This window comes from Zootoca vivipara, chromosome 8 (assembly GCF_965207765.1).
Source record: "Zootoca vivipara chromosome 8, rZooViv2.hap1.1, whole genome shotgun sequence".
Classification (NCBI taxonomy): Eukaryota; Metazoa; Chordata; class Lepidosauria; order Squamata; family Lacertidae; genus Zootoca; species Zootoca vivipara.
The window spans coordinates 51,875,105-51,997,000 of record NC_142591.1 but is presented as its reverse complement, the minus strand read 5'-3'; the positions used below and the strand labels follow the sequence as shown (position 1 = coordinate 51,997,000).

The window sequence follows — 121,896 nt, the reverse complement described above, 5'->3', positions numbered from 1 at the left end:
CACTATCTTCTGCTTTGCCTCAGGTGGCAAAGTAACTTAAGCTGTCCCTGCATATAAAGTCTAAAAAGATGTTATGATTGTGTGGTATTCCATTCCTTTGTGCCTGCCTGCCCCAATATTGCTTTAGCCCAGCAGTTTCGTATACAAAACCACTATACAGTGGTACCTTGGTTTAAGTACACAATTGGTTCCGGAAGTCTGTACTTAACTTGAAACGTACTTAACCTGAAGAGAACTTTCCCATTGAAAGTAATGGAAAGTAGATTAATCTGTTCCAGACGGGTTCACGGAATACTCAACCTAAAGCGTACTTAAACCGAAGTATGAGTGTAATTGGTTCTGGAAGTCCGTACTTAACCTGAAGTGGACTTAACCTGAAGCGAACTTTCCCATTGAAAGTAATGTAAAGTGGATTAATCTGTTCCAGGCGGGTTCACTGAGTACTTAAACTGAAAGTACTCAAACCGAAGTGTACTTAAACCGAGGTATGGCTGTACTTGGTTTCACTGACCAATGGCATGCATATCTCCATAGACCAAATACAAGGTATTGAGATATCCACCCTGGATATCACATTGCAGTCCTGGTGGGAATAACAGCTTATATGGTTGTTTGACATAAATATTTGTGTGTTCCAAAGAATGTATAAAGCAGCCATACAGTGTTGTGTATCAAAGACATTACAAACTTTAGGCCCAGTCCAGAAACATATAAATGAACCTAAGTCCTGATTGGTGGGATCATTAAGTCTTTAAGGCCCATGGAATACAAGAAGCTATCTTTTTTCAGCTCACTGTTTTTTACACTTGGACTCATAGAGCTGGAATTTGTCCAACCCTATGCCAATGTAAGAAACCTACAGCAACTACAGCATCCTGATGGGCAGTCATCCAGCTGCTGTTCCTAAAAACAGCTAATGAAGAAGAATCCATTACTTTCCAAGGCAACCTATTTGACTGTCAAACACCTTGTACCATTCGAGGGTTCTTCCTAATCTTTAGTCTAAAGAATTTTTGTTTTTATTAGAATCCATTGGTTTGGGTGCAGAGCAACAGAAAACAAATTTGCTCCATCCGTTCAGTTATTCTATTAAATGGTATGATGAATTTACATATATACAGCCCTACATTTCTATGCTGTGACTGTGTACTGGTAAGTAACAACATCTGAAATCTAGCTGTAGCCCATTTCGACAGCAAACAAGAGTGTAAACCACTTTAGACTCTTGGAGTTAAGTCAATTTACTTTGGGAAAGAGCTGCAAGTCTGTACAATGTCCAGACACACAGTAATGGTGCTTTCACATGGTCAATGTAGTCACAGCAGGAGGGCACCTGCATTAGCATCATGCTTCCCACTATACCAACAGTGAAGGCAATGATTGGCCACAGTATTCAGAGGTACACAACTTCTGAATATGGGGAGTCCATTGAGTTAGCATGGCTAAAGGCCACTGAAAAGCCTATCCACTAATGTCCTAGCACACACTGCTTACATGTCAGGCCTACCTGCATTCAGCATGGAAGTCCAAAGGCGCTTCCAAGTGTGTTCAGGTGACCACACTTAGAATCCTTCCAGCAATCAGAAACCCTTTGTTGTCAGGGTACCTGGTCACGGAGAAGATGCTACGCATTATCATTCAAAGATATACAGGCACTAGCTGTACCTGGCCACGCGTTGCCGTAGCTTAGTCAGGGCCCCCGTTTCCCAGGACAGGGGGAGGATGTGACCCACCCGACCCCTGTCTGTCCCCCCCCCCCATATTAAGGATTCATTGTTTGGGGAGGATCTGTGTGGATCCCCCGGTAGATCCTGGTGGGGGAGCGGGGAGGGGAGTACCTGTAGGTAATGTTGGGGAGGGTCTCCCGTTTCCCCCGTGGTGGAGGTGTTTCTGGGGCATGCACTGGTGGGGGGACCGGGCATGGCTCCCGGGGTGGCCTGGATCTCGCTGGGCTGCCTGGCTCTTGATGGGCTGGGCAGTGAGTTAGGAGGAGGAGGAGTGGGCGGGATTACAGCCCTATTGCTACACAATGGCGTCTATTCCTTTGATGTCCACTGAAGGGCGCTTTTTTAAAAACACAAATTCAGGTTTTTACCTGCCATAGGTGTGACATCTGTCCAATCTACGTGCATGCAAACACTCACATATTTGCATGTGACGTTGTGGCCAAATTTGAACACGATCGGGCAAGTGGTTTCAGAGAAAAGTGGGCTTTAAAAAACATGGACCTTCTACATTATATATATATAGATATTCAGCTTCCCATGCTGTGAACAGAAAGACTTGAAGTGGAGCCAGTGCATGCTGGGACACTGGGTACAATGCTTGTTTTCATGAAGCCTCTCTCAACTTTATGCCCACATGCAATTGCCCCAAAAGGATGGATAGGGCTACTGTGTTGCAATGGAAGGGGAAATACTTTCTTGGAAACGTGGCTCAGTTTCAGAGCACTAAACGATGAGAAGCCCTTTCTGATTTGAAATCTGGTAACCTATGGCTCTCTGTGTGCTTGGAAACCTCAGCCATTTTATTAGTAAAACGGCCATGCAGCAGTAGAAGGAAAATAGGTTGCTCTGGCTTCATGCCACTACATTACCATCTTAGTAAATGGTAGCTAGCCATGTGTTCTGTCAAATACACAAGGCATGAAATTGGTCTAAGATTAGCCCTATGTGCCATTAATCCCGGAGTAGTTCTGGCCTTAAAACAGCATACGATGAAAGAGTCTTCTGATTGGTTGGAGAAGATTCTGTATCAAGAGCACATCATTCCTTGGTTGTTTATTATAAGACTGAAAAGAAGCCACATGCCCATCTTGCTTTATGTTTTCCCTTTGCCGGCGGGGAGGGAATCAGTTAAACAGAATAAGCAAGCAGCTCACAAAAGGTAAACACCAAGAAGAGAAGATAACCAGATGGGATACTGTCAAGGCAGGTTGCATTTTTCTCTCAATTTAATGATAAACTCTTACAATTGATAAAATCTTCAAGCCAGCCTATGTTTGGTACAGAAAATAATTTGTGCAAGGGAAGCATCTGTTCATTATCATTCAAGGGTTTAATTGTATGTTTCTCATAACCTAGAGGTGTTTATATACTAACCACATGCATTTCCGTATGTCCGACATCTAAGAGAGAACAGGTTTTGTTTTGTTTTTCCTTTCAGAAAGAAAGGTAGCTTCAAATTAGGAAAGAGACAATATTCAAGGAATGGAAGCTTGTGAAAACTCAAATGATTGTTCAAAGAATTCTGCAACACCAAAAACCTATGAATGGTTTCTAGGGATGGAAGGATCAGTATAGTGTTCTCCACTCCAGTTGCAATAAAAAAATTACCTCAAAGAATGTGCTGTGGGGCATTTATCTATACTTTCATTGCAGCTTCCTGTATAGAATTAAGTGAAATTTTATGCCTGACTTGCTTTAATACCTCTAAGGGGCCCCAAATGAGTCTCTTGTCCAAGGGCTCCCAAACTCTAGGGCCACCACTGCCTGCTTAGATGTTTAATCACTGAAGGACATGGTAATGAACATAGGACAGAGTTGTAGAACCTTCAGCATTATTCAAAGATGGTAGTGCCTTGCACAGCATATCTTGGGAAGACAATAGATGTAACATTAATATATGCCTATGAGATTTTGGACAGAATGCATATCAATGATACCTATTTTCCCCAATGAAGTTGTTAAGTATAATTGTTTAATTTCACACAGAAATTGAGAATACCTGTATGTATGTTGCTAAGGGTTTGACCGTGGAAAATTCCACTGATGTTCTCTGCTAGCATTCACTTGAGTGTTTAACCTTAGAACATGTGACTAAAGTGTTTAATCACAAATTCGCCATTTTGAAGGTAGTTGTCTTTGCCTTTTGTTCCTAGACACAGTCAGAGAAAGAGGTGATGCCTCTCCAGGAACTGCATAGCCTTAGGCTGGATGCAGACTAATGCATACTATGGGAGAGACAGAACATTTATTTCAGCTCTGATCATAATTATGTTATATATTTAAGAAAAAGAATATATGCTTCCATATGCATATGATTTACACAACTTTCTGGATGTATCATTGATGTTTTTGTGCCTGTTTTTGAAGAAGTTCTGGCTCATAAAGTTTTGAAGAATAATTATGGATCTGGACAATTTTTATTCCAAAAGGATTCAGTTTTTAAGCATCCAATTGCTTCATGCTGAACAATATTAATATCTGCAGTAGTTGTTTTAGCTCATATTGAATGCAGTAATGTCAGGTGATCCAGACCTTTATAGTCATGGCTTTATAAGGCAGAAAAGACTGGATGCAAATAATGAAGTTAATCACCAGGGGAACCATTTTTAAATATCCATCAACCCTCCCATTATTAACACACTTTTCTTAGATGAAAGGATGCCCAAAAAAATGAGGTCTTCCAAGGATAGGCCTATTCCTCATGGGTTGCCTTGTAGATATAGGGGAAGGACCATGGATATGCCTGCCTCTCTATCATGTATACTGGATTCTCAGCAATGTGAACAATAAAAATGATCTACTTTAGTTCAATAACTATCAGTATTAGAAACATAGAAAAGTGAGGTGCCCCAGTGTACAATTCAAAAAGATGACATCAGAATTCACTGTAAGTGGATACATATTTTAATAGTTTGATTCACAACTATAGCCTATAAGCAAAAATACACAAAATATATTAGCAGCAGCGATTCATGAATGTAAATGTGGTGCTAATCAGGAAAAAGAGACTAAGGAGTTACAGTACATAAATCCCCCAAAGCCCTCAGCCTAATTAGTGAAGATAAACTGGTTGACAGATTGCGCAGCTCGAAAAACATACAGCAAAGAAGGTTATAATATTTATTATTGTGGTATAAAGAGACTGATTAGACAGCCCTCACCCCCCATACATATAGATCTAATCGCTAGCATCCACAAAGGATAACAACTTGCTCTGTCTGCTTGGTTTGATAAATTAATCCAGATCAGGTCCAAATAAAGGGATTTGCATTCTTTAGAGATTAATGAACTTCATGCTAGTAGAGAAGCATCCTCACCAAATGTGTTAATTGCATCGCTGCTAACTAGAACAAAATGCATCATCGCAGAACTGAGGGCAATTTCTCAGATTATACAAACACATCCATATGTAGGGAAATGTGCAAATCCAAAGTGTTGGGAAAGTATTGGGAGTTTAGGGTCCCTGGTATGATGTGAATATTATTATTATTATTATTATTATTATTATTATTATTATTATTATTTATACCCCGTCCATATGGCTGTGTTTCCCCAGCCCCTCTGGGCGGCTTCCAACTGAATATTAAAAACACAATACAGCATCAAACTTTAAAAGCTCCCCTAAACAGGGCCGCCTTCAGATGTCTTTTAAAAGTAAGATAGTGCCTTATTGCCTTGACATCTCGTGGGAGGGCGTTCCACAGGGCAGGTGCCATTACCGAGAAAGGCCCTCTGCCTGGTTCCCTGTAACCTCACTTCTCACAGCGAGGGAACCGCCATAAGGCCCCCGGCGCTGGACCTGGACGATATAAGCTTATAGATCTCCAGCCAGGCACAACCACACATTTATCAAGGTGGGTGCCTACACTTGCACAGGGTTCCTGCAACTTGGGCATTCATATGTAAGGAAACTGTAATACATGAAGTAGCCAATGATTGTCCAAACACTATTGAAACTAGAGATAGATGAGCTTTCCCCCACTTAATTCAGATTCTGAAAGCTTTTGAGGCTTGGAAACGTCCTCCCCACCTGTCCCCCCAATCGCCAAAGCATTCTCATTGCCAGCCTGCCCCTTTCTATCTAAACCAGTGATTCCCAACCTTTTGTTGGCCATGCCCCACCTAAGCATCTCTAAAATCCTGATGCCCCCCTCCCTGTGACATATAATTCTTATTATTCAAAAAGTGAACTCCTATTCACATGGAGGAAGCCCAAAACACCGCTCCGAAAAATGGCGACTGCTCCAACTGGGCAGCTACAGAGCGGTTGTATTCAGGGAGAAATTCCACAACTGTAGACTGAGGGCTCCCCATGAATGCGCCCAGTATATTTTCTGTTTAGATAACCTTTTCTATTTAGATAACCCCTCCATTATCACCAGCTGACCGCTGTGTACATTGTGATTTTAAAAATGTGTATGTCACAATATATATTTATATACTGTATATCACCACATAGCTGGACCATAAAGAAGGCTGATTGCCGAAGATTGATGCTTTTGAATTATGGTGCTGGGGGAGACTCTTGAGAGTCCCATGGACTGCAAGAAGATCAAACCTATCCATTCTTAAGGAAATCAGCCCTGAGTGCTCACTGGAAGGACAGATCGTGAAGCTGAGGCTCCAATACTTTGGTCACCTCATGAGAAGAGAAGACTCCCTGGAAAAGACCCTGATGTTGGGAAAGATGGAGGGCACAAGGGGACGTCAGAGGACAAGATGGTTGGACAGTGTTCTCGAAGCTACCAACATGAACATGGACATGGACTGTTAATAACTCATTCTCAAATTGCCCCTCTTTAAAATCAAATTGCCCCCCTGTGGGGTGTGTGCCCCACGTTGGGAACCATGGCAGGAGCATTCATGGTAGGCTCATGAAAAGAGGAGGAGGAATGTTTTCTTCTCTTTGGCCCACCTCCTGTTATGGACCACTGTTGTGTTAATGTTCCTGGGCCTGGTGATCAAAATTAGAAATGAGCTCTGTTTTGAGGCATGTTTTTTTTTAACCCCCAAAGTTCATTTCAAAGTTTGGGTCAGAAGAACTTTACTAGCACTCCTCATCCATACCAGTTATGTGAGCATTTAGTAAATGTTTGTCCCTAGCATAGATATTGGTAAGAAGCAGTAAAAGAAAAGGATAACTGAAATGATCAAGGGGTTGGAGCAATTCCCCCATGATGAAAGGTAAGGAGTATGGGCAAGGGAGAAAGCGATAGAGGTGTATAAAATTGTGCGCAATGTGAAAAAGTAGATAAGAAAAAGTTGTTCTCCTGCTTGCATAATACTAGGACTTGAATATTGGAAGATTGAGGGAGGCAACCTGTGGGATTCGCTTCCATGGGAGTTAATGATGGCCACAAACTTGGATAGATTTAAAAGGGAATTGGGCAAATTCATGGGGGATAAGGCTATCATTGGTTACTGGCTATCCAACCTACATAGCCATATGCCCCTGAATTCCAGATGGTGGGAGTTGGGGAAGTGCCGCTCCACTCAATTTCTTGCTGTCCACTTGCTGGACTAGGCGGACCATTGACCTGATCCTTAGACTCTTGGGTTATTCTGTTCATGCAAAACCTTATTGCTGGGCCGTGCTATGCCAGAGCCAGAGACATCCCCAGCAAATATGGGGATTGCATGGCATGAATTTGGGCTGCCACAAAAAAAAATCTTTAGACATTACTGCTTTGGCATAAAGTACTGCCACAGAGAAGAATTGTTCACTGGCACTAACATGGAGAGAACGAAGCATTTAGAAGCAATGAAGTTCTAAAAACTGGCACAGTAAGAATATTTTATTCTGTAGAACCATTTCTCATCATGAATGTTCAGGAATAGTTTGACACAAAAGGATGTTACTGCCTCCACGCCCATCATTAAGGAAACTCTGCAATAATACGACATTGTGAACAGCGAGGAGACTGTTGCCAAGCAGGGTGTGGTAGGAGATGAAAGATAAAATGCTATAATGGCAACCAGAGTCATTATAGGACCGATCCGGAAAGAGACCACCCATGAAGATTGGTGATAGCTCTTTTATGTAGCAGCAAATTATGTGATGTGCTGTAGCTGGTGCAACTGCCAAGAACTCCATTCTGCAGGTGGAGTATGTTGTAGGAGAGCCTGGAAGTTTACCAGAAAGCAAAAATGCCTTGTGAATGTGTTTCTGCACCTCAGGTGCTTCTAGTTGAAAAGTGCCCCAAATTCTGCTAAATATAGATTATCCTAGGGTATAAAACATGCTTGAACCAAAACCATAGCCATTAACAGCTGTCAAAGGTGGGATCTGGCAATTGTTTACGGACTAAAAGAGCTTTCTTTCGCCTCCAAACTATAGTACGGACATTATTAGTACAGTGGAACCTCGGTTTATGAACACCTCGGTTTATGAATTTTCGGTTTATGAACGCCGCGGACCCATCTGGAACGGATTAATTCACTTTCCATTACTTTTAATGGGAAAGTTCGCTTCAGTTTATGAACGCTTCAGTTTATGAACAGACTTCCGGAACCAATTACACCCATGTTTCAGTTTATGAACGCTTCAGTTTAAGTACTTCACGGACCCGTCTGGAACGGATTAATCCACTTTCCATTACTTTCAATGGAAAAGTTCACTTCAGTTTATGAACGCTTCAGTTTATGAACAGACTTCCGGAACCAATTGTGTTCATAAACCGAGGTACCACTGTATTAAAAACAATAACTGCTACTTTATGGGAGTGGTCAAGTACTGAATGTTGCTAGAGCTTCAAAGACGTAAGAGCTGTGTATGCAACCCTAGGGAAAGGACTGAGCTTGCTACATGGTTGCATTATTAGAATGCAGGATGTGCAGGTAAGGAAACATCTCAAAGTAGCACTCAGATAAGACTTTGGTTGTTAGAGCTTACTACTGTATGTCCTCAGAGAAATCTCAATCGAACATGAACCCTCTCACGGATAAAGAGATATTTGCTAAGCAATGATTGCTCCTCAAATATTTTTCAGGTTGTTCATTTTGCTAGTTTTGCTTTTAGAAAGTCGACATAATGTAATTGGCCAGGTGCCATATGCCTTGGCTTTGTTTTGTCTTTTAGATACGGTATTTGTCTTTCCTGGAAGCAAACAAGAAATTACCAGTACTGAAGGCAAGATGCTGGGGCTGGATAGACCAAGGAGATGCACCACTCTCATAAAATCTGCACTAAATTTTGATAATTATATCTGATTTCAGATTATAATGCTCTAACATGCAGAGCCTATTTATGAAAACTGAATTTCAATATTTATAGAATGTTTCATACTTTCAAAAAACAGGCAATATGGGAATTATTCTTGGAAAGATGCCTTTGTCTAATCTGCAATATCACCTTCTGGTCTCCTTCTACTCCCCAAAACCATCTGTTTCACTGATAGAGAATGTGTGTGTGTGTGTGTGTGTGTGTGTGTGTGTGTGTGTGTGTGTGTAATGCATCTGGTTATATATATATATGGACATCAGAGAAGATAAAAGTCAAATGTTACATCTGTATGAAATATAATATATTATACAAAATTATATTTAGAACATATTTACTATTACTCAGCCTTCAATATTAATTTGACCTCATTTTATGGCAACATTTCCAGCCTCTCTTGGGTCAAGATTCACTGTTCTTAAGTGTGACTGTTCATCACGCATATTGGTTCTTGTCTGGTGAAAAAAACCCCATGCATATACATAGGACCTTATGTACAGAGCTGGCTCTGCCATGCAGAAAGTAAATGTACCTACTTCAGGCAGCACAATGTGTAGAATGGGGGGGGTGAGAAAATGAAGGCAGAAATTGGTGTCTGAATGGTGTGCAGCGAGTCTTTTTAATGTGTTGGTCCTATAGGAAGGCAGAAGGAGAAGAGGACAATCAGATGCCCATGGGAAATCTATTCTCCACAGTTTTGTTCCTCATGAACTGGTTTTCAGAGGCACACTGCCTCCAACAGTGGTGGCAAGAACAGACCTATCATGGCTACTGGCCAGAGATACCCTTATCATCCATGAAGTTATCTTATCTTATTTAAAAGGTGGCCTATACTCCCTCAGTTCGCACATAGCACCAAGCCAATCCCATGGCTAACTATAAATGAGTCAAGAATAAACATTGGATACAGTTTGTGGTTTGTCTGGTGTGAGATAAACCACAAGCTTGGGCTCAGGTGTAGCACTAAGCCAAACCATGCCTTAGCTCCAGGCAGCAAAGCAGCAAGGTCAAGCAACTGTGATTTTTGCTCTGAGCACTTCCACACTTGCTTGTTTATGCTTAGCCATGGTTTGACTTACGGTTACATGTGAACAGGGCCCCTGAGCCGGAACTTGCATCTAGCTCAGTATTGTGTACAGGACCGGCTCTAGGTATAGTCCCGGTGGTGCGGGGCGCTGGGCTGGCAAGCGGGGTGCTGCACGGCAAAGCCGCGTGGAAGCCGTGCTGCGCGCTGTGGGGGCACCGGAGCGACCTCCGCGCCTCAGCACCAGGGCGCCCGACCTGCTCGAGACTGCCCTGATTGTGTGCATTGAGTGTCTGTGGCTCTCTTTAGAAAGGGGTCTTTCCTGGCCCTACCTGAAAATGTTGGGGGTTGAACCCTGGAAATTTAGAATGTAAAGCAAGTGCTCTACCACTCACCTATGGCATCTATAACTACTTAAAGCATGAAATCAAAGTTTTGTTTGGAAAATTCCAGTAAAGATATGGAGTCCAGCCATCTCTAGTTGCAGTCTACCTCTTCAGGCTCCCTGGTTCCAAGTCCAAAAATATCAAAAAGTAAGCCACAAAGCTGTGCAATATTCCTTTCTAAACAAAAATTATCACTGGAATTTATCTAAATTATCTGGTTTTTCAACATGGCAAATAATCCATCTTATGGCTGTAACATCTAACCCAGTTTGCTGTGCTGCACAAACATATATATATATATATATATATATATATATATATATATATATATATATACTCCACTCAAAAGGCTTGGTGAAATAGGAGAGTCTTCATTAGATGCCAAAATGACAACAAAGATGGCACCAGCTTGATATGTAACATGAGTGAGTTCCAAAGGGATGTGGATTACTTGCCACATGGAGGCCTTTAGCAGTTCTCTTCCGTGCCAAACTGCACAACATGGGCCAGTTTTGGCATTTCTTGACTTAAGTTTAGAGACTCTTAACAACAGCAGAATGTGGAGGTTTAATTGTCTCATTGCACAGAGAAATCTTCTGGAAACTCTGAAAACCAGGGTTCAAATTAAATAAAAGTAGGCAATTCTCTAGAACCACCTGCCATTTTCAGAGTATTCCAGCTCATTTGCTCTCCCAGTTTCTTGACTATTATCCTATTAAGTCAAAGAAGATAATGCCTGGTGTTTTCAGATAGCTGTTATTTCTCTTGAACGTTTCATATCATATTGGGTATTTCCCCACCCCCTTCCAATTCAAGCCACACTTCTGCTCAGAAATTATCAGAGGATTGGCCCTTGTTTCATCTTGCTCAGCATCTATTAATAGAACTTCTTTTGATCATTAAGAAAAAGAGCATTTTATGTCCTTTTTATTGCCTCGTAATATTGATGAATTCGACCCACATTGTGATTCATCCCTTCAATTGGTTTGATGTACTATAAGGCAGTCTTAGCAGGCCTGTGGGCTAGAGGGTGCCTTGGGTTTTTTGTTTTCTTTTTATATTCTTTATTAAAAATAAAAAGAATTATAAGACAGAAGACAGAAAAGAATATAAAGATTTTCCCCCCCTTAACAATAGAGATTCCTTGGTTTTTGAAGCTTTTAGAGCTTTCCTGTGGACGGTCTCTGGCTGAGAAAGATAAGAAGTAGTTATCCCAAATAATTGTCTCTCTAATATTAAGGACCTCTATTTCCACCTTAATTTCCAGACAGGCTCTTTTTTCACAGCCCGCCTTAACTCTCCTGGGCCTCCCTCCCTCCCAAACATCAAGACTGCTGGTAGCTGCACAGATCACAAGTTATAGAGATCTTTATTTGTTAATCTGCCAATTTATACTACTCTAGTCTGCAGGATTGGGACAGGTCACAACAACACATTAAAATATAACAGACTGAATGCTCATAAATGTCCAGCAGTACTGAAATCTAAACTGCAGCTCTCCAATAATACTTGAATCCTGTCTACTCAACAATGTTTCTGGCATGTGGTCAGGTTGAGCTGATTAGTCACCTGAGGAACACATTCCAAAAGAGTAGCCATGCTTGGTTCCTTAAAGAAGAAAAAGGTGACCTTTGATACGATGAAGATTAAGAAATGCATTGTGGGGTGAGCTTTCAGACACAAACACAAGAACAGCCACAATCAAAATTTACCCTCTGAATACAATTTATTCTTCACAAAATTAAATGGCCATGAGATTGTGTTACATACATTTGTGTGTTAGGTTAGTGAGGTAGTGCATTGTATAAATTAGGGCAAAACAAGGCGAAAGTTTAAGGATTCAATAGCACCCTAGGCACATCCATGCAGGACGCAGGCCAGAGATGCCATAAGAAAAAAAGGACAAGAGTTGTTTTAGCAGCAGTCAACCTCAGACAGAGTCTTTGATAGGATCTGCAGCTGTAACGTAGCTAAGTGACAGCAACTTCCTCACCCTGTTTTAGCAATTGACTCTGAAAGACATGGAGAGGCTGTGGTTTTAACAGATTGAGGTTGAATCCTGACAAGACAGAAGTACTGTTCGTGGGGGACAGGAGGCGGGCAGGTGTGGAGGATTCCCTGGTTCTGAATGGGGTAACTGTGCCCCTGAAGGACCAGGTGTGCAGCCTGGGAGTCATTTTGGACTCACAGCTGTCCATGGAGGTGCAGGTCAATTCTGTGTCCAGGGCAGCTGTCTATCAGCTCCATCTGGTACGCAGGCTGAGACCCTACCTGCCTGCAGACTGTCTAGCCAGGGTGGTGCATGCTATAGTTATCTCCCGCTTGGACTACTGCAATGCGCTCTACATGGGGCTACCTTTGAAGGTGACTCGGAAACTACAACTAATCCAGAATGCGGCAGCTAGACTGGTGACTGGGAGTGGCCGCTGAGACCACATAACACCGGTCTTGAAAGATCTACATTGGCTCCCAGTACGTTTCCGAGCACAATTCAAAGTGTTGGTGCTGACCTTTAAAGCCCTAAATGGCCTCGGTCCAGTATACCTGAAGGAGCGTTTCCACCTCCATCATTCTTCTGGCGGTTCCCTCATTGCGAGAAGCAAAGCTACAGGGAACTAGGCAGAGGACCTTCTCAGTGGTGGCGCCTGCCCTGTGGAACACCCTCTCAACAGATGTCAAAGCGGAAAACAACAACCAGACTTTTAGAAGACATCTGAAGGCAGCCCTGTTCAGGGAGGCTTTTAATGTTTAATAGATCACTGTGTTTTATTTTTCTGTTGGAAGCTGCCCAGAGTGGCTGGGGAAACCCAGCCAGATGGGCGGGGTATAAATAATATATTATTATTATTATTATTATTATTATTATTATTATTATTATTATTATTATTGGTGTTCCACACTAGCAGCCTTGCACCCAGCGTTCCTTGAGAATTCTAAGAAACCAAGAAATCAGTGCACTTTTGAAATCAGCAGTGAAAATCAGTGCATATTTGAAAGCTTCAGTTCTCCATCTTGATTCAGAATGGCATTCACTGTTATGAACTGGCAGGATGACAGGGAGGAGGAGGAGGAAGAGGATCCCGGCAAAGGGTGTAACCTGGACTGGGACACATCAGGGCGAGCAGGAGGAAATACTCACAGGATGACGGAGGATGCCATGGGGGAGGAAATACTCACAGGATGACGGAGGATGCCATGGGGATGGAGGTTAGTGCACAGGAACCAGAACAGCAGGACCCATCACCAGAGGACACAGCAGACTCCAAGGCGTAGGGAGCAGCAGGAGAGGCACTCTAGGAGGCTGAGACAAGAAGGGACCTCTAGCTGGCCAGGTGGGGCTCATTAGCTCTGAGAGGAGGTGTGTGATTCCTCAGCTAGGCTAGGAACAGGTGAGGCTCACATGCCTCATCAAGCCCAGATGCTGCAATCATCCTGCAGAGTATAGAAGGGGCACAGAGCTGAGGCGCTGTATCTGCTCAGCTGCCTATGTTCATGAACCTTGACTCAGATACCGCTGCACCTCTATGGAACTGTTGTTTGGGTTTGACTTTGGGGACCAGGCATCCCCAACCTTTGGCCCTCCAGATGTTTTGGACTACAATTCCCATCATCCCTTGACCACTGGTCCTGTTAGCAAGGGATCATGGGAGTTGCAGGCCAAAACACCTGGAGGGCCGCAGGTTGGGAATGCCTGCTCTGGACTCTATCTTGACTGCGGGACTTCAGACTTGGCTACTTGGATTGACTCTGGACTGCATTTCCTGGCCTTTGCTTGTGTGGATTGACGCTCAGACTTTGAACTTTGGACTTGCTGCCAGGTAGGCCAGGGGTTCAGGACATACACTTACTTCCAAACATAGATGAAGAACTTCTCCTTGGTCTTCGGAAACATCATGTAAAATTTGGTTGTGATACCTTAAGTGGTCCAAATGTGGTGTTTTAAGAAGTCCAAATGCAGAGCAGACAAATAACTTTGTAAAAAAGATAGTACAGTAGATTGTTCTGTTTCATATCTGTATTATTACAGCAAACTTGCATAGTGGGTATATACTATGTCTTTGTGTATAAGAGGCAGCGAACCTCACTTCCTAGTGGACAGTAATGCTAAGCCTTCATGAGTGAGAGACCTGATTCTATGGCTACAATCCTATCCACACTTACTTGGTAGCATTCCCATTGACCTCAGTGGGGCTTACTACAAAGTAAACATGTATGAGATTGGACTGTTAGGTTCTCCCCCCACCCGTACAATAGCTGTTAGAAACTTCAGTTAAATCCAGATGATTACCTTTGCAGGGGGAAAACATCACTTGGTCAGAGAAGACTTCACCAAATGTCATTGATACATGTCAAGTCCCACCTCCCCAAACCTGAGAATGGCTTTGCTTAGCAGCTTTTATCTCCTCATCCCATTTCTAGGTTATATAATTTAGAAGGCATTGCAAAGAAATGAAATGTAGCAATGTCCCTAGAGATCAATTATAGGATGCTACAGATGTCTGCATTCCACTGCTCTGCCTTCAAAAATACTAAGGATTATGAGAAGAGGGAGTAGAAATTGTGTGTAAAACATTTTACCAGCATTGCACCATTGCTATACCAGCTTTTTGTATAGAAGGAAGGACACTTTGCTTTCAGCCAGGGGATCATGGGATCATAGGAAAGTTGTGCCTACCTGGAAAAGCATCATGGCAAGGAAAGGGTCAGCCTGGCCCCATCCACCAAGCAGAGAACAAACAGCCGCAGGAAGCTTCCTTCTCTCCATCCTAGCAAGAAGAACTCTGTCTCCCCCTGCCAGCAGCCCTGACAGGGGTAGACTTTGGTCTTCCAAATTTCAGCTGCACCCAGTGTGAGGCCTTCTGTTCTGATTAATTCACAATGAACGCCCTGTGGAACGCCCTCCCACCAGATGTCAAAAAGAAAAATAACTACCAGACTTTTAGAGGACATCTGAAGGCAGCCCTGTTTAGGGAGGCTTTTAATGTTTAATCGATTATTTTATTTTATTTTTCTGTTGGAAGCCGCCCAGAGTGGCTGGGGAAACCCAGCCAGATGGGCGGGGTATAAATAATAAATTATTATTGTTGTTGTTGTTGTTGTTGTTATGAATAGTTATGAATATGTCCTAGTTATGGTGCCCTGCAGCGCCCCTTATGCTCGGTGCCCCTTGCGACGGGACTGGTTGTGCTGCCCTAAATCTGCCTCTAGCAATGGGAAGATGACCCTAGCCTCTGGCAATGGCCAGAGGAACAAGGGCTCTTACGGCATTTGTTTGTTGTTGTTAATATGGTTGTAACTTCTTGTCTTCTGCCTTGGAGATAATTTGATCAAAAGGCAGGGCAAGCATTTATAAAATAAACTCAATACATATAATCTGTTCTTCTCTATCACACCAAGGCCTTTTTTCCCCTATCACTGACTTCATCACAGAGGTGGGGAGGATTATTTTCCTGGAGATTCCAGCTGGGGAGGGAAGGGTAAAACATTCCACCCCCTTGTGCTGTGGTCCTGATAAAAATCGCCTCCCTACACTTACTGTTTCCAAAGGGGTAGTCATCTTAGTCTGTTGCAGAAAATGCAACATGGACTCTAGTGAGTGGTACCTTGAAGACTAACCAATTTTATGGTGGCATAGGTTTTCATGGACTAAAGTTCACCGCTTCTGCAATAAGCAGAAACACCTGATATGGTTCATAGTAATACATTAAGCAACAACATACCCACAGCAATGCTACATTTAATACACTAACACAGCTTCTCCCAAAATGTGGTCCATTATCTTCATTCAGGTGATACATGGTGTGTCAGTGGATTTGTGGTTGAATATGGGAGATGGCAGGTCCATTGCATTAAATACTCATGTTGATTTTAATTGTATTTTACTGCTTTTTTAATTCCCTATATTGCATTTTATTGTATTACAATTTGATAATGAAATCTAGCAAAGCACATTACAACTGCTATAACAGGAAGTCATTAAGTAGTCCTTCTCTGGTTAGCAATTTTCAGGTGGCCTGGGGGTGAGGGTGGGAGTGAGAACCAGTGCACTAGTAAAATTTGCACCAAGACCACTTGATAAGGTTTTTCTTTTTAATGGCCAAATACATATCAGTTATTTTGGACCAGGGATCAGCTCTGGATATTACATGTGAAACCTTAGCAAATAGTGTGCCTGTGAGCATCAGCAGTATGTTATTGCTTCATCACTGAGTAACCACTGAGTAACAGAGACAGTTTTGTGCCCTGGCAACTCTCCTTATAAATTAAACACTACAGACATGTAAACATTATGCACCGCTCTTGCCAGACTCTGTATCTTGACAGAGTTCCAAGTTTCAAGCGAGCAGCATTTCTCTAAAAGTTGAAATAGCTTAGCAAAAAAAAAAGACGCTTTAGAAAAGTGTGTGTTTCTCTAAAAGGGAAATACACACAATCTTTAAAGCTTCATTTTTTCTTTTTGCTAAGCCATCTCAACTAAAGCTTGCCAGCAGAGTTAGCCCAGCTTGGGTTCCGTTTCAGTCACTCTTCCGAACCCCACTACTGCTGAGTTGTGGATTATCCTTTTCTTACAAACTCGAGCCACCTTTCCATGAAGGTGAAACTCATAAATTATCAAAAGAACCACAAGCAGTGCATAAATTAGGGGCAATGTAAGTTGAGTGCATAACAGCTGGTCATTGTGCACATTCACCAGGCCTTAGGGACAACGTGCATGAAATCTGTCCAAGAATTTGTGTATATCACCTGTATACACACTCTCCAGCAGCTCTTGGTGAATGTGCATGCATCAACTGAATTTTGTAGGTTACGCAACCATTTTGAATAATCCTCAACAGGCTTTGGGTAATCTCAAGAAAGCCTTGGGGAGTGTGCATATGTCAACTGCATTTTGTACATTCTCCAGGCAGCATGCACATTATCTAGTCAGTATGCATAGTCTCCAAGAAACATGCCCTTGTTTTCTGCCTCTAGTCCAGAGGTGTGCAATCTGCACCACTTGGATTGCTTCTAACCTACTGCCTGACCTTGCTGGGGCACAACAAACCCTCCCACTGATCAGCTGGGCAGTGAGAAGAAGGAGTGGGGCTCCAGTACACCTGAAGCAGTCCAGCTTCATATTTCACCATTGTGAACAAGAGAGAGAAAACAAGTGCATGTTCTAGAGTAGAGCAGAGCTGGGGAACTTGTGATCCTCCAGTTATTGTTGGACTATAACTTCTATTATTCCTCCCATTGACCATGCTGACTGAGGCTGATGAGAGTCTAGGATGCCACACATTCTCTATCCCTGTTCTGGAAATTGCATTTTTGAATTTGAGTGGGGTTTTCAATACCATTGCCTTCCCAAGGGGGGGGGGGGGACTGGCCAAGCTAGTTGTTAGAAGAAGAAACAACCCAATCATTTTCTCTCCCGCTGGAACAGCACCAGATTTTAGTCTTGCCCCCATCTCCTGAAGTAGTGCCATTTTGGAGCATTTGTGGAAAAATGAAGTAGTAGCTCCAATCTGCTCAAGTGTTCACTACAGCACAAGAAAAAGGAGTCCTGAATATATGGGGGTGGAGGGAGAGCTCTCAAGGCTCAGGAGTGCAAGCAGTTTCCTGAAGAAAATATAAAATATACACAGAGCCACCACTGAAAAGGCCCTTTCTTGGGTACCTGCAGTTTCTCTCTTATCCAATGCAGGGACCATTAGGGAGGGCCTCATTTGCTGATCTAAGGTTTTTCCACACTTTATTGGCTGCCCCTTTGGGAGATGACATTTTTACTTAGACATTACTGAGGAAAAGCAAGAGGAAGAGGAAGGAATTCACGTTTTTGTCACACTCTGTTCCACCTTGTAATTCCCATGATTTATTTAACAAGATTTATATAACACTTAATTTAGAAAGCCTCTAAGTAGTTACATAATATGGCTGGTATTTTTATGATTATATAGTATATCAACATACTTTAAAAATATGTAGGCATAACAAAATTATTAAAATACTGATGAAACCAACTGTTTTAAAAATGAATATACAAATATATATATATTTTTAAAAATGTAGCTTTCATTTTTCAACAACAAATGTTTTTGCTAGATTCTTAGTTATCTCCCATTTGTAATGTCAAAATGCTCACAAATACATATGGAAAGATGATATAGTGTTTGAAATTCCTGCCTAGTACAAATGAACAAGCAATATCAGTATCAGCGTATTGTGATTGTCTTCAAATTTTGTGTTCAATTTAGTGCAGACCCTTCTAACCAGACTGACTCATATTGGGGGAAACATGTGCTCTTTGTCAAATTTTTTACAAAACTGTTTGAGAGTTGAAGTTGGAACAGAAAGTTATGGGCTAATAAAAACCAGCTTTCTTATCCCATTCACTTGTCCAGTCCTTTTCAAAGCAAAACCACCCATGCAGATAGAAGGTAGTTTAATATTCAGTTGGTGGAGCTCATGTTCTTCCAAATAAATACTTCTTACTCCTGAATAAGGGAGCTTTATATGTAATCTGGATGTAGGAATGTTCATGCTAATGTAAAAGTTCCATCACAAGAAGATTTAAACACTTCCTAGCAAAGTGGGGGTGGGGGAAAATAGCTGCATGGTTTCATTTCAAATTAGACCAGACTCAATTTAGCCTATGATCGATTCACCCTCCTTATAGCCACGTAAGCGTTGAGATAATTCCAGTCAGTTATCAATCATTATCATGCAAAGAATAGAGCTACCATACACGGAGTCAAGCCCATTAAGGAGTGTGTCTTAATATTAGGCATGACATACCTTCAAAAAAAATATTCCAGATATCCTCATTGTGTAATTGTGTTGTCCAATTCTACCAAGTCAAATAAGACATTAATGATTTCTGATGGCTTCATAAAGCATGGTAAAAGCACAGCTCCTGTGTTATGCTGTGCTCCTGGAGAACGAGGGGTGGGGGTTGGGCTAAAATGTTCCCCAAACTGCCTATTTTCTTCCTTCCTTTCCCAGTTAGAATCATAGAGTTGGAAGAGACCACAAGGGCCATCCAGTCCAACCCCCTGCCAAGCAGGAAACACCATCAAAGCATTCTTGACATATGCCTGTCAAGCCTCTGCTTAAAGACCTGCTTAAAGTTGTTTGACTGGACCTTCCTCTTCCTATAGCAAGGCAGTATAGGAAAGGAAATAAACATATTATATGAAGCAGCAAGGTAGGAGGGGAAAAGAGCTTGTTTTGAGCAAATAGAGCCTTGCTCATAATCTACTGGGACTCCAAAAACAATGATACTGAAAGACCTTTCTTTCCTTTTGCACAAAATATTTCCTCCCCTTCTTTTCTTTTCTTTGACAATACTGGAATCTTCCCATGAGATTTTTCATATTAAACAAATCTTGCTTACCCGATAAACTCTTAGCTTTAGATTTTCTTCTTTCTCTATTCATTAACATGATCAGACAGTTCTCTAGAGGTTGATGCTGAATTAACATCACCATCGCAGAAGCTGAGAGGGGAAAGCAGTTTAAGAATAAACTGGCCATAGATGGCCTAAAGTCACACTGAAGCATGATCAAATAAAGCAATAAAGGATTCCAGATTGTTGATGTTTCTACTGCCTGCTCTTGATGGCGTTACACTTCATAGGTATGTGGGTATTTCTGGATCCAACACTGTTGCTTGAGGCTCAGGTGGCCTTCCATTAGCTTCAGCTGGACAGGGACAGCCTAACATCTGTTGCCTATGCTCTGGTAACTTGTAAATTAGATTACTGCAACATGTTGTATGTTTGGGAAACTTCAGCTGGTGCAGAATTTGGAAACCAGGTTGCTCACTGGGCAAGATGGTTTGAGCACATTACAAAGATCCTGGTCCGACTGCACTGGCTGCCAATTAGTGTCCAGACCCAATTCAAATTCCTGGTTTTGACCAATAAAGCCTTAAACTGCCCAGGACCACAATGCCTCAAGGACCACCTCTCCTTTTGTGAACCAACCCAGACCCTGCGATTGTCATCTGAGGCCCTTCTCATCATGTGTCTCCTTCACAAGAGGTCCAGAGGGTGGCAACATGAGAACAGGCCTTTTCTGCACTGCCTCCTTGCTTGTCAAATGCTCTCCCCAGGGAGGCTTCCGAGGCAGATTTATGGAAGCATGGCCAGTTCACCTGCACTGGGCGCCAAGCCAAGGGGGCCCTGCAGGGGCCACTGTAACAATGACTTAGAACAAAAGGTGAGGGGGGGGCAAATTTTGGTGTTGCACAAGGTGCTGCTGAAATTTGAAAGCCCAAAGTCCGCAACCGGAGGCTTGCCTGGTGCCATCATTATATATCTTAAGAAATGTTGTTAAATGGGATGGGGGAACCTGGAAAATGGTATGGCAGCACAAGAATTGTGCTCTGTCTTCAGTTTTGCCAGAGAAGCCTAGCAGGACACTGGAAACGGCCGTTGCTTAGTGTCTTCACAGAATTTTGTATGAGGGAGTTAAAAAGAAACGAGGTTGGAAACAAGATGAGGCTTCACCAGATTAGCAATACGAAAACTGAGCAAATAGGTTTTTTTAAGCATGTCGGTGGAGGTTTTGTAATTTGTTCATTCATTTCCGATTAGGACTTGCCTGCTGTATTTTGATGAATTTTTAAGTATCTTCTTCCATTGCCAAAATCTAGCCCCAAAGAACATGAAACACAAACATTAACATTACCAGTTTACATTATGGCAAAGCACCTTGCAATGTTGGATTAAGATGTATACTGTGTTAGTTTAGTGCCATCAAGTGTCCAAAAATGAGAAAAGGCTCTGAATATTTCTTTGTCAAACGCCATGCCTGTGGAGGCATTGATCTCTCAACCTCCTTCCAACAGAAGCTGCAAGCTTGCCCTTATTCCCATGGACATCCCTGGTGACCCTGATACCACATTGATTCTGGTTGTGCTATGATGCTAGCTCATCCTCAGCTCCTTTACCAGCCAATATCAGCATGTGTGCCAATAAATATATTTTCCCACTGATGTATTTTAACCAGCGTGTGGCTATGGAAACATGTGTGCTTGTTTGTGTGCCTCCACAAAACTGTACTGATCACGGGGAAGGGGTGTAGCTCAGTGTCACTGCATGCAGAAGGTCCCAGGTTCAATCTCTTGCACCTTCGGACAGGACTGGGACAAAACCCTGCCCAGAATCCTGGAGAGAAACACCCAAGTCAGCGTAATCAGTAATGACATACCGTAGATGAGGGATTTTCAACCTTTTCAGACCCAAATGCACATTTGGGGACCCATTTCTTCATCTTTTACCTTATCGTTGCATAGTGGTTGTGCTCCTGCTGCGACCCAAAGTTATTTATGCCTTTCAAGTGCTACAGTTCCATGGGCTGCATCCAGTTAAAATGTACCTCTGTGCTTGCACAGGTGTTTGGGTGTCTTCAGCATGTACTACTTCACAACATTTCTTTGTTTCCTCCATTGAAATATCAGATAGCGAACATCATGAGGATAGCATATATATCTAGAAAAATCAGTATGTTACAGTATGGTGTGCAGTTGCCATCTTAAGCACGTTTACTCAGATACAAATCATACTGCCTTGTGTTCAGGATTGCGATCTTAGGCTGCAGTCCTGGGCAGACTTACCTGGGAGTAGATCCCATTGAATTTGCTTCCCAGTTAATGCATGTGTGCACATGTGATTGCACTGTCAATATAGCAAAACAAACAAAAACATCACTTTAAAAGGGTTACAGTCTAGATTTGTCTTGTCTCCAATGAGGCATTTGGTTTTCACCAATGCTTCCCTTTTGAAAGTGATTCCATGCAGGACCACACATGGAAATCTTCTTCAAAGATTGGTCATTCACATAACTTTTTAATCAGCAGTCTTGTAGCATCTACAGGGCCTTCTTTGGTGTATGCGCCGCAGGGGTGCAAAGATCCGCCCAGCGCGCCCAAATTAATGTTTATTATGCTTATGTCACTATTATCATTTGATAAATAGCACTCATGCCTGCGCAGCTCCAAAAGGAGGGTTTTTTGTGTGTTTTGTTGTTGTTGTTTAAAACCAGCTTTTCTAAAGAAGACAAAGAACACATTGGGAGTTGGTGTAAAGATTCCATGTGCTTATGGTCATAGGGAGGTGTCTGAAAGATGAGAAGAGTGGGCATTGTGCGCATGCGTGGGAGAGCCATGTCGGGCAGCCTTTCATTGTGGCAGACAGGCGGCACAAGAGCAGTCGTGTCAAAGGTGTCACTGACCCTGCTGCTCCAAAGCAGCTCAATACAGTACGCTTAGGCGACTTCAGCGGCGGGTGCCTGGTGCCCCCCAAAATTCGGCACCCGGGTGCCCTGCACCCTTTGCCACCCCCACCCCCCCCGGTAAAGATGGCCCTGGGCATCATGGACTAAAAATAAATTAATTATGGCGTTTTCTTACATTCATAGGATTGTTTAACATGTGATTCCTCCATCACCAAAGGTTAAAAAGGGAACTGAACTAAAGCCAACAGCAACCCATGATCTCATGGTAATGGATCATGACTGCAAAGAAAAACAAGTAATCTCTGTTTGCAAGGAGACATTTGTCTTCAATTAGCCACTAAGCTAACCAATTTTAATTGCTTAAGAGAACTTGTTTCTGTGGCAGTCAATCCTTAATGAAATGGTTTTATTGAACTAACTTTCTAATTAACTAACTTCAAGATGAAGTACCTGCTCTGTATTTAATTTAAGGACGTTATGTGTTGTAACCATACATGACCACAAGGAGGAGCTCTAAATCTGAGTTTTCCGTGTGTATTCAGCATGCTAACATGTTTTCTTGTAACAGAAGAGTCATTCTATATTAAAAACAAACCAACAAACCGTTGTTGGTTCAAAAGTATGGGTAGTTTAATTATGATCCATGACTGCATGCAACCCACACACCATATTGTAGAATAACAACTTTCCTCCTACCAGAGTAAATTATTTGTGCTCTAGAACAGTGTTTTATGAGTTGTTGATGCAGAAAGAAACTATGAAGAACTAGAGGTCAGTGTTTCCTTGAGGCTGGTTTGTAGCCAGAGCTATGGAAAATACTACATCTGTCTATGAACACATGCCTAGCACACAGGGCACCTGTGGCTCTCCGATGTTGTTGGCCCCCAACCACTGGAAATGCAGTCGCACCACAGACTTGTGTATGGGCAGTGTGACATCAGCAGTTTTGTTTTTGATTCCTTTAAGAACACCGCTAGCTAGCCTGGAATTTGGGCTTTTCACAGCTGCAGCACACTGGGTCAGCATCTTCATTGCGCCATCCACTGCGCCCCCAATGCTCAGCCAGTGCCATTTCAGACCTCATGAACCTATATGCGAAACAGATGTTGTTTTTTGTCCCGACGTGCCTCCCTTTGCGCTCGCAGGATCACTCCCTGCCTCTTCCCAATTGCTCTGGAGACGGCAGCGCTCAAGCCTAAGGTCACTGGCCAGGGCGGAGTGGGAAGACGAGGGCGCAGCGACAGCGTAACGCTGAGAGACCTCCGGCCTGGTTCCCGAGGGCTAAGAGAGAGAGAGCGCAACGCTGTGGCTGCCTTGAAATCCCCGCGCGCGGCCCAGGAGGCGAAGAGGCCCGCCGCGGCCGAGAGAGGGCAGGCGACGCCTGGCAGTAGCCCGAGCCGAGCTCCTGGAACTGCGGCCTCTGCAGTATAAATGGCCGGCCCTGGCGCTGCGCGGGGCCCCTGGCGGTGAGAGCGCGTCGTGCGCGCTACAAAGGAGCTGCACAGCGGAAGCGGAGCCGACTCGCCTCCATGGCCTTCATTCGGAAGCGGCGGCAGGAGCAGGAGCAGCTGTACTCCAAGGAGAGGTGCGTGAAGCGCCCCGGCGGGGCGAGCTTCCTCCCCCGGCCCGTTGTTAGGGAGCGGGGCCGCCCTTCTCAAGCCTGGCGGGGGCAGCTGGGGGGGGGGGAAGTAGCGCGGCGGGAGGCGTAATGCTCTGGCGTAATGCGCGCACCGGCCGGCTGCTCAGAAGCGCCCTGGTAAAGCTCAAGCCGGGCTGGCGAGGGTGGACCCCCCCCCTCCCCGACGCCTGCGAAAGATGAGCCACCTCGGTCCTTTCCCCACGGCTAGGCCTCGCCATCCCAGCCGCTCAGATCATGGGGAGCGACCAAGATGCGAGGGGGCGGCGAGGAGGGCTGCCTCGTTTGGGGGCGAGCGAAAGCGGCCCGGTTGGGCAGAGCTGCGAGGGACGCGTCGCGCCCGCTGGTCCTGCATTGCTGCGAAGGCGGCCCTGCAACGCGGAAGTCGAGCGGGGCGTGTTGGGGGGGGGGGCACCGCAGCGCCTGCTCACTGCCGGTGCCCGGCTCGGCTCCAGAGCTGCAAAGGATGCGCAAGGTGCGGCGAAAGCCATTGGTGGTGGGGCGTTTGCGAGGGCATCGGATGGCGCTGCGTGTTTGGAATAGGCTTCCCTTCTCGCGCGCAAACCCCGGCCGCGTAAAATTCCGCCCACTCGCCTTCGCTTTTTTTCTGCTTACCTACGAGAAAAGAGCAACTTTCTCACTTTCTATCGTTTGGGTGTTCCTGAGTAAAAAGTGTCAGGCCAATAAACTTTTGGTTGTATTTAGCCTACTTGTGTAGCTGGGAGCTTTTGAGTGCTTGTATTGCTCCACCAGGTGTGATAAATTTGGTCACCGGTTTTAGTTTGTGCTAGACCTGACTTCCATAACCGAGACTGCCATGCAAGGAATGTGAAACATTTGAGCATGTGCAGAATGCATTTCTCCTTGTCACTGAGTAGCTGCTGCAACTTGTGTTATAAACTTCATGGCTCACAGACAGGCATTTTTGGGACGAGTGGCACAAATACATTCCCATAGCTGAAACATAGATTGAAACATTAGGCTAAGGACATTTAGTTGTATTGGATATTAACTTTTTCACAAGTGTAAAAATATTTGCCCAATGCTTGTCGGCTGTTCTAGGACCTCATTGCACATACTGGCCAAAACATTGGCATTGATTGTATCCTCTCAACATTTCATGGATGAATAGATGAAACAATTCTTCCTATAGCCCAGAACTTGGGTAGGGCTTTGGTACCGTCTGGTAAGGTCAGGGAGGTGGGTCCATAGTGTGCCCTAGTTGGAGAATGGGGAGTTAGAACCAACCACAGGCCAGGCACAAATGGGTACTTAGGGTTCATACACCTTGTCATTTAACGGGGATAGTAAACTTTATGTACATCCATTGATTCTCCATTCACCTCCAGATCACTGCCTTTCTGCACTTCCCGCTCCCTCCGTCTGGATTTTCTCATATCTGAGATACTATGACAAAAAAAAAAGAATATTAGAATTGTAGAGTTGGAAGGAACCCAAGGGTCCAACTCCCTGCAATGCAGGAATCCTGCCCACAGCCATCCCTGGGTGGGCTTGAAGCACCAGCCTTCTAGTTAACAGTCAGACACACCCACAAGAGGATAGGGTATTTTCTCTTGGATTTAAACCATGTTTTAGAATGATCTTATGTTTATTGTGTTAATATTTATATGACTATATTAATATTTAAAGTTTTGACTCTTGTGTTAATGTTTGTGAACCAGCCACAGGACATGGTTAATGGGCAGTCAGTAGATGTTTAAATAAATGTCGGCTGACGTGGTGGGGCCCTCTTTGTTGCAGTGTCCCGCTTGCCTAATTGGCAGCATATGGTATAATGATAGGGGATTGTAGCATGATATTTTGCATTAGAAAGTTTAATGGGACTTCCAAATCTGCACGCAGTTGTAGTCTTAATTGTGTGTCTCTTTCACTACTATGCAACATTGTTCTGTTCCCAGCGCCAGGTATGTGATTCTGCTTGCCAGTAAGCCCCACTAACTCCCATGGGCGTTATAAACATGCTTTGGTTACAGTATTTAAGATGCAAGGCTTCCAAAGCAGATAGTGTAATTCCAAGTCAGGCTTAATCTATGATGTTTTTCTAAACAAAATAAACTAATAAAAAGGTACAATGGAATAATTTATTCCCTTGCCACACTTTCCTCTTCTCCACTTTTTTTTTAAAAAGCAAGCTTAATATGTTTCATACTTCTGTACAAACTTCAGGTTACCCCAAAGTACAAACATATATCTTAGCTCTTTGTTTAACTGTAAACACATCCTCCATATTTGTATCTTGCATCATGGCTTATTGTATTTTCAATATGACTTTTTGGTTCCTGAAATTCATTTTGATTGTGCAGATAAAATATAACAGATAGACTTCTACAAGGTATGTAGCTAGTTGTGAAAATAGTCAAGATCTAAGGATCCTCAGGCATGCACCTCCAGACAATGGAGACCTCAGGTGCCATCCTGGCGCCCAGGCATATTCACTTGGTTGCAAATGGCTGATAGGTGCAAAATATATTTGGTGCCTGGCGAATTTCAAATGCTCCTTCTATGGTTCGGTGCCTAATGTAAGAAGCACTGTGTAAAGTGATGGGATTTAGAAAGCCCATTCTGTCCCAGGTGATATTGGAACCATTGGAACAAGTCCTGAGAAGGGCCATTTCTGAGAGACTCTTGTCTGAAACTCTGCAACAAAATTATTTTTTTATTTTGCTTAAAGTAGATGCTTAAGTAGATAAATCAATGGTCTGACTCTGTAATCAGCTCCCTAGGATCACATGTACTTCTTACTGACTACTTGAATAGACTGCTGCCCAAACACTCTTCCCTGAATCTGTGCAAACTAAAGGGAAAATCTGTACTCTGGCTGAAGCTGGCATTTTTGTGTTTTTGTTTGTGGGTAATCCCATAGTTGTACTAAAGGGGGATTTTCCACTGCAGGTCACAGTTTGTAGCTTGGGCCTCACTGTTGTGACCTTTGCAAGTGTGGTTTCCCCACCTACGCGGGGAATGCCTTTGTGTGAAGACTCCAGTACTCCCTGCAATTTCTTTCTGAGCAATCATATGCTGGAGAAGGAGGAGGCACTGGTCACATGCAAATGTTTCACAGATGAAGTTTCTGATGCAAAAGCATCTCTGCATTCTTAGCGTCCAGACAGAGGTCACCAGCTGCTCAACCTTAGAATAAATATCACATGGGTATGAGACAGTGGAAATGGTTGAGGAAGAAAAGGATAGGTAGGCTGAAGCTAGGACATTATGAAAAGTAAGTTAACTGTTTGCTTTGGGGGTGGACTATCCTTTTATATGTGTTTAATTTTCTGCATCCAACTCCAGAAGAAAACACTCTATGAGGTGGGGTGAGATTAAAGGTTAGTAGATATCTTCTGGAAAGAGCCATAAGTTATTGACAGTTGTGGGGGTTTTTACATGAAAGATTTTAGGAGTGAAGGAAATTTCTTTCTTATTTTGCTTGAAATCTTACATATCTTAGAGTATAGAAAGTAAAATGCTCTGAGCAGAGTTGCATTTTCTACAATGTATTTCAAGTGTTTGTTACATTTACTGTATGATTGTAGATCCTTACAATAGCTCCCTGCATTACTATCTTCCTATTGCAAGGGTTGTGGGTTGCCTAAGGTCACCAAGTGCCTAAGATGAGATGAGCATTGGCACTGTCTGGCCATTTGTATATCTTTAATGCACATGCGACCTGCAGCAGCCTGTTGCATTGGGGCTAACCGGTTGTGCCCTTTTCCAGAAAGCTCCCTTCCATTCCACACCACCCATCGTTTTTCATTTCCTCCCCTTTAACATCTTATGGCCACTGAACATGCTTAACCCTCCTTATGATATGTGTGTCTGTGTGTCTGTCCCTCCTTAGAAAAACCACTCCAACATATTTTTGTACTTCTGCAAACCTTGGCGTCCCCCAAGCCATGGCATATACCCTACTATTGTGTGGCTGATGCCCACTCAATGAATTAGTCGCTCACAGTATATCCATAACCTAACCTATAATATCTAATGAAGAACTTTCATATCATAAGCATGAAAGGCCATGCAACAACATTTCAGACCTGTGTAAGAATAGTGCCCTTGGAATTAATAGTGTCTGTGTAGCCACAAATGCCTGGAGCGTTGTCCTTTTAACTCCTACTTGGCAAGCTAAATCCGATATTTGAGATTTGCATATGCCTTATATACACACTGTTAACATTTATTTGTTTAGGTGATTTTCTGTGAAGTCTGAATGTGGTTTACAGTAAAACATCCCGAAAAAAATACAACAACAAAAATTCCACACTTTGAAGCAGCATGGAACAATCAGATAAGATGCTCTTAAAACATAAATACATACATTTTTCATAGAATCATAGAGTTGGAAGAGACCACAAGGGCCATCCAGTCCAACCCCCTGCCAAGCAGGAAACACCATCAAAGCATTCTTGACATATGGCTGTCGAGCCTCTGCTTAAATACCTCCAAAGAAGGAGACTCCACCACACTCCTTGGTAGCAAATTCCACTGCCGAACAGCTCTTACTGTCGGGAAGTTCTTCCTAATGTTTAGGTGGGATGTTCTTTCTTGAAGTTTGAATCCATTGCTCCGTGTCCGCTTCTCTGGAACAGCAGAAAACAATCTTTCTCCCTCCTCCATATGACATCCTTTCATATATTTGAACATGGCTATCATATCACCCCTTAACCTTCTCTTCTCCAGGCTAAACATACCCAGCTCCCTAAGCCGTTCCTCATAAGGCATTGTTTCCAGGCCTTTGACCATTTTGGTTGCCCTCTTCTGGACACGTTCCAGCTTGTCTAAAACAATACTAAAACAATAATGTATGAGAGTCCATAATAATTACCAGCAGATTTAAAGAAAGAAAGCAGAGACTACTAGCCCTACCCGTCAAACATGCAAGCCTGCCTTTTGTTAAGTAGCAAACTCAAAATAAAAGGTGGGGCAAAATTACACACTTCCCATCCCTGGTGCTCACTTGCTTTCCCTAGGGACCACTTAAAATCATCATTCCCCCTGATGGTACCCACAAAAACAACAGCAATCAAAGGTAGTGGTGGTACTATAGCCCTTGGTGGAACCCAAAAGAGTTGACTTCATATTAAGAAGTACGGTATACAGCTTGCAGGTAAAGGTGCCTTGAGTTGCTTGCAGTGAGAGCATTTAATAAACAATTGTAATAAATATCACCGAGAAATGTGTTGGTATACAGTTTTTCAGAGTGCATGTGAGCATGCACATACAGGTTCTACCCATGAAAGCTTATACCATAATAAGGCTATTAGTCTAGAATATTATTTTTTTTTGTATTTGCTCTTTATTTGCGGGTGTACGCAGTTTTTTTATATATAATAGGCTACCACACTTTCCCCTCTAAAATCTCTTACATTATCACTAACGATAGATTATCACTACCAGATGGTGTAATTTGTGTTCTGTTTCCTGACAGATTAATCATAATATTTCAAGATCAGGTTGCTGGCGGAGGAAAGTTTTTATATTTGAGCAGAATGAAAATTGGGCAACCGACTGCTTAAAAGAAACAACACAAAAAGTGGTCAACTGCTGAAACCCCTTAATACTTCATGTGCCAATGTGTGGTAATTGGAGGATGACTTGCCGATTGCTGTGACAGTGCAACTTACTGTACCAATGTTTTGAATTAGGATGTGGATCCATGCATCTATAACAGGCATCCCCAACCTGCGGCCCTCCAGATGTTTTGGCCTACAACTCCCATGATCCCTAGCTAACAGGACCAGTGGTCAGGGATGATGGGGATTGTAGTCCCAAACATCTGGAGGGCCAAAGGTTGGGGATGCCTGGTCTATAATATCAAATCCTTGTGAAAGTTGTGCTCCAGTCCAATGTGCAGATTTGTTTTTTACTGTTCCTTTCATGGTATGGAAACAGTGGGTGGAAGACAAGTTTGCTACGTTTTACCTCTGTGCTATCGGGGCCATCATGCCTTTGAATACTGCCTAGTTTGCAGACTTCCCACAAGCATCTGGTTGGCCACTGTGAGAACCGGACGCTGGACTAAATGGGCCATTGGCCTGATTCAGCAGGTTGTTCTGTCCTTGCTTCCTTATGTTCATGCAACTAATGATAGAGAGAGTCAGAACTTCTCAAAGGCCCAAGTACTTGCTGCAGGTAGCCTTATCTCAGTCTACCCTAAATGGTTTTTTTGCTTTGGGTGATTGGTCGTTTAACTGGAAAAGAAAACTTTGAAGTGACCTGGAAATTCTGTAAGTGCAGTGAATACTATCCAGGAAAACATACTTTGTTAAGAGATGGACTTTATTAAATCCATCAAATGGAGTTCTTCGTTTTGTATATTTATGTAACTGATAATATTATGCAGTCATTGTTTCCCTTATGCTTATGGGTTGAATGAAAAATGATTGTGCTGTGCTCAGATAAGCTTGTACTGGTCGTGTACTGCCTGCTGCTTTGCTTCCTGTTTAGAAATCTCAACGGCTTATTCTTTCACGCTGAGTGTTACAGCTGTAGTGCCACTTGTTCCTTAAAAGGCAAAGCACAATGTGTGCGCGCGTGTGTGTGCGTGTGTGTGTGTGTGTGTGCGAGCGCATGCATGCATGCATGCATTCACCAGCCTTGTAAACAGGCCCACAAAACTTAATAGGGTCACATCTATATCACACATTTAAATACATGGCTTCCACCCTTTTCCTGAAAATATATATATTGGGGACCATAATTTACCCCTCACAGATCTACAGTTCCCAACACCCAGCACTATAGTTACTGTAGTTCCCAGGATTCTTTGAAGGAAGCTCTGTGGTTTATATATATGGTATGGATGTGTCCTGCCTTGCAGAACACATGGCAGAAGAGAGATGGAGAGCTCCATCCTTCCTCCAACAGCCTGCTACTTTTCCCTGCTGGGTGCAGAGGAGGGACAAAGTGTTTCGTCCCTTCTTTGCCTATCCATTCACTCGGGCTGCATGAAATTCCTTATTGCCTATGGCTATTGGGTTTGTGCTTTAAATACAAGGTTGGTGTACCTGCACATTTCATCATCCATACCTAATGCCACGAAGAGAAGTTCGGAAATCTATTGTCAAGATGTATGACAAGAAATTGGTAGTATAGAAAGTAAAATTTCCATCATAATCTGCTTTTTTAATAAATAATGTGGCGGTCTGTTCACTAAATCGAGGGAGTTCATCATATTTGTTTTACCTTTCTGATGCACTTCATCTTTCGTAGTATTTTCACCTGGTTCTATAACTTATGTCTTTAAGAAGCCAGAACTGGAATGCAATCTTGAGAATGGCCTTAAGTGCAGGTACCATATATTGGCTCATACTAAACAGCTTTAAAAAGAGAGAATTGGATTTGTCCAATTTTCAGATCTGAAATAATACTTCGTGTTAAATTAGGCCTTAAAAAGGAAGGAGACTTGATGGATGAAGATAATTTCATAATTCACTGAAGCTTTAGAGTCTGCATATTGATTAAACATTTAAATTAAAGCCAAGAGCCCAATCCACAGCCTAGCTTTTATTGAAGTATACCTCGTTTAATTGAGTTTACCTGCAGGCTAAGTAGCACGGTTGGAAATTGGTTCCACTAAAATCCATGCATGTTTTCCATTGGTGTATATCTTGCTTTTAGTCGAAGTAGTTTGGTACAGTTTGGACTTTTGAAACTCAATATGATCAGCATGGGGAGGAGAGGGAGTTGGGAGGAGATCTGGTGTTAGACCAGACTTGGCTAACATCTGCTTACTTGCTTACCTTACCTTCCACCTTTCTGATTCTACAAGCCTTAAGACTAATTCATGTAATCTTGTACTGGTCCGTGTCACATGTTTACTGCCACTTTTATAATAGTTCTGTTATTTGAAATTGGTGTTAATGGGCCTTTCATTGCAAATAATTCCTCTTCTTGCAACAGAATGATATGTCTGTTGATGGAAGCAAATTTAATGAATGATGATCACCGCTTGCAAGATGATAATTCAACTGGTAGTAAGACTTGGTCATTTTAGTGTTTCAGGAACATAAAAATGTAAAGGTACCCCCGCTTGGTCCAGTCGCGGACGACTCTGGGGTTGCGGCGCTCATCTCGCTCTATAGGTCGAGGGAGCCGGCGTTTGTCCGTAGACAGCTTCCGGGTCATGTGGCCAGCATGACTAAGCCACTTCTGGTGAACCAGAGCAGCGCACGGAAACGCCGTTTACCTTCCTGCCGGAGCGGCACTTTGACGTGCTTTCGAACTGCTAGGTTGGCAAGAGCTGGGACCGAACAACGTGAGCTCACCCTGTCACAGGGATTCCAACCGCCAACCTTCTGATCGGCAAGCCCATGGCTCATAGTGCTGAATAATTCCTTAAGTAGTAGAAGAGTTTGGATTTGATATCCCGCTTTATCACTACCCTAAGGAGTCTCAAAGTGGCTAACAATCTCCTTTCCCTTCCTCTCCCACAACAAACCCTCTGTGAGGTGAGTGAGGCTGAGAGACTTCAGAGCAGTGTGACTAGCTCAAGGTCACCCAGCAGCTGCATGTGGAGGAGCGGGGAAGCGAACCCGGTTCATCAGATTATGAGTCCACCGCTCTTAACCACACCACCACACTGGCCCCATTTGATAGGGTGTTTGTTCCCAAGAATCTCAAGAGAGAATAAGAATCTCACCACAGATAAATGGAGGAGCCACTTAGTGATTCTCTGCAAGCTACTCTTCATTACCATGCAATGATTTATTCAGTACTTTACATTGTTATTGTCTTATTCATCTTGTGATTAGAAGTCAGAGAAACTTCAGTCGTATAAACCCATGTTGTTCAATTTCTGCTTTCTCTTGCTCAAATTATCCAAAGCTGAGCTTTGCAGTGTTTATGGGACACTATCTGACCTCTGAGAAGGAAGACAAGAGCAAAGGAGTCAGACAATTCTAACAGCTCTGCAGCCTCTCCTGAGTCAGATGGAATGGAGAGAGGGTGAGGGAGAGGGAGAGAAAGTAAGCGCTGTGTCTGCTCCCAATTTCTTCATATAGATCTTGAATAGCATAGGAGACAGAATGGACCTTTGCAGGGGCTTGCACTAGATGACCTTTGGGATCTCTTCCAACTCTGCAATTCTATGATTCTGGATCCAGAGAATGCCTCTTCAAAGGAAGATGCACCTCTGCCTCTTTCAAGGCAGTGGGAATTACTTCCCACACATGACTGCATTAATTATGGCCTGGGCCCATCCAGTCAAGCCCTTTGTACTAGAAATTACCAGCCATAATGGGAAGAGATCAAAAGGACATATAGTTGGCCTCACTGCTGCACACAGGAGTGTCTTATATTCTCTAAACAAGAAAGAGTTTTGTGGCATCTTAAAGTTTATTATGGCATAAGCTTTCAAGAGTTTTCAGATGCATGAAATGTTATCCTGAGTTATAAGTACCGTGTTTCTCCTAAAATAAGACGTGCCTCTAAAATAAGCCATGGCACGATCTTTTAAAGGCAAAAAAATATAAGACATCCCCCCAAAATAAGACGTGTTGGGGGTACCGGTACCTACCCGACCCAGCGGGAGCCGGCAAACGCAGCAGCGCGCACCGCGCCCCAGCCCAGCGGGAGCCCCAGCACAGCGACGCGCCGAGCTCCGACTGAACGGGCCCCAGGACCCGGCAGCGGGCGGCGCACGAAGCCGCAGCAGCCCCAGCCGTGCCGCACCGCATCAAGCCCAGGGACCTGGCAGCGGGTGGCGCGCGAAGCCGCAACAGCCCCAGCCGCGCCACGCCGCACCGCATCAAGCCCAGGGACCTGGCAGCGGGTGGCGCGCGAAGCCGCAGCAGCCGGCAGCAGCCGGCAGCAGCCGGCAGCAGCCCCAGCCCCAGCCCCAGCCCCAGCCCCAGCCCCAGCCCCAGCCCCAGCGCGCCGCATGAAGCCCAGGGACCCAGCAGCGGGCGGCGCGCGAAGCCGCAGGAGCCGGCAGCAGCCTCAGCCGTGCCGCATGAAGCCCTGGGACCCAGCAGCAGGCTCAGCGGGCGGCGCAAGAAAGCCCCGTACCATACTTAACAATGCTGTACCATGCTTAATAAAAAAATAAGACATCCCCCGAAAATAAGCCGCGATGTGTGTGTTTTTAGAGGAAAAATAAATATAAGACGTGTCTTATTTTAGGAGAAACATGGTATATACAGTCGTATCTTGGAAGTCAAAGAGAATCTGTTCTTGAAGTCCGTTCGATTTCTGAAACATTCAGCTTTCAAAGCGTGGCTTCTGATTGGCTGCAGAAGCCCTGTCGGACATTCGGCTTCCAAAAGAACATTCGAAAACCGGAACACTCACTTCCGGTTTTCGATTGTTCAGGAGCCGAAACGTACGAGTTCTGGGGCGTTTGAGAACCAAGGTACGACTGTACACACAGTTTTGAGCCTGTGTATGTCTGTGTGTGTGGTGGGGGGAGGGAATTGCAAACTGAGGTCAGAGGGCAAGGAAGTGTCTGCACTGCAGTTTTTGCTGCAACAAGCTATAATGTGGCCACCCCTTTGGAAATTGATCTTTCATGTGGCATGAAATATTCGGATACTGACTGTGATGTGTGTGAAGAGTGGCTGTGTTGAAACAATCACATCCCTGCTTAATAAACCATGGCTATCAGCTTTGGCACAAGCCAGAACTTAAATCAGCTTTGCAAACTGAGGTTTAAAATCCTGGCTTTTTCTGAAGCCGCTTAATCAATTTTCCCCAGTTCAGATGAAAAAAGAAACTGGGAACGTGCCTTGTTTGGTTGCTGTGTGCTGCAAAGGAGCAAGGAAGGAGCTGTGCATACAGGCAAAAGCCTTGTGTGTATCTGGACTTTGCAAGCTGCGTTGTGCCCATACATAGCCCTTAAAAACAGATATCAGGATAATAGACTTTCCCCGCCTATGACGATCATAGATAGTGGTTAACTACAAGCTTTTCTTTTACAGACTTGCCTGGCTTAAACTTATATATATATATATAAGGATGGCCCTGCTCCTGTTTTTTGGGGAGCTGCTCTGTTCTCTAGATGCGCCTTTGCCAGCCTGGTACCCTCCAGAATTTTAAAACTGTAACTTCCACCAGCTCCTTCTGAAATGCCGTAGCTGGCTGGGGCTGATGGCAATTATGGCAAAAAGATATCAGGGGAGCGCAAGGCAGCTAATGGTAGTTTGAGGGTCTGAAGTGTATTTTTCCAAGTCTTCATGAGTGGCCAGAGATTGGCTTCCCCCATTAGCAGAGGACTTCACAGTTACAAAGTCCATTGCCTCATGTATAACTCTTATGTGTGTTAACAAATGCATCCAAAACAGATATGCCATTAAAATATAGATTAGCTCTTTCTCTAAAAACATTTTTCTTCTTGTTTGCATGAAAGCTGTGGACAAATTAAATATTTTTCTGAATAATTGGGGTGGGGGGGAACCTGTGCAAAATGGCCAAAAGGCGAGGGATCTTAGAAATTGTAGTTCAACAACACCTGGAAGGTCACAGGTTCCTCCTTTAGTAAAGCGTAAAGTGCTGTGATAGTCAAATGATAATAATTTCCCTTTTATTATTTGCAGGTTTTCCTTGCTACTCCTTAATCTGGAGGAATACTACTTTGAGCAGCATACAGCTAATTACATTTTTAACAAGGATGGAAGGGATGGAAGAGAAAGAAGGTATGATAGCATTTCCATAAAACTGAGAACACTGGAGAAGTTATTGGTGTTACATCTGCTTAGAATTCTACAATAACCTTTAAATGTTTTTTTTAAACTCTTAGGAAAATCAGGGGGTCATTAAAAATCTGCTCAAAATCAGTGATATTTGAACCTGATGAAATAAGCCACCCCATTATTAAAGTAAGTATGGTAGTAACTGATGCCAACGGATTGTGGTCTGCTTCAATTTCAAAACAAAATAATTTAATGTATATTTCTGTAAATTCATATAGATTCCATTGAGAGACTGCATTAAAATAGAAGCACCAGAGGATAGTGATACAAGTGATTTCTATGCAGGGTATGTGGTTTTTTTTAAAAAAGCATTTGTAGAGGATTTTTCCTTTTCTTTTTAGCTTGTGGTTTTAATTGGTGTGGTGATTGGTTTTCACATCTGTGTTTTAGGGCCATCCCTGGACAGATTTCTATTTTATCCAATCAGGTAAGTTCCCCATTCTCCAGAATTTAGTAAAGGGTTAGGTGCAACAGAATCCTAAACTCATTTAGTTTAGGATTCTGTTGTACCTAAGCTCATTTAGTTGAAAATCAGCTTAATTAGGGATTTGCTTGTTGTGTGGCTTAAAAATATATATACATAGTATATTACAATTGCAGTCCATCATGTTAATTTGTCGGGAAATATACCCGTGGCAATGTTTTTAATGATAGGGTGTTAGGTAACATTGACATACAAATGAGTTTATTCTGCTGCTGAATAAACCTGACAGAAAATATATTGGAACAGAGAGATCAGATAAATTGTGGTAGTGAATAATGGGAGGGCACACAGCAGAGTTACAGGTAAGATGACTTATCCAAAAATGCAGTTAATGTAACCATTAAAAGTCTTCTAATACTATGATAACTGAAAAACAAAAATGGTAGGTGGAGGAGATTGATGTGACATTGAGCAGGAGTGTCAGGATGTGGGGGGTTGACATGGAAGTCTTCTGCATGCAAAGCAGTTGCTCCACCCCTCAGCTATGAGCCTTCAAGAGGAAAATAGCCAACTGGCTAACAGCTGTTGAGATGGTCTCTTGACAAGGAAAGGTATGATTTAAAACTTTAAAAAGATAGGTGATGGGAGGTGCATTTCAAGCAATAGGAAGAGAAACATTCAAGGTGGAATAATTAATATACAATATATTTATACCCCGCCCATCTGGCTGGGTTGCCCCAGTTACTCTGGGTGGTTTCCAACACATATAAAAACATTTTTTAAAAAATCAGGTTTGGTAAGTTGGGGAGGGGAATGAGATGTTGAAACACGGATCTAATTTTACGTTACGAAAGAGAAAGATAAGAGAACATTTAAGGACTGAAAACGGTAGCATTTGGGGAACAATGAAGAAAGACAAATACAAAAATTTATTCTAAATATAGTTTTTTTTTTAAAATTCAAAGATACTGTTTCCCAAAAGCACTCTCATTAAACTATCCTCTTTCTTAGGCTTTTCTTACAAAAGAGCAAAATGTCATTGCACCCTTTAAAATGGAAAGAGTGAGTATATATTTACCCTGCTCCTTGCATGCAAATATCTTAATGTCATAAAGCCTATTGCCTTGTTCCTGAAAGAACAGTGGCAGTAAGTTATTTGAGGAAGTTCACTAAAAGAAAGCAAAGACTTGTGTTTGAGCGAGAGAACCCAAATATGTAGCATTAGATGGCACTTGCCTTTCTGAATTTTAATATATTAATTACAATATGAAATTTAAACAGATGCTGGTGCCTTTTTTAAAAAAGTTCTTGGGGAAATAGATGAATGGTGTTTGTAAAGGCATTTGTTTTGTTCACCAAATACTGCAAGCATGAAAAACAGTTTGAAGAAACTAGGGGGCTAGTAAAAACAGCTAATGTAGATCCTATATTGCTGCTCAGGGAAAGGACTAAAAATATTACACTGAAATGTAGAAGGTCAATGTACATGTGACTTGGGTGCCTGCTTTATCTGAATTGAATTCATAGAATTATAGAGTTGGGAGGGACCCCGAGGTCATCTATTCCAACCCCCTGCAATGCAGGAATCTTAACTAAAGTATCCATGATAGATTCCCATCTAACCTCTTCTTAAAAAACCTTCGAATATGTTAGAACCAATTGTAAGGGCAGTTCATGTTACCCACAAGGTGATATTTGTAACTTCCTCATTCTGTCTATTATTGCATGAAGTGCAAAAAGCTGATATGAGTCCCTTGTACATCTTCTCATCGGAAACTTACATTCTCTGACATTTGAATGGTATAGTCAGCTTCATGTCAGGTTACTTGCAAAGGGGTATTTATGCACATTACATCATACGCAACCTTGAGAAAACTCTTGCTTTGCAGTTTATATCCTAATGTGAATAGCCTGAAAATCCTTGGAAGAGAGCAGCCCATAAGTTGCAAATGCAGTGGGTAGCATCACCGCTGTGGAGGTGTAACAAGTGCACAGACCGGAGGACAAACATGATTTTCATTCATACACACACACACACACACACACACACACTCAGACCATTGGTCCATTTAGCTCCGTATTGTCTATGCAGAGATGGCCAAGCTGGTGCCTTCTAGACATAATGGACTGAAACTCCCATTGTTCCCACTGGCATGGCCTGTGGTCATGGGTGATGGAAATTGTAGTCCAGCAACCTCTGGAGTGCAGCATGGGGGTTATCCCTGCTCTGTCTGGAGTGTCAGCATTTCTCCGACCTTTCAGGCAGCAGTCTTTGCAGATTCCTGGGACTTTTTGCATAAAGAGAATGTGCTGGACCACTGAGCTGTAGCCCTTGCCTATTTTAACAGTTGTTTTCCTTTAAAAGTGCGGTGAGTGGGTGTGACCCCTGGGTTTCAGTGTAATTTTTAATGTTCACTTTTCTTTGTTAGGGTAAAACTGAATACCTATTTCAACTGGACGTTGCTGGGAAAGTTGATGATGTTCTGCATACCCTTCACCAGGTGAGAATGCAACTTGACACGATGGCAAATGGCAATTGTGCATTATTTTGGTACCTAAAAAGGAGCATAAAATCCCCTTTGTAGTTTAAAAAAAAATTGAGCAGATAGCTCGTACAGGTGCATATAGTTCCTCCTCAGCAAAGGCTCAAGTTTGTTCTTGTCCATAACCGAATCTTGAACTACAAGCTTTCCTGGTCCAGGAAATGGCCGTAGCTGTCATGCCAGTCTAAGGCTACTTAGGCCTCCAGTGACAGTGCTAGATCCAGAAATTATCTCCAGACTGCAAACCTCCAAGGAGAGTGGGTCCCCATCCAGAATAGGCAGTTGACCAATTTCTTGGAAATGGGGACCACTCAGCCTCAGTACCTCATTTTTGCTAGGATTCAATCTCGGAGAGTTTTCCTGGTCCATCTCACCACTGCATCTAAGGTGCATCCAAGCACTGGCCCATGGACTAGACCAGGGGTGTCCAACAGGTCGATCGCGATCTACTGGTAGATCCCTGGGAGGTTTTGGTAGATTGCGGTAGATCGTTGTCTCCCTTTCCTTAGTGGTGGTAAAACAGAATCCGGCCCCACCCTCTCCTCTATTGTTTCACGATCTCCAGAACGGAAGACGGAGTTTTCTTAGGCTGATTGTTTCCTTAGTGATCTTTTGGTGAGCGACTGTTCTCCTTTCTCACTAATAAAGCTCTGCAACATTGCTCTGAATCCCTAAAAAACGGGACTTTCCTCCCTAAAAAAGCTCAACCACTTTGACCTGAACCCCTGAAAAAATGGGACTTTCCTCCCTATAAAAAGCTGAACAACTTTGACCTGAACTGTGAGTAGATCGCAGTCTCTTAGGAGTTGGCCATCCCTGGACTAGACAGTGTCTCCTGATTCAGATGTTAAAGAGAAATAAAGCTGGGTGTCACCAGCATACCGATGCTGCCTTGCCTTCAAACTTATAATGACTGCTCCCAGAGGCTTCATATAGGTATTAAATAGTGACTTGTGGTTGTGGAGGCAGCTGTTCCACAGACACATGCCTGGAGGTGGAAATGAATCTGATGCAGAAATGCTTTTCTATAGGCCTGACCTATCCATGGGGACTTCAGGTGCATTAGATATATCTAAGAGAACTCTTAATTTAATCTGCTTGCTTTTATTTTAAAACAGCTGTACAGGGCATCTCACCTGGACAAACTGGGGGACCAGGCTGCTATGGTAAATATATACTATGGATGTTGTATTAGTGGAAACTAATGTCTTAGGTTCATGTCCAAAATGTGATTTATTGTTTCCTTTTTTCAAATTAGATAACTGCTATATTGCAGTCACGTTTGGCCAGGACAACATTTGATAAGAACAGGTATGCTTCTTAATATAAATAATTCACATCATTAACATTCCTTGTTTTCGAATTTTATTTCCTGTATTTCGAAACCATCTGTATAGGATGATGTAAGGCAAATAGTGTACTAGCAGCAGGAGTCATCCTTTAATGCTGCCCTAACCAGTTACACCCTAGGAGTTCCCTCTTTCAGGATTTTTTAAGTTCCACAAATTTCTTATGAATGCTGGAGTAAAATAATTCAGTTATTGAGACCAGAGGAAATGTCCAAATATGCCTAAATGTGAAAAATGTGGGACATCCTTGTTGCTTTGTTTTATCCTGAAAGAAGAAAAAATTGTTATTTCAATTTTGCAATGCATTATGTGCTGAGGAGTCTTCAGGTTATTGCAGATTATAAAGGTGAGGTAAAGAGAATTATTATTTGTTAATAGAAATTAGAAAATTGAAGTGAACTTTGTCTTTTAAGAAACACATTAAGAGATGTGAGATAACCCAGCTAACTTTAAGCAGGTTGCCTGTGTTGAACAAAATAATTGTAGTTTGTTCCTCTTCCAGATTTCAAAATGTTTCTGAAATGTTGCATATGGAATGCAAAGCTGAAATGGTCACTCCATTGGTGACTAATCCAGGACTTGTATGCATCACTGATGCAAACTTGTATTTCCAGCCTCTTAATGGCTACCCTGTAAGTAACCTGCACTAAAACTTTACATCCTGCAATTCTTTGAACCATGAGCAAATAATTGTCAAAAGTGTCTCAAAGTGCTTATGTGAGGTTTTCCTATGAGCCACACAAGTGAGCATCAGGGGCAACCTGGATGGATCTCTAGCTTGAGTCTCTGCAGAAGTTTCCAAGTTCTCAGTTCTGTTTCTCCATAATTCCAAATTCACATGCCAATGCTAAATTTCTCCAGTGAAAGCTGTCACTGTGCCCATTTTGAATTTCCAGTTGGGGAATCATACCAGACATTATATTTCAGGTAGAACAAGGGTGGGGAACCTCTGAGCCTCCATATATTGTTGAACTATGCCTCGCATGGATCATTGGCCATGTTGGCTGGCACTGATGGGAGCGAGTTCAACAACATCTGGAGTCTCAAAGCTTCTCCACTATGGAGGCAAATAAGGTGGCTTATTGAAGTTCATCCCTCCTTGTCTCTCCTCCACCCTTTGAATCTTTTTGCAGTGTGCAGAGGTGGGGAATTCTAAACCCCTGACTTTTATTTGAGCTGTGAGTTGGGTTACTACCGGTTGAAGTTAGGATATAGATTTCAGGATCCACTTTGAAATGTCGCATTTTCAGACGCTTCACTAGTGAACATTACCTTCAACTTTTTATTTGTCTGTCGTTGATGTTCACTGATTCAACCAGAATGTTCAAGGAGTTGAGACTGTTAGCAAACTATAAAGTACTACAATTTCTCATAAATGAGGCACACTGTGCTGTCTTGTTATCTTCGTTTTCAAATCAGTATGTGTAGTGAGCTGTTCACTTATTGGGTGTTTAATATTTGCAGTCAGATTTGGAGCTCTGGTCTATGTAAAATGGTGGAAATGGATTCTTAATCCTTAGTCACAAGTTTGATTTCCCCAGCCAACAAACAGCTTATCCATCAAACTATTTCAAGTTCGCCTTTCTTGGAATGCATATAGGTAACCTAGGTAATTAATTACAAAGGCAACTCCTTGGCAACTAATAGGCTTTGATTTTGATTTGATTTTTAAATTCAACTTTTTTTTGCATGTAATATCGGGTCTGGATAACAATGGAATATAGAGGGAAATTCCCAATCCTGTAAAATGGAGAAGGCTTACCTAAGTCCAGGGGTCAGAAGCAGCCCTCAAGGCCTCTCTGCCAGGCCTCTGAGAACTTCCCACACCACACCTACCCCAACAGCACTGCCTTTCTCCCCAGGCCACACCCCTTACCTGTTCTGCTTTGTAGCCTCCTTGGGTCTTTTTGCCTGTCTCAAATGAGTCCTTAAATAGTATTTTCTTGCTTGAACTGGGTAGCTCAATTGGTTAGAGCATGGTGCTGATAACACCAAGGTTTCGGGTTCAATCCTTATACAGGACAGCTGTGCATTCTTACATTACATAGATGATCCTCAGGGTCCCTTCCAGCTCTATGATTCTATAATTAAGGAACTAGGTGCAGTACAAAGCCAAAATTCACATTTGTTGTTCTGCCTAGTTTTGCCTTAGGCCCCACCCACCAATGGCATGTGGCCCAGTGCTGTCAACTTTCCCTTTTTTTGCAGGAAATTCCCTTATTCAGCGCCCTTACTTTCATATCTAGGAGTTGACAGCCCCATAGGATTTCTTATCTTCAAATAAGATAGCTACAATGTGGCCCCCACAAGCTTGAATGGTGGAAAGGCAGCCCTGCCACTACTATAAACAATGCATGTGGAAAATTGTATTACGTATGTTTTTGTTCTGTGTGTTTCATTACAGAAGCCGGTGGTTCAGGTGATGCTGCATAGTGTCAGGCGTATCTATAAAAGAAGGCATGGTCTATTGCCATTGGTAAGATTAAATTTTACTCTTGTCCCTTGGCAGCACAAATGTGCTTCATTGTTTAAACTTGCATCTTGACATTCAAAGAAGAACACTGTTTGTGCCATCCCTCAAACTGTGGCTCCAGTTTGACATTCATGTTGGCTTATCTGTGTCAGCCATATGAGTGGGGGATAGAGGTACCTGGTTACAGTGCAGTTGCTCAGTGGTTAATGGCATAGCAAGTCCTATCGTGGATTAAAACACATCGTATCATGTTGCAACATTCATATCTGCATTGCACATTTCTATAAAAACTATGATAGCTCTTGTGTTGGGCAGAGAAAACTTGACAGAAAAAAATTGAAAGTAGCAACAATTGCCCTCCTAGTAAAAGCATAGTAGGTTTAAAACTACGTTATATGCTACGTTATATTGGTGTATAGGAAATAGTTTGTATTCCTCTGACAACTTCTAATATTATGAGGACAACAACAAAAATACCAGAGGCTTTGTTTGGCCTGAACTATACTGCGCTAGTATCTTGAATTATAAAGCTGCCTGATGAACTTTTTCACTTCTGTCTCTCTCCAATTTTGAAAGGGTCTTGAAGTATTTTGCACTGAGAACAATCTGTGTTCGGACATCTATTTGAAGTTCTACAATACTCAGGACAGAGACAATGCCTATTTCTTCGTGGCAACATATTTAGGTATAAATAACTGTTCTCTTTGGCAAATTGGGATGTGTGAGATAAAGTTTATCTCCTGGTTTGTTTGGTTTTTTGTATAGATTTAAACTTGAGGGCAAGTCAAGTGTGTGTTATTTTGGAATGAAGGTGAAGTTGCAATGAAATTAACGCTAACACGTTGAATTAGAAGTTGTTTTTGGCTTTGTGGAGATCTATAACTGAGAATTCTGAGCACCACCTTAAAGCAGTAATCTGTAGGATAAATAGTAGAAAGCAATTGGGCATTTGCAATTGGTCAAATGCTGCCTTAAGTTGCAAGGTACAGTAAGTGACAGTAATGTGGGTTTCCTAGAGAATTTTGCATTTGATTTTTTTTTAATGCAAGTTAGGGTGGTATGCATCAGAAAATTTTCCAGTGCGAACTGAATTTTTTCCAGTGCATATTACCTTAGAGAATGATAAAAATTAGCATGTTTATTTTACTTCTATTTAGTAAACAAAGCTAAAAACTTTTAATATGAAGCCTGCCTAATATTTATTTGCAGTTGGCATACATTGTTATCCATGAACGTATGAAAGTGGAAAAAAATCCATTACTCATCACTGATAAACCTGTTCCTACATTCAGAACTCCTACTTGTATTGTCCTGCAAGAGTGCTGCCCCGGGCTTCTGTTCCCTCTTGTAGCCTTTTATCCCTCTCTCTTCCATCCTTAAGTATTGCCATCTCAGCCTGTCTGTGACTGCTTTCTTTAGTTCCCATTAAACGCTACTTTGTGAAGCCCTTGCAAAAAAAAATTAAGGGAGTGGAATCGCTGTCCGACAACATATTGTTCTCACTGTCCTGGTTCCTTTCTTCCCTGCCCCCATGTTATCCTTCCCATTTCATAACTGGACGCACCTGCTATAGAAAGATCAGGAAAGACTTATTAGTGAATTTGAGGCAAATTGTTTAATCTGCTCATCTTGGTGGTCAGTGAACAGTTTGTCAGGCCAATGGTCTGCCTTACCTCATGGCTGAAAGCCCTAGATGGCTTGAAGGATAAGTGAAAACTAATGGTGCACCCGTTATGCCCGTTAGGTACGCAATGCTTCCAGAAGAGTCGTTTCAAATGGCATTTATCTCTCCTCTGCTCTCTCTTGTCTGGTGTCTAGAGAATCATGTTACAGAGCACACAGCAGAGAGTTACATGTTACAATGGCAACGAGGGCATATTTCCAATTACCAGTACCTCCTTCACCTCAACAATCTGGCTGATCGGAGCTGCAATGACCTCTCCCAGTATCCCGTCTTTCCATGGATCATAGCTGATTATTCTAGTTCAGAATTGGGTAAGAACCTGTGTAGAAGAACAAGGGCAAGGAGTTGCTAGTTTCTTTCTCAAGAGCAAATGTAGCAGGATGGTGCAGAGCATGCTTCTTGTGAATTCTGATTGTTATGTTGCCAGAGGCTGCATGTTATGTTGCCAGCCTCTTCGTTGCATTGCATTCGTATGTCCATTGTGTCAGTGGTGCATAGTTGCTTGGCATTCAGTGGTTTAGTGTACTTCATATAAGGAATATGCAGGTTGTGTCATAAAAACTTGAAACTGATTCAGTGAAAAGGTGAGGGTCAAATGCTAATGACCATAGTACATGGAGATAAGCAGAATTTGAGTAATCCAATAAATATTGCTGTTCATTCAGCGAGGCTTGCACAAAATCTAGTGGAGTACATGGGCGTGGGCAGGGGGGGGCAATTGCCCCCCCCTAGAAGCAGGGCCACTGGCCAGCCTGCCCCACTGCCCGCCCGGTGCCGTCTCCCTTCTCCCTGGCTGGCTGTGGGGCGGGCGACGGGAAAGCACCAGAGCCGCGCAAAGCGTTTGGCTGGCTTTCCCTCCCTCCGCCCCACAGCCAGCAAGGGAGAAGGGAGACGTCCCTTCTAGCCGGCTGGCTGTGGGGCGGGCGGAGGGAAAGCCAGGCAACTGCTTTGCGCGGCTCTGGGGCTTTCCCTCCACCTGCCCCAGCGATTGCAGAGGGGGAGAAGGGGATCGGAGCAGCCCGATTTCGGGCTGATCCTGGCTCCCCCTCGTTCCTTCCGATCGCGGAGGGGGAGGAGGGAGTCGGAGCAGCCCGATTTCGGGCTGATCCTGGCTCCCCCTCGTCCCTTCCGATCGCGGAGGGGGAGGAGGGAGTCGGAGCAGCCCGATTTCGGGCTGATCCTGGCTCCCCCTCGTCCCTTCCTATCGCGGAGGGGGAGGAGGGAGTCGGAGCAGCCCGATTTCGGGCTGATCCTGGCTCCCCCTCGTCCCTTCCGATCGCGGAGGGGGAGGAGGGAGTCGGAGCAGCCCGATTTCGGGCTGATCCTGGCTCCCCCTCGTCCCTTCCTATCGCGGAGGGGGAGGAGGGAGTCGGAGCAGCCCGATTTCGGGCTGCTCCGATGTGCCCCCGCCCCTTGGCCCCGCCCCTTGGCCCCGCCCCTTGGCCCCCCCTGAATTTCATCCTGGCTACGCCCCTGGTGGAGTATGAGATCATTATCAACAGTTTGGGGATACCTGTGTGTAGAACTTCCAAAGCATGTATGTTAAGCTAAATCTGCCTTTGCCTCAACTTGCTTACCTCAGGAAGAGTAAAACAATGGCTGTCAAACCATTTTTGAGAACTATTAACTTGATTAATATAAATGCTATTTTCAGATTTTGAAGGAAGCATAACTGAGTTTACAATTTCACAGAACTAAAATGAGTGTCTTAATTCTCTGCCTTCCCGATTCGGTAAACTTGAGGCAAACCCAGATGTACACATGCATAGAGCCAAACCACTGAGCGCATGTTTAGCAAAAAGCAGAAGTGTGGGGATCTCCTTTGTTCACTAAATGGAGTATGCTGCGGATGAAAGTGGAATCTGCCCTCTTTCTCCTGCCCCCCTCCCTTTATCTTCAGGTACTCTGCTGCTTCCATCTTTCCTCTCTCTAGACTGGCTCTGATTCCAGGAGTCCATCAACTTGATGGGGTTGAGTGTCTTCAAAAGCAGAGAAACAGGGAGAGAGGGATATTTTTGCTCCCATTCCTCTGCACTCCATTTTGTGGTAAAAGTGGAACCTTATTCTCGGTTCATTGTCAAACCAGTGAGCGAATGTTAGTGAACACATGCGTGTCTTGTTTTGTCCCAATTCCTGCAAAACGAAACTTGCAGTTGTGATTTTAAAAGATTAAGGGCTAATATGAGAAAGTTGGCAGTTGGGTAAGATTTGCCATGGTAGCACTTTTCCACATGCACTGGAAAGGAGAAAAAATATCAGTGGCCGTTGCTATTTAGTTGTTGCAGTATACAGAAGATTAATTCTTTTGAACTCTTTTTGTAGACTTGACAAAGCCAGAAACCTTTCGGGACCTCAGTAAGCCAGTAGGTGCACTAAATAAAGAAAGGCTGGAAAGACTGTTGGTATGTATGCGTTTTCTGTGATTTTATACACTTCGTATTTTTTAAAAAAACACAGTCGATCTAGTGCATTTCTAAATATGGACAGTTATGTTATAATGGATGAGAAATATTTCATGTTTCAGTAAAGTTCACTGTATTTCCTATTGAACTGCAACTTAGTATATAGAATTATTTGGTTCCGACCCTTCCCTTCCCTTGTCTACCCAAAGCAGTTAAACCACCTGTTCCTATCAAACTGCATGGTCTAAACAACATTAAATGTTTGCCCAGTGTTAACATGCTTTGATATTTGCACAAAGAGTGGCAGGATCCACAGAGGCAGCAGATCCGGCCTCCAAGGATGCATCACTCGCTGCTGCTGCTACCACAGTGGCAATAACTGCAACATGTTCCTTGAAGGCTGGATTTGCCACCTCCCACCCCTGTTTCCAGTGTAGATCTTCACACACACCCCTCACACTCCTTCCCTGGCTGGGGACGGCACCATTTTGTGGCTCACCTCAGGCGCCAAATTGTATTGGGCCAGACCTAATTCCCAGCCTCTTAACAAACCACCAAATGAAATTGTCACTGAGCAATTCCCCCCCCCCTCTCTTTCTCTGCTGATAGATACGTTATCGGGAAATGCCAGAACCAAAGTTTATGTATGGGAGCCACTACTCGTCACCAGGTTACGTTCTGTTTTATCTTGTCAGAGTTGGTAAGTCACCTGCCAATGTTCTCCTGAGTTTGTGGTTGTCAAGCTTGACTCATCTGGTGTGATATCTGAACTGTCTTGCTTCCACAGCACCAGAATACATGCTTTGCTTACAAAATGGAAAGTTTGATCACCCCGACAGAATGTTCAACAGGTTTGTTTCTTGTTTTTAATGGCTTTTCTATGTTTTTTTTTTAATTTTTTAATGGCTTTTCTATGTTTTTGTTGAGTATCTAAGTTAGTACATATCAGGAAGGGTAAAATAGCACAGGGGTGAACAATGCCTCATTTGCATGCAGAAGGTCTTGTTTCAATCCTCATCATCTTCAGATAGAAAAGGGAAAGACCTTTGTCTGAATATGCCAGGAAGCCACAGCCTGTCAGTGTGGACAAGTACTAAACAGGATGAACCAGTGACCTCACTCTGTTCCTAACTTTTACTTGAAGGCTGATAAAGCTTATTTTAGTCTCTGCTATGATCTACCCTAATGGGACTATTGTAATCGTTGTATGGATTGGTGTGTGTTTTTTGTGCTGATATATTGTTTTATTTGTGTTTTGATTTTGTAGACTAAATTTTTGTATGGCTCCTAAAAGATTAGCTTATCAGGTGACATAAAATAAATAAATAACCTATTTTGCTACCAAAATCTTGCTCTAAAATAAGACATACGGTATCTGAAACTTTCTATTTTTGTTTTATTCTCCTGCTATTCATATCCAGTATTGCAGAAACCTGGAAGAACTGTTTAGATGGGGCAACAGACTTCAAAGAGGTAAAGAGTCTCCGTTTATGTTAACTGGCTTCCATTATTTTTCTTGCCTACTGAGAGTTTGCAGCATTCCATTTTTTAAAATACAGAATCCAGAAAATAATAATAATAATAATAATTAATAAAATACAGAATCCAGAAACAATTTACAACAAATCAGTTCAGGACCTTATCAGAACCACTGGGAAGGGGCCACAGCTCAGTGGTAGAACGCATGCTTTGAATGCAGAAGGTCCCATGTTAGAAGGATTGGATTATATGGGACCTCTTCATGACTGATCTGTAGTCAGACAATAATACTGGATTACATGGACACGTCCCAATTTGGCAGAACGCATCTGCTTAAACCTGAAACCTGGCAGAGCACCTTCATGATCTCGGTGGTGTCTTTTGACATATCATGTGTAGGCTGCTGTTTATGATAAACCTTCTAGACTACTAGAATCTACTGGATTCTGGTAGATTCACTGGCAAAACCATGCAGGTAACCTGGAATCTATTTTTTAGCTCTGAATGCACTTCCAGAATCTAGGTTAGGAGTCCGCTTATGACCGGGTACGCATGGAGCGCAAACCAGCAGCAATATAAGGGCATCTTGACATCAATTTTTCCTCCGCAATGTGTAGCAGTACTTACCTGTAATGTGGCATCGCTTTATACTTTTCCCTACTGGCTAGTGAACTATGGTGGGAAACTTGTGCAATGTGTCATCAATACGTGTTCCTAAATATTGCAGAGGAGACGGGAAGAACTTGCCAGGGATACAGTCTTTGGCAGCATTGTCATATTTTGCTCACAATCTGAAGTTCCAGTCCATGATTATAAGGTGACCTTTATGCTGAATGGGACCTGATTAGGTTCTGGATGGTGGCCAGTGCTAGTTTCCTCTGTGGCATCTTAAGTGGTGGTCTGTACTTGGCAAGGGAGCTGAGCCATCCAGTTCTGCTTGATGCGTAGGTTTTCTGTTTCGTTTTTCAAATCAAAACCCAGAGCGGTGAACGCAAGTCAAGCTGTGAGATACCCTTTGAAACACTGAAGTCTGTTGTGGGATCACATCCAATATGAATATTTTTTTCCCCTGTGTGCTAGGTTTGGAAACACTGATTATGGTTTTTAAGTACTGCAGCAGCAGTAATAATAATAACAACACAATCTTATTCCACACTTTTTATTTATTATTATTTATTTATTTTTGTTTCCTTTGTATTCCTGTTTTATTTTCTGGGCTGGGGATCCGTAACTGGCTAAGTGTGATTATTGCCATGTCTTGTCATCCTGGGGAAGAAATCTTAAGTTGATTGATTAAGACTGGCTTCAGTCCTATGCATAGTTACCTGGGGGGAAATCCTATTGATCTTGGGGCTGGCTTCTGAATGGACATGTATAGAATTTTATTGTTGTTTTTTTTTAAAAAATAATTTTTTATTGTTTTCTCAAACACAAGATTGCAAAGTACAGAAAAGAAAAATAATCATCAATAAAACAATTCATCTATTACATTTCTATTACTGTTTACTATATACATTCTATTGTTCTGCCGAACACAACTTCCTCCTTTCACCACTTCGGTTTTCTAAGTTATCATCATATATATTGTGCTTTCTTCATCCTTATCTCTGTCATTTTCTTAATTACATTACCATATTTTAAATATATCAACTCAATTTGGAAATTATTTATTTATTTATTTATTATTAGTTGATTCCCGAGTTCTATGAAAATGATTCCACTTTCCTACTGAATAGTCTGAAATTGGACTTGGGGAAGACGCAAGGAGGAAAGATTGTGGACAATGTAGAACTTCCTCCTTGGGCATCAGGTAAACAGAATTTTGGAAGCACTTAATAATCTCACTTCTGCTTTGGAGATCTGCTTTCATTCATCTCAAGAGCTTGGGAAATAGTTGATGTATTTGTACCATCCCTTCTCCCATGTATCCAGAGTAGTTCTTTTCATAATTTAAATACGATGGGTGAAATCCGGGTTGAGCCTTTGCACTCACAGAAGGATCTTTTGATCTAGCTGATGACTCCAGCAGCAGAAGAGGCAGTTTTTGCCAATTCCCTCTCCCACCTGCAGCCATCAGGGTGGAAGGTGACCTGGAGGGGGGAAGATGATGGGCGAATTGGCCAGAATCCCCTCCCCTCCTGGTGTCCACTGGATCAAAAAGAGTAATCAAATGAAACTTTAACACATGGCATGAGAAAAGTTTGTAATTTTGTCAGGACAAGTTATTCGTTGTTTACTGTTGTAACAATTGCTTTCTCAAAATTTATCTTCTGTACCATGAAAATAAATAAAAGCATTTTAAAAAATCCTTCTGTTACTGCAAGGCCACCAAAAGGATTCCACTGCGTGTGTTTAATAAAAAGTTGTTGTATCCTGAAAAATGATTCTTCAAAATATGTCTGAAGTGCTGATTAGTATTATCACCCAATGCTTCTAGTGAGTTCTTTCTTCTAAAAAAAGCTGAGAGGGAAGAGGGAGTGGGGATTTTATTCTCACTTAACAAGGAAACATTGGCACCATCTCTTTCAGATGCTGACGATTTTCTCCAGAAGAGCCAAGATGCTTTAGAAAGCCAGTATGTGTCAGAACATCTCCATGAATGGATTGACTTAGTGTTTGGCTACAAGCAGAAGGGAAACGAGGCCATTGCAGCTCAGAACGGTGATTCCCCCCTAATCCACTTTTATAAAAGAAAATGCAAATGGATACTTTAAACTGTTAAACTCTGTGGTGGTAATCTCAGTGTTTTCCATAAAGGAACACGGTGTGCAGAGCATATCAGTTAGGGAACTCTTCTATGTATGCTGTAAATTATAGCCATGATAAAGCCATATGTGCGAATTTTTTTAAAAAATCAATTTAGTTGAAATTTACTATGTATGAGGTGTCAGGGTTGTGAGAATGACACAGTGTTGTAGTATTGTTTTGTTGAACCAACAGTCCTGTAATCTGAAACATTTTCACTTTGTGTGTCCACTCTCCATTTCTTTTTAGTATTTCATCCATTAACCTATGAAGGAGGAGTAGACTTGAACAGGTAACTGAGTTAACAATAAAGCATTGGGTGGGCAGATTACCTCCACCTTTAATTAAGAATATTATGTTCTTTTCCAACATAAAATGTTTTCATACCAGTTTTCTTTGTGGTAAGCTTTTTGCATGTACTGTATCTTGATAATATGGGGCTGTTTGTTGCTGGATTCTTTAAAAAGTCAGGCATATGTACTAATAGCAACCTTCTCGGGGAGTAGCTTCACAGCACCATCCATGCATAAAAGGAAGGTATTAGCAGGCTTGGGGAATCTTATGGGTTTGTAGAAGTTAAGCAAACAAACCAATTCCTGGGAAACCCCGTCAAATAGGCCAGTGAGGATGCTCATTGGTCACAGAAAGCTGATGGACTGTCAGAGTATACAGTCCGTGTGTGTGTGTGTGTGTGTGTGTGTGTGTGTGTGTGTGTGTGTACAAAACCTAGAAGGGAGTATGTATCATGGAAGAAGGCATGGCTAGCTCGCTTGAAGAGGCACTCTGCACTGCAGCATTGTGTTGCAGGTCCCACTTGTAATTGGAAACAGTTGGTGAGGTGCCCTGTACCACAAAGCTGGTGGCATCTAAACACTGCAGGCACTTCAGAAAGGGGAAAAGAATTTCTCATAGCTTACAAAGCAAAGTTGAAAAGCTGCAAGTTTCCTGCTTCTATAGTAAGAAACACATGAAATCATTTGGACTGCAGCTTTCTTGGCTGGCTAAACCACGGCTTACGAAGCCAGAAATGAGCACTGGGCTCACACCCCTTGCCATCCTTGTATCCACTTGCATACTGTCTTCAGCATGGAGATGCTGATTTGTTTCAACTAGAGCAGGTGGTGCTGTGTTCTAAATTGCACGACTGGGTGAGCTCCTGTTGCTCTGCCCCAGCTTCTGCAAACCTTTACCTTTTACCCTCTTAACAGGCATCCCCGAACTTTGGCCCTCCAGATGTTTTGAACTACAATTCCCATCATCCCTGACCACTGGTCCTGTTAGCTAGGGATCATGGGAGTTGTAGGCCAAAACATCTGGAGGGCCGCAGTTTGGGGATGCCTGCTCTTAACCTCCCAGGAACCTCTGCTTTGAACACCCAGGAACTCCACACTAAAGCTAGTGTACATAAGCTGGTAATGCAAAAATGCTTATGAAAATGGGAACATTGTACCCTATCAGCTCATTACAAGCACAATTTCTTTCTCTAAGACCTTACAATGTACTTACGATAAAGCAGCTTTGCCAGCTATTTTGAACAATTGTCTTGTGGCTTCCATTTTTGTTCTGTAAGATCCATAAATTTGATGTGCATGTCAGCAGGAACGATGCTTACTGCATACATGCACGACATATTTGGGGAGTTAATATAAAATCCATTTGCATACACAAGTAAGGGGAAAAGCAGTTCTGGTTAATGCATGCCTGTCGTTGTCATAACATATAAACTGGAGTTATAGATACTTCCTGTTCTAGATGGATTAATGTGGTATAACCACATTTGATATCCATACATTTCTCTTTTCTTTTTCCATGAAGTATTATGGACCCAAATGAGCGAGTAGCATTGTTGACACAAATCCTAGAGTTTGGACAGACTCCAAAACAGTTGTTTACAATCCCTCATCCTCGGAGGATTATCCCGAAGTTCAAAAGTTTGCTTCGAGCATCCAGTCACGATTTTTCGATGCCTGGGTCTCCAGGTAAATTTGGTGGGGCTACAGATATTGCTGTTCAGTATAAAGATTTAGGTCAGATGCTCTGAAAAATAGTGGTTTATCAGTTTGCAAAAATCCCTTCCAACAGTCAGAGTGGGAAAGGGGCTTTTTGCATGCCTAGGAAGTTGCAATTTGGGGGGAAGGGGGTATGTAGAGATAAATTGGGCCTTCCTTGGAAGAAAAAAAATAGTTTCTTAATTTGATGCCTCAAGTTTCAGCCTACTTTTTAAGCTTTGGTGCTCTTCTGACACTTTAATTTAGTGTGGCCTTCTGTCTCAACACCACACACTCCACATTGGTTAAACTGGTAGGGTATCATAAAATGCTCTTTAGGAGGCAACATGGAGACAGAAGGGAATGCGAAAGAGGCTGAATAAACTGTAGTTGGCTTACTATAAGAAATCTGTAATATATCTCTTCCCTGCTACTCTATTTGTTTTTTTGGGGGGAGGGGGTGCATTATTAGTTGACGTATTTTCTTGTCTGTTAGTTTCTCCAGGTGAAGAATCTTTTGAAGATCTAACAGAAGAAAGTATAACGCTTGCTTGGAACAACATGACCAGATTAAAGCTAGATGGGCAACATAAGATTCACAGAGGGTAAACTTTGTAGCCTACAGCATAAAGAGGAGGTGTCCAGAATGAGACAGTAAAACACTTTGAACCTTGTAGAATATGGTGCAGCCTAGTCAATGAGAAGAAAAATGCAATATTTTGACGGAGGGGGATTTTGCTTTGTTGGAACAGGGGTCAAATATGTGGATTTGCAATGCAAAGATTAGGCTAAATGTCATGATTGTCCTTATTGATACCAGTTGGGGTTTTTTATTTAGTGCATATTTTTATCCTGACTTCCTATAAAATATTCAGAGCAGCAAACAAATATACAGAAACTAAAGCGATTAAATCAAATATTTAAAAACTATACTCTGTTACAAGATTGAAAATAATACAAAAGCAGCAGCTGCCAAATATTGATTTCAAAAGGCAATGCCTATTTGGAAAGAGAAGCCTTGTGGGTATCTTAATCGCATTAGACCCAGGCAGTTTAAGACTTTCAAAGCCCAAACCCAGCATATTATATTAAATGAGCCTGGAAACAAATGCGTAGCCAGCACAGATAGCAAACATAGTTATGGTTGACGTACCAGCATTATCCAGCCACCATCAGGAAGCACAGATGACTTACTAGTTTGACATCAGAATACCCTACTTGCCTCGGTAGGGGTGTCTTGGGCAACTGATTGCTGGAATTTTGTGGTTTATGGCATTCCAGAACTGTGTAAAAGTATATCAACATTTTCGGATGCAAACAGCACACTTAACCATTGAATTTGGTGGGACTTGCTACTTAGTAGACCTGATTAGGTTTACACTGCCAGATATTAATCACAGTTCCTTGCTATGTTTCAAACAGGGCAATCACTGGAATTGCTGTGCCTTACAGTTCCAACCACTCTTCTGTTTTCACTACATCTCAAGGTGAGTCATGTTGTTTGGCTGGCTGCTGTCAAGCCTCAGTAATACAAACATTATTCAGTGACATTGCGTAGCCCCTTTCCAATCGTCAGCATAGAATCAGCATAGAATTCCTCTTTGAATAGACTCAGCAGAGACCTATGATCTGTAAAAGCAGTATTTGTGTTTTTTTCACACTATATTCCTGGAAGCCTTGGGTCAGAGTTGTAGGATGTGTGCAGAAAAAGCACAGGGTATGTATGGTATGCATTCAGAAGCTGGCTTTCTTTTAGTATCCCACATTGTTTATTGCCTCTCCCCATGACGGGAGAAAAAAAATAGAGCATAAATTATGCAGAACAGGATGATCTATGCAAGTTTTCATGCGCATATACTAATAGCAAAATCAATCTCTGAGTGCTGATATTTATGTAGCTAAAAAGAAAGTGTCCTTTCTGTTCTGAGGAGAACTGGCCAAGAAAGGACACTGTTATCAGCACATCCCTTAAAGAGCAGCTTCTCCTTGCTCTGGGCAGCCTCCCCACCTGCAGAGGTGCTTTGAAAGCTCAGACAGCTGGCTTGATCTGTGGCTCAGAGTCAAAGGAGAGAGAGAGAGAGAGAGAGAGAGAGAGAGAGAGAGAGAGAGAGAGAGAGAGAGAGAGAGAGAGAGAGAACATGTGGGGGACAATCCAGAGGACAGAATTTTTTTGCCCCTGTGGGGAGGGGACTCGTGTTTATACTCAGGCTGGGCAAAATATCCTCCCCTTTGCAGTGCCATTCAGCCCCACAAAACTGGAGCTTAATTGTGATTCTCAAATGCGATAACTTTTTGGTGGGAGATGGACTTACCATTGAAGACAGGGTGGCCAAAGTTTGTTATTCTAGGTTTTCTCTAATGAGGGGGGAAAGCTTTGCTGCCGTTTCTAGTGGCTTTTTGGCTGCCTGCAGCACTCTGCTGCTGCTCTTCTGGTAACTGGGGACAGATTGCCTCAGGGGAACCATGATACATTCCTTGTGCAAAGGAAATAGAAGCATAGTGCTTGTGTAAGCAGTTCCACCCGTAGTCTCTCTGTGTGTGTTGCCTCACACATGGCTCAGTTATTGTACTAGCACTTCTGGATCTACATAGAAATATACTCCAGCAGTTTGCTGATGGGATCTTTGGAAAACAATTTGGAAATCACTGACATGGTGCTGCTTTCCATTCTTCTCTCAAAATCTGCATTAGATTCAACCCTGAAGATGTTTTCTGCAGAATCAAAAATGCTGCAGCGGAGTATATCCTTTTCAAACATGGTGAGTGCTTCCAGGCTTGTATAATGGTAATCTTACAGCTGATCTTGCAGAATGTCTCCATAATTTAATACTACGTATTTCCCCCCCCCCCCCGGGGGTAACTGTAACTTACCAGTTTAATTCTAGCAGGTATGCTGACACTGCTTTTTTGCTGTTCAGATGTCTAGAGAGCTACTTCCAACTCTTAACAGACATTGTGTAGTAAACCTATAACTCACAAGTGAACATCGAACAGCCATATGTGCTTCTCACCTTGCATTGATGATCTCCTCCTCCGTCTAGGCAGGAGGAAAAAACTGAGTAGAGTGAGCTGACCTCCCACAAATCATTGTTCCTGCCTACAGCAGATCATGTGATTGGAATAGAACCCAACCCAGTTAACCCCTTGTCAACCTACGGAAATTTACCACAGTTGCAGTCAATCTTGCCCTGCCCATTTGCAGGTTCCTTCCATGCTCTGGCAGCAGCTCATAACAACCAGATATTGTTAAATCTCCCGACTCTCATCAGCCCAGGCAGCATGACAAGAGATCTGGAAAGATAGGAAGTTGGGAGTCCAAGAAGATTCAGGTCATAGGCTCCTGTAGCATCTTCTGGATGCTGTGTGTTGTGTACTCTGTTGTTGAACACCGAAGCGATGGGAAGGAGATAGTGGCAGGGTGCGGTGTTGGGGGATGGGGAATGACTGGCAAGTACTTCATTCAGATATACCAGCTAGAGTTGCTGCAGTAGAGTCTCTGAGAGCAGAAGCTGGAGAGTTAGTGTGTTTCTTGGGAAAGGAGGCACATCCCTCTTACCTCCACCCTGGATGAATCAGTGGCTGGGCAATCTCTGTTAATGACCATTCTCTTAACTTGGGAGACAGAAGAGCATCACTCAGGAGTCCAATATAGTGGGGGTGGGAAAGGGAGAGGCTTGTAAGAATGTGTGCTGTACCTCTGTGTGCAGCCCCAGACCCACCAGCATGCATGTGCAACAGAGCTTAAAATGTCCCCCCCCCCCTGCTATAGCTTCATTACCTTAGAGCTTTATCTCTGCATACAAATTGTGTTTTAAGCTTCTGGTAATAGATATTTGTTCAAATGTGTTTATTTTTTTCTTTTCTTTTTGCAATAGCAAAATTGGTTTGTGTCGCTGCACAATCAGATCACGAGCTCCTAGGATACAGATGGTGCTTGCGATGAGACGGGCTCGTAATGTACTAATGTGTTCTTGCAAGTCTATCATTAAACTGAACATTGTCATCTTTTCGTCATAGGCTCTGTCATCTTGTTTAATCCTACCGGGTGATACTACTGTCGTATGTTCTTCATGGGACAACAATATGTATGTAATTTTACCGTATACCCAGTTTATATAGTACCAGTCAGTAGCTGCTTTACACTATCTTATAAAAGAGCTAAAAATGAATATGTTTCACCTGCTAACTGCTTTACTGGGGAGGTTATTGGGAGGCTACCACTGAAAAGGCCTTGTTATATTGGAAGCACTGTTTCAAAGTTGGAAACAGGGACTGATTAAAATAATAAATGAACTGAATAAAAATATGTGCTTCAAAATAAGAGAACTATTTAAAATATTTATATCTATTTTATTATTCCTGTTAGCTATTTCTATTCAATAGCTTTTGCAAGGCGGCAGGATACATTAATGGGACACGATGATGCTGTCAGCAAGATCTGTTGGCACAATGATCGTTTATATTCTGCATCTTGGGATTCAACTGTAAAAGTATGTAGAATTCTCCACTTGATATGAATTTGTTGTGATGAAAGCTTTTAATCGTTTGAGCAAGGATTGCATTGTATACTAGATTTGTCAGAAATGGCTCTGGTTGTCCATGTAAGTCACCTGTTTGCGGTGGCAAGACTGACTGTTCCAACTATTTGGAAGTGAGAGAAGCATGGGGTAAGAAATACAGTAGGATCACCAATGTAGCGTAATTAATAAAATAATTCGCTGAATCCCTAGATTCAAAGCATTGGACTAAACATTTTAAAATAATCTCTATATGGTGGTTATTTCCTGTAGTGCCTGTTGGGAAGTTCATCCATGATTTCCCCCCATTTTTTCTATGCTGCTGTTGCCGCGACTTTAAAACAGGCATGGGCAACCTCCAGATGCTGCTGTTATATAATCATAGAGGAAGGGACCCAAGGGTCATATAGTCAAATATTCTGCAATGCAGGAATCTCAACTAAAGCATCCATGACAGATCCAACCTCTGCTTAAAAACCTCCAAGGAAAGAAAGTCCACAACCTCCCGGGGGAGTCCATTCCACCATCGAACAGCTCTTATTGTCAGAAAGTTTTCCCTGATGTTTAGCTGGAATCTCCTTTCTTGTAACTTGAAGCCATCGGTCCTACCTCCGGAGCAGGAGAGAACAAGCTTGTTCCATCTTCCATGTGACAGCCCCTTAGGAGATTTGATAGCCATCTTCAAATATCTATCACTCTCCTCTTATCCAGGCCATTCCTATGTAACTCCCCCAACCGTAAGGCTTGGTTTGCATCACACTGTTGACTCGTGTTGTTGGATTAATCTGCCATTATCCTTGACAATTGGCAGTGCTGGCTAGCGCCAATGGAAGTTGGGAGTCCAGCAACATCTGGAAAGCCACAAGTTAGCTCTTGCTTTTAGGTCACTTAAATTGTTGTATCTGGCCAAAGGAGAAGCTTACGTCAGCTCAAATATTTGTGTTCTAGGTGTGGCAGTGCATTCCTGCAGACCTATTGGGCACCAAGAAGCGGTTTGAATTGCTTGCTGAATTGGAACATGATGTTAGTGTGAGTATAAAGAGATTTGTGTGCACATCTATTTTGTTTCAATTCAAACTTCAGCAAAACAATTTTTAGGGGTGGGGCGGGATGGAAGTCTGTGTGAAGGCTTATTTTAAAGTTGTTATTGCCATTGCCTGAAAGGTCAGAATTGGTAACAGCAATATGCAAATATAATGGGATGTTTTCCTCCTATTCCAGTGACTCTTTAGACATAGGTTTGAGAAACCACAGGAAGTAGGGAGAAGAGGGGCACTATTTCAGCATAGTTATGTTGGCGCTGTCTGTGTATTTGATACATAAAACAAGTGTATCTAGATTAGATTAACCCAGCAGTGTATCTTCATGGAGAAAAACTAATTATAATGTTTACATGTTGGGCTTAAACTATGAAAGTGCAGTATCTATGCCTTAACAAATTATGCTTGTACTCCTGGAATATAGATCTGTAACGCTAGCATAATTCAATAATAGTTCCCTTAAGCATCGCCAAAATGGACCGTGTAGAAGATTTATTTATTTGACTTGTTAGCATCTCATTACAAGAGTCTTTAAGCAGCTTACAAAAAAATAAGAATCAAATGATAAAAAATACATTACAATAAAGCCATTACATTGACTGTTTATAGGACCCAGGCCACTGTGCATATTGCCTTGAATGTTTAAGTGCTCTAGTCATGACTGGCTGCCCTTTAGATGCTTGCTTACGTGCCTTTCTTGCTTCATGGTGCTTGTTACTTCTTTAATCATCGCATACATATGCTTAATTACCTAGGTAAATACAATCAACTTGAATGCTGCATATACCCTGCTGGCATCAGGAACAAAAGAAGGATCCATTAGTATCTGGGATGTTACTACTGCTTCTATCTTGCATCAACTTCCATGCCATTCAGGGACTGTCTCTGATGCTGCTTTTAGTCCCGGTATGTTATGTTAATGTCTTCTAAAATATATACATTGTGAAGAAAAATACTTCAGTCTGCTGCAAGATAATTCAAATACATTCGTATTGAATTTGTACATATCCAGTGTGACCCTATGCATGTTTATTCAGAAGCAAGCTCCAGTGTGTTTGGTTGGGCTTACTCCTAGGTAAAGTGTGTGTAGGATTGCAACCAACTTGCTCCCCTCTGATCAGGGCTTTGTAATTTTAGTGTGTATCCAGCCTCACTTTGCAGTCGTACAAAAGACCGGAAATGAAGTAACCCATGAAAATTGGTAGTAGCTTGCCTACTAAAACTTCCTAGTGTTAAGTAATTTGTATTGCATTGTTGGCCTGAAACATGAAATCCATAAAATAATTTTGTTTGCTTTAAAAAAAACCTTTCTGCCAAGTCATGTAGAGATGTTTTGGTAAAGCAAACCACCAGCTAAGTTGGATTTATAAACACCCTTACAGTTGCCTATGGTTGTTTAAAAATAAAAATAAAACTCTGCTAGTTTAGATTATTTTCAGAGGAGTTATGCTGATGCCTAGGTGGAGATGGTTTGTTCTTTATGCAAACAAGTAATTGATAAAGCTGCCTATTTTAAAGACTACACAGAAAGGGTATTAATACATAACATTGAGCAAGTGTAGTGTTAGTGAAACTGTAAACACAATACAGGAACTGTACACTCAGTTATTACAATGTAATGTTCAAGTGTAGAGTCTTTTTTATTGTGTACAATCATTGATCTGTACAAATCAGTGTACACTCATATACTGTAAACAGTTGTTCATGTGTCAAGACAGCTTGTATCTGTATTCAGTGTCCTAGTTGAACAAGCCTCCTGTTGCACCATGTGAGTTGAGTTTTGGCATTACAGCCTATATGCCATGCAGTGGGATTTGCTCACTAGTAGCTAACCATAGAACCTAATGGGGCCTGTTTTAAATATGCATGGGAATGGACTGCATGTATTTTGTGGGGTTGACTTAAATAATCCAAAATAAAAAAATTCCTTCAGTAGCACCTTAAAGACCAACTAAGTTTATATTAAGTTGGTCTTTAAGGTGCTACTGAAGGATTTTTTTTATTTTGCTTCGACTCAGACCAACACGGCTACCTACCTGTAACTTAAATAATCCAGAGCAGCTACCTTGTTTCACAGATAGCCGGCACCTACTAAGCACAGGAGAAGATGGCTACTTTAAAGTGACAGATGTGCAAACTGGAATGATCATCTCTTCCATGCGCTCGGAGGAACCCCAAAGGTAAGTTTTGGAATGCACTGCTGTTTCGTATAGGGATTTTCTGTAAAATCATGGATAGCCATCAACAGGGACGTAGCCAGGATCAAAATTAGGAGGGGCAAGGGGCCAAGGCACGGGGGGAGGGGCCACAATGGGGCAAGGAAAGCCATGGTCGTTCAGGGGCGAAGGGGCGCCAGGATCAGCCCGAAATCGGGCTGTTCCGATCCCCTCCCCCCCCTCCGTGATCGCCGGGGCGGGTGGAGGGAAAGCTGGCTTTCCCTCCACCCGCCCCACAGCCAGCAAGGGAGAAGGGAGACGTCCCTTCTAGCCGGCTGGCTGTGGGGCGGGCGGAGGGAAAGCCAGCCAAACGCTTTGCGCGGCTCTGGGGCTTTCCCTCCACCCGCCCCACAGCCAGCCAGCCAGGGAGAAGGGAGACGGCACCGGGGCAGGCTGGCCACCAGCGGCCCTGCTTCTAGGGGGGGCAACTGCCCCCCTGCCTACGCCCATGGCCATCAACATGCACACCCTCCAGATTCTGTGCGACTTCCATGAGTCTCAGGCAGCATGGTCAATAGACAAGGATGGTAGGAGTTGGCTGCTCCTGAGTTAGATCAAGTTATTGCAATGAATTCCATCAATATTGGTCTGTTTAGATCAGGCATCCCCAAACTTCGGCCCTCCAGATGTTTTGGACTACAATTCCCATCATCCCTGACCACTGGTCCAGTTAGCTAGGGATCATGGGAGTTGTAGGCCAAAACATCTGGAGGGCCGCAGGTTGGGGATGCCTGGTTTAGTGAAAAACATCCCTTTATGTGATGGTGTGTGCACATATGCATGCATGGATACTTATATAAGAATGTATTTTGTGTGTAGCATTTGCTCAAAGGGTTTAATGTGTATGTCCAGTATTGTTTCAGATTGGATGGGAAACTGTGTGTTGAGATTCCTACATTGCAGGGGGTTAACTAGATGACCCTCAAGGTCCCTTCCAACTCTACAATTCTTATTCTGACAGTGGTGCTCACAGGATAGGCTGAAGTATTCTCATTTGGAATCTTCCAAGTACTCAAAATTTGACTTGAAGTCTTGAGTAGCCAAGTGTATTTATAATGGGTTTAACCTTCTTATACTGTACATGGGTACCTAAAGCAAATTATGAACAAATAGTAATACAGTTTACCCCTCACCAAATGGACACAGGGTAGGTTACAAAATGTAATTTGAAAACTGATTATTTTGGTAAAAAATGTTTTCTAGAGCTTGGGCACACAGCAACTGCTTGGCTAAAAACGAGGGTGAGGGTTGGTGTTGAGTAGCATTGTCTGACTCAGTTGTGATCTAACAACTTGCTTTTTGCAGATGTTTCAAATGGGATGGCAACACCGTCTTATCAGGAAGTCAGTCAGGAGAATTGTTGGTTTGGGATATTGTTGGAGGGAAGATAGTAGAAAGAACTGCAGGACATACTGGTATGTGTGAAATTCTCAACTGTTTAAAAATCTGCAAGCACACTTTGAAATATTTTAAGTAGTGGGATATTAATATGCTGATCCTGGTTAGGATGTGTTTGACTAGCAGGACCAGTGGTTGGGGAAGATGGGAATTGTAGTCCAAAACATCTGGAGGGCCGAAGTTTGGGGATGCCTGCTCTAGAATCTGAAATGGCACCTGAAAGTTGGTTGCAATGATGTGCAACCTGATGGTCTCTGGATCAGGGCCTATGAATATAATATATATGCAGAGCTGCAATAGTGTGTAGTGCAGCTCTAGATGATTATGGTCAAATCTAGCAATGAATTAACCAAATTAGACCAAGATTTAAAGATGAGGATAATAAATGGCAAGTGAAACAAGTATCTGATGTACACATGTCTCTTTCCTAGGCGCTGTAACATGTATGTGGATGAATGAACGATGCAGCAGCATAATCACAGGAGGGGAAGACAGACAAATCATGTTCTGGAAACAGCAATACTAAAAAGTGCCTTCTCACTCATATGGATATTTTAAAGTGAACTTTTTAAAGAACCTTCTTCACAAGTAGCAATGCCTGCTGAAGTTCAAAGAGCTCTAGCTCAATTGTCTAGTTGAAAGCTGCAAATATTACTTGTATTTCCTTATGAATGTTATTATTGCTTGAAATGCTTGTCAAATAAAGACTTATTTTTCAGTAACCAAAGCGGTTCTAACTTGCAACTGCAGTAATTTACTTAACATTATTTGTCTATATTTTCCACAAAATGGAGATAAACCTCAGGCCTTAGCAAAAAAATAAGTGTATCCTATCTCTGAATGTTATCCTGCTCATTACAAATATCTCTTTACTAGCAACCTTGCTGCTAGAGACAGCATGAACCACAACTATCATTCCTGGCCTTTGGCCCTGTAGGTGTGGACTGCTGGCTAGTCCAACTGCATCTGCAAGCCCTGCTCTAATGCTCCTTTTAAAGCATCAGGATTTACTTATGTAGAGAAGTACTTTTTAATACGAACATAGCAGCATTCATTACCTGTAAAAATGGGGGTTAAGGCCTTTGTGTTTATACAATCCTACCTTCTAAAGTCCTCACCAGCAGAATGAAATGGCTGTGTAATAGGGACCAGCAATGTAAACAACTTCAACCATTGTAGAAAGCTTTAGAGTCTTGAGCAGCAGCCTTCAAAGAATGTCAGTTGCCAAATAGCTGTACATAAACTAATAAAATTCAGAAAGGCAAGAAATTAAGGTAACACTCTCTCAAAACTAAAATGAATCATGTTACTGTACATACTGTTCCAAGCTAGGCTCCACACCTCAACATGACAGCTCACCCCCCCCCTTTCCACTACTAATTATTGGCTTTTGAAGGGGGAAAGAAATTTAGGGACCTTAATCAGTATAGTTAGAAAATGAAAACCTTGTTTTTCAGACTTTATTTCTGTTTAACATGGTTAAGGCAACATAATTTAAGCACATTAGAACAACTTGTAAAAGAGCAGCAGTAAGACAAAACCTAAATGCTCACCTGTGCTATTTAAAATGTCTATGGAATGATACGTTATGCTCAGTTTAACTGGCATGCTTTGTAAACATGGTTACTAAAATCAGCAGTTAACAAGCACTACAAGTCATAACTGTAAATATCCTTCCTAGCAGAAGGTAGTAGAAAAAACTAATTCGTCTGAAAAAGTACAAAGGGCAGCAATGTGCTTGGATCACAGATAGCAAAAGACACAAGATACATTAGTTTTCATTCCAATGGCTTATATAAAGTGTTGAATTAAACAGTATAACTCTATGAAAAAGTGTTATACTGGTTTTTGCCAGACAAGTATAAGGCTACAAAATTCAAAGTTTGAGCAAGGTTGGATTGTGACATTCCCAGCCATCATAATGTAAATACTCAAGGCAGTATATCTGCTTTGGGCTTAAAAAAAGGCTCATGTGCAGAACATAAAAGTTGCAGACTAAATAGCCCATGTTTAGCGGAGTTCTCATTACAGATGTACCCAAAAACAGATTTCTAGACTTCAGGGATGGTGTGATCCATCAGGTTTTTCATAATGCTTGAAGCCATCCTGAAAATAATAATGAATCTTTAACAATGTGTAAAAATCAGATTAATTGCAAAGCTGCAAAAGTATCACATCAAGGAGTGCAACACTTGATTCATTTGTTACAAGGCACAAGACGGTATGCTGTAAACTCAAAAGCTGAATGCAAACTTACTGCAGCAGCGTCTCAACCCATTTCCTGGCAGCAAAAGAAAAAAATAAAGTTCTACATTCCTTCACTCCTCGAATCAGTTTTAGTGCCAATAACACTTTAAAATCCATAGTGGTATGACGCATTTATAAGCTTCATTCTAAGCTGAAATTTGCTTTTTCGTTTTGAAATTTCAGGAAGCAGCTTGACAAGAATAGTTAAAGATTTTCAGACTCTCTGCCATTGTTAGCCACATTTGGAAAAGAGTTTAACACCACATGCATATTACATTTGTTGATATTTATTCTAAAGATGCTGCAAATGCCTATTATTTTAAGAGATTGTTAGTCTATTTAAATGGAGAAGTATTTTACACGTACCTCTTGATTATGTGTTCAAAAATTTGAGAAGGCATGATAGTGATGGTCACCACGTTTCCAGCTGATGTTAGTATGTCTGCAATTTGGGCATCCTATGAAGCAAGATAGAAAGTCATGAGCCATCTCCAACTCCTCGAAAGATTCCATCAACGGTGTCTCCGAAAAATTTTACACATCAATTGGGAAGACAGGCAAACTAATATCAGTGTACTGGAAGAAGCAAAGATCACCAGTGTTGAAGCAATGATTCTTCAACATCAGCTTCGTTGGACTGGTCATGTTGTGCGGATGCCTGATGATCGTCTTCCAAAGCAACTACTCTATTCCGAACTTAAAAATGGAAAGCGTAATGCTGGTGGTCAACAAAAGAGGTTTAAAGACTGCCTCAAGGCAAATCTTTAAAAATGTTGTATAAACACTGACAACTGGGAAACACTGGCCTGCGAGCGCTCCAGTTGGAGAACAGCCTTTACCAAAGGTGCCATGGGCTTTGAAGACACTCGAACTTAGGACACAAGGGAGAAACGTGCTAAGAGGAAGACACGCTTGGCAAATCTACACCGTGATCAACTCCCGCCCGGAAACCAATGTCCCCACTGTGCAAGGACGTGTGGATCCAGAATTGGCCTCCAGTCACTTACAGACTCATTGTTAAAACAGTATTTATGGAAAACAATCTTATTCGGTTACGAGTGGTTGCAGAAGAAGCAGCTTCCACAATAGTTTTAATTGTTATTAGCGGTCTTAAGCACTATTGAGGTGATAAATTATGTACACATATACAGGTAGAGCTGGACTGGGGAATGTGTAACTCTCTTGATGTTGCTAGACTACAACTCCCAATACCACTAGCTATACCATCTGGGGCTGATGGGAGTCCTACATCATCTGGAGGGCCATAGGTTCCCCATTGCCTGAGGTAGTAGTGTAAACAGCCCCTTTCATAAAAAGCTGGACTATATTCTGGAATGTAGTTTGCTAAATTAAATGTCTAAGCTCTCAATTTATCACCTACAGCAGACCCACAGCTGCCATCATTGCCTTTATACTACATGCTACTGGTTCTTCCAAGCAGCAGAACAACTAGTAAGACAAAAATTATGTGTTAATGTCACTAAGAATGTACAATTCTGTTTAACTTCCTTTCTCTAGCCTGAGGAACCAGCAACCTTTTTGAAAGAAGAGAGCCTGATCTATGCAACTCTAGCAGCAAGAATACTTTGTGGGGCAAAAGGATCAGGATGTTTTAGCTGCTGTTGAATCTTTCTTCCCCAAAGAACCATGGAAGGTGGTTGAAGGTGCAATGGCCCCTGACAACACACTCCCAGGGACCACAGGATTGCAGGTCCTATTTTCTACCAATCAAATAAATTTATATGAACAAGCTTTTGCATGTGTCTTCTGCCCATTTATAACAATATCGCTTCCACTTTTCAGAATGCATTACTTGCCGAGTGTGTGTTATCTTGCTTGTTACTCACCTTCAGGCCAATTACATTCTGACCATTTATTTCACAGATGTTGTGTTCTGTCAGAAGTCCATTTCTAGCAGCAGAGCTGTCCTTTGCTATTGAAGTTATCTTTCCATTTTTGAATATAAAGCCAACATACCCAGTACTATCCTTGTGCATGGTAATAGTTCGCTCAAAAGGCCTGTAAGAGAAACGTTCAATTTATTGTTTGGAGTATTTACTTAATGTCCTACATCACTAACCTGTATCCAAAGGTATTAGGCTGTGTACACTTCCCAATTTTACGATTCTGATTCTATGACATGGCAGTTTAAAGTAGACTCAATACATCCCATGTGTACATGCCTTGTGTGTCATCCATGTGACACTGTCATCATCCAAGCAACATCCTAATTAATCTGGATTCTCCCAGTCTATAATTAATATATACAGTGGTACCTTGGTTCTCAAATTAGTTCTCGAAGAAATCGGCTCCCAAACGCTGCGAACAGGGAAGTAAGTGTTCCGGTTTGCGAACGTTTTTCAGAAGCCGAACATCCAATGTGGCTTCCACTTGAGTGGAGGAATCGGAAGTTGCATCTTGGTTTGCGAATGGTTTCAGGAGTTGAATGGACTCCCACAACGGATTAAGTTCGAGAACCAAGATACCACTGTAATCCAATGTATAATCCAGACATAGTGAAGCACATTGGGCAGCTGGGCTTTTTCGTATGTGGTGTGTGTGTGCTATTCTGCTAGGTGCTATCTATCGCCGCACGTCCTACTTCTGTAAGCAAGGCACTACTTGGTAGGCTGCTAGCAGAGCCAGGCATGACCCATAAATTAAAAAAAAACAATAGTTTTATCAGATGTTTTGTGCATGTCTGGTATATTGGAAATAAAATTGGCCGAATGCACAGGGAACCAAATATCTGAAAAAATGCCCACAATGGACCTGAGTTTTCTGGAACTCAGGGAGGGTGGGTAAATATTAATTTAGGGGAGGAGACAACACATAGCGCAAATCCCATCAAGCACCAGTCACTTTTGTGGACTGGAAAGCACTTGGGCAGATGAACATGTACATAGAAAAATCAGACCTTTGTGACCCATGGGCATATTAACAATCCTTTGTGTGCACAACCTTAGGCCCTGATCTTAAGGAAACTGAGGTTTTAAAAAACAAAACAAAAACCCAACACATTCAACTTCTAGGCACTCCTTAACAACTATGAAACCCCAAAGACATCTAAGAAGGTATGTAACATTTCTGGAGGGTTTACCTGTCACGGATGATCATTGAAATTCTCTCTCCAGGTGCTTGCTTCAGAATTTTGTGGGCTTTATCAGAGCTCCAACCTGCACAGTTTTCACCGCTAATTTGCAGAACCTGGTCCCCAAACCGCAGGCCAACTAGTGATGATGGAGAGTTGGCCTGAACCAACTGGACAAAAATACCCTAAACACAAAGGTACATCCACATATGAAAGTAAATTAACAACCAGTGCATTTAGAGAAAACATGCAAGAGAAGCACAGTGAAAAACGCAGAACACGTGCATCACATACACATTTGGCAACAGCTACCATTAAAAAGGGGGTGGGGTAGTTTTGGTTTAAATTAAAATGCACGTACATTTCCTTTTACTCTAGAAATTATTAATTAATAGACAAGATATCCAGCCAATATTAGACTCTCAAGAAAGTTGAATAAGCTACAAAGTTGATTATCTGTGGAAGGGCTCCATTTAAGAATGCCAATGATTTTTGGCATGCTTGCTGAGGCTGATGGGAGTTGAAGTTCAGCAACATGTTGACAGCCACATGCAGACAGCTTTCCACACCTGCCATATACTTTCAGCACAGCATTATGAGTATGTATTAAATTAGGAATCGTTCACCTGGCAAGTATTTGTGCATGGCTTCAGTTGACAGGGCTCATTATGTGAATCTTACCCTGTATGTTTTGCTTAAAATCTGTTTTCCTACATGCTCATGTTGAGAAATGATCCAAATATGATGAATATCCACACTGTATTTTGATTATTTTTAATGCTTTGATTTTTAAATGAAAGTGTTTTATTATATTCTTACTTGCACATCTGTACAATATTTTATATGATTAACAGTTTTAACATGACCAAATAGAGAAATAAAAATAAACATTTAGTGAAACATGCAGATTCAGCCATAAAATTAACATCTGAATTAGCAATTATATAGCAGCTTGACTGTGTTCAGCTCTAGATAGCTGAAATTAATGGGTCACTTTTTATTTTTAAAAAATCAGATTTATCATACATACATTGTCCACTGATTTAAGACGAAGTCCAATTTTTCCATCCTGATCTTTACACAGTATTACTTCACGGATTCCTTGCTTAATTTCCGCTCTGCGAACTCCAACATCATTTCCAGTTACTGGAGCCACCATGTAATTCATTGCAGAAGGGCTTGCAACAAGCTGAGAATTAGAAGACCTTAAAATAAGTAGACCGTACAAACTGGCAGAATCAAGTCTCATTTATAGGCCGTTTCTTTAAATGGGACAAACCCATGAGTGACTTCAGGACAACAATTTTGTGTGTTATAAAAGTTATATTATTTTAGAATCCTTAGGATCACAGGTATTGATGGGAGCTTGTTTAGTCATTTAGTCGTGTCCGACTCTTCGTGACCCCATGATGGGAGCAGAATCCATCAAACTGGGTTTCCAAGGCAGACTCATTTGATGCACACCAACCTACAGATTGGGGGTTGATTTCAAAGTTGTTGGATTCCTTCAGCCCTAAAGCAAACTGGGAAATAATTCACTGCAACTAAAAGCAAACAAAATATCCCCCACCTCTCCACTTTCCTCAAAGCTCTGGGTGATGACTCAAGTCAGTTTGGTTTAGTTTCTCAGAAAAGCTGGGTAAATCTGGTGAGTGTGTTTGCTTGGTTTTTTTAAAATGTTGCAACAGTGCTTCTTGGAAGGTTTGAAGCTCCCTGCTATGACTTATTAAGGGCACAATCTGACTCAGGACTTGAATCACCCCAATTTGTATCATTTGGGGTACAGAGAGGATTGCACACCCCTAATATTTCAGATCTTACTTTTATAATGTTCTAAATATGGAGAAGATTGAAATTTTAAAAAAACCCAAAGAAGATGCATCTTTTCTTTTATTTAAACAAAACACAAGGAAACCTAAATTAGTTGATACTTACCCCCTGAGAATTTACAGCAGGCACCATTGCCATGTTTCTTTGTATCTCTTCTTCATTTAGGCTTAGACCCATATAGTGGGCAAGTTCAGGATACAGTTTGGGATACAAGTCTATAGAACGTAAACAAAAACAATGTTAAACTATTACTATTATTTAGAGCCTATTATTTACAGGTGAGAAGTATCAGACTGGAGCAATCCTATCCTCCCCTAGAACATGCTGACAGTTATCACTGCACTTGGAGCTACTGGATTTACATATTGAAAGCTTATTAGGATCACTGACCATCAACTCTCAATTAGAAAATCCACATAAGGATTTTACAAGGTGGCCCGAGGACTGCCTTTAAAGAAAAAAACCTTTTAAAAAAAGTTAACAGCTGCTTCAAGCGGCCACAAAGCACAGCTGATGCCAGATATGTTGAAAATAGGGTTTCATATGCCACTGGGAGCAGTGACATACCTTCCCTCCCAGGAACAGCATATGCAAAAAAAACACGTTGCCCTGTCATCACATCCCAATGCTCCTGGGGCAGCAGCAGCTAGACTTTCTAGCCACTTGGAAAGGGTATTATAGGTAAGAAGAAGACAACAACATTCATTAGAAGGCAGTTCTCAGGCTGCTTCATAAGTACTTTTAAATAATATTGTGCAGGGTTAACCCCCCCAAAAAAATAATAATTTCACACATTTAATGCAGGAGCAGGATGGAACAGAAATCCTTATGTACACATGCAAAAGTAACTCAAACAGATTTAGACCGACTCATCCATCCCTACAAGCCCCCAACTCCATTTAATTCTCTTTAAAGCAGTTATCTTTATACAGCCTATCCTTATCATTTCCAGAGATCAATAAAAACCTCTCACTTCAAATCAGTGAAATAAATAGTGCCAAGCCTTTGTTTAGCTAGAACTTGTGTTATGTCTACTGACTTTTGTTAAGGTGGTATTTTTTGTGCAATACATATTTAGCTTCGGCTACCTCGTATTTTCTTAGCACTAAAGTAACTTACTTCCATGTTGAAGGGTGGGTGCTGAGGCTTCAGATAAAATTGCTGGATTGGCTGGGTTTGAAGCAAAAGATGTCTGTGCCTGCACAGGAAGATGAAGTAAAAAACACTTTACAAAGTTTATAAATAGATATAATTCTATAATACAAGAGGCATGTGGGTTGCATAGCCAAAAACTTTTAATTATGCCTTTAGGTTACATAAATACTGTATATCTTTAGTTACAAACCAGTATGTTCCAGTTGTTAAGAGTAACAAGTTACATTACGATGTTTGCTTGCTCACAAAACTATGTGAATTTCAAAATGAGGAACTTATTTTCAAAACAATTTTCTAACATGCTTAGGATTAACTTTGTTTGAGAAGTGGCACTTAATAATGCTGGAGGAAACACATGCCTTATTCTATAATAGCTACTTTTATCAAAAGCAAACACATATTGAATGTGTACTACAAATACTTCTAGTCGTTATCCTTTGCTTTACTTTTGAGTTTCCATAATACAAATTTGGAAATTTATCTGATAAATAAAAACAGATCAGGCTCTAAAGAACTATACTAAAGAATTAGTTGGGACCCATTCAAATAGTGCAGGCACGTCCAACAGGTAGATCATGATCTACCGGTAGATCACTGGATGTCTGTGGTAGATCACTGATAGATCACTGGCTCTCCCCTCAGAAGCTCAACAACTTTGAGCCAAAACCCTAAAAAACTGGGACTTTCCTTCTCCCTAAAAAAAGCTCAACAACTCTGAGCTGACCCCCCCAAAAAAAAACAGGGGTAGATCACTGCCAGATTTTAATTCAGAAAGTAGATAACAGCCTCTTGGGAGTTGACCACATATATATACTTGGAGAGGCCTAAACTGTCAGAGTTCACACTTAGTATAATTATTATAACAGCAGAAACTATGCACATAATTAAAGATAATCTTTATACAAGAATATATATTTTATGTGCTGGTCTAGAATATACAGAAAGACGTTTTTCAGAAATAGAATTTTCAAATGGTTACTGTTTTGACCTTCAGCAAACATTGGTTTCCCCCATAAAATATACTTTGACATACCTGAATTACTTTGTCCACCTTCAAATCCTCCAGGGAAGGGTACAGCGACATTTTCACAGAATTAGCCTGAAAGAAATAAAGCAAAAAGTCTTAAAATGAACGAGCAAGTAGCACTTATATATATTTTGGGTACAGAATTGCCTAGCATAGCTTTAAAAATGTTTTTAATCCCTCAGAAATTTTTACTTGATGCTGAAAAAACTAACTTTTTTCAAGTCATATCTGTGCACCATGTAAATTACAGCACAATTCCATGCAAACTTACTCAAAAGCATGTTCAGCAATATGCAACAGGTCTTACTAGCAGGTAAACATCAATATGATTGCACTGTTACCTATGCTTTACAGCACAAGGAACTTGCATGGCACCCAAGACAGTCTTGACAGACACAGGGGAAAGATTAACCTTTCCATTCCTTGCAATACCCTCTTATGCTGTCTCTATGCATACCAATGTCCTTTCACACTGACAGAAGTATGGAGAAAGTAAGGCTCTCTTGTATCTATTGGGATTCCTTCACATGCATGCTTTGCACCTGCGCCTGAGAAAATTGAGCCTCAGTTTTTTAAATATATGTTAGTTATCCTATCCTAGAATGCACATCACCTAGAAACCTGTCATGTAAGTCATGCACTTTCCATTACAATATCTAATGCAAATATGTAGATCTGCAGCAGTCCAACAGAAATCAGATGTCCTGAGTGCTAGTCACTATTTGTAGGCACAAATGTATCTTGCAGAAATCTTTTCAGTTGTAATTTATGAAAGAGTACTGAAAGAGCATTGGGGAGGCTGAAATTTGTTCTTAAACACTATTTTACAGTTCAGGTTGTTATCTTTTCCCATCCATCCCACAAGAAGGGAATATTTGATTGCATATTGGAATCCTCACTTTCTGAATACAGTAGTAGCAAAGGCAGTCAATCTGAGCTACAAATGAATCCATGTTTTTACTGAGTTAATTTTACAGATTCCCTCCTCTCCATTTTTTCATCCGATACAAACTGACTGCACTGGGAGTCAAAGGGACAGTATAATAGAGGTGAACTAATAATTCTAAAACCTTTCATGGGGGAACCATGTGTTGAGATTCCTGCATTGAAGGGGGTTCGACCATCTGGATCCAACTCTACAATTCTATGATTCTATTATTCTCTCTTTCTACTTTTCTACTCTTTTCTACGCTTTCCTGGATAAGTTTTCCAACCATTTATTAGGAAGTATTATTCCTCCCCCTTCCCTATTAGGCTGGATCAAAAAGAGAGTTGCCTTCAACATGCCCCAGGATATGGATCAACAATCTACAAATATTGGTTTGGTTTAATTAACCTTACTAACAACTTATGTTTGAAAAGAAACACAAAAAATACACACTAAAAGCCAAGCTTCTAAAATAGTTCAGGATTTGCGTGTAACCTAGGAGATAATTAGCCAGTGGATAAATGCTTGGATCATGTGCATGCTCAACCCTCCTCCCCCACAAGAGACCTTGGAAGTTGTTTAAAAACACAATATTAGAAGCTCAATATTAGAAGCTGCAAATCAGGAAATGTACCACAAGGACCAAGAGGATACCAGCATGCTTAGAGACAAAAAGGCTTCCTTCAAAAAATGGTCTTGTCCAAATGAAGAGAACAAGAAGGAACACAAACTTTGACCAAAAAAAGTGCAAGCAGACAAAAAGTTCTTAAAATATATTAGTAGAAGGAGACAGGTGAATGAACAGTCTATATTAGTAGTAGGAGACAGTGCTACAGAAGGATAATAAGATTGCAGAGCAGCTGAATGAACTCTCTGCATCTGTTTTCACAATGCTAGACATACGACAGATCCCAGTGCCTGAACTAACCTTTACTGAAGGAAAGTCTGAGGAACTGAGCAGATAATGGTGACGAGAGATGTTCTCGACCTTACTGACACAATAAAAAGTGACAAATTGCTGGGTCTGGATGGCATCCTACCAAGAGTTCTCAAATAACTCAACTGTGAAATTGCTGATTTTCTAACAAATGTAATTTATTCCTCAGATCAGCCTCCATTCCTGAGGACTGTAGTCAATGTAACACTTTTTTAAAAAAACACCAGACTGGGCAGGAAGAGAGGATCCTAGAAATTAAAAGCTAGCTAGCTTAACGTCTGTCCAAAAAAAAAACTGGTGGAAAGATAAAATAACCAAGCATGTAGAAGAACAAACCTTACAAAGCCAGCATGGCTTTTCCAAGGGTGAGTCCTGTCTAACATATGACAATTCTTTGAGAGCGTCAACAAGCAAGTAGAGGTGATCTGGTTGACATTGTGTACTTGGACTTTCAAAATGCTTTTGACAAGTTATCTCACCAAATATTCCTGGGTAACCTTAACAGTTGTTTAATAGAAGGAGAGGTCATCTTGTGGATCAATAATTGGTTAAGTAGCAGGAACCAAAGAGTAGGAATAAATGAAGAATTCTCCAAATGGAGAAGTGTAGAAAGTGGGAGTCCTTCAAGGGTCAGTATTGGGACGTATGCTTTTTAATTTATTCATAAACAATTTAGGGTAAGGAGTGAGCAACCCAGTGGCCAAGTCTGCTGATAACACTGAATTGTTCAGGGTTGTTAAAACAAAAAGACATCCTGAAGATCTCAAAAGAGAATCTCTCCAAACTAAATGAATGATCAGTAAAATAGGAAATTCAATTCAATGTAAACAAGTGTAAAGTGTCAGGGTAAAAAACCTTAAGTTTCACATGGGGTCTGAACTGGCAGTGACTGATTAGGAACAAGAGAGTTGGAAAAGGTTCAGAAAAGAGCAACCAAAATGATCAAGAAGGTGGAGTGACTCCCCTATGATAAATGGTTGCAGCATTCGGGACATTTTAGAGAAAGGTTGAGCAAGAAATTACATGAGAGAGATGTTTATAAAAAAAATATGTATGGTATGGAGAAAGTGAATGCAGAAAATGTTTCCTCTTTCTCTCATATCACAAGAGTGCATGCACATTCATCAATGCTGAATACTGAAAGATTATGGAACTTGCTCCCACCACAAGAGACAGTAATGCCCACCAACTTGGATGATTTTAAAAAGATTGGACAAATTCATGAAGAATAAGATTACCAATGGCTACAAGCCATGATAGCCATGCTCTGCCTCCAAAGTCGGAGGCAGTGATGTTTCTGAATATCAGTTGCTACAGGAAGGGAGAATGCTCTTGTGCCCAGGTGCTGCTTGCAGGTTTCCCACAGGCATTTGGTTGGCTGCTGTGAGAGCAGGATGCTGGATTTCACATATTTTTTAAAAAATGACTTAACAAATACAGCCAAAGTGTCAATTTATATTGAGGGAGAAAAAGTGGGGTTATGGGAAGGAGAAAAGTCTGCCAAAATATGAAGTACAACTTCATTCAAAAAGACTGTGTGTGTATTTCTTCTAAGTATACATTTGGAACGGACAGCACAGATCCTCTAAAGCTGCAATCCTGAACACACATACTAGAAAGTTAGCCTAATTGAAAACACACTTCCACATACAGGACTGTGTTAGATAGAATTCAAAAAGAAAACAATTCCCATTCATTTTTCCAGAGGGGTAGTTGTGTTAGGCTGCTCCAGGAAACCCAACAAGGAGTCTCGTGGCAATCAAATGTATTATGGCCTAAGCTTTTGTGGACTACAGTCCATCTCATCAGAATGCAACATCCACTAAATTCAACATCTCTGATAAAATGGCCTGTGGCTCAAGAAAGCTTATGCCACAATAAAATCTGTTAAGTTTTCAAAGTGTCTCAAGACTTTGTTTTGTTGTCATCGTTGTCATATCTGTGTGAGGTAAACACATGCAGATGAAGAACAAGGTAGGTATTAAATACTGTAACACGAAATAAAGGTTAGATGGATCCCTGTAGGGTTTGAAAAATTTCTACAACACTGTAAATACCAAAGATCCCGACTTTCAGAGGATGTAAATCACATGAGTGGAAAGAGCGCTGCGCCACTCACAGAAATAGGACTACATACTTCCTTCTCCCACCTTTAAAGTAAACAGTCTACGTAACAGGTAGGTGGCTGTGTTGATCTGACGTAGTCCAAACAAAATAAAAAAAATTCTTCCAGTAGCACCTTAAGAGACCAACTGTTTGTCATTGATATGAGCTTTCGTGTTGGTCTCTGAGGTGCTACTGGAAGAAATTTTTTTTTATTTTGCTTAGTCTACGTAACGTAACGAAACCGAAACGACCCGAGTCTTGCTTCCTCCGCCAACCTCAACTTCGCTCTTTGAGCCAAAAGACAACACTCCCCGTCCCCGCGCTAAACCCCTTTATTGGCCCGACTCCTCACCTCCTATTCCAACCTTGTTCCCCGCCCCTCGATGGAGACGGAGATCCGCGTGGGCCGCCCGCCCTCCTTCCCTCCCACGGCAACGCCGATCAAAAGCCCGGGAGCCCCGGCCAAGCTGCTGCTGCTCCCCCTTCGCCCTCGCGAGAGTCGGGGGGGGGGGAAGGGGCTCAGAGCCGCTTCTGACGAGGCTTCCCGCCCTGCCACCCCCGCCGTTAAAGGGGGGGGCGCAAAGCACCCGCGCAGAAACCAGGGGCGTCGCCCCGCTACTTCTCGCCTCCCGAAGCCCTTTTTCTGACCCGAGGCGGGCCTCTGAGCATACGGAGAGAGCGCTCCCCAAGGCCCGGCCCGCTCAGCCGGAGCCAGAGGGGGAGAGGAGAGGGGGGTGTTTCCGTCTCAGGCGGGCCTGGCCGAAGCCCCCGCGCCGCTTTACCGAGGGAGGGAGACGCTGCTGCCCCCTCAACGCCATTCAGGGCCGTCCCCGGCCCAGCCGCCAAGGAAGAACAGAGGGCCCGGCCCAGCCTGCTTCAGGCCTCTCGCCCGCCCGCCCCACTTCTCCCCCGTCCTCCCCCGACGGTGCCCTAAAAGGCGAGAGGCTCACCGAACAAGTCGAGGGCGACGGCTTCAATTCCCGGACCGTTAAGCGCAAGGCTGGCTGTAAGGCGGAGGCTCTTGCTTCAGCTCCTGGCGTTTCCTCTATGAAGAGGCGGCGTCGGCGTCGGACGAAACACAAGCCAGCTGGCGGAGAGTCTTGCGCGCATGCGCCACCAGCGGCGGGAGTGGGGCGGGCAGGTTAGAGTCACGCTGGTGGTTGTCTTAGGCAGGCTTGTTTGATCAGGCCTGCTCGGCTCACCCCCCCCCCCCCCCAGCACAAGTCAGCTATCTCAAAGCACGGGGCTTGCTTTGTGTACGTGTGTTAAGGCAAGGCTGGCCCAAGACATTTTGGCACTTGAGGCGGACCCCACAATTGCTGCTCCATCCCCAGGAGGGAAGAAGGGGGGAGGCAAGATCTAAATCAGGAACAAGGCAGGAAGGAATGCTGACATTGGGACCTGCTGTCCCCTGTGGATACAGCTGCCTGAGGCAGTCACCTCAACTTGTCTCATGGGTGGCCTGGAATAAAGATCTACATCAAGATCTGCTGCCCCCTGTCAATCCTGCTGCCTGAGGCAGCTGCCTCAACTTGTCTCATGGGTGGGCTGGCCCTGTGTTAATGTCTAGCTGCCAATGGAGTGCTCAGCTCTTTCATACACATAGGTCATAAAGGTGTACATGGACATAAAGAAAGGGGAGACCTTATAGCAACATTGGTCTGTGAATCACATTAATATATTTTGAACAGCATTTATCTTTGGCAAGTTCACTCACTAGAAAAATAATGGGACTTGGGTTTTGCAATTTCCCCTAAGTTCTATAAACCAGTCTCATGACAAGCGGCAAAGTTCCTCAAATTTCATGTCTGTTATGAATCATTCAAATAAGAACTTTCATAATAGCAGCTGATTACTAAAGGTCACGGATTTGTAAAAGCAACCCACTGTTGATGCCAGTTTAACTTCACAGTATAATTCTTTTTCACACATAAAACAAAAATTGATTTCATACTTACAATACTGTACTGCATCTCAATTTACTACCAGGCCAAGTTTACAATTTTGTTATTGACTTTTACTGCCCTAAACCAGTTATTTTCAACCTGTGTGCCATGGCACCCTGGGGTGCCTTGAATGATGATCAGGGGTGCCAAGAGCAACACTGTCCTCTGTCCCTCTTTCCTTACCCGCCTCCTCTGACACTCCCTTGCATCTCTGCCTCCCAAAGGCTTGCACAGCTGTTTATTGCATCAGCCCTGGCTATAAGCTCCTCAGGTGAATGGTGCCTCTGAGAGCTACCTCTCTTTGGGGTGACGGAGGGGGAGCAGCTCAGAGACCAGGGATGGCAGCAGCTGCTGCCTGGAGGACTCCTAAGGAGAAGAGAGAGGAGGCTGAGGGAAGACTCCGCAAGGGAGGGTCTTTGAAAAGGGTGAGAGGCTGCCAGCTCTGCAGGCAAGGGATGACATAACTGGGCTCCGGAATCCCACAGACGTGCCACAGAAAGAAATGTAGTTGGTTAAGGGATCCATGGATTCAAAAAATGTTGAAAACCTCTGCCCTAAACAACTTGGGCCCCTCCCTGATATATCTTTCCGTTTATTAAGTTATTTGGATGAGGCCTCCTGTTGTGTTGCAGATTGCTGATGTTCATATTGAGCAGGGTCTTCTCTGAGTTGTTGCCCAGCTTGTAGAATCCTCTCCTTTTGGAAAGAAGATAAGCACCAGCTTGCTAAAAAAATAAAAAATACTTATTGGCCCAAGCATTTGATGGTTGTTGGTTATTGTAGATACTGCTGTCCTCTGGATTTAATGGCAGATTCTATTTAATTTGTTCTGTATTATTCATAGAATCAATTTAATGAAAGGTGCTATAGAGGTGTCTTCAATAAATAAATAAATAAATAAACCTCCTTCATGATCAAATTATATCACAGTTCTGGGGCACCAATGTTCTTGTGCAGGAGATATCAATTGTATTTGATGGGGAAGTGATGATATTAAATTTTGAGGGTCAGGAGAAAATGTGATTTATGTCAATCCATTACTGGATATTGCAGTCAGAATTATATTTTTCTTAGAAGAATCTGGATTTTTCTTACAAAAACTGAAGTCTGGGTTGTACCCATTGAAATTGTTCCAGCAGTGCAGTGACTCCCATCTACGCAATGGGGCTTTCTCTCCCTTTTCTCTCCCTGTGCACTTCCCAATTGAATTGCCATTGCACAGGCGGAAGTCCTTGTGCTGATGGGGTGACTTTGCTGGATACTGCACTATTTCATTATGACAGCCTTACTGGTGACTCATCCTGAGAACAAGCTCGCCTGCCTTCAGTACTGTACTTAAAACTGTATATCTAAACATCTTTCTTGTCCTTCAGAAACCTCTGACACAGTGTATCTCTGTCACACTAGAAACTGTAGTGTTCATCATCATCATCATCATCATGATAAAAATCTGAACTAATCTGTTGGGAATGTTTGGTCAGAAAGAATTTGGCATTTACATGCTCTTCAATTCTATTAAGTCTTGTGGAATTCAATTTTATTACATACTGGTATTTTCTTTCTCCTTTATTGTGTCCTGTCACCCCTTTTCTTTCCCTCCGATTCTGAAACTAGTTTTCTTTACTTAAGAAATTCCTGATGTTTCTATTTCCATTCCCATTATTTAAAAATGCATTCTGTTAAATATTTTACACCATTGAGTTTGCAGCTCGAGTGAACCACAGACACATTGTAACATTTGTGGTTTGAGAATGTCACATTTGAACTATTCTACCACCACAAAAGTGAATTCAGGACACTTGTAGATGGTTTATTTTTAAAAGTCTGTTCAGTAAACCCACAGTCTGAGGGAGGGGAGGCTTGCGTAAATATTTATTAAATGATTTTAGCTACATCCTAAATTTATAGATGTGTTATATATATAAACAAAATGCAAATGAGGTGGGCAACAAAAGCCTGCTGTTTCTTGTGAAAAATAACACAATATAACACACATGTATGCCATATATATAATTGCAGGCAAATCTCAATTTGCTAAATCCCAGGTTTTTTTTTCAATGAGACTTTCAGGTGTATGATTAGACTTTCAGTCTGAAGTTGGAAACACTGAAACAAAAACATCAAGGACAAATGCAAATAGGATCTACGCCAAACTTGTTTCTTCCCTATCTACCTGCAGGGACAGGGAGGCAACCTGAATATTAGAACTCATGCAAGCAACCCTAGATTCAATCACTGGCATCTCAGAGATCATACAGGCTTTCCCAAGGTGGCATCCTTGAGATGTTGGATTCGCCTGAGGTCCAGCCAGCATTGTCAATGGTCAGGCATGATGGGAGCTGGAGGCCACCAGCTTGGGGGAAGCAGGAAAGAGCTGGTTCTGAGACATTGGATTGCTTGCTCCTAGAGTAGGCAATACTGTGCTCAATGGCTAGATAGTCTGACTGCTATAAGGGACGTTTCGATGTTCTAGCTCAGGCATCCCCAAACTGCGGCCCTCCAGATGTTTTGGCCTACAACTCCCATGATCCCTAGCTAACAGGACCAATGGTAAGGGATGATGGGGATTGTAGTCCAAAACATCTGGAGGGCCGAAGTTTGGGGATGCCTGTTCTAGCTCCACTAACAGAACAAGTCTTCCCTGTCTGTTGCGGTGAGTCACAGAGAACCTAATTACTTGTGTTTTAGGCCTCACTAACCTATACAAAATACACTCAGCAGTAGGATAGCTTGTGCTTTTCTTAATTAGTTTCTGTTTCCATTAAATTGCTGCTAATGTTATTTTGGCCTGGCCTTAAGTGTACAAGGAAGTGTACAGGAAGAAACGTGAAAAAGTGGAGGAAGAAAAATGGCTGGAGGTAGAAGTTGCACTACCTTCCACTACCTTTTTCTTGCAATCATTTATCATGTAGGCTTTGAAAATATTTGCACAAGGACAGGTGACTTAGCAACCTGAGAGAAGTGTAAATACAGTGTTAAACAAAGAACAATGCTGTTGGATATTCATACACTGAAAAGGCTGAAAATAACTCTAGGCCTCTATAACTAAGAGACAATCCAGATAATGATTCTATGAAAAGAATTAGACCAAAGTATACAGTTCCTCAAGCTAGTTTACTCAGATGCTGTCCTAAAACTAGGCATTGTTAAAACTACTAATATTAAACAGGCACTCAACTAAATAGTCAAAATATTCTATTTATGAAGCAATAAAAAGAGTGATAATGCTGCCCATATATTATATGTGTATTATATGCGAGTGAAAGTTATTAGCAGTGGTGTGCGGTGAATTTTTTTGTAGGGGAACAGTTAGGGCCAGAGGCAGCACCTTGCAAGGCTGATTGAGTTGGGGGCAGACATTGCATGTGTGAGCATCACACCTCCCTCCCTAACATGGGCAGAAGCTTCCTGGGCTTTGGGAAGGAGGCAGCAGGCCTCTTGACAGGATGCTGAAGCTCTGCTGCCACTTCCCAAAGCCAGGTGGGGTTTGAGGATGTGGCAGGAGTGCTCTTGGACCCTTTAGGGGGCTAGCCTAGTGCCCCTAGTCCAGGGGACAGCAACCTTTTTCAGCTGTGGGCCGGTCCACCGTCCCTCAGACCATGTGGTCGGCCGGACTATATTTGGGGGGGGGGAATGAACGAATTCCTATGCCCCATAAATAACCCAGATATGCATTTTAAATAAAAGCACACATTCTACTCATGCAAAAACACGCTGATTCCCGGACCGCCCGCAGGCCGGATTTAGAAGGCGATTGGGCCGCATCTGGCCCATGGGCCTTAGATTGCCTACCCTTGCCCTAGTCCGTTGACCGCACACCACTGCCAATGATATTTGTTGTTGTGTCACATCACGCACTCCGTTGTGAATGAAATTTAGTGAAATATGCTATTATGCTTGTCAAAAAGCCAGAGTTCCATAAAGCAGCAGGTCAACTGCAGTGCGAAAGGAAAGTTAGCACAGAAGTATAATAAACAGTATCTATAAACAGGAAAACTAACCCAATATTCTCCATGTCGGAATGCACCCTCAGTTTTCATACTTCAAGAACATCAGAACAATGACTTCGTACAATTGCACCCATTCACTTCATTTCTTTTAGCCAATTGAAAATCAGGCTGCACCACATTCTATTTCAAGATGCCCTGGTCTTTTCCTTTTATTTTTTTTGAGAATGGATCCTCGCCCCCCTCAAATAGGGGTCTACTGTGATCTGACTTAGTACAGTGGTTGTGCCAGGAGAGGATGACAAGTGTGGCATGAAGATTCAAGGACAGTCAAAGAAACATTGAAATATATAGTATAGTAGAACAATATAAAAAATAAAAAAATTCCTTCAGTAGCACCTTAAATTTTTTTATTTTACTTCGATCCAGACCAACACGGCTACCTACCTGTAATATAAAAAATAATTATTGCAGAATACGGATAGATAGCTTTTCAAAATCAAGCACTGTTGTGAGTTGTTTTGTTTGTTTGTTTTGTTTTGTTTTGTTTCCCAATGTATTTCTTATAAAAAAAAATTCAGTGTGGCATGAGCAAATTTTTATTCTGAAAGTGTAGCCCAGAGAAAAAAGTTTGAAAACCACTGACTTGGTAGGATACAACATTTTAAAGTCCAGGGTTCCCAGAAATATCCATTTGGCTTGGTAAGTGAGCTCATTTGAGAAGAGAAGATCCTTTAGGCGTTTGCATCCCAGGCTGTGTAACGTTTGAAAGCTGAAAGCAATACCTTAAACTGGGCCTAGAAGCAAATTGGAAACCAAAGTAACTAGCACAAACTGGTTTGAATATGTGCCTGCATCGCAACACATTGGAAATGTGCAGCAGCACTCTGTTGCATTAGTCTTCAAAGACAGCTCCATGCAGAGTGAATTGTAGTGACCAAGTCTGGAATATACAGACACATGGACCAGTGTAACAAAGTTTGGCAGAGAGAAGGGGGGAGAGGGACTCATTCTTAGCCAAAGATGTAAGAAGATACACTTGGCAACAACATTGACTTTGTTTTCAATGCTCCTCCAGATTCTTTAGTTGATCAAGATCACAGAGATTCCATCAATCAGGTACATGCTTCTATCAGGTACATGACATTCCCTTACCCAGTGCTTCCCCCCACCCACCACTAGAAAAATAGATGCCGGTACTCACCATGAAGTTGTCACAGTAAATGCCACATTTGTTAAAAAGTGTGACATTTACTGTGACAACTTCATGGTGAGTGTGACAAAGAATAGGCGCTGGTACTGCGTACTTTTCAGTACCCCCTGGAAAAAGAACACACACTGCCCTTACCAGTATTTCCTCCATGTTGTCCATATCACATCCTAGTCTATTCTTCCTCATCCAATTGTCCACAGACTTCCAGCACTCGTTCAGGACTGAGATAGTTGCTCCTGGAGGCTTAGGGATGCTGTTTAACTTAAGAAAGAGGGTCAATTAAATTACTATAACCATAGCTGCACCTAACAGCCTGTGGACCTGTCTTTATGATGTTTATTACAGAGGAGCAATCATAGCTCATTTGTTCTGTGGCTTTCTCATCACCCACAAACTATATATACCGGTAGTAATGAATTGCAGTTGCAGTTTCCATCTGCCACACAGTAGAGAAATTACAGCATGTTGAGGAAAGAAAGGAAATGCACAGCCCGTCATGACAATGCACTTACTGCATCACTATAAAAAGAAACAGGAATTTGGACTGTCAGAGAAATCAAAGACAGGAAAGGCCTATCAGGAAGTGGGCAGAGAAACATGCTATTACAGTACTGTAACTAAAACCTCAAGTGGAATTTTACCTCAAGACACAGTAATGGGATTATGCAATCATTCTTCCCTGTCCCTTAACATTTTTGCTTGCATGTTTGAACTTCATGTTTATTGATCGACTGATTATTTTATATCTCACCAGTTCAGCTTCCAAAGATACTCAACATAGTATGATAAAAATTACTGGGCCAAGTATTAATTAGTTTCCTATTTAAGTAACCCGCCTAATCTATAATATAAGACTATAAGAACAACAACACTGCTTTTCCAGATCAGGTCATGGTAATGTAGCATTCTGCTTCCGTGAAAGTTCAGCAAGATACCCCTGGGCATCTGGAAGATATCAAGCAATGTTTCATGGCAGGCTGCAACAAAAATAAACTATATTTCCAAAACAGAAGCTGACTTTCATTTCATTGAAGATTGGCCATGAGAGTATGATGCAGGCATCCCCAAACTGCGGCCCTCCAGATGTTTTGGCCTACAACTCCCATGATCCCTAGCTAACAGGTCAGGGATGATGGGAACTGTAGTCCAAAACATCTGGAGGGCCGAAGTTTGGGGATGCCTGGTATGATGTAACACCATGAAACAAAAGACTACAGTGGGGTGTACATTAAAGACTAAATCAGCCCATGAAACTAAAGATGCTAGAAAAGCAGGGTATAAATATTTTAGAAAACAATAAATACTTTGACTTTTAACAATGCAGGATTAAACAGAACCAATACGGAATGGTGCACCTATCTATAATGACCTTGTGGACAGGGGGGAGGTTAGGTAAGTTTCAAACTCTGTGTTTGAGAAAGAGATGGGGCAGGGCACCAAGATATGGTTTGCCACAATGTTTGAACATAGCCATGGCTGAAAAAGAATAATAGAATCATAGACTTGTAGAGTTGAAAGGGACCACAAGGACCGTCTAGTCTAGTCCAACCTCCTGCAATGAAGGAATCTCTGAGGTTGAGAGTCTCATACTCTACCAACTGAGCTGTCCCAACCAAAATGTTTCTGTATTGGAACATTTTGGTCTTTCCAGTATTTTTGTTCCTTCCAACCTTCATTCTGTAAATGAAAACTATTGTGATACAACTTCGCTATTTACAGAGGCAGAGCAATTGTCCGTACACAGCATTAAAATTGAAAGCTATGGGCTAATTTGTTTCTATTAAAAGACATGGCTGGGTGCTTTTAAAGGGCTGTTTCAGACTTCTTGCTCCATCTGCTGGAGCAAGCACAACACAAGCAGTCACATATTGCAGTATGCAAAGTGGAAATCATAGAAATTAGAAAGTGATGCAACGCTGGGATTTCATTTCCTCCCCCCACCCCCGGCCACAGTGAATTTTGAATGCTTAATTATTAACTGCTGGAATTTTGTTCCTAAATCCTTTAGTGTTAAATTGTAAAGCATTTTCCTTCAATAGTTCCCTTTTGCTTGACACTGTGTACTTGCATACAGGAAATGCAACAGTGGTGTAAAGACCAAGAGACCAATAGCTGCTAGTGAAATAAAATTAATGATCATGATAGTTAGGCACACTTAGGGTTCCGCCTCCCTCTACTGGAAATCCTTTAATTATATTTTAGTATTATGGTGGCGCTGTGGTTAAACCACTGAGCCTAGGGCTTGCTGATCAGAAGGTCGGCGGTTCGAATCCCTGTGACGGGGTGAGCTCCCGTTGCTTGGTCCCAGCTCCTGCCAACCTAGCAGTTCGAAAGCATGTCAAAATGCAAGTAGATAAATAGGAACCGCTACAGCGGGAAGGTAAACAGCGTTTCCATGTGCTGCTCTGGTTTGCCAGAAGCGGCTTTGTCATGCCGGCCACATGACCTGGAAGCTATACGCCGGCTCCCTCGGCCAATAATGCGAGATGAGCGCGCAACCCCAGAGTCGGTCACGACTGGACCTAATGGTCAGGGGTCCCTTTACCTTTACCTTTATTATGGTGTGCTTGACATCTTCCCATTTTTTCCCATGCTCTTTGATGTATGTGTGTGTGTGACTGTTAATTGAAATTCCAAATTGATTTTTCAGCTCTCATAGAGAGAATTGCAGCGTTCCTTTACCTTGCTCTTTAATCTGCCAGTTGATTATATTACAGGAGGGGAACATGTGGAAATGTCTTTAAAATGTAGGTAAATAAAGTTGTGTTTAATTAGGCATCCATAGAAGGTACTTCCTTGTCAATTGTTATTTTCCTGCATTCGTTGCAAGCTTGTATTATTTATGTTTAGTGTTATGAGGGTTTTTTTTGGGGGGGGGGACAGTCTGGATGAAACTATGGGTCCCCTTTCAAATATTGTGATCTTGTATCTGTGAGGGTAGAATGTGTAATGTGAAGCTTGACAAGCCAATTCTGTTGTCAAGGGAATGGCTTTGACTGGCTAGTTAGCATATCCAAAGAAGTTGCTCTGTGTCATAGAACTAATGAGTTGGTCTTTCCTCCACTTCCCCTTACCTGCTTGCTACCGGTATGTAGATTGTAGAAGAACAATAGTGAGAGTTGAAAGCAGGCTGGAAGCTGGATACATAAAGACATGTATTGCTCTGTGCTGGAGTTTGGAGCTCTCCTGGAAAACTAAAGCAATATCAAGATCAAGGCGGAGGGGGGGGTATTTTACACTCAGGTTATGCCCTGAGTAAGTGCTTGAAACCCTAGAGTCTGTTGCTGCTTGGAGATTAGGGTTTCGTGTTACACTATATTTGAAAAGATTAATATGCTTGACTTACATAATGTGAATATTACTATATTACACACAATGATAAATAATAAAATGCTGCTTAATCAGATGCAAATTAGTTATTCTGTATTATTAATGGAAAATTAATTATGAAAAGTTAAAATCATTTAAAAATATAGGCCACACTTGGCAGATGGTGGTGTGTGTACAGTATTGGAAATTAAGAAATAGACTTCAAGTAAATGCTTCATTAGTATTCATTATCTCATTGAGGAAACATAGAAAATGCATTCGTAGAACCTAGAGGGGCCAGTTTGGAGGGGAAGAAGAATTAAACTTTAACTTTAACTTTGAAAGAACATTTTCAATATTCAAGATAGCTGTTCATTTACATAAAATAATGAAAGAAAAATATATGGGGATCTCTGGAAATTAATTTGGAAGAGGTACACATAATTCCTTTGTCTATAAAACTTTCACCTGTCCACCCTTTCCATACTACATTTAAGTCCTGATAAGGAATGTATATTATTTAAAATATAGAACAACAAAAACAATGACACATTTGGCTCATTGTCCTCATTTTCACCACATATATGTACCCTGTTCTCACTTATTAATCTCCACCCTACAATAAATATGGTATGTGTAATGTGTAAATCCTTGTATATATTTGATGAGTTTTAAAGTAGGAGTATAATATATGGCACTCTCCACCCGCCAGATGTTGCTGGACTCCAACTCCCATCAACTCTAAACACCATGGCCTATGGTAGAGGGTTATTTATTATTTTATGTATTATTACATTTATATTCCGTCTTTCATCCAAAAAGCTCAAGGTGGCTGATACGATTTCTTCCCCTCTCCATTTTATCCTCACAACAACCCTGCGAGGCAAGTTAGGCTGAGAAATTGTAACTATGGGTTTGTGGAAGTTGTGGTACAGCAACATAGGGAGGACACCCTGTTGGCTATACCTGGTCTATAGGCTGGAAGGATCATTCTCCAAATATATAATTGGGGACCATATATTTACAGATTACAGAGGTACCTCGGGTTACAGACGCTTCACATTACAGATGCTTCAGGTTACAGACTCCGCTAACCCAGAAATAGTACCTCGGATTAAGAACTTTGCTTCAGGATGAGAACAGAAATCGTGTGGCGGTAGCGGGAGGCCCCATTAGCTAAAGTGGTACCTCTGGTTAAGAACAGTTACAGGTTAAGAAAAGACCTCCAGAACGAATTAAGTTCTTAACCCGAGGTACCACTGTATATCTCTTCAACTGACCGTTTATGAAACCGTAACAATCTCATATACAGTGGAACCTCAGTTGCCATACGTAATCCGTTCTGGAAGACCATTTGACTTCCGAAATGTTCGACAATTGAGGATCAATGGGCTGGCTGCAAAGTCAATGGGAAAAAATGAAAAATGCACGTTGGAAAACGGAAGCAATTACCGTACTTCCAGGTTTTCGGCGTCCATTTTCGGCGTCCATTTATATATAAATGAAGAGATGGAGAGAAGGGAGATAAAGGCGAGGGGGAGTGCTACAAGCAGACACAAACATGGGAAAAAGGAACTGAGAAAGAATATTATTAATATTTATTTATTTAGCACAATTATCAGTCTTTGGCTGATTAACATCCTATACTCCTTTAAAGGTTCTAGTTACAGGTAGGTAGCCGTGTTGGTCTGGTATAGTTGAAACAAAATTTAAAAAATTCCTTCCAGTAGCACCTTAGAGACCAACTAAGTTTGTCATTGGTATGAGCTTTCGTGTGCATGCACACTTCTTCAGATGTTTGTGGGAGGGGGTTGGGGGTGAGGTGTTACTGATTTGTTTTGTTCTTATTCTTTTTATCGTGGATTTTGTGTTTTTATGCTGTGAACCACCCTGAGATCTACAGATGAAGGGCAATATACACATTTAAAATGAAATGAAATGAAATAATGTACATGGTACTTTACAAAGAATGCGAGTCTGTACTCAAAGTCAAAGGGGCTCACAATATCGAAAAAAGATGCATGTGAGACTACAGAGGAAGTGGGAAATGAAGGCAGACAAAGACAGGGGAATACTACTTGTTACTTAGGGTGCTGCTCCCAGCCGTGGACAATTGAGCAACACCCAATAATTGCTATTTAGCTTTAAGCAGAAAGTGGAGAAGCATTTCTGCTTCTAGAAATCTCTTTAGTCAACTGAAAATTTCTGCACCTAGGCTTGGATTTCTAAGGTCATCTTATTTTCCTAATAAGCACAGCTCCCCAGAAGCAAGCTTGTTGAAAGCCATTGAATGTCCCACAATATGTAGGGGAAATTGCAGTCAATTCTAACTATGCATAAGCGCTAGTTAGTGTATGAAGGGGTTAAGACTATATTTCTAGACTCAGCCAGGCCATGCCCCCTCTTCTCTGACAAGGGAGGAAAGGAGGGAAAGCTTGTAACTGATCAAGGAAGACATGTCTATGCAAGCTCAGACATTATCTTTCTGTATATTCTACCTGTGTTCTCCTTGCTGCTTAGATATATGCATGAACCTGACCTTTGGAATGTTTTGTAAGTAAATAATGTTAAACTTACTTAACAGTGTGTGATTTGCTCATTGCAAGAGAGGCAGAAAGAGGGGAGTGTTTATACAACCAAGTGGGATAAAAGGGTTTAACAACCTATATTTCCATGTTCTAGTACTGCTAAACTTTTGAGAGTTTAAACCAGGAGTCTCCAAACTTACCTGGCCCTGGGCCGGCGCCTCCAGCGCCAATTGTGTGGTAGGCCGGAGCACGTGGGAGCGTGCACCCATACACGTGTTCACATGCTATTTCCGGTGCACTTCCGGGTCGCCGGAACACCGGAAATAGCTTGTGCGCATGCGCATGGGCCTCCTTCGACCCAGAAGTGTGCTGGAAATGACGCATGCGCACAAGCTATTTCTGACCTGGAAGTGGGCAGCCACGGTGCGCCGCAAGGAGCGGGCAACGGCAGCAGGGGGCGCCGGGGGCCAGATAAATGAGCATCGCGGTCCATATCCGGGCCCCGGGCCGTAGTTTGGGGACTCCTGGTTTAAACTGTGCTACTGGGGGCTCTCTTCTGCTGGACAGTGAGTTTAGCCCACATTTTGAATCCAGGCACCTATCCAATTCTTTTGTTATTTACCCCCCATGGGTCAAACGGTTCATATTTACCCCCATGATATGGCCACTTCCTAAGTTTGTAAATGCTAAGGAATGGGAATTGCTCATAGTAACCATAATTTACCTAGTCGCTTCTAGATATTCTCCTAGTGTGATGAGCATCAGTTTCACTACACCTCCAGAAATTTAAGCAGAAAAAATTAGCTGAACAAACTCAACAGGATAAGCACTATGGATGGCTACATGAGAATGTTTTCTCCTGCATCAGCATTAATCTAGCAATGACGTTGGTATTTCAGTGCATCAGCAATTCAGCTAGGCTCCTCCCATGACTCTTCAAATAGAATCCTGGACCCATGCCAACCTATCACTTTTATCCTTAGCCACTCCTGTTTCCATTCCTGGCACCATAACAAAAAGAAAAAGAAAAAAAGAAATCAAAACTTGGCAACCCAACAGAGGTAATGTCATTAAACAGCTATTTCACTTACAGCTAAGATTGAACTATAAACTGTACTCGCTAAATCTACATAATAGATCAAAGCACGTCTGAGAGACCTTTACATTATCAGTTATTAAAGCTCCTTGATTACTTTGGCCACTCACTGATACCGTGATTATCAGCTCAAGGCCACCATCTCAGATATCTAGTCCAATTCTCTCTTGGTCTTTATGAGAGATTTTGGTCCAACTGCAGGCACAGAAATTTTGTCCAGAAATGGTTAATTAATAGCTTACATGGGTTACTTAAGTACAGTTAAGTGAATAGGTGTTCCTGCTGAATATAAAAAGTGGCCCTCCGTCGTCTTCTATATCAGTCTCGGGCTGGAGTGTAAACCATTGTTTCATACTTGACATTTCACTGTAATTGTCTGAAATGGTTTCATTGCTTTTGATATGGGGAATAGGGATGATTCTGTGCTTAATGCTATGGCTTGTTCTGGGAATAAGGAGGAGGTAAGAAGGATTGTTTTCATACATTATTTCATGAAGTTTTCTTCTCTGTTTAAAATCATAATACATTTGCATTTGTGTTTATTAATTAAAATTAATGATATATATTATATTTTCATATATTAGTAATGTGTATAATTATATAACATATGTATGTACACACACACACACACACACACACACACACACACACACACACACACACACGTTATATAACTATACACATTACTAATATATGAAATGCACCTAAAATATGAGATGCACCTTTTTTGGAAAGCATGTACACATAAAAAGTGAATAATTAAATAAACAAACAAACTACACACCACTAAACCAGGCTGTTTTTGTTATAGTTAGTTATACACACACACATATATACATACATACCGTACATGTGTGTGTGTGTGTGTGTGTGTGTGTGTGTGTATAACTAACTATAACAAAAACAGTCTGGTTTAGTGGTATCTAGTTTGTTTGTTTATTTAATTATTCACTTTTTATGTTTACATGCTTTCCAAAAAAGGTGCATCTCCCAATTATTTGAACTAGGCACATAAATATAAAGAAAAGGAACAAATGCATGCAACATATCTGTCAGCTAATTAATTATGTGAATTGGAATAGAGAGGGTCTAATTTATCAGAAGTGGCTAGCACTGTTGTTCCTTTGGTCTGCATCATGTAAACAGGATGCTTAATGACTTTTCCTACATTGTCCTTATACGGTTTCTGTTTTTTGCTTGATAGATTAAAGAGAGAGAGATGAATGTTATCTGTGTGTGCTTTCTGTTGAATGATAAGAAGTTGTACTACTAAAATGTAATCTGCAACAGACATCCAAATGGAGGAATATGCAAACACACACACACACACACGACATAGCATTCAGCATGTGCTTGCTGTTCCTTGCCCCAAATTACAACCTTGGTTCAAATATGAAGCTCTAAATGTGAAAGAAGCCAACAATAATTCATTTATCTTTCTTTGATGGGTTCAGATTATTTGATTGCCCATGAGATTAATGATCAGTAACGTTCCACAATACTGCATTAAACTTTCCCCACTTGCTGTTTTACATGTGTAGCACTAGTGATGACTTTGGATGAGGTAGAGAACACATCTGTGTAGGCTTCTAAAGATTCAACCAGGCTGTTCAAGAAGGCTTGAATTAGCAATACAGTACAATGTAAATGTGGACATGTGTATTGGCTATACATGCAAGCAGCTGCTTTTGCATGAAAATCTTCACATGAAAATCGGAGCAGTAGTTGAGTAATAAACATGCAGAACAGTCAACACAGTTAAAGCTGGCAGGCTTGATTTCTACACAGGCGCGCACACAGCAGCAATACTAGTAGATCTATTGTTCCAAAGAGCAAACAAGGCTGAGCAGTCAAACCAAACAGATATTGCATCTATTGCAGCAAACCAGCTGCCAATCTGGGCTTGGCAGACTCTCAGAGGTCTTTCACATAGAAAATACATTTTAAAATACATATTTATATCTCAACTCTGCCCCCCAACACAAATGCATGCTCTGTAATGTTCATTTGGTAATAAAACTTATCCAGGTAAACATATTTTGCCATGAACTACAATTTCTATTTAAAATAAAAAGACACACCAACCAAGAGTAAACAAGGTAGAAGTGATCTGTTTAAAAGCAAATTTGATTTACAGTGTGTCTGATGCATTCTCATTATCAGGGCTAAAACAAACTTCTGTATTGTACCAAACTCATTATTTGCCAGTTATCCACTGCCTTCTTAGTGCATTTATTACTCAGAGGAGGGCAATTCCTTCTAGCAGTGATGGATGTGTGTAATAAATAGATTCTTGTGCAGCAGATTTGAAGGTCGTATATTAATTTACAGCCATAATCTTCACCATGTATATATTGCCTTTTGCAGACGTCCAAGTGAGCCACCCTTGGAGAATGGGCTACTGCCATATCTTGGCTGTGCTTTGCAATTTGGTGCTAATCCTCTCAACTTCCTCAGGACAAGACAAAAAAAATATGGTCCCATTTTTACTTGCAAATTGGCTGGAAAATATGTTCATTTTCTCACTGACCCCTTTTCATATCATGCCATGATGGGACACGCAAGACACCTGGACTGGAAAAAGTTCCATTTTGCAATCTCTGCAAAGGTAGCATTTAACTTTACCTATTAAAAATATTCACGGTCTATCCTTCATCTATACAGACACCAGGACTACAGAATATGAAATAAAAGCATGGCCTTGGTCCAGTATACCTGAAGGAGCGTCTCCACCCCCATTGTTCTGCCCGGACACTGAGATCCAGTACCGAGAGCCTTCTGGCGGTTCCCTCATTGGGAGAAGCCAAGTTGTAGGGAACCAGACAGAGGGCCTTCTCGGTGGTGGCGCCCACCCTGTGGAACGCCCTCCCATCAGATGTCAAAGAGAAAAACAGTTACCAGATATTTAGAAGACATCTGAAGGCAGCCCTGTTTAGGGAGGCTTTTAATGTTTAATAGATTATTTTGTTTCATTTTTCTGTTGGAAGCCGCGCAGAGTGGCTGGGGAAACCCAGCCAGATGGGCGGGGTATAAATAAATAAATTATTATTATTATTATTATTATTATTATTATTATTATTATTATTATTATCAACAACAAAATAGGTATTTTGTTGTTGCATTTATTTCATATTCTGTAGTCCACCAGATTGAAATTGACTCTTACTTGAAATGAAAAGATCTTTACTCAGACTAGTAACAGTGCAGGCTCGGCAGCAAGCCCAAGCTCCAGAAGTCAAGTTTCCAAGGTACACAAGCGAGACCAGAAGTTCATAACTGAATGGAACCTATGAATGTGCCCTGACAGTTGGTGTGGTCCTCCTACCAACTTTTAAAGATGATCTGGAGTGAGCTATCTCACAAGACTATCTCACACTATGGTTCTACCATGTCTGCACATGGATGTTCCATCTGTGCAGGTGTGCCTGATCCCACCTATGATAGTGGCACCTTGCAATTGGAGACAACACTGTGTCTCCTGCCAGATCCTAATGGAGCTAAGGGAGATCTTTCTTACCTATTTAAAGTGCAATTGGAAGTGGAGCCCAAGGTTCTCAGTAAGTTGCAATTAGTTTCCCTTAATATCCACATCTCAATAATAAAACTGTCTCCACAATGAGCCTTAAATCCTTCCTTAATGTACATGAAAATTGATTTTACGTACATATTTAAATGAATCAATATTGGTCCATTTAAGAAAATTAAGCTGCAGTCTTTGTGCACTTACTTGGAAGTAAGCAAGCCCCATTTAAATTCCTAGGCTTTACTCATGAGTAACATGTATAGGATTGTGAACCACAGATTGCTGGAATAGATATTAGTTTACAATATAGTTGCTATGAATTGATTTTGTTTTGATGTCTAGGTAAGTTTTATTTTAATTTTAAGTAAACAAATACATATTGGCAGCAACAATGCACAGATTAATATTCCGCCAGATCAGTCTTACCATGACCTAAATCTGATTCATTCAGGCTCCATTTCCATCCACACTAACCTAGATTAAGGCCCAATGAGTCCAGTAGGGTTTCTTCAAAGCAAGCATGGGAAAGAGGGTGCCCTCAGTGGTACTTATTTCCAGTCATGTATGCTCTGGATTACTGGTTCAGTGTCCAAGGCTTATCTATTGTCTTCTATGAAATTTGGAATGCTATTATGAAAGCTGAAGTACATTTCTACAGAATGTGTGTGTGTGTGTGTGTGTGTGTGTGTGTGTGTGTGTGCATGTGCATGGCTCAGTATCGGTAACAGCAAGTTTGGACGGTTAATTGGCTTCAGTGTCCTCCTTAAAACATAAACCTTCTTCACCAGACAGCTATTAAGATGATGGATTTTGTAACCTGGAATAAAAGATTTAGGATTACTCTCAAATTTAGTACTTAATATCATTTTGCCATCCTCCTTGGCAAAACTACAGCCTGTTTCAACTCCTCTTGGAGACAATGATAAAGCCTTAAGTGGATACTGGATAGGGGTCCTAAGTGGTCATACTTTATCTGTCAACATCCATCAGGCGGCTACATGTTTAATAATTTCTATTCCTGTTCTAAATTATGGAGAAAATATTTTGCCTCTGATTTCACTTGTAAATTATTCTTCACTTAGGGCAGCACCCAAAGCGCTGCAGACAGTTTTCTGCTTAGGCACAGAAGCTTTTCAGCTCTATCTCAGGATGCAGCCTCCTCCCAACAAAGGCCCTCAAAGTTGGGATGCTTCTCATAAATGCCACCCAATGAGATGCAAAGGGCTGTGCCTGCCTGCCTGAATAACTATTTTGCTCTCACATGCCAGCAGGCAGAGGTGTGGGCAGGGGGAAGGGATCGGATAAATAACAAATTATGATGGGTGGCACTTAACATTCCCCATTTTTTCACAACAGGCATTTGGACATGGTAGTATTGACCCAAATGATGGAAACACCACTGAGAATATACACCAGACCTTCACCAGAAACCTGCAGGGTAACGCCTTGACCTTTCTCACCGAGTCCATGATGGAAAACCTCCACTATGTCATGGTAGAACCAAATGCATCGAGAATTGACTCCAGTGACTGGGTAACTGATAAGCTTTATGAATTCTGCTGCCGTGTGATGTTTGAAGCTGGGTTTCTAACACTGTTTGGTACAGACTTCAAACCAGTGGGCCATGACAAGGGCCTTTCTGCCAACCAAGAAGCCCACAGAGCCTTTATCCTCAGTGCCCTGGAGAACTTCAAGGCATTTGACCAAGTCTTTCCGGCCCTTGTGGCAGGCCTACCAATCCACCTGTTCAAAAGTGCCCACAGCGCACGTGAGAAGCTGGCTGATGCTCTGCTCCACAAGACCCTTAAAAAAAGAGACAACATCTCTGAGCTCATTGCCCTCCGCATGTTCTTCAATGATACACTCTCCACTTTTGATGAAAAGGAAAAAGCAAAGACCCATCTTGCAGTTCTGTGGGCTTCACAGTCTAACACAATACCTGCAACCTTTTGGACTTCATTCTATCTTATTAGGTAAGTAGCTACATTTCCCATGCTACAAACTTTGGTTTACCATTTACCAGATGGAACGTAACATGGTGGACATGTTGCTGCTAATGAGCTGCATGAGATGCATTTTCCAGCACTGGTGATTGACAGTGCAAGCCTAATGATGTCTACTCAAAAGTAAGTCCTATTGAATTCAATGGGGCTTACTCCCAGGTGAGTGGGATTAAGACTGCAGCCTTATTTCTTTTGTTCTTTTTACTTCTCCCTCTGCTACCCCAGAGTTGTCCTTAGTTATGGTTGTTCCACGTTCAGAAGCAATGCACATCTAAAAACTAGATTCTGGGGACAAACAAATGATTGAAGATGGCTATTGCCCTGATGTCCTGCTTGTATATTTCCCAGGAGTGGGGACGGGCATGAGGGTTTGGCCAAAAGGAAGTTACTTAGGTAGAAGGTGTTACATGTTTGGAGGGTGTGTTCAAATTGGTCATGTCATACTGAGTTGGTGTAAAATACATCATTCAGTGCTAGGGCCAGGGTACCTAGAGCAGCCAATCCCAGGTTGGATCTCTCAAAGCCTCCAAGATACTAGATTATCATACCATCCGTGATCATTCAGGCCTGCCTGCAACTCTCCCCTGCTTTTGGATGCACCTGCAGACAATGACTCGCACGTTCTTTTTCCTGCACTAATTGCATGGGCTAGATTACAGTAATAATTGTACTATTATTTCAGTATGCCTTTTTTTAAAATTTCAGGAATCCAAAAGCAATGGAAGCAGCTATTAAAGAGGTGCAAAGGGTGTTAGAAAATGCTGAGATAAAGATTGACTCGACCAGGAAACCTATTTCTTTGAATCGGAAACAGCTGGATGACATGCCTATATTAGGTATAGTTGCTTAACCTGAATCCTCCACTTTCACATACTAATGATAAAATAACATATGCCAGTATTTAGGAACCATTATACGATTGAAACTGATCAGTTCTCTAATGCTTAGTTACAGTCACATTATCCTAAATATGTGACAACAATCAGTTTCTAAGTACAATAGTGTTTGGTGGAAGCATACAAAACCCGAGGAATTTTGTTGTCCTCCCCATTGACTTTCTCTTATTTGTGTCCATCACATTACTTTGAATTGAGCACTCTGTATACTGTATCTAGGTTGATGGTTTCTCTTTCTTTCTTTCCTACACAGATAGTGTTATCAAGGAAGCAATAAGGCTCTCCAGTGCATCTATGACAGTCAGAGTTGCTAAGGAAGATTTCATTTTGCAATTAGGCAGCAACTCCTACAATATCCGCAAAGATGACACTATAGCTCTTTATCCCCAGCTGTTGCATTTTGATCCAGAAATCTACTCTGATCCCCTGGTGAGTAATTGACAGCTTCAAAACAAAGCCGCGCACATCAGCAGAATTGCCTTAGTGCTTGCAGTCAACCACTTGACATCAATATTGTTGCCTCTTATTGCACACAAGTGCTGGCTTTTTGCTAGATGAATTCCAGAGCTTTTTAAAAGAGGCATTCTGGAGTGAAGCAAGGAAGGAACATTTAGTACCAGCAGTTCCATGCCAAACAAGCTGAAACTTTGGTAAAAAAATTTAAGATTAAATATGTTCCCTCTCCTTTTCCAATTTCATTTGCACAAAAGAGTTGATTAATACTTTAATAATTACAGAAGTGCCAGCTGTAATTTATTTTGTATTTCAATAATTAACTGAGATGAATTTATTTTATCTTTATTGAAAAAGACTGGTAGTGTGGTGGAGTCTCCTTCTTTGGAGGTCTTTAAGCAGAGGCTTGACAGGCATATGTCAAGAATGCTTTGATGGTGTTTCCTGCTTGGCAGGGGGTTGGACTGGATGGCCCTTGTGGTCTCTTCCAACTCTATGATTCTAAGAACATTTGGCAACTCAAGCTTTTGGAGGAACTCGTATACAAATCCAATTTAAAGTATTAAGGAAGATGAACACACATTAATATTTCATTTGCAAATCTGAAATAATCTTATGCTTCCTAAATGATGTTGAGTTTAAAACTGCATTATTTTGGACTTTTTTTTTGCAGACATACAAGTATGACCGCTACCTTGAGGAAAATGGAAAGGAAAAGACCACTTTTTACCGCAATGGTCGCAAGTTAAAATATTATTATATGCCTTTTGGAATAGGACTTGCAAAATGTCCTGGAAGATTATTGGCCATTCATGAAATTAAACAATTTTTGACTTTATTGCTATCTTATTTTGAAGTGGAGCTTCTTGACAAGAATGTGACATGCCCATCTTTAGACCAATCGCGGGTAGGACTTGGTGTTTTACAACCTGCAGGTGACATTGATTTCAAGTACAGATTAAAATGCCTATGAATGTGTGGAAGAAAAATGCTGTTTGTGTATTTGGTCCCCACAGGGACACCATCTTTTTATTTTGTGTTTGCTTTTTAGCCCAGTTGCTTCTATAGGCAAGGGGTGAGATGCTTCTTGCTGTGGATACCTGTCGGCAACCATTCATAAATAATAAAAATACTGCTCAGGATGAAAGCCTGAATGGATTGCAGAATAGGGATGAAAGGTCTTAAGTTGCTCAAAAGTCCCAGCATGAGTCTGTTGTCACAGAGCCCTCCTTGCGTGAGAGGCAGAGGGGGAGTGAGTGGGCTGCGATAGGTGAAAAATGGGGTGGGAACTGTTGCTAAAACCAATGGTTGTTTAATCTGTTTGAATGTTCTGTGTTGTTGTTTTTTTACCATGGGCATTTGGTTAAATATATGTATATATGTATTGCAAGTAAGTAAATAAGTGACCAAGCTTCTGAGCTGACGGAGAGAAGGAGGTTACTTTAACCTTTATCTCTTTCTGTAGAAGCTGGTTGCATAATGCCGCAAACAAAACGTGCAGACAAACAGACAAAAAGGGGTTATGATTTAGCGTCATCAGGGCAGTTGGTACAAAACTTGTCCTGATCTCTGGAAGAGGATGAAATGCTTATGCAGGCAGGGCTGGTGTTTATTTAAGGTTACAATATACTGGCATTCGAGATTCTGAAATGTATCATGTTCCAACCTTCACATTTCTCCAAATGAGGTGTGTATGTGTACATTGTTTATTTCTGTTCATTTCAGATTACATTTTCTTCAATAAAACATCTCAATCACTTTGCAAAGGTGCCTGATGAATCTTGTGAAATATATAAGCAAGCAAGCAAGCAAGCAAACAAACAAACAAATAAATAAATAACTCAGCCATGGAGATGCAAATACTGTAATGATCTTGGGTGAAACTTAGAAAAAGCACTACCCTTGCTCATGAGGAAACAGTGATGGGATGTTTTGCTTATAATCATGTAGCAGCACTGGCAGGGAACAAAAAACAGGGTGCTTACAAAATACAGTATTTTTGGCTGGGATTCAACCACATACTGACAAATTCAGGTTGTGCAATTAAAGTTGATTTGGAGGTCTTGCACTCTCAAAAAATTGTGTTTTGCAGTAAGGGAAGTGACAAGAAAAAGCACTGGGAAGTGTGGGATAACAGTTCCTTGATGCACTGTACCCAGATGAAATGCTCAATAAATAGGCTTACTGGAAGTAGGGATGGAGAACAAATTTGACTCAGTTTGCATTTAAAGGCAAATCTACCTAATTCACAATTTTCAAAACATGATTATGATCCAAAACACAGTTATCCTCCAAAAGGCTTTGTAAAATGTGTATATTTGTCAAAACCACATACAAAAATGTGTTTATTAAACTTACAAATTTTAATAAAGACATTGCAGTGAAATGATTTTCATTAAAGCTGCTCAGCTGGTGGCAATGGCCGCAGCTGTGTTTCAAAGCACAGAAACAGGAATTTAAAACAGGCAAAGTGAGAAAGCCAGCAAACCGAAATTGCCCATCTGCAAGCAACCTTAGATATTGTATATTATAAGAAACTGAGCACGCTATTACAGTAAAATATTTTAAAAATATGTACCATGTTCTCTCCCTAGAATACCAATAGACAATAGTAACCCCACTCTGGCTTATTCCCATCTGGCAACCGACCCTTTCATCATTAAAGTCAACAGAACTACGCCAGTTTGCCTAATAACGGAACCCTCCTGTTTACTTAACCTGCAATAACTTCAGCTTACAAGGCTCTTCTGTCCAAATTACCTGAGAACATACAAAGGGTTTTCCAGTGCAATTCAGGAAAAGAAGACCAACAGTGTCAAATTCGTCTTTTAACTTACGGAGTAGCAACATAGGCCATAATAATATTTATTAATTACTAGTACATGATGTTTTCTAGGTTCAACTGGAAACGGACTTCCCCAGTTGCAACTGGAAAGAAAATTCCCAAGCCTTGTATGCGGTTTTTGTTTCTTATTTCCAGACATTCCCAAGCCAATGCTTCTGGGAAGCACAGAAGCTGGCGTGTACAGCATTTCTCATTTTTCTGAGAGCCCTCTCATTTTTTGCCCCCTAGCACCTGATATTCAAGGTACTATTGTAGCATGGATAGTTCCTGTTCAGGGCTACAGCCAGCAAACCTCACCCACTTCCAGAATACTCCATTACATTCATTTTTTCAGCCAGTGAGCATTCCATGCACATGGACCATGATCTGTCCTCAATAAGCTGGTTTTGGTCTCTTCCCCTGCTCCACTTGAGTTTTCCACCCTGACGTGTTTATTTTGTGCTTCTGCAAACCTTGGGGCTCCACCCCCCACTCCAAAGCCTCCTAGTACCTGGTGCCATTTTGTGTGCATAATGCTTTCACTGTCTACCTATAGGATAAGTGCCTCAGAACTTGAAAGCCCTGCTTAGCTAATTAATAACAATTGCCACTTGGCAAACACTAGAGGAGAGCTATCACTTCCTTGTGGACTTCCTCCAAACTTCTGGCAGGCCACATTAACTAGATAACACAAGCATTAACTAGATAAGCCAGGGGTGGTTAGATCTAGTTTGCCCTGTAGCTCAGTTACTGCACATGTCCTACAACTATGTGTCCATTTTGACGGCTCTCTGAGCAATGAATTGCGAAAGGACCAGGAAGAGCTACATTGGCTGAATTGCCTCCCACAGCAGTAGGAAATGGTCTACCACAAAAATCTACAGAACCTTTACTATAACTAATGCAACCATATACCACTAGTTAGCTATTAATTAACTCTGGGAAAGAAACAGAAAGCTCCATCCATGGGTAATTGGGATTAAATATAAATTTACATTTCTTGGGAAACATCACAACCATTTTTGACGAGGTCGTCAGCTCTGTCACCTGGCCTTGAGTTATGATTGGCTAGAGACCTCCTCATAGAATTGCAGAATTGTAGAGTTGGAAGGAACCACGAGGGTCATTTCGTCTAACTCCCTGCAGTGCAGGAATCTTTTGCCCTATGTGTGGCTCGAACCCACAACCGTAAGAGTCCCATGTTCTAATGCTCCACCAACTCTGCTACCTCATGACCTCCCTATGACCACGCAGTGGGGAACTTAGGTGCTCTGGACCTATGTGCAGTGAGGAGGAGCACAATCCATCCAACCCTCTGTGGACTTCAGCACAGTAAACAGGCTACAAGAACTGCCTCAGAGCACACACAGTGTGAAAACTTGGAACGTGCCTTTTCCAAGTTTGTTCTATGCAGGTGTAACCAAGCGGTCTTTATCTGAATGCAAACACTGCATGGCAAGTATAACTAAAGATAAAGGTAAAGGTACCATTAGGACAACTCTGGGGTTGCGGCGCTCATCTCGCTCTATAGGCCAAGGGAGCTGGCGTTTGTCCGCAGACAGCTTCCGGGTCCTGTGGCCAGCATGACTAAGCCGCTTCTGGCAAACCAGAGCAGCGCACGGAAACGCCGTTTTCCTTCCCGCCAGAGTGGTACCTATTTATCTACTTGCACTTTGACATGCTTTCAAACTGCTAGGTGGGCAGGAGCTGGGACTGAACAACGGGAGCTCACCCCGTCATGCAGATTCAAACCGCCGATCTTCTGATTGGGAAGCCCTAGGCTCTGTGGTTTAGACCACAGCGCCACCCGCAAGTATGACTAGCAAACAATAAAGCGATCTCTGGCCTCATTGCTTCAAGAGAACTGGGATATATGCATACATTTTTCAGGAAAAATCCGAACTCAGGGAACACTGAATGTACTGCCTTTTTACAGCGGCTGAACGGCGTGTGCCCCAGCAACTTTTGAAATGTCCTGTGGTGGAAAAGTTAAAGCACCTTAGAGTACCTTGTTTTATTTAGATCAGCAATGGAAAGCTCCACCCCACACACAATTAGGCCTGGCACTGGGCTGCAGAATTCTGCACTAACTGGGGTTTGCAGGTCAAGTGAAAGGGAAGCCCTACACACAGTGCATTGCAATAATCCAACCTTGAAGTCCCCAGTGCCTGAACTAAAGGGGTCAGCCTCTCCCATCCCAGGAACAATTTGTAGTTTGTTGACCCACTACATTTTTCCTGCTCTTCCTATAGGGCAGAGGTGGGGAACCTCAGGCCTGGGGGTCATATCTGACCCTCCAGGACTCTCTAGCCCAGGCATCCCCAAACTTCGGCCCTCTAGATGTTTTGGACTACAATTCCCCTCTTCCCCGACCACTGGTCCTCTTAGCTAGGGATCATGGGAGTTGTAGGCCAAAACATCTGTAGGGACGCCTGCTCTAGCCAGCCCATGGGACTCACCACAGACTCTCTCCCACTCAGGCCACACCACACTGCTGGCCCTGCTTCACACCTTCCTTGTGTGTTTTGCTCGGCTAGCTTATCCTTTTGTACTGTGATAATGCCTTTTGCTGCCTGGATGGAGAGATGCTGTGTTGAAACCTCTGACTTTAGGATGACCGGAATATAGGCTACTGCTCCACCCACTTTTGCCTCTGACCTTTCCTAACTATGCAGTTCCCAGAAGGTTCCCCAGGAGGGGCTGTGGGCCTTCGGGCTGAAAATGATTCCACACCCTGTCACAGACTTTGCATCAAATGCAGGGCTGGCCCACTTAGAAGGCAAGGTGAGGCGACCATCTCAGGTGGCAGAATCCATAGGGGCAGCAGATTCCGATGTAGATCTTTCCCTGCTTGTTCCTGGTGTATTTTCCCTCAACCCTTCTTCCCTGGTGGGGAGGGGGGCACTATTTTGTGGTCTGCCTCAGGTGCCAAAATGTATTGGGCTGGCCCTGTCCAAGTGATTCTCTCCATTCCAACAGCTTACTGTTCTCACATTCTCCTTTAAAACCAAGTACTCTAGCTTTCTTTGTCATTTCACATCACAGGTTCAGTTGTACCCTGGTTCTTGAATTTAATCCATTCCGGGAGTCTGTTCAACTCCCAAAATGGTCCAAAACCCAAGGCACTGCTTCCGATTGGCTGCAGGAGCTTCCTGCAGCCAATCATAAGTCATGAAAGCTGCATTGGACATTTGGCTTCCAAAAAACGTTTGCAAACCAGAACATTCACTTCCGGGTTTGCAACGTTCGGGAGCCAATTTGTTCGACAACTGAGGCATTCGACTACCAAGGTACAGCTGTACATTTAACACCCTATCCACTATACCACCCTAACTCAGGCTCAAAATACACATGCTTTTAACCTGAATCTAAGCTTGCTGCTTAAGCCTCTGCAGCCCCTCTGCCTACGTGCTTTTATCCCAGATTTATTCACTTCTGGGATCAGACATGTGTGGCCTCAGGTGAGGAAGGCCCCATTGCTTTTTCTCCCAACTCTGCTTTCTATGTGCTTGGGGCAGATTCAAGTTTGAGCACAGAGACCTGCCACCGTGTCATGTGTAGTTTGAGCCTCAGGCTATCAACATCAGCTTTACAGAAGAACACATATTTTACAATATACCAGATAAGGTGTATTGCCAGTAGCTAGCTGATAAGCTGTCAGCCTTGAGTATAAACAGCCAGCCTTGAAAATATAGCCTTGACCAGCACTGGTCAAGGGCCTTCAGTACTCCAGGTATCTTTAATCACTTGTATAGTAAATGGAACCATCAATTATCCTTGAACCTTTGAACAACAGAAGTGATTTCCATTAAATAGATGCCCAGAAATATTACAGTACAAAACATATTCTGTTAAGACACAGAGATATAAGCAACACCTTACAGATATAAAAAGACCTTGATTATTGAGCCACACGTAGTTGCCAGGTGATTGAAACTGAGGAATTCCTAGAATGTAATGCTTACATTGTCAATTATTTGACTGAGAAACCAGATAGATGCCCATATTGAATTAATAAAGTTTTAATCTTAGCAATGGATGAAATTGGATCTGAAATGAAAAGAGCTACATCAACTGCAAACAAACTTTTATGTTGTACACCAGGCACGTCCAACTCCCAAGACACTGCAATCTACTCCCAATAGCGATCTACTCATTAAGGAGTGGGGGGTGCAAAGCCAAAGTTATTGACCTTTTTTGGGGGGGGAGCTTTTTTTACGAAGGGGCAGGGACATCACTCACCTAAAACAACGACACTGCTCCAGTGTGTTTGACCAAACTGTGGGAGGCAGTGGAAGACAGGAGTGCCTGGTGTGCTCTGGTCCATGAGGTCACGAAGGGTTGGACACGACTAAACGGCTAAACAACAACAAAAAATTCTACAATTTAGGAAGATATTTTGCTCTGTAGATAGTTTAACTGATGTAAGTTTTTTTTGTGTCAGATTAATTTGTAATGACTGGAGAATATAAAGATTGCTAAAATATTTTAAATTCCTCATGAATTTTCCTAGTATCAAAAGCATGTAATTCATCTGTGTTGTATCTTGCACCACACCAATGTGGTTCTCAGGATTATGAATTCAGCCGTTTCGCGGGTGGCCTTCTGGGTTAAACCACAGAGCCTAGGGCTTGCTGATCAGAAGGTCGGCAGTTCGAATCCCCCGATGGGGTGAGCTCCCGTTCTTCAGTCCAATCTCCTGCCCACCTAGCAGTTTGAAAGCACATCAAAGTGCAACTAGATAAATAGGTATTGCTCCGGCGAGAAGGTAAAAAGCGTTTCTGTGCACTACTCTGGTTCACTAGAAGTGGCTTAGTCATGCTGGCCACATGACCTGGAAGCTGTACGCCGGCTCCCTTGGCCAGTAAAGCAAGATGAGCGCCGCAACCCCAGAGTCGTCAGGGGTCCCTTTTAATAAAATCATGGAGGAGTGACATGCAGGAAATTATAAGCATTGCTCTCTCTCTCTCTCTCTCTCTCTCTCTCTCTCAAGTGCTATTTATTCCTGTGTATGCGCTTCATGTACAATCTTAAAGCACAAGCTTCAGTTCCTGGATATTTTTGAATTAGCATCCATAGAGTCAGACTTGCCATACATGATTTCCCATCATTAAATCCATACACTGGCTTTAAAGAGTTTCATGGTTAATAGGTGTTTGGCAGAGAGATGACCAGCTGACATAACTTCTCTTTTTTTTAAAAAAAATATTTTATTCCTTTAACATCACTCTCAACATTACAATACCAAACAATACAACTTTTAGCTCTGCTGAGCTTTCGACTTCCCTCCCTCCCTTCAACAGGTAGTCTATTTCAAATCCAATCACGCAATTTAAATCTTTAGCACTGTGACAGGAATAAGAAGTCACATTGACACAGCTGGGTCAAAGAGGCCCTTTGGACAGGGGAGAATGCTACAGAAAGTTAATTCTGTTTAATTTTTTATGCTCATTGCACTAACAATGGCTGCAGCCACCACTGTGGCTGCAGCCACCACTGTGTTCATCTGCATTAATAGTTTTGCAAGAGACTAAAGGTTGAAAACAGCCTCCAAGCTGGATGGCACCTTTTTATGTAGAGTGGCTTAAATCCAAGTAAAGCAGTACTGGTTAATCATGGGACCAATGCTACTAAACAATTCCTATCCCTGACTAACTGGTTTATCTGTTAATCTTCTCCAGGTTTAGCTCAGAAGAAATCATGAACACTAAATTCTGCAAGTTACAAATGATGTAATTTGGATGATTTCTAATTTTGGCATTTGACCAAAACAAGAAGCAAAACAAGAGGCATTATAATAATTGATAATGAAGATATTCTCTCATAATGAATTTAGCCAGAAATGCTTTAAGGCATATGATGTAGAGTTCTCTTTTGGTAAGCGAGAAAGGTAGGAAGTTAGACCTCAAGGGTTAGTTCAAGGTCAGCATCTCTTGAGAAGCTTGCTGGCTGCTAAACCAAGAAGACCACACTTATTTTTATTTAAACAAAATGAATACATTAATACAATATCTAGTGAATGACTTAGAAAAACAGGTTTTGTTTTGGTTAATCATGGAAAGCAAAAACTTTACTTTACCTGCACTGTCCTCCATCTCCAGCCTTCACCACAGTTTGGCTTGTAGTAGAAATGAAATGTTAAAGGTGCCTCTGTCCTGTCTGCTTTTAACTGTTTTGCATCCCTTTACAAAAGCTTCTTTCTCCTAACCTGCCTTAGAGTGGAGATGAAAATTTAAAGGGAAAGTTAAAGGGACTAATTCTCCAGTATGACTGGTTTTCACCGCTTTACTGTTTGAAAAGTTAACGAGCTTGTTGCTAACATTTTACAGGCCATGCCGACTCAAGTTAGCATGGGGCTTTAAAAAAATGTTTTAATATACCCCAATTGAAACAGATACTTTGTTAGTTAAGGAACCCCACTCAGACAAATTGATCTTCAGTTTCACCCCACAAGCAGCCATTTCAAAACATTGCTTTCTTTCCCTCTCCTAATCACATTACAGCACAAGCCTATAAGTGTCTACAGCTGGGCTGTATTCTAAGTAGCTCAGAAAGCCCCAAGGCTGGAATTTGAATAGCAAAAGGGAGAGGTGGTGGTTCTGCCCACCTTAGAAGCACCAGCAGGCTGAGGATGGACAGAAGAGGGAGTAAAATAGATCTTACTTGGTGATGTTAGGAGCAGCAGCAGCACAATGCCTCAGACCCCCACCCCACCCCCCACCCCCACAATATTGTCCCACGCTTTGACAGGTCCTGGGGCATGTAATCTTGGGCATGTACCCAGTTCATCTGAATGGGAACACTTGGGTTACAATGGGTTACACTCAAGCTCCAATGTCTTCATAAAGTTAACTTAAAACCCATTAGCTGTCTTGTGGTTCCACTTACCTGTTCCTCAGATTCACAGCAGGCACATACTCAGACACAGGCACATTTCCATTTTTTAAAAATAAAAATAAAATGAAATATGAAAAACATGTAGAAGCTCTATAGTTAAAACATTCTTTTTATTGATTACTACAGGAGAATTTGCGATTGGTTCAATCATGCAGACATTGGATTTACAAAATCTTCCCCCCAAGTTCTACTAAACCTTTTCAAATATTTGTTTGAAATGTTTGTAACTCTGAAATGTATATATATACATGTGTGAATTTCAAGGGGAGCTGCTATACAGATCAAAAGGAAAAAAACATGGTTGACCAACTCAAAATTAGTCAGAAAAAATATTTTTAGTTAAAAAACAAACCCCACATACCAATTTCGACATAAAACGCTTCTCTTAATGTATATCCCTTCTTCATTTCTGCTTTGAAAAACAGCAACAAGCTATCCTGGAAGTTCCATTTTTCATCATTCAAACAATACTGAGCATGAGATATATAGCTCAAGGTTCTCAAAAAAGACTACTTTTCTAAAAAGAGTCTCAGGATTCAAAATCAGTCAACTATTAACAATCTGAATAGAAATGATATTGGTCAAATTGTCTTTATGTTAAAACTTTAAGTTACTTTAAGCAACATATTGGCCAGATATTTGAATATGATAAGGTGCAAATTGGACTTTTATTTAAGCAAAAACAGTGCCGTCCCACCATACATTGTTGAATTCCCAGACATAAGAGCTGCGCAACAGGCCAAATATCTCACTAGCACTAGATTAAAGAATGTGTTTATATTATGCTAGACATGTGGAAGACAACCTATAAACAGAGTATTTTCAATATTTCATACGATGGGGCATACACATATCTCAGCTGATAAAATAGTGCAATCCTGTTACTGTCTATTCAGAGTATAATCCCAATGAGTTCAATGGGTTTACTCTCAAACAAAGGAGCATAGGACTGCAACCCTAAATTCTTAATGGCTATTAGCTGATGCAGCATAAAATTCTTCCACAGTTCAAGTCTTACCAGAAAAGAGGCCCTTTCTCTTTCTACAAAAATGGCTTCTGCACCCTTATAAATTACCCCCAACCCTCACCCCCACCCAATAGAAGAAGTACTTGAATTCACACCAGTTTATACAGGCTGTTTTGGAAGAATACAAAAATCAATTAAGATTTATTAGCAAATCTCTGAATTCCAATTCAGACAAATTATCACTGGAAGACAGAACAGTACTAAACTCCAATTGATCTATTAAAGTGGGAAACGGTTAGTTTCTCTCTGTCATTTCCCCCCCTTTCTCCTTGGAAGCATTTTTGAGGAACAGTATGGAACATTACCCATTCACAGAAGCAATATTGCACTGAAAGGCTCAAGATTTACTTTAGCTGCTGAAGAATCACAGTGTTCAGAATATCCGATTCTTGTAGTGTCAGGCTTTCATCTGTAAGCTCTTTGTGTGGAAATGTAGTCAGAAGCACAAAGTCAGTGGTGGCAAACAAAGGGCGAGACTGGATAATAAAGTTCCGAATATCTATAATCCTATTGACAAAAGTATAACAAGTATATTTTAGTCTTTGAATTAATACAATGTGCTCTGCACTTTAAAAACAAACCACTCATCAGCTCCGAATACTGGCAATAAGCTTCAGATGACAAGTTGTGATAATCTGGAACTAAGATCCGATGTTTCAGTACAGTTAAACAGTTAAACTTACCTATGGGTATGATTAAATCTTTGTATTAAACGACTTCCATCTGCTAGCCTAATCTGAATCTTAGTTGTTGGCACAGAGTCATCGATCAGAACCACAGCATCAAGGAAGGATTTTTCTTCTTCCTCTGGAGAAGATGGTGTACTGACAATCTCAGGTGTAAGGCTAAAATTAAGAAACAAGTGAAATAGCTGAAAGACAGTTGAAATGGCAATGTAAAAGACTTTATCTACGAGCCAACCAGTACCACTAAAATCAATGGGGCTTACTTGCAAATGAATGTGTCTACAAAGAGAGTGCAAGGCTGCCTTCTAAATATGCTCTCTTGCCTTCCTCAGTACCTCATACAATTCAACAGAACATTGTGCTCTTGTATTTGTTTAATACAAAGAAAAGGATTTGAATTGGATGTTAAAAACATTTCAGTCGCTTAAGGGACTGGTTATAAGTAAATCTACACTCACAAAATATAAAATAAAGTAAGAACATACGTTAACTGTCTTATTATGCCAAATCAGACCACTGGTCCATCTTCACACTGATAGGCAGCTGCTTTCTAGGGTTTCAAATCAGTAACCTTTGTCAGCAGTACCCCAAGATGCTGAGGATTGTACCGGGGGTGTCCTGGATGCAAAGCAGATGCTCTACCACCAGACCCGCAGCTAGGTGATCTTGCGCCCCTGGCAGAACCGTCCAAATTGCGCCCCCTAGCCATGGACAAATTAGCTCTTCTTTGCACCTCTCCACACTTCTAACATTGCATTTTGTAATTAAGCACAGTGCCAATTATTGTATATGTCAAAAAGCAGTAAGAAATCTCAACACTGAGAGAATACAGTCAAAAATAACATAGTGCTCTTGCGTATTTTGGACCAGTATATGTAAACTTCCAACAGCCATAAAAAGATGTCCAGACATGCCCTTCTGTAAACAGAAAAAAGGCTCTGTCTGTTAATGGAAGAACTACCATTCCAGCAGAGGGAAGGCAATTTTCATCAATTCCCTCTTCAGCTCCAAGAACTGTAGTGGTACCTTGGGTTACAAACACCTCAGGTTACAAACAGTTCGGGTTACAAACTCCGCTAACCCGGAAGTAGTACCTCGGGTTAAGAACTTTGCCCCAGGATGAGAAGAGAAATTGTGCAGTGGCAGCGTGAGGCCCCATTAGCTAAAGTAGTACCTCAGGTTAAGAACGGTTTCATCAGGTTAAGAACAGACCTCCGGAACAAATTAAGTTTGTAACCTGAGGTACCACTGTACTTGCAACTTAGTTCTAGAGGGTCCCCCAATCCTCTGGAACAGTTTCTCAAGACAAAGAAGAAACTGACAAAATAAATTCCTAGTCCCTTTCCTCCAGCAGAGTGTCCTTGAAGCAGCACTCTGCTCCAGAGAAATCTAGATTCAACCCAATATCCATAACCTGCCAGCCTTCAATAATAAAGGAAACCAGTTTAAAACAGCAGAGCAATTTAAATGTATTTCACTTAGCAATACCAGGCATATAATTATCATTAGCTTGGAGGGGAAAAGCTTCAAACGAGGAACAGCCCAATCTTATGCATGTTTACTCAGTCCCACTGAGCATCCTTAGTCGAATTGCTTTTACCAAACTCAAATGCTAAGATTAACTTAAAAAATTAAAACAAACTGTTGGAATGGGGTGGCAAGTGAGAAGCATATAGTCTGCATAGCATGCAGAAGACCTATAGCAGTGGTGGAGCACCAGCAGCCTGTAGGCCAGATGTGGCCAGCAGGGTCTACACATTCATCCTGCTTCCCCTTCTACTCAGCAAGGAATTGCTGTGTGGTTGGGCAGGGGGGAGATAATTGTATTTTTATAAACCAAGGATTTTGAAAAAAAATTAACCTTCCAAGTTTCTGGCCTTCTCCACTGAAAGCTTTGAATCTCAATCTCGGCCTTTCATATTCCTGCTCCTGGTGGTCTTCCATATCCAGATTAACTTGGCCTCCATGCACCAAACGTTGAAGTTCTGCAGGAATCTCTCTTAACAGCAGAAATAAAAGGAAAAATATCCAATTTAAGCAAGTTTATTGGTTTATGCAAGAGCATAAAGAGCAAGTGATGAAACTGAAAAGTATTCAGTTTTGTCTGGATCATGTCATTAAAATGTGAAATAATGATAATAGTTCAGATCCACTATGCTCTAATCTTCCCTACCATCCTCACATACATTCCACAATGCAGATAAAATGGCTTATTTAAGCTACTATCCTATACACACTTACCACAGAATAAGAACCAAAAAAGACTTATATTTCAGTAGACATGTATAGTATTGTGCTGTTAATCAGGCATACATAAGAAATGCTACAGGCAAAATTATGGTCAGGAAGGGGTGGGGGGTGAAAGGCAAAATTATATGTACTTCACTTGCTACATGTTGAAGCCACAGACTGAAAATAAAAGACTGCCTAGAAGGGTCATCACCATGTTACAGGGCTGTGTGTTCAAATCCTATTCAGTGGCTGAGGATGATACAGCCCCTAGTAACGGAAAATCCTTTTTGGTACATTTTTAATACAAAAAGTCCTATATCAAAACCAACCCTTTTCATAAAGCAACATATATAATAAACATGTTTCCCCACATGTCATTTATGGGATATATGGACTTCCCTGGTAATTGTGATCTATTACCTTGATCTGGAAACAGCTTGTTTTTGGTGCCTGCTGGTTGCAAACTACCATCCATTCCCTAAATATTTATCCTTTCTTTACCAAAATGGTCTATGGCAGCCTACATTCTATCATAAGTTAGAACAGTTCCCTTGACACTAACTGGACCAGTGCTCCAGATGCTAAACCCTCTGATCCTAAGACCAAACTCCCACTCTTAAAAAAATAAAACTCTTCTTTAAGCAGTTCAGCTGGAGATTTGGGGGGGGGGATTGCTCCCAGTTCCAGATGTAAACAGCCCAACAGAAACTTTTCACCAGAAGAGCTGGTTGTGCCAATACCTCTACAGGATGAGGATGCCATGTTGTGTTTTACAGCCTGGGCAACCTTGCAGGAACTGCATCCCAGTGGTGGGTGAGGCTGGAAAAAACAGATGCGGCTCTCACCTTTGTAGAGTAGGCTATATTGCAGCTAAGAGGCTTATCTCTTTATCCAAGTAAGCAAGATGCATTATCATAGTTCAAGGCCACATTTCAACCAGGAGAAAGCACTTGAGGAGGGCGAGGAATGGGGCTGGTATGGGACACGGCCTGGGGATGGAGACAGAGGCCTGGAGGACCATGTTCAGCCCCTGGGCTTGAGGTCTCCCAACCTCTGCCCTAGTGGATCCACAGCCTCCTATGCTCCGCCGGAGTCAATTACTACTAAAGCAAACTAGGCCACTATAAATTAAGATGCTCCTCTCCTCAATGGCAGACAAAATAGAAGCTGCAGCTCTATTTGAGACTTGGCTGCTGAAACAATATCTGAGCTTGGGTCTTATGATCTAGCCTGATTCCTGAAGCCTTGCCTAGGTAGTGCTAAGGCCATCACGTAAAACAGAAGACCACCTTGTGGAAAAGGGAGTGCTCCCAACCAAGCAGCATCTCTTTAATTGAACCTAGGACTTCTACTTAGCTACTGAGGCTTCTTGGATTTCCTCTCCAGCTGGTTTCTTCTACTGCACTGGAAGCAATGTGTTCCTATAGTCACAAATACCATAAACTTACCCTCTTTTAACAGACTCAAGAAACTCTGCATTCACTGGATCTGTGTACGATCTCAGCTCTCCATCATCTAAACTAAAACCGTTCCTCCACAGTTTAAGTAAAATTTGAACCTATGAATAAATCAGATGTACTTTGAAAATGTAAAAAAGTAACACCAGATGTCTGATCATTATATTCATCTTGGTTTGTTTTCCACTATTACTAAACATTCTATTCAGCTATAATAATAATATTGGGCGGCTTCCAACAAAATATTAAAATACAATAGTCCGTCAAACATTAAAAGCTTCCCTAAACAGGGCTGCCTTCAAAGAGTAGACCCATTAAAAGTAATGGACCCACGTGAGTTATGTCCATTAATTTAAATGTGTGTACTATGTGTAGAACTAACATTGGGTACAACCCATAGTCTAAAAGGAATGTGTTGCACTTGCCTTTGAATTTATGCTATCAGAATGTAATCAAAGACACATTAGCTCCAAGTCAGTGTCCAGAAGAGCTCTGCTGTGCCTCTGTAGCTCTTTATGAGCAAAGACTGCCTCACTCTCTTCACTGCAGGGGAATTCTCACATATGAATCCACACTGCCCTTATGGAACATCAACCAATAAGGAAGACAATGGGATTGCTAGTGCCAACCATGATGTGGTCAGGTAACACATGGTAATGTATTCTATTGCTCATTCAGAAGAAACCACAAATATGGCATGCTGTCTAGTTAGAGGGTATCACTTTGTATCTTTCACTCCATATACACTGGCTGAAGGGCTAAGATCTTATATTTTGGGCATATCACTTAAAGTGAAGCTTTTATTCGAATAGGAGCTCTGATCAATAAGAGAACCACCTTGATTCCTTTCCCCTAACTAGCTCTAAAACTCATTCTGAATCCCTAGTACAGAAATAATTACATTCCCTTTAAAACATTTGTTTCTGCATAACTGGAGTTCAAAACATTATTATTGTCAAATGAAACTTAAGGTTCTATAAAATTACCTAGGTACTATATATTGACGATATAAGGAACAAGCCATCAGGAACTTCTCTTGCAGTTGGGTATGTCATATGTTACACAGACAGGGTTCCTAAAGTTAATTATCTCTTGCATGTAACAGGAAATTATGTTCATCATATTTATACTTACATCGTGTCCAAACTGGTTTTCTCCATAGATATATTCAGAGCGCTTCAGAGTTGACTTCCCCAATCTGTATCCACCACCAGAAAATGACTAATAAAATATTAAAAATACAGGCCTGAGTTACAGAGCTGCAGTAACTACTTGTATTTATTTTAAACCAACTGACTACTAGCAATATTAACAGATCACTGTTTAGTTAAGTAAATACTTTGTAAAATATGCACCCTGCAGCTTAGAAAGAAAGCCTTCACAGGGGGGAAGATTTGGCAAAAGTCAATGACAACTGGTTTAATCTTTACACAATTAAGTAATAAACAACTCAAAACAACATTTTTATAGATAGTGACACTCTTCTCTTCTGGTGAGCAGAAAGTAATTTCCTATAGCACAGAAAAACTATAGTATAGAAAAACTCAAGCATGCCAAATGATGTTGTTTTGATCAACCAGTAAAACAGGATCTAAAAGCATAGTTTGAAGTGGGATGGCAAAGTATGCTCTGGCATGATGCTCAAATTGAAAAGCAAACCAGTGTCCCAGCTGTCACTCCACCTCCAGAGGTTCCTGTTCCACAGAGATAGGAGTAGATTTAAGAAGCGCTAAGCAGACAGAAAACAAAAATAAGACAAGCAGCTCTAAACTATGGCTTGTTTGTTGGATATCTGGAAATTAATAAATCACAGAATTGAATAGCAGAGTTGGAAGGGGCCCTGAGGATCATCTAACCCAACACTGCTGCAATGCAGGAGTAGGCAGCTGGCCCATAGGGGGAAATCGAACCCACAAAACCTGGTTTGAGTTATGGTTAGCATATAGCAGGCATCCCCAAACTTTGGCCCTCCAGATGTTTTGGACTACAATTCCCACCATCCCTGACCACTGGTCCTGTTAGCTAGGGATCATGGGAGTTGTAGGCCAAAACATCTGGAGGGTCGCAGTTCGGGGATGCCTGGCATATAGTATGGTGCAATGGATCAAGTCAGGCAAAGTATGAAAAGTAGTTGTCAGGGACATGTACCAGTGCACACTGTTTAAACATGAACCTGGGGGTGGTCACCAACTACCACATCCAGTGGCTTTCATTTTGTTCAATGTAATGAAATGGCTAATACAGTGGTACCTCTGGTTGCGTCCGCTTCAGGTTGCGTCTTTTCAAGTTAAGAATGCGGCACCCCTGGAAGTGTTTATTTCCAGGTTTCGCCCTGTGCCCTTCGCGCATGCGCAGAAGCGCTGCTCTGGTTGCGGACTTTTCGGGGTGCAAACGGCACCCCGGAGCGGATCATGTCCACAACCAGAGGTACCACTGTAGTTGCTAAGGTGATATTTACCATATCATGTGGGCTACTTTAGACTTTGTGTTCAATTGCAGGCAGTGTTTCCATACTATTTTCAGTGCAAAAGATACCTTTTCTTTTCACATGACCCTCTCCCATCACCTCCCAACATGTGACACTAGCATCTAGTGTTAATTGCTGTCAATTCCTGTCTGGCAGAAAAGCTGTTTAAAGCAGGCAAATATCATGTATTGGAGTACACTTTACCCACTGCCTCTCTTAATTCAGCTCATGTTTTGTAATGAAAGTATTAAAAATAAAAAATAAGGAATCAAGTGCTATAATTGTTAAATAAAAGCACGCTTGCATTAAAACAATTGTGCTTTTCCCATAAAAAAAATGATTGCATGTACTTACTTTAGCTTTATGCCAATCCCCCGATGCTCTTGATACTTCATCTAATGGGACTGCCCCATGTTCTTTTGCTTCTTTGAAAAGTTCAGCGACAATTTTATTGGATGCTATATTATTGGATGACCCAACAACACCTGAATCACCTGAATAAAATCTTTTTTTAAAAGAAAAAGAAAGAAAGCAAACAGCATTTATTGGTCATAAGTATTAAGAAATTTTCAAACAAAAGTACTGGTACATTAGTTTGTGCAGCGCCAGAAACAGCACTCTGTTTCAGATGGCAAAGTGGCTGGGCTGTCCCACCCTGCTTTCAACTGTAAGCTCTCTAGGTCAGGAACCTCCTTTGGGAGAAAGGGCAAGATAGACATTTAATAACTTCTACAAGTAAATATAGTTTATGATTTAGAAATTAAGTTTTTTATTTTTACATACAATATCTAATCCCTGAAGCTTTATAACGCCTTATATTGGAATTATTTTCACTTCATGTTGGAATCAATATTTTTGGAAGAGATGAGAACTCCAGTGTCTTTCAACACAAACAGACGCCAACAACCACATATCCTGTCAATATTTCCTACTAATGAAAAAGCATCATCATATAGAATCGAAGGAGTTGGAAGGGTGTCTTGCAGGGCACCCAGTCAAACTGAAGAGTAACGGCTCCCTGATGAAAGGTTACAGCATTTGGGACTTCTGTTTGGTTTTCAAGAAAAAAAGTCAAATAAGCCGGGGGTGGGCGGGCATAAAATTGTGCATGATTTACGAAAACTCAGCCATCCAATGAAGCTGAATGCTGGAAGATTCAGGAGAGACAAAAGAAAGTACTTCTTCACACAGCACAGTTAAACTGTGGAATTCACTCAAACAAGAGGTAGTGATGGCTGCCAACTTAGATGACGATTAGACTAATTTGTGGAGGCCCTCAAAGCCATTATACTTCCACTGTCTCTTCTCATGTTAGCTTATGATATTAACCCCACGTTCAATGTGAGAGGATCCGCAACAATTGAGGATGACAACTATTATTACAGCTGGTGATGATGACAACAATAAAAAAAGACAAGAAAAGTTCAAGGGGAAAAGGAACATAAAAACTTAAACACATTATTTATGAATATTATAAATCAATTAAATGCTTATTTTATGGTAACTTTTGTTATCCTTGTCATCACTCATACTTCTTTCTGGTTTTCGCAAGCTTCTGAAGAAGTCAGCCAAGAAATATTCATTTAAACTTCCATTAATTTTGCACCGCCAATCTTAAATTTTGTTAATTTGAAAATAAATTTGTGATATCCAACCTCTGTAGAGTTCATAGGTTGTGACAGTCAAATCTAAGTTAGAAGACTCTTGCTATAATAAATAAAGGAATAGCATGCAAATGCTGTACAAGAACCAGTCTACAACAAATTTTATATTATAATCACCTTGCCCCAGGGTTGCTCATCAACCTTCATGAATTTCAGTAGAGCTTATGTAGCTCTACACTGCCATCCAATGCACGTTTTCTTGGAAGAAAGTACCTCTGTGCACAATGGAATTTACTCCCATACAAGTGTACATAGGATTGCGTCTTCAGTAATACAGGAATAGGCTCCTCTACATTTTTAAAATAATATTTGCATTTTTGAAATGCACACTTATAGGAACTATCACAGTTAATTTGAATTGTTTGACAGTGTCATATAAAATTAATAAAAGCCCTTCTTTACCTTTGCACTGGTAATGTTGGATGACTGGTCACTCTAGCTGTTGGTTTATCAGAATGAGATGGTTGTCTTTTCATTTCATCTTCATACAATCCAGCCAATGCCAGCTATACCAAACATCAGATGTTTTAGTCAATGTCTACAGACCCAAAAAACCAACTACATGTTTGTATTCAACATGTAGTTCTCTTTTAAAAGAGAGATGACTAATTCATACGGGTCAAACATGCAGATCATTGGGCAGGCATGGTTATGAGTACTGTACTATTGTTTTTTAAAAATAAGCTTCAACCCCCCCAAAACACTTGTTGAAAGAACAGCTGTTTGCCAAGTAAAAATCACTAATGTCACAAAAGAGCAACACTTGTTAGCACAACAATTAATAATATTTCTTCATGTCAGCGATAAAGCCTTTCCTTATATGACTGTATATATGCTGCCGAAGCGAGCACATTCCTTATATGACTGAACATGATTTTACTTTCAGAATAAAAAAGTATAGTAAGGATAATGTAGTAACTGAAGAACAAGCATGTGCTTAAGACACAATGACCTGGCTCACATATTACATAAAACCAGTTTTAATTAAATATAATTGAAAGAGAAGCATGCTGGTGCATGGTGCTTCTTTCCACTCCTGCTGACCACAAGTGTGGTGCTGTCTAAAGTTGGGCTTATGGTTTGTTTTCAGCATAGTTTGTTTTAAACTATGGTTTAACATGACAAGCAAATTAGGCCAACTTCTACTGACTTCTAGACCAGGAATTGGGGACTACAGCTCTCATCTTCCATGACCATTGGCTATGCTGGCTGGGGCCAATGGTCCAACAATATCTGAGGGCCACAGGTTCTTGCTGTAGACACAGTGGATGTTAATGCTGTGTCTAAGCAATTATTCTAGAATATATACTGAAGTCCAAGCAAGAGGCAGAAATGTTATGAGCTTTGCTATACAGTGGTACCTCGGTTTATGAACACAATTGGTTCCAGAAGTCTGTTCATAAACTGAAGCGAACTTTCCCATTGAAAGTAATGGAAAGTGAATTAATCCGTTCCAGATGGGTCCGCGGCGTTCGTAAACCGAAAATTCGTAAACCGAGGTGTTCATAAACTGAGGTTCCACTGTATAGAATCATAGAATTGTAGTTGGGAGGGACCCCAAGGGTAATCTAGTCCAACCCCCTGCAATGCAGGAATCTTTCACCTAATGTGGGGCTCGAATCCACATCCCTGAGATTAAGAGTCTCATGGTCTACCAACTGAGCTATCCCAGCTCACAAACTAGGCAATTATCAAAATACTTTTTTATTTAAAGTCTATGAAGATTAACTTCATGATTCTAAAAGTACACAGATATGTCCCTGATGTGTTTTTGCACGTGTATTTTTTTTTGCCCCCTTTGTTGTTTTCAATGAATGGTGGATGTGGGTTTGCACTTGGCAAAGATGTGAGAGTAAAAAAGCCGCATGTAATTGACATAATAGATCTTATTAATATCAATACAAATGGCCCAAAGAATAAGAAGCAAAAATTAAACGAAGAAAAATGCTGCTATATGGTTTGTTTCTACACTGAAAACCTAAAGTATTATAGTTCAATTTTGTTTCCCTGAGTATTGATGTTTCACTGCAATGGATTTTTAAAATCTGGATTAGAAACAACAAACATTTATATGAAGAGAGCCAGGTGCCATTTCAATAACAAGCTGCTTCAGGGTTAGGGGACAAAATTTAGGGCAAGAACATGTTTTTCATAAACATTTTAATGCTTTATAGAACTGTGAAGCCACAAATAATATATCAGAGTTTGAGACTTTAGATAAGAGATTCTGACATCAACGGGCAACTCTATATGGCTACCTTGATTTATTTCGAAAAATCGTTCCTGGTGCCTGACCTGGTGTGCAAAAAAAGCACACCCAAACTTGAATTGCTGGGGCAAATATCCCCAGCCAAAACCATATGCACCATATGGATATGCACCAAAACCATATGCACCTGGGAGCAAGCCCCACTGAGCTCAGCGACGCTTACTTTCGAAACGGCATGCAGAGGAATGCACTGCCAGAGCAGTTTCCCCATGCGATTTCATTACACTAGGGAGTGATGAGGAAACGACATTTCCAGCTCTTAACCTATATTTAACAGTCACCCCCGGTACAACCAGTTTGGCAACACGGCGAGATCGGCGGAGGCTTTTACCTAAGGCAAGGCGTGTCGCCATCAGTTGCGAGGAAAAGAAGGTGCGGGAGCAGCTCACGGCTGTTCCCAATAAATAATGCCTGGTTGCTCTAAACTCTCCCAGAAAGCGAAAGCTCCCAGCTTGCTTTCTTACACAAGCCTGGAGCATAGCTGCCAAGTTTTCCCTTTTCTCGCGAGGAAGCCTATTCAGCATAATGGAAAATCCCTTTAAAAAAGGGATAACTTGGCAGCTATGGCCTGGAGGGCCATTCTGGGAAACCTCCACCGTCGCCGCGAGGGATTACGAGGCGGAGCGACTCCCAGGAAGGGGAGGCGACACCGACGGCTCTCTCTCTCTCTCGCCCGCCCCACTCCCGTACCTGCAGGTCCCTGACGGTAGGGGGCCGTCCGCTTCCACGGGGCCCTTTCTCCCGCCGCATCGCGCTCGTGCCGGGTCCCGTATCCTCGTCCTCGGCCTTCTCTTGCTCCTGCTCCTGCTCCTGCTGCCCGGCGCTCGCCCCGCCGTCCGCCATCTTCAGCGGCCAAGGAGCCTCTCCCAGGAGCCCGAGCTCTGCGCTACGGAGGGGCTCGGGCAGGTGGGCGGGACCATGGAGGAGCACTTCCGGCAGCGCGTGTAGCTATGGCAACGAGATCTCAGGAGCTGGACCACTTCTCCGGGCGCCCCTCGCTAAGCCTCGAACTCTGGCCCCATTCCGTTCCGTATGCGCGTGCGCAGTCTGCATTCGTTGCCCCGTCCCTCTCCATCGGGTCAGGTGGTGTGGCGTGGTGCCAAAAAAAGGGGGGGTGCAGCGGCCAATCTTACTTCCGGTTAAGCGATAATGATACAGTAATTATTATTCTTTCGCCCCATAACCTCGATCTGCGAAACTGGCACTGCTGCAGGTGCCACAGAATATTCGTTTTGCACTTGTAAGAAATTGATTTTTTAGTGTGACGGCGCCCATGCTTTAGAATTCCCTGATTATTGACGTCCGGCAGGTGCCGTCACTGTATTCGGTGCCTGCTGAAAATATTTTTGTCTAGGCAAGTCTATTCAGACATACAGAATGTTGACAGGTGCTATAAACTGGTTTGCTGATCGTTGATTTTAATTATTTTTGCAAACTTTTATATTGTTGTTTTTAACTGTTTTTATCTGTTTTTTTAATTCTGGTTTTTTTTTTTGGTTTTTTGTAAACTGCTATCATTTCTCTCCAATACAATTATCTTGCATCTATCTTTTTTTAAAACCCTTTTTACAGAGAAACAGTTTGCCACTAGGTGGTGCTGAAATAGCACTTGAATGGCTGAAGGCTTTGGCCCATTTTACTTTTTCCTTTACCATGTTTGTTTTTCCTATGGCTCATTGAAAATAAGAATACATATTTGCCAAATCAAATTCTTGGTGGTTCAATACCAGAAAGGCTGCTTCAGAATTATACACCATGTTGGTTTTGACTGTCTTACTATAGATGTTGTTAGTACTCACTGAAAAACTTCAGATAAGCACCCAACAGGTTATGGAGGCTTCCGTTCCTAAAATAAATTGATATTTTACTGCTATGTTGGACTGCAAGGGACACATTGCAAAGGGGAAATGGCATGTTTCACAGAGAGGCATTTAACTATTGGGACACAGAAATCCAGAGGAAATTGGCCCAAAATAGTGGATCCTGTATTGCAAATAGCTGATAGCTGATTTCCCTTAAGTCTTTGCTGATACTACTAGCACAGGGACACTTTTCAGACATAAAAAAGAGTTCTGTGTTTTATTTCATTGCAGCAGAAGTGTATCCCATTTCAAATGAGATAAGCTGTCGACCATTGCCAGACACTAATTCCTTGAGAGGACCTTCTCTGGAAAGACTGCAAACATAAACTTAATTAAGTCTAGCAGTTTTGTCAGAAAATGAAACTTCTGCCCTTTTGTAATAGTAAATCACCATCACAATAATACATATTTGTTTTGCAGCTTGGTCATCAAAGTGCCCCATTATATCTTAAGCTAATATTTCCCATGGTTTGTTGGAATTAATGGGGGTTCACCTGAAATTTATCACATAAGGCACAATACAGTTCCTGATTATTTCCTCAACGATTTTGTTCATCCCTGCCTACCAGATGCTTTGATTGTTTCATCTTTTAGTTAGACATGCCTAGGCAATCTCCATGGACCACATTAACCTTGCTTGTGGAGATGTTGGAACTACTCAATTCTCAATTTTTCAAATCTTCTCACTGAGGAGGCACAATTCACTTGCTACTTGCCAATATGTTTGCAGAGGCCTGGATAGCTTCTTTTTGCATTACTATCTTTTGCTTATATACCGGTAAGATCAATAGGGTCTTGGTCAGCACTCAGGGCTACTTTCCATTTTGAAGGTATACTCGCCCCTTGGGTGGATGAGGGCTATTGTTTAATTACCAATGCTTCATCCACATCTTATTTGATGTCCTCTTGGCTTAAAATCAGAACACAGGATAAGCAATCTGCAGTGGTATTCCAAATGTTTGGGAGATGATCAGTTTGGAAATAGAAGTCCCTAATCTGATGATCTGCTTACCTATTATTGAGGTTGTTTGAACTATGTATGGGGTTTATGGTTACACCATAATGTTAACCTTATATCACAAGAAAGTCCTGAAGTGTTACATTGCCCAGAAGCATGTTAGAGCCTCTTTTTCAATGACAGAACATGTTCTTTTCTGATGCATTAAGCATTCTGGAGGCAAATGCAGCAGTAACTTCCCTGCCTCCTTTCATTTGCATCAAGACAACACCCAAACCATAGTGGGAATCATCTCTGGTTACAATTGTTTGTCTGCTAATATCAAAAGAATCAAGAGCAGGGAATGGGTTAGATGAAGAATGAACACAGTAGAAAAAGAGAGTATGCAACGATCTTCTTCACAGCAACAACCCTGGGAAGAGGCAATCTGCACAACTGTTTGCTTATTAAACTACTCCTTATTCTATTACAGGAAAATTGCCTTTTGAATTGCTTAAAGGACATTAAGTGAACACAAATTTACATGGTGGCAGGAACTCACAAAACTCTTCATGTCATCTACCCCTAAGAATGCCAAGATTTGTGACTGGATTCAAGTGAAAGATAAACTCTATGTGGAATATTAAAAAGGTGCTAAATAGCAAATATTTCAGACTGAGGACTCTGTTACTTAGAGCTTACCCAATAGGGTTGGAAAAAGAGATTGCAGACACTTCAGGCTGAAATGAACAATTAAAAACTGTGAAGGCTCCTTTATAGCAGATGATGCCAATAAATGGACCATGCTAAAACTAAGCTGGGGTGGTGAACATGTCTTGACATAAGAATTTACACTTGGGCAACCCTCCAAGGCTGCGTGTGAGCAATTGAAGTGGCTGTGACACATTCGCACACACACATGGCACAGCCACCCTGCCCTCATTTGATCCAAGCAGGAATTCCACTCAGGAATAGGTAACTATCACCCACTCATCAAACAATCAATTTCATGACCAGTGAGGGCAGTTCACACCCCCACCAGTGTGCTGAGCTGTTCTTTCTTTTTTCTTCTTTCCACCACTGCCAAAATTGGTGGGATCTTGAGGGCTCTGTCATGACATAGCATCATTCCCAGGGGTATTCTTTAGGTTGGGGGAGATGTCTGGCCC

The 121,896-nt window shown here is 41.8% G+C and overlaps 4 protein-coding genes and 1 long non-coding RNA gene across 9 annotated transcripts; 2 read left to right on the top strand and 3 right to left on the bottom strand.

Annotated features, from left to right (window-relative positions):
* Window positions 1-23,573: 23,573 nt before the first annotated feature.
* Window positions 23,574-62,897, top strand: NSMAF (neutral sphingomyelinase activation associated factor). Of its 5 annotated transcripts, none has more exons than XM_035124773.3 (31): window positions 23,574-24,159; window positions 35,757-35,855; window positions 35,960-36,038; window positions 36,131-36,198; window positions 36,303-36,339; window positions 37,348-37,398; window positions 38,766-38,837; window positions 39,998-40,045; window positions 40,138-40,190; window positions 40,731-40,860; window positions 42,633-42,704; window positions 43,278-43,386; window positions 44,520-44,696; window positions 46,708-46,787; window positions 47,397-47,487; window positions 47,575-47,638; window positions 48,209-48,260; window positions 49,956-50,076; window positions 50,796-50,927; window positions 51,261-51,303; window positions 52,827-52,990; window positions 53,496-53,604; window positions 54,422-54,486; window positions 55,691-55,758; window positions 57,017-57,084; window positions 57,366-57,489; window positions 58,465-58,545; window positions 59,312-59,462; window positions 60,634-60,736; window positions 62,078-62,187; window positions 62,602-62,897. In XM_035124773.3, the coding sequence occupies exons 1-31, from the start codon at window positions 24,104-24,106 to the stop codon at window positions 62,694-62,696; spliced, it is 2,772 nt and encodes a 923-aa protein (XP_034980664.3). In that variant the 5' UTR covers window positions 23,574-24,103; the 3' UTR covers window positions 62,697-62,897. The 5 variants fall into 5 exon arrangements, with proteins under 5 accessions (XP_034980664.3, XP_088531686.1, XP_060133772.2 ...); XM_060277789.2 differs by lacking the exon at window positions 23,574-24,159 and adding an exon at window positions 24,324-24,685; XM_035124772.3 differs by lacking the exon at window positions 23,574-24,159 and adding an exon at window positions 27,322-27,448.
* A 719-nt stretch (window positions 62,898-63,616) lies between these two features.
* SDCBP (syndecan binding protein) lies at window positions 63,617-76,540 on the bottom strand. The gene is made up of 9 exons (XM_035124775.3): window positions 76,442-76,540; window positions 71,527-71,592; window positions 70,458-70,536; window positions 69,444-69,553; window positions 68,539-68,697; window positions 67,518-67,693; window positions 66,265-66,436; window positions 64,784-64,875; window positions 63,617-64,276 (listed from the first exon to the last, which is right to left on the bottom strand). Exons 2-9 carry the CDS (start codon window positions 71,575-71,577, stop codon window positions 64,222-64,224), a joined length of 894 nt encoding a protein of 297 aa, XP_034980666.2. The 5' UTR covers window positions 71,578-71,592; window positions 76,442-76,540; the 3' UTR covers window positions 63,617-64,221.
* A 5,427-nt stretch (window positions 76,541-81,967) lies between these two features.
* On the bottom strand, window positions 81,968-83,104 carry LOC148684851 (uncharacterized). The gene is made up of 2 exons (XR_015951504.1): window positions 82,733-83,104; window positions 81,968-82,181 (listed from the first exon to the last, which is right to left on the bottom strand). It is a non-coding gene; the product is annotated as an uncharacterized LOC148684851 (long non-coding RNA).
* Window positions 83,105-89,893: 6,789 nt separating this feature from the next.
* Window positions 89,894-99,807, top strand: CYP7A1 (cytochrome P450 family 7 subfamily A member 1). The gene is made up of 6 exons (XM_035125406.3): window positions 89,894-89,991; window positions 91,898-92,138; window positions 94,410-95,026; window positions 95,762-95,892; window positions 96,206-96,381; window positions 97,079-99,807. The coding sequence occupies exons 1-6, from the start codon at window positions 89,912-89,914 to the stop codon at window positions 97,376-97,378; spliced, it is 1,545 nt and encodes a 514-aa protein (XP_034981297.3). The 5' UTR covers window positions 89,894-89,911; the 3' UTR covers window positions 97,379-99,807.
* Window positions 99,808-106,217: 6,410 nt separating this feature from the next.
* Window positions 106,218-119,631, bottom strand: UBXN2B (UBX domain protein 2B). The gene is made up of 8 exons (XM_035126017.3): window positions 118,619-119,631; window positions 116,062-116,165; window positions 114,350-114,500; window positions 112,663-112,749; window positions 111,520-111,629; window positions 109,701-109,838; window positions 107,837-107,998; window positions 106,218-107,660 (listed from the first exon to the last, which is right to left on the bottom strand). Exons 1-8 carry the CDS (start codon window positions 118,769-118,771, stop codon window positions 107,498-107,500), a joined length of 1,068 nt encoding a protein of 355 aa, XP_034981908.3. The 5' UTR covers window positions 118,772-119,631; the 3' UTR covers window positions 106,218-107,497.
* Window positions 119,632-121,896: the final 2,265 nt, after the last annotated feature.

Excerpts from the sequence above, each read along its gene's own strand:
- NSMAF (XM_060277789.2), top strand. The coding sequence starts at position 24,390 with ATGAGCCACCTCGGTCCTTTCCCCACGGCTAGGCCTCGCCATCCCAGC. Across the intron at positions 44,697-46,707 it reads TTATTCTAGTTCAGAATTGG|ACTTGACAAAGCCAGAAACC; the intron begins GTAAGAACCTGT and ends CTCTTTTTGTAG. Across the intron at positions 62,188-62,601 it reads AAGAACTGCAGGACATACTG|GCGCTGTAACATGTATGTGG; the intron begins GTATGTGTGAAA and ends TCTCTTTCCTAG.
- SDCBP (XM_035124775.3), bottom strand. The coding sequence starts at position 71,577 with ATGTCGCTGTACCCTTCCCTGGAGGATTTGAAGGTGGACAAAGTAATT. Across the intron at positions 70,537-71,526 it reads AGGTGGACAAAGTAATTCAG|GCACAGACATCTTTTGCTTC; the intron begins GTATGTCAAAGT and ends CTTCCTGTGCAG. Across the intron at positions 64,277-64,783 it reads TTTGAACACATAATCAAGAG|GATGGCTTCAAGCATTATGA; the intron begins GTACGTGTAAAA and ends TATTATTTTCAG.
- CYP7A1 (XM_035125406.3), top strand. The coding sequence starts at position 89,912 with ATGGTTTCATTGCTTTTGATATGGGGAATAGGGATGATTCTGTGCTTA. Across the intron at positions 95,893-96,205 it reads GGATGACATGCCTATATTAG|ATAGTGTTATCAAGGAAGCA; the intron begins GTATAGTTGCTT and ends TTTCCTACACAG. Across the intron at positions 96,382-97,078 it reads AAATCTACTCTGATCCCCTG|ACATACAAGTATGACCGCTA; the intron begins GTGAGTAATTGA and ends TTTTTTTTGCAG.
- UBXN2B (XM_035126017.3), bottom strand. The coding sequence starts at position 118,771 with ATGGCGGACGGCGGGGCGAGCGCCGGGCAGCAGGAGCAGGAGCAGGAG. Across the intron at positions 109,839-111,519 it reads CTTGAGTCTGTTAAAAGAGG|AGAGATTCCTGCAGAACTTC; the intron begins GTAAGTTTATGG and ends TCTGCTGTTAAG. Across the intron at positions 107,661-107,836 it reads AGATTTAATCATACCCATAG|GATTATAGATATTCGGAACT; the intron begins GTAAGTTTAACT and ends TTTTGTCAATAG.